Here is a 144,179-nt window from a genome sequence, read left to right as displayed (position 1 = left end):
GTGCTATCACCCAAACCATCATCACCTCTTTTAGGAGCCTTGCTTCCTTTGAGTAATTCTTCCTGGGCAGTTGAATCTCACTCATAAGAGAGTCAACTGCATGCATTCAAATCTAGGTTTTTCATTGGTGAAACAAAGCAGGAGAGACAGTCAAGATTTTTGGAAAAGCCATGTTTTTTCAACCTCCAATTACTGCAGTGTTTACATTTTTTATTACCTTATGTTTGTTACAGGGGTGAAAATCAGTTCAAGAAATAACAGGAGCAAATCATAATTTTTACTATTTCTGAAGAAATTTTTATGTTGATGAAATTATATGGTACTAGTTTGCAATTTTGGTGCTCCTGAAATCTTCATAGGAAATATTTGCTAAGAATATTTTAAAATTTTCAATATCTGCTACTAGTGTTTGGGTTGTGTGTGTCTCTCTCTTCCCTCTCCAAATGCATTTAGTTACCTCTTAATATATATATGTATATGTGTGTGTGTGTATCTGCAATAAGGATACAAACTCTGATTTTTTGAGGGTTTTTTTTTTTTAAACATGTGGTCCAAGATATAAATGGATTCTGGAAATAGGGAAAGTTTCATATTATTAAAAGGGTTGTTGAGAATTTGGGGATACTATTCAAAGACATTACCTTCAGACTAAGAGTAAGAATGTAAGAAAAGAAGTATCTGAACTCAAAAGTGTGTCTTGGATTGTTGTGAAAAAACCTTTACTAGTAAATGTGTAGCCAATTCAATATTATTGTGTGATCAGTAGTACACACAGTAATTACGTTTATAACAATTCTGCATTACTAGATGACAATAGTGAAGAATTAGGGTAACCTAGGTGTGATTATCGTTTACCTCTGTCTTAACATGGATGCACTCTTTTCATTCCCGAGAGGTTATTATTCTTTTTTTGATGGGTGGCACTTATCTTTCAAAAAAATTTTTTTATTGAAGTATAGTTGATTTACAGTGTTGTGGTAGATTCAGGTATAGAGCAAAGTGATTCAGTTACATATATGTGTGTGTGTGTGTGTGTGTGTGTGTGTATATATATATAATTTTTCAGATTATTTTCTATCATAGGTTATTACAAAATAATGAGTATAGTTCCCTGTGCTATACAGTAGGTCCTTGTTGATTATTTTATATATAGTGGTGTGTGTATGTTAATCTCAAATTCCTAATTTATCCCTCCTTTCCACCTTTCCTTTTTGGTAACCATAAGTTTGTTTTTTATGTCTGTGAGTCTGTTTCTGTTACATAGATAAGTTCATTTGTGTCCTATTTTAGATTCCACATATAAGTGATATCATATGATATTTGTCTTTCTCTGTTTGACTTACTTCACTTAGCATGACAATCTCTAGGTCCATCCATGTTGCTGCAAATGGCATTATTTCATTCTTTTTCTATGGCTGGGTACTATTCCATTGTACATATGTACCACATCTTCTTTATCCATTCCTCTGTGGATGGACTCTTAGGTTGTCATCACTCTTCTGTGGTCTACAGCACTGGCCTTGGCAGTTGCCTTGTGGGCGCTGACCACAGCGGTTCAAGGAGAGGGTTGGTGACGCTTCCCTCTTCCCAGTTGGTGCTGAGCCTCTGCCTGCCCACGTTTCTCCCTTGTCAAGTCCCTGACCGTGGCTGATGTTGAAGATCCTTAGCTCAGTCTCTCACAGTTACGGAAGAGGAATTCCAGGAAACTCAAGACCCATTTTCGTTTCTTCCAGAGGCAAGGGAAAGCTTTATCCTTCGCTCAGAACATGGAGAGGTAGGAGCCGCGCCCTAGAGCACAGGCTCTCCCTGACAGGCCGTGGGCGGGGCTGCTTTCTAGGGATCTCGTCAGTGGGGAGGGGCGAGACGGAGTTCTCGTGGGGCGTCGCGAGGCTGGCGCAGCGTCTCTGCACACGGCCCGCCGCCGCCATCTTGAATTGAGTGTGCTGCGCGGCTTCTGTGCACGGTCACGAGCTGAGGTGTTGGCACAGCTGTTTCGCGCTGGGAACGCTGGTCTGAAGGGCCGGGGGTGAGGCCTCTGCACGCGACCTGCTGTGAGCAAGTGAAGGTGAACCAAGCACCAGGGGAAAATGAAGGTGAGACTTTACTGTATTACCCACATGCCCCTGGAATCACTAGTGGGCTTTGCCGGTGAAAAATCTCTCCTGTGACTTTCGTCCGGCTCCTCATTCTTGAGGGTCGAAGGTCCGTCTTCCGAACTGCTTCCCGCTGATTTTGGTGTTCTTACCGCGGGGACAGGAGCGGAACTTGCCTCCAGCTGCCCTTAGATGTGCTTGACGGTCACCAGGCCTCAGCATTGACTGCTCGTGTCCCCGAGTGCCCACCATTTGTCTGAACTTTTAGAGACAAAGGACACCAGATAATTTAGGATGCATGGACCCAGTGTTAGCCAGAGTCATGGCCACATGTCAGATTTCTCCTCAAACTGAACGTAGTTTTTGCCTACGGGGAAGGGTGCCCTGACGCCGAGGCTCACTGCCGCGGCCTGGATGTTGCCAGTCACATTTTGGTGGTTTTTCGGAAGAGAAGCTTCAGGTCAGAGAGGGGTTCACACGAATGGTCCAGGGGGCCATTGCCCAAGGTTGCATCTCTGGAAGTTGGGGCTCTGGGGCCTCTTCCCTCGAGTGTGCTGTCCCCACGGAGTGACCCCTGCAGCTTCAGAGATGGATGGTTAGGGTCACCAGGTGGCGTCGGCCACACTCAGCAGTGAGCTGACCTTGCAGCTGCCATTTTCCAGGTTTTTAGGTTCACGTGGTCTCCTGGCCCAAAGATGGGGGAGGGCCAGGTGGCTGGATGCGGGGGGCAGCTGGTCACCGTATTCCGTGAGGGCTCTCATGGTTTCTGTCACCTGGAGGGCACTCTTGAGTTGTTCCATTTCAAGGGGGCTAAGGTGTCCCTTCTCTCGGGCTTGGGGAATGGGTTTACCATCCACGAGTTCGGACGCACTGGACTTTCACTTACCCCTTGGGGCTACTGCATGTGGAGCAGGGCAATCCGAAGCAACATAACTTAGAGACGCATTGATGGGCCAACTTTCCCCATCTCCCAGGGCCAGGCTGTGTTACACAGGAAGATTACATGTTTGGGGGTCAGGGAGCAATACCCTAGAAACTTCCAGTTCTGCCGAATGCACCCTAATGAGCTGTCTTTCAGTATGGTGGACGTTTGGTTTCCAGTACCTTAGACGTTCTGTTTTCAGAGTGTAGGGATTTGTTTCCAACTACTGAGGGGGTAGTTGGAGTAATTTGTTGGCACGCAGTTGCCAAAAGATATGAGCCAAGTAAGATTTCTGGTTCTGGAAATTTGGAACCAGCACCAAACTGTTAATGAATTCCTCAAAAGACTCAAAAAGGAGGCGTCCAATGGGCTTATACTCATATAACTGGGGGTCCCCCTTGAATTTGTAGTGACCCATGCTTTAGATAGTCCCTTCTCCATCAGAATATTCTACAGGAGATTGGAGGGGATGCCTCCGGGCCAGAGCAGCTTAGCCATGTTAGTTCTTGACTTCTCTGGTCCTTTAGGGAGTGGCAGGATCTTCTCTTTCCTCCTTTCAACCAAAAAGGAGGAGTTTTCGGACTTCCCACCAGGTGAGGGCTAAAAGTACGAGAGATCCCCATGGGGTACTCTCCAGATTGCCACGGTGGCTGGTGTTCTGTGCTGATACCAGGAGGAGAGCCCCTGGGACCTTGGTCGAGGTCGATAGAGAATCACCCAGGATGCACCTCACCAGCGGAGGGGGACGGAGCAATAACGGGGTTCCTAGTCTCGCAGGCGGCTTGCAGTACCCCTCAGCCCACTTCAGAGAAGCCAGTGCTGACCGCAAGAGGTCAGGTTACCAGTCACGTACCTGCTCTGGGACTGTTTCACACTTGGGCATCCCCAGTGCCTGTTCCTGAACTCAGATCGACTTGTCAGTGGTCCTCGTTATCCAGGGCTTTTCCCAGTCTTGCCTCTTGGCTCATGGGGCTGGCCACTTTCCTTGACCAAATGGAAAGTGACGATGGAAAATGCTGCTGTTGACCCCTGGAGATTGGCAAGGAGGGGAGAAAGCCCTGGTGCGGCCGCTCTTGCTTTGTACCGGGGTCAAGCGGTCAGCTCTACTGGTGAGACAGTGGGCAAGACTGCATGGCTCCCTCTCGTCCACAGACCTGTCCTTAGGTGTCCAGTTCTGCAAGAAGGCCAGCCAGAGGCAGACACAGGCGAGTTTCAGTCTCTGATCCCCAATGATGCCACCATGTGATCCCCTCATGGGGGCGTGGTCCAGATTACCCTGGAGGCTATGTTGTGTATGCACCGCACCTGGGTATCAGTTGCTGGGCAGAGTTGCTCTTGTTATCGAAGAAAAGTTCCGTTGTTTGTGTAGGTGCCTCAGCACTATTGCATGACAGATGCTGGGGGCTCTGGAGTCTGACAGATGTAGCTTGAGTTTGGGTTCACTTACCAGCTGTGTGACCTTGGACACATTACTGAACGCTGCTGAGCCTCCATTTCTTCTTCTGTAAAATGGGGATAACAAGGGGGTTTTGGGATGGAGGCCTATCAGCAGCCTTGGTAAACTATGGCTTAACCCTTGTGAGTAAAGTAGCACCAAGGTTAAAATGAACATGGAAAAACTCAGTGCATTTGAATCTGTTGGCAAAGTTGTGACCAATATAGCCCATAAAATTTGATTTTAAGCAAATGAAGTACTGAATGGAAAAAAGTAACCCTACCAAGGACTGTACATTTTAATTTTCGATGATATTGCATGACATTTTACCTTTGAAGTCTCTATCTGCACATGTTTCTATCTTTGATTTTGACTGTCCTCAAAGCAAGGCTGTGTTTCAGTCATGCTAGAGGTGGTCTGTGGTATGTATCTGTTAACACTGTGGGTTCTGGAGTTTAGACGGCCTGCACTTGAATCTTGTCTGTCCACTTGCTGGCCGAGTGGTCTTGGGCGAGGTACTTAGCCTGGTTGTGCTTCAGTTTTCCCATCTCCCCGGTGAGAATAATAATATCACCTCCCTTATGGGTTAGTTGTGGGTATCATGAGATACTATTTTAAATGCTTCATATGCATTTCTCAGCGTATGGTAAACATCCAGTAAATATTACCCACTCCTTACCCATCCCCATTCCTGTAACATAAAGTTAATGCTAATGATCATTTGCCTTTATCAGAATTTCTCTTTATGGCTAATTAAACATTAGCTTTAATAGTGAAAAAAAGTCAGGCAACAGGAACAGATACAGGGGTATTAAAGAAAAGTCTAACCATTTTCTGGCCTACGAGAAATGCGGAAAAAACAGTCAAATGTTCTAGAATAGGTGAGTAGAGAAGAAGTAAAGACAGAGCCAGAGCTTCCACCTGTTGACCTACAGAGGATGGAGGGGAGCACCACCTCCCAGGCTGCTCACAGCTGGGTGCACACCTCTAGGGCTCAGGTTTCCTGAGTCACCCTTGATTCTGGAGATGCACCATAGAAGTGGGTGAGATGGTGGCTGAGAGCTTGTCAGAGGGCATCACTAGCATGAAGGGGTAGAGACCTTCCGAGAAGACTGGTCCAGGCCCAGTGGCTGCCCAGCTAGACATCTGAGGGAGTAAGAACTTGTGGGGAGACAGGTGGTGGGTTAAGCCATCCCCTGCACATCAGCAGGGGATGTTCCAGGGCTAGAAGTAGCCAGGTGGACTAGGACATGGTCCCCAAGGAGCCTGACTCATCCACACTGAGATAGGTAGAAAGTGACGTACCTTCTCTAATTCACTTGAATGTCATCTTAGGAAGAAAGGAATGTGGATGGCCTTCCCTAATCTTGCACCTGATGCTCTCCTAGGGAGAAAATAGGCTGGAGGTGGAAGACTGAGGGTGCTCTGAGAGATGGTATATTGTTATAAAGTGGAGCTGAATATGATCCCTAGGGACTGGTTAAAGCTACTCCAGTTGGTGGTATAAACTGGTCAACTATTTCCCTCCACCAACCCAACGGAGGGGACTGACAGAGGAGGCTAGGTTAATTGAGATTTAAGATATGTTCTCTGCATTTTTTTAAAGTTATACTTTGAATTAAACTTTGCCACATAAGCCAGTAGGCAAAATGTGTGTTTTTCGTGAGTTTTTCAGTAAGCATTTTCCAGGGAGAATAACCAAAACACATTCACTGCCTTCTCAAAGGAATCGGTGACCCCCCAAATCAAGGGATTATGACTTTGCCAAAGATTTAGAGAGAATATTGCTGAAAGTGCTTTCTTATCTGTAAAAGGCAAGAGACAGTAGTTACCTCTGTATTTTTTTTCCAGCATGGATTCATGTGTAATATATTCCATTAAAGAAATATAAAAGATGCACATCCAAAGCATGATGTTAAATTCAGTCGATGGTCTAACATGACATGTAGTCAGATGTTAGAGATTGGAAACTTTCTCCAGATACCATGTTGTCAGTGATCTTGTGATGACTGCTTTTCATTCAGGTTGCTGTTTTCTGAGTCTGCAGAGGGGCCACATTCAGAGTAGCTTGATTCAACAAAGTTTTGTCTGTTTCCTGTACCACACACATACAGCACCAGGGTGACATTTAGTTATCAAGCCAGATTCCCTTCCATATCTGCCTAAGGGGAGAGCCTTTGAGCTCCAGTAGTGGGACACCTGCTTACTGACAGCTTTACAAAGGTTTCTCACCAATCACATGGGATTAATGTGCACCTGAATCATGTTAATTCATTTGCTGTCTTAACCTTGACAAACATTGGGGTGGTCCCTGGGAGAGTTTTGTTTCAGGAAGGACAACATTTACGTATGGTTGCCCAGATTTGTTAAGTAAACACAATCTCAAAATAGAGGAATAAAAGGAATGTTTAGAATGGATTGCCTGGTATTCACCTAAACGTTCAAGAAGTTATTCATAGCTTTAATTTTTTGACCACCCACTCTGTGCAAGGTATTATAAGACAGAGATGAATACAATAGACCTTTTTACCCCAAATGTCTTCCCCTAATGTAATAAAAATACCTGCGTACAAAAAATTGCTTTTATGCATGTAGTCATGTGCATTTTCTAGGAAGAATGTTTATAACACTTTCATTTGCTTTTCAAATAAACCAGTGACTTCAAAAGGGCAAGAACAAAGGGAGTTTTAGTCTACTAAGTGTAAGCCTGTGCTTTTTGGTGATAATTATTCAGAAAGTTCTGTGACTTAGTCTGCTTTTGGTTAGCAATGATAAAATTATATCAGTAAGAAAGAGAATTCAATTATTTAGCATATTTGTAGAGTAACCACAATATATTAAGAGTATGTTAGATGCTAGAGAAACAAAAATAAGGAAGATGTAGTACTTGCCATTATGGAGACCAGTAGCCAATGAGGACAAAACAAAATGGTACAAATTATAGGAGAGGTTTGAGCTAAGTGTGTGGGTTAAAGAGGAGAGTTGGTGAAGCTTCTCAAAGGACTGTCATTTAAACTGAGCTGAAGAACATATATAGAGAGGCTTTTCCTTCTGCCAGTGAGACGTACAGGTATACCTTGCTTAATTGCATTTTGCAGATATTGTATTTTTCACAAATTGAAGGTTTGTGGAAACCCTGAGTCTATCAGCAGAGTTTTTCCAACAACATTTGCTCACTTCGTGCCTCTCTGTCACATTTTGATAATTCTTGTGACATTTCAAACCTTTCCATTATTATTGTATTTGTTATAGTGATCTGTGATCAATGATCTTTGATGTTACTATTGTAATTGTTTTGAGGTGCCACAAACTGTACCCATGTAAGACAGCTAACTTGGTCGTATGTTCTCTGTGTTCTGATTGCTCCACCGATGGGCCATTCTCCCATCTCTCTTCCTCCCCTCGGGCCTCCCTGTTCCCTGAGACACAACCATATTGAAATTAGGCCAATTAATAACCTTACAATGGCCTCTAAGTGTCCAAGTGAAAGGAAGAGTTGTGTAATTCTCACTTTAAATCAGAAGCTAGAAATGATTACGCTTAGTGTGAGGAAGGCATGTCAGAAGCTGAGACAGGCTGAAAGCTAGGCCTCTTGCACCAGTTAGCCATGTTGTGAATGCAAAGAACTATTTGATTTACTGAACCATTTATTTTTTAAATTAAAAATTATTTTATTGAAGTATAGTTGATTTACAATGTCGTGTTAATTTCTGCTGTACAGCAAAGTGATTCAGTTATCCATATATTGATATATACCTTTTTTTGGTATTCTTTTCCATTGTGGTTTGTCACAGGATAGTGAATATAGTTCCCTGTGCTATACAGTAGGACCTTGTTGTTATCCATTCTATATATAATAGTTTGCATCTGCTAATCCCAAACTCCAAATCCATCCCTCCCCCACCCCTGTCCCCCTTGGCAACCACAAGTTTGGTCTCTATGTCTGTGAGTCTGTTTCTCTTTCATAGATAAGTTTATTTGTGTCATATTTTAGATTGCACATATAAATGATATCATATGGATTTGTATTTTTCTTTCTGACTTACTTCACTTAGTATGATAATCTCTAGTTGCATCCATGTTGCTGCAAATGGCATTATTTCATTCATTTTTATGGCTGAGTAATATTCCATTGTATATATGTACCACATCTTGTTTATCTGTTCATCTGTCCATGGACATTTAGGTTGTTTCCATGTCTTGGCTATTGTGAATAGGGCTGCTGTGAACATAGGGGTGCATGTATCTTTTTGAATTATAGTTTTGTCTGGATATATGCCCAGGAGTAGGATTGCTGGATCGTATACTCAATGATTTATGATAAAGGAACTGGGGCTCAGAATCTTGTGGACTAATATTACACAGCTAATTCATTAAATAGGTAGAGTAAAAATTGATTTTATCAGTCTATTTATTTATTTATTTTTTTATTTTATTTTATTTTTTTTTTTGGCGATACACAGGCCTCTCACTGCTGTGGCTTCTCCCGCTACGGAGCACAGACTCCGGACACACAGGCTCAGCGGCCATGGCTCACGGGCCCAGCCACTCCGCGGCATGTGGGATCCTCCCGGACCGGGGCACGAACCCGTGTCCCCTGTATCGGCAGGCGGACTCTCAACAACTGCGCCACCAGGGAAGCCCTATCAGTCTATTTAGATTATAGGCAGCTCCCAGTTAGACTTGGATTGCATTTTTTACAAGCCGCTTCTTAGTAATCCTGAGCCCTAGATTAGTGGTTCTTAAGCTTTTGCACATGAGAATCACCTGGATGGCTCATATAAACAGACTGCTGGGTTCTACCCCCAAGGTTTCTGATTTACTAGGTCCGGGGTGGAGTCCTAGAACATGCATCCACAGACCACACTTTGAGAACCAGTGCTACAGATTAAAAAAAGGCTTATTTATCTAAGTGTTAATGTTTAAAATGCGCTTATGGATTAATGGAAATTTACATCTTTTTCTTTTTCCATATACTAATTATCTCTCTCCCATTTGCTCCCTACAATTGGGTCTTTTAAAGGAAACAGTGAAGCCTTTAGGATGACTATTGTAAAATACAGTTGTTGGTGAGAATACAGAGAAATTGGTATCCTTGTTCGTTGCTGATGGGAATATAAAATTGTGCATCTGCAGTGGAAGCCAGTCTGGTAGTTCAGCAAAAAATTTAAATGTAGAATGAACATGTGATCCAGCATTTCAGCTCCTAGGTATATGCCCTAAATAAGTGAAATCAGGGATTCAAACAGGTATTTGTTCATAAGAGCAATATTCACAATGGCCAAAAGGTGGAAATGATTAAAATATCCATGAATGGGTGAACAAAATGTGTCATATAGATACAATGGAATATTATTCAGCCTTAATTGGGAATGAAATTCTGTAACATGCTACAGCGTGGATGTACCTTGAGAACATTATGCTAAGTGAAATAAGCCAGACTCAATAGGAAAAATATTGTATGATTCTACTTATATGAGGTACCTAGGACAGTCAGATTGACAGAGACAGAGAGTACAATAGTGGTTGCCAGGGCTGAGGGGAGGGACAAGTGGGGAGTTATAATTTAATGGGTAGAATTTCAGTTTAGTATGATAAAGTTCTGTAGATGGGTGGTAGCGATGGTTGTACAGCATGGTGAATGTGCTTAAGGTCACTGAAGTGTACACTTAAAATCGTTAAAGTTACAAATTTTGTTATGCACATTTTATTATAATAAAAAAGGACTTTAAAGAGTATAGTCCATACCCTCCCTCTTGCTTATCTCAGTATTTCTCCAAAGCTTGCTAGAATAACCTAGACTTCTTTGAATGACTGATGAATTTAACATGGAACAATATTTACTCATAGAGTGGAAAGATAAACCTCAATTTTAGATATGTCTCCTACCAGAATTTGAGCTATTATAGAAACTGACCCAGAAAAATAACGCACACGTTGAGCTCACCCAGAAGTTAACCCTTCACATCCAACCACTGGCCAGACTTCGAGGAAAATAACACGTCTCAATTTGTCTGAATGGGAAGCTGTTGTCTGTAAGTTGAGCTCGTGGAAAATGGCTGGGAGTCAGAGGCTGTCTGATTTGGCATCCCTGATGTCTGTCTCTGACACTTATGTCTAAATTAGACTGCTGCTAATTAAATAAACGTGTAAAGCCAGCATCATGCCCTATCTCTCCTCCTTCATAAAGCAGGGCATTGCCATTTGGGGTAGTTGTTCGTATCCATAATTTCATAATTTCTAACCTTAGGCATAACTGTTTAACTCAGTTAAATGGGACAAAAGTGAACTTCGTTGAAAAACCTAATAGTAAAATAAATATATGGAGTAAAATGCTCAGGGTGATTTCTGCAACTCAAGTTAAGGCTATTAATTTTGGGTAACATGTAGTTCTTGATCATGGCATTTTTCAAAAGAAATTTCTTTTGTCTGGAATTATGCTTTTGTAAAGGGGAAGAGTGCTCCTGGATTTAATACCCCACTTTTATTTTCATAAAAATTTCATGACATTGAGTGACCAAGTTTCTTAATCCTTACAAAGGCCATAATTATACACTATAAAAGTATATTAAAAATATAAAACTATATTTAAAAACTATATATTTATTTCGATAAAATGTTTTGGGTACAAAATTAATACTTGATAACTTGATGTGGTCATTCCTTTTCTGGGTCTTCCATTTCTTGTACTCAATAAAATCTTAAAACCAGAAGGGGCTTCTATCCAGAAAATACCACAACAGAACCATAGAACACCACGTGCTGAGAAATTTTGATGAGTTTTTTTCCTTGAAGAAAGTCTTCTATGGTCAAATAACTTTGACGAATTTTGGTTTAAACAAAACTTGAAAATAACTACAGGGCTTTTAAGAACCTTTACTTTATAATTTGCATTGTGAATTGCCAAGAAGAAATTTGTAGAATTCAGACTTCCAGCACATACTCATTATGGAACCTCTTTATTTTCCCAGAGGCATCTCTTAGAACTAGGGGAAAATGAAAAGTTAGTACAACTTCCTTCATTGGACAAATAGAGGAAGTAAAGACTTTAGACCTCATGGCTTATTTGGTGTTGTATGACCTTGAAAAGAGATTATTTTTCCCTTTGGAGTGGACAGGTATGGGGTTAGGAGTCAAGCCCAGAGTTTGGGTGCCTGCTCTGTTAGCTGGTGGGCTGGGCACCCTTGGACGTTTCTGTAGCTCTGATGCTTCATCACCGCACTGGGGCCTTGCTCCCTCTCATGCCCAACTCATAGGATTGTTGTCAGCAAGTGAGAAAGTGCTTGTGAAATAGCCTTGCAAACGGTGAAGCACAAACAATTTCAGAACATTTTTATCATGAGAATGATAAGTACAATTAGACAACAGCCTTGGTAATTACTATTTCTATGATTACATTAAGATACAAAATCTAATATACAGTAGGATTATACAGTATGATCACAGCAATGTCCAAAAATAACCCTTTGTATAGAACGAAAATATCAGAAGGCACAATGCACAATTGTTGACAGTGTTTTGTTTTGGTAAGGTTTGGGATGAGTAAGTTTTTTACACGTTTGCATTTTACATAATAATTGTAGTACACAGATTTCTTTTTCTGGTCAGCTCTATTTCCTAGGAATCCCTCCTTTCCCTAGGGTAGAAATCTGCTCCAACATGTTCAGCTTTAACTCTTGTTGCAAGATGGCTGCTGTGCTGCCAGGCCCTACCACTGCATTCCAGGCAGGAAGGACAGGGGGAACAATGGAGAATCTATTTTTTGGAAGGGTTATGTGGGCGCAGGAAGGGAGGTCGTCCTTAGTAGAATTCTATTCACAATTCATTGGCCAGAATTATGTTTCATGACCATCTCTTTCTTGAGATGGCTTGGAAAATCAAATATTTAGCAATCTGACTTCTAGCAGTAGTTCTCAAAGTGTAGTCCCCAGACCAGCAGCAGCAGCATCACCTGGATCTTGTTAGAAATGTCAGTTCTGCTGTACCTGTGAACTTCTGTCAGGACCAGGACTTAATTTGTAGGACTCATTGAAAAATGAAAATGTGGAGCCCTTAGTTCAAAAATTATTTAAAATTTCAAGACAAAACCAGAAGAGCCTTAAACCAAGCAGGAGGCCCTGTGCCAAAAGTTCCCATGATCATGAAGCTGGCCTTACCTTCTGGAATGGAAAGAGTAACAAGCTTTCCAGATGCTTAGGTTTGAGAACCACTGAAGAAGATTTTGCAGCCTAGAATAGGTACTTTATTTCCCAGACCTTCCAGCCTCTTGAGAAACCTGCTGGGCTGTTTGTCGAAAGATCCAGTCACTGGTCAGTCATGTGAGAGGCAGAACATTGCCTGATTTTCTTTGCCATTGGTGAAAAGCATCTCTTGACATCTTCCTCTCCCCTTAATTGGGGACAGAAGCCCAGTGGGATCTGAGTAGGACCCAGAGGAGCTTCTGCCAGCTAACAGCTGTGGCCGAGGATAAATTCCAGACTAATAGCCTGGGTAGTGTTGCTCCCTGATGAATGGTTGTTTCAAGGGGTAAAAAAAAATTGCAGATGAGCCTTAAATGAAAGTGAAATTAAAGTCATTTATCGCAGATCATTTGGAAATATCAACTCTCTTCTTAAAGAAGGAAAATATAATAAAGCTCCCTCATAAAGATATAAAATATTTAACATGTGACTTCTGCTTTGTACCAGCATTTCCTCTTAATGGTTCCATTATTTTGTTATGTTTAACCTCAATGAAAAATTTAGGAGGAAGGATGGGCAAATGTTTAACCCAAATCAGGATTTTTTTTTTGCCGGAAACCTGTGATTACATCATTAGCACATTTATATTGCAAGACATTTTTACGATATAAGCATTTTTTCATTTGGACAGCAACCATAATAAATTGAGATAAAATTCAGTCTTGATTGATGTTGTAAGTGTCATGTACAGGGCAAGTACCATCTGTTAAGTGTGGCTTGCCAGGGCAGCAATAATAGTAGCATTTGAATGTTTTTCTTATTAAGGAGAAAAATGGTCACGAACATTGGTTTGGTGGACTCCAAGGATGGCGTTGAATGGAAAATGCCTGCAGCATGTGTGACTCCTTCCCTGGCTTTAGGGTGAAGGTGGTCCAAAGCCTGCAAGAATTGTTTTTCCTTTTTTAAAAATTAGGATTAACTATGACAGTTTGTGGAATGAAAGAGAGGGGCTGATTACAACATAATGGAGTGTACCATATTCATCTCTTTGAAATATGACCTCACCCGGCCTTTTCCATTTTACAATCGATTCTCTCATTCCCTTAATGAACCTTTGCATTCATGAGTCTTCCTTGGAAGTATGCACATGAAGTATTGCTGGAGCAAAGAATAATTGTCTGCCAAGTAAGTAAGAACAAAGTGCCTCTCTTGTCGTTCAGTTCAATAACATTAGAAACTGTTAATGCATCATGTTGAGCCCCATATTGTTTTGCTTAGTAATTATCTAATTTGCCAAAGCTTGCCTTAAGAAATATTTTTTGAAAACTGGTACAATAGAGTTGTTTGCCTGTTTCTCTAAAGATGAGATGAGAGGGCTGATGTAAATGCGTTTCAGCACAATTTTAGTTCTTAAAAATGTTGCTAAGTGGGTCTAATTTGAGCGAAGTAGCACATGCAGTTTGAACAGCCATACTGTGAAAGTGATGGTGTAATAAAATTATAGGGAAAAGTTGAATGCTGATAACAGAAAGAATGCAAAACAATAAATAACTCTCTAGTTTTAAAATAATAACCCATTTACATAATTTGGAATACATGTGTACAAGGTTCATTGATCCAGTATTGGAAGACTAAAATATGATAGGTTTCTCCATAATCCAAGACTTAAAATATTCATCTTATCTTTTACTTTCTTCCCTCTACCAGCAGGAATTTATGTTCTGTTAAATATCTTAGGGATAAGACTCAGTGTAAATTGGTAAAAATCTTGGTGTGAATTGATGGCAGATGGCATGAAAAAGGAAAGAACAGGATCGCACCATGATTGTACATGTCATCCACAGAACAATCTCAAAGGCTGTGCCCTTTCCTGGTATGCTGGGGGCTAGAATTGCCCGCGTGTGATGGGATATTCAGTTGAGCCCAGGAGCATGATGGGTAGACACAAACGAATGAAATTAAGAATATCTTCAGGGGACTTCTGTCATAGTCCAGTGGTTAAGACTTTGCCCTTCCAGTGCAAGGGGCGTGGGTTGGATCCCTGGTTGGGGAACTAAGATCTCACATGCCATGCAGTGCAGCCAAAAAAAAAAAAAAAGTATCTTGAAAGGAAATAAAAAGGATTGGAAAGTAGTGGGCATTATCATGGGGCCCTTATCTGAAAGAAAGAGAACAGAATGAGAAGAGAACAAAATCCAAAGTTATGGGGATTAAAAAAATAATAGTAGGGCTTCCTTGGTGGCGCAGTGGTTGAGTGTCCGCCTGCCGATGCAGGGGACACGGGTTCGTGCCCCGGTCTGGGAAGATCCCACGTGCTGCGGAGCGGCTGGGCCTGTGAGCCATGGCCGCTGGGCCTGCGTGTCCGGAGCCTGTGCTCCGCAATGGGAGAGGCCACAGCAGTGAGAGGCCCGCATACTGCAAAAAAAAAAATAATAATAATAATAATAAAAATAAGCACAATGTCACCAAAGCCTGTGATAACCAATTCTTAAGACCATGCATAAGAGATTTCAAATACTTGCCCAGCATCTCTGTCAGCTCCTCTTTCTTGTCCTAAGTCTTCTGATGATGCCTGGGTCACCTTCCTTTGGGGAACCTCTTCTGATTGGCAGCGGGAGGGAGCAATTCCTCTCCAAGTTTTCACTTCTTTGGAAGCACCTTTAAACTATATAGTCATTAGGTGTTTATATGTGCCTTGCTGATATTTTGTTGAGCATTTACCAGGTGCTAAGTGTTTATACATATATCTTCATGTAACCCCTTAACTGTCCATATGAGATTGATGCTGTTCCTGAGATTCAAGAAGGTTACACACCTCGTCCAAGTTCCTACAGCTGGGAAGTAGCAGATCTAGAATTTGATCAGAGTTACCGGTCGGTCCCCAGAGACGATGAACACTGCTTCCAAAACACTTCTCCTTCTTTCTGTTAGGCTTTTTTTTTTTTTTTTTTTTTAAATTTAGGCTGTGATGGGTCTCAGTTGTGGCACTTGGGATCTTTGTTGTGGCATGCAGGCTTCTTAGTTGCGGCATGCATGTGGCATCTAGTTCCCCGACCAGGAATTGAACCCAGATCCCCTACATTGGGAGGGCAGAGTCTTACCCACTGGACCACCAGGGAAGTCCCTTTGTTAGGTTTTATGTGTGGGGTGTGCCTCTCTACCTAACCTGTAAACCCTCTGGAGAAAGTAAATGAATGGAGCAAAAGTGTGAGTTTCCAGGGAATTGTTTTCTAGCCTCACATCCATCCTTAGTTGAAACCAGTTCTTCCCCAACTTTTTCCACCTTACAAAAGAAAGGAACACATCGGACCCTCCAGAATCCTGCCCGTGCTCATTGTTAGAGCTTTGAGATTCAGCCATATTCTGTTGAGGACAGTCTGAGATGATAGAAATGGATAAATGGGTTTGTGTCGAGAACTTCTGAATTTAAATATATTGTAGAGTCAAATGAGAATGAAGAGACTGTTCCGCAACCACCCCTTTTCATCTCCTGGCTTGTCCGAGATGGCTTAACTCCCCGCCCATCTGCCTCTCTCTCAGAAATAAAGAGTGTTCTGGTCATGTGAGGAATGTTTCTTACCATGTTTATTTGAAATGAAAAATGATAAAGTAAGTCAGTCTCATCTGGCTGATTGGTTTGACAGTGACTTTGCCATTCTAGTTATATGGTAGCCATTTTACATAAATTACAAGCACTAAATCTGTAGTTTAAAGGTTGGTTAGCACAAATACAAAGCACTTGATAAGATCAAAGTATTTTATCATCTTTATATTGGGAAGGGTGTTTTTAAGTTAATACTTGATTTTTCCAAATCTTTCAGAGTATGTTGAGAAAAATGAGGTATCCCTGAGCAAAAGAGTAAGAGGCATAATTCATAGTCATTTGATAAGTCTTAGAAAAACCTTCTGAGATGCTTCCAAGGTTGACTAAAAAGCTTAAAGCTCCATCTCACTAAAATAAATTTTTAATACAGTTTCTCCTTATGTATAATAGCTATAAGAATTTTTTTTTTTTTTGGCCTTATGGCTTTCAGGATCTTAGTTCCCTGACCAGGGGTTGAACCCCGGCCCCCTGCAGTGGAAGCACAGCGTCCTAACCACTGGACTGCCAGGGAATTTCCAAGAGTTTTTAATATTTAATTTCAAAAATACGATAATAACTGTAATGATAATTCAACCCAAAAGAATTTTTGTTTTTTACAGTGGGATAGCCTTTGGACCACAGGAAATAAAATTAAAATGCTCTGTGGTGGAGAAGTAGCATGAGACCACAAACATAAAAATATATTAAAACAAAATTCTATGTGAACCAGGTTGCAGGAATGCAGTAGTCCAGGTCCGATGACCAAGAGCTTCTCTAAAATACTCAGTGTTTTGTGTAAATGATACATATGTCTAAAAGCATTCAGATGATTTGATATGTAGTATAACTGTAAAGTTATAGGCAGATTTTCAACTGCGGGGTGGGGTGGGGGGTTGGCTCCTAATCCCCGCATTGTTCCAGGGTCAGCTGTGTATGCTTCATCTTTGTTCAAAATCCTTCCGACGTCCTGGACAGGTGATGTGATCAGGCTTTTCAGAAGGGGCCACCAAGGCCCAGGAACGCCCTGATTGACCGGAGGGATTTGCCCTGGGACTGAGCCCCAAACTGGAGGCAAAGGCTCAAATTCTCCTGGTCCTTCTCCAAGCCAAGATACCTTTGCTTATAAAACAGAAAAATAAAGGGGAAACTGGACCCAGAGTGACTTTTTAAAATGGCATTGATTAAGTAACCATGAAAATTACCAATAATGACAAACACTTGAAAAAAAAGTCAATATACTAATAAAATGTTAACAATGCAACTCTTAAGATGAGAGAATTCTCCAGTAAATCTCTGTTCAGGGCCTTGATCTTCAAGTGGAATACATCATGTTTTCTGGTGAATTTTCAGGTCAGGGCCAGTAAAGGGAGCATATTTTGAGAAACATATTTTGTGTCTGGTAACACAGAGGAACCGTGCATTTTAAAAGGCGATTTCAACTTAATTGCAAAAAAACAGACATTTAACTGCTACAATGTAAAATAGTTTTTGGGAGATGTCACGTTTTATAGTCTCTCTGGTACCAAAGTTACAGGTCCTGGAAGTGAGAAGAGTGTTTCTCTGAAGGAATGCTACCACTCTGTCATTTGTTCCCCAGGTCACAGTTGCAGTCTGATTGTGAAGCTGGCCTCGGCTTCCATGTGTGTCTCGTGGAATCTTTTTCCTTAAGGTGGAGAAAAATCAAATGTTAATTCAAAAAAAATACTGCAAGTCCACTACCTAGGAATGAGTTCGTAAGTCCAATTTGTTCGTAAATCCAACAAACTTAGCCTAGGTACCCAGCTAACACAATCAGCTATATGGTACTGTACTGTAATAGGTTTATAATACTTTTCACACAAATAATACATAAAAAACAAACAAATGCAAAAAATAAAGGAAACATTTTTAATCTTATAGTACAGTACCTTGAAAAGTACAGTAGTGCAGTACAACAGTTGGCACTTCTTAGCAGTACCAGCTACATCACTGCTGCTTTTGCACTTGCTTCCAGACATCCTGGGCTTAAAATAAACATACTGTACTACTGTACTCTGTACAGTACTATACAGTAAAGTACACAAAAGCACAACCACTTGTAGCGGATGCACACATGACAGTGTACGCCAGACACAGGAACTAACTTACATGATTGGACATGCGAATCCACGTTCACGTCTTTGAAAGTTCACAACTTGAAGGTTCGTATGTAGGGACTTACTGTCATAAAATAGTTGGACGCTTTACTCTGGCGCTAACTAACTAAACGGGGGCCTATGGTTGAGCAAGTTCTTTAACTTTCCTCGTCCCTGAAGTGCAAAAGGTGGCATTGACCTCCTAGGACTGTCTGAGGATTAAATGATGTAACGTGTGTTCTTCTGAGCCCTCTGAGAAGCAGACACCAAGATGAGATTAAACGTGCAAGGATGTCATTGGGGAAAAAGCCTGTGAGAGACGGTGGGGAGGGAGCCTGGGAAAACGAAGAGGGCCAGAGACCAGGGAAGGATGGAGGGAACAAGGCTGGGGAAGCGGTACCTCCAGGCCGTCTAAGAAAATCTCCACACAGCTGCGGGGTCCTGGCACCGGAACTGTCCCCGTTGCTGGAGGTTGTGAGGTGAATCTGTGGCTGCCACAGTATGTGAAGATGTCTGGCGCGCAGCAGGTACCCTGCTCCAGTTTGTTTTTTGTACTTTTAGAATCATGGGTCATTCTTTCTTGGCTACAGTTAATTTTCTTAAGCCATATTTCCCTTTCTTTCTCTCTTTCTCTCTCTTTTTCTTTTAAATTAAATTTAACCGAAGCTTCTACCACAGTGCTAACTTAGAGAACGGTGACTCTGTGATTTACTCATTTCACAGATGATAGCGTGAAAAGCTATCTCTTCCTACCCTGGGCCCTTGGAAGTTCCCGATTTGGTAGTTTCGGATGTGATTAGAATTGTAGTGAAAATGAGCTTTCTAAAACACAAATCCAATTGTATCTCTTCTTGTTTTTCTCATTGTCTAAGGCTGGGTTTAGCACAGTCTGAAAAACTCTCTGCTTACTTTATGCCTCAGAGCACATCTGTTCTCACTCTGCTCATCTTTCTGCTCTGGTGATTGCGGTGATGGTACCCAGCAGTGACAGGCCGGCTCACCTCTGACCACAGCCCCCTGCTCTTTGGGGATGCCCAGGTGGCATGGTTCTGGCCAGTGCAACACTGGGGGAGATTACTAGAGTGGGGCTTTTGGACACGCCTTCTTTTCTCCATTTGAAAAGAAAAAAAGAGTTTGGGCTGGCAAGCGTTTTGTCCTTGGCCCTTCTTTCCTTCCTCCCACTTGAAAGCTGGAGAAGCAGCAGTCATCTTGCGTGAGACAAGAACAAGGAACAGTCCTGCACCACAAGGATGGTCAATCGTAGACCTTGCTAGAGCCTGGATCCTTGAAAGCATCGCTGAGCCGTGGCATCAGCCAACTGATTAACATCTATTGATCAACATCCATTCATACCACTGAGTCAGGTTTTCTGTTACAAATGCACTCAGGACTATTTTACCATAGTTGTATTTCACTTATCAAAGCACTTAAGGCCCAGTGTTTTAATTGTTGGTTTCCTTGTCTGCACTGGACAAGACAGTGAGTGCTCTGGTGACTTTTTGTATTCACTTAACCAGGCTTAAGTCATTGAGCTGAGCCCTGGGATATAGAAGGAAGCCCCCAGCCCCTCTCAGAGAATACACACATCTCAACAAAAATTAGACTGAAGAAATGAGTGTGGAGACAGCCTATCGAATGAGGATCTAATCTAGGCAAGGAGGAGTCATGGATACCTGAGTATAAGAACAGCCAGGTAGAGGGAGGGAGAGAAGGTAGTAAAGAATAAGTGCAAAGTTCTGGCAACCACTGTATTCAAAGAATTGAAAAAAGGTCACTGTAGCCAATGGGTAGAGTTGGAAGAAAGCAGTGGTAATTGATGAAGAGGAACAGAAAAAGGGGGCCTTGAAGCTCATGAGATGGAGTTTGGACCCAATTTTATGCACAGTGGTAAGTGTTGATGAGTGTTCTGCAGAGACGAGATAAAGGAGGGGGTATTGTAGCCCTATTTGTGTGTTACAAATCTTGCCATGGCTAGTAGCTGGGCAATGGTGCCAGGGGTGGGTATCCAGTAGAGAGGATTTTGTCAGACTCCAGGGAGAGATACTGGAGTTTGGGGGTACAATTACAAAAGTGGGTTTGGAGAATGGATGAGTACTAGTGTTTGGATTGACTGGATGTAAAAGATGCAGGCAGAAGGAAAATCTAGAATGTGTTACAGATTTTTGGTGAAAATAGTATAACAAATGACCAGATTAAGGCGTGCCATTGAAGACATTACAGTTCAGATTGTTGGATCAGAGATACCTGAAGGTGTATGGGAGTTCCAGCCTTTATAACCTTGTGATCTTGGCGAGGTTAACTCTTTGATCTTCAAGACTCCTTACCTGTAATGCTGCACTAACCATATACACCTCACAGGTAGTGTTGACAGGACTAAGTGAGACAATTCACAGGAAGCTTGGAGCATAGAAATAACATTTAGTGTTAATTATTATTATTGGGTTGGGTTAAGGGAAGGAAGAAAAAGAGGGCAGTTTTGTACGTGGTGAATTTGAGAGGCCAAAAGACCATCAAATGTAGATATCTGGTCAGAGTATTCAGGGCTGGCTAGAGATGTAGACTGGAATTGTATGTTCATTTAATCACCCAATATTTATGGAGCACCCACCATACAATAAGTGTTATACTAGACACCGGTGTGTTGATGGTATTTGAATCCAGGAGAAAACGACCATTGGCAAGCCCCAGAAGAACCAGAATGGGGGGTAGAGTAAAAGTTCTCAAACTAGTATCAGAATCACCTGGAGGGCTTGTTCACAAGTTTCCAAGGCTCCAGCCGAGAGATCTGATGCAGTAGGGTCTGAAGTAAGGGCTGAGATTCTGCATTTCTGAAAATCCCCTAGGTTGCGATGCTGATGCTACTGGTCTAGGGCCCACTCTTGGTGGTACCAGACTAGAAAAGAGACTTGGCTATAAGAAGATTGAGAGGGAAGAGATAAAGGGATATAGGGAGAGGCCAAGAAAACGAAAATTTTGGAAAGGAAGCAATAGGTATATCTGCTGCATGTTGCTGAGTGTGCTAAAAAGTCAAACTGAGTCAGAAACATTCCCTGGATTTAGTACAACGGGCAAGAAGAGCTGAGCAGAAGCATGGTAGCTGTGACTAGAGGAGTAGAGGAATGTGAGTAGTGATACAGGATGATGTATAGAGTCAGCTTAAGAAATTTGCTTCTTCCCTAAATAAACAGAGGCTTTAAACACATTTTTCCCAAAGTGCTTTGCTGGGGTAGAGAAACTGTATCTGAAAAGAAAGTTTCTTTGGGTAGATATCTGGTTAAACACTGTCTGAAATAAAGCTAAACATATTTGTTTTCAGCAACACTTCTTCATGCCTTTTATATGCAGATGAACTTTGCACATTGCCAGTAGAGGAATCCAGTAAGCAGTGTTTTCCAAAATTATCTTACAATGAAATAATCTTCTCTGCAACTGTCTTGGGGACAGATAGTCCAAGAACACCCCCTGGAAGTCATCCCTCTATAATTCTAAACCTTAGGGTTGAGTGATCCAAGGAACTCCCTTTGGAATTGGTCTCTGTGCAGTTCTAAACCTGACTGTGGTTTATGGGGGTCACTGGGGAAGAAAGTCTTGTGTCTTTATCAGCCTCCCAGAAAAGCTTGGGAATTGAATGGGATTTTTTTCTGAACCTAGGACTGTGCATAAGTCTTGTGCAGTATTACAGCATATTCCAAGTCTTTGCCTGATGGTCAGCTTGGAGATAAAATACTGATTCTTGTCCACGTATTTGGTCAAGTATACTTGGATTTTTATCATCAGAGTGATTAATACTTACGGTGTTTGCTCCCTTAAATTCTTCCTTTAAAAAATTGTCTAAAGTTAAAGAGAACCTCTGTGTAACATACAGTAGCTATATATATTAATGTTACTATTTTTTTTGCAAACACCTCTTTTCTTTTTCTTTTTTAAAATATGTAGCAGTAAAATCTATACTAGAAGAGACTGCAGTCACCATATGCTCTGCACATTGAAAGCCAATACATGAACGGCTTCAGTCAAGGAAAATCAATGAAGCAAGAAGCCTAACAATTTGGATCTTCTCTTTGATAAGACCAATACATGTGTGCAGCTTAGTTCAACATAATGAACAGAATTTAGCTGCTTTGGTTTGGAACTGCTTTCCTGAGGAGCAGAAATAAGGTCAAATCAAAGACCTTAGTGGGAGGAGGATAAATTGACTCTAAAATTCTGTAGTTCTTGAGAAATGGTGAGTTCTGTGTTTTTTGGCTAACATGAAAGTTAATTCACATTGTAGAGAAGATATAGGGAAAAAAATAAAAAAGGAAATGCATTGATGTGTACTGCCTCTTACTAGACTAACTCCATCTTATGTTTCTAGTCCTAGGAGCTGTCAGCAGTAACCTATCAGCAGTAACCTACCAGCAGTAACCTGTCAGCAAAAACCTATCAGCAGTAACCTATCAATCTAGTTGACTCACTATTGTTTGGGTAAAATGTGAATTTATTTTATTTCCATCTTCTGTAACCTCGACCCACACTCTGCTCTCTCAGATCCCTCAACTGTCCATGTGCAACTCCGCATCATGATCTAGCCGAATCCTCAGTTTTCCACGAAGTGTTCATTTGCTGAGCACTTCAACAGAGAAACACGCTATTGGTAATAGTGGTAACTAATCATTTGTATAGTCCATTAAACACAGCAAAGCATGTTTACTCTTCAAGAAATCCTTCTTACTCTTCAAGATAACCCTGGGAAGTAAGTTACTATCATGATGGACTGTTTAAGGAGGAAGAAACCAAGTCTCCAAGAGATTAAATGCCAATAAGTTGTCGACTTGGACCCAAGTCAGGATTTATGCTACAAATTTTATACTCCATATTCTTATTACTTGCCTGTCTTTACCCCCATAGAACTGTAAGGCACTTATTTATCCATTTATTCATTCAACAAATATTCGTTGATCCCCTACTCTATTCTGCTGTAATACATGTTTCTGTAATACACATTGACACATACACAATTGGTAAATAGGAGAGTGATGTCAAAACATGGCGATCATGGTGGGGGGGGATAAATTAGGAGTTTGGGATTAACATATGCACACTACTATATATAAAATAGGTAAAAAACAAGGATGTACTGTATAGTACAGTGAACTAAACACCTTACAATAACCTATAGTGGAAAATAATCTGAAAAAGAATGTGTGTGTGTATATATATATACATATATATATATATACACACACACACACACACACACACATATATCTGAATCACTTTGCTGTATACTTGAAACTAACACAGCATTGTAAATTAATGATACTTCAATAAAAGAATAGTAAAAAAGAAAAAAACATGGCGGTCACATTGGTTTTTCCTGGCACATTAATGTTTAACATACTAAAGTTTACTAACACAGCTGAATGCAGTAAGCTATGAGGGAATGTGGTTGTGTGCATTGGCCCATTTCTACATGTGTTTTCCTGACTTGGTGTACCTACATGTTCTGTCTGGGAAGCATTTATTATGCTAGTCTTCATCTTTTGGTATTTTTACCTTGTCTCCAAGACTCAATTTTTAAAACATTTTATTGAAGTATGTTTGATTTACAATGTTGTGTTAATTTCTTCTGTACAGCAAAGTGACTCAGTTATACATACATATATATATATTCTTTTTCATATTCTTTTCCATTAAGGTTTGTCACAGGATATTGAATATATTTCCCTGTGCTATTGTGTAGGACCTTGTTGTTTATCCATCCTATATAAAATAGTTTGCATCAGCTGATCCCAAATTCCCAGTCCTTCCCTCCCCCACCGTCTTACCCCTTGGCAACCACCAGTCTATTCTCTATGTTTGTGATTCTGTTTCTGTTTCATAGATATGTTCATTTGTGTCACTTTCCCTTTCTGACTTACTTTGCTTAGTGTGATAATCTCTGGGTCCATCCATGTTGCTGCAAGATGCAGGAAGAAGACTCAGTTTTAATCTTCTCTTAACTTACTTCCATCAGGCTACCCCACCCTTTTTGTTTGTTTGTAAATTAAAATTCTTTTATGTACTGTAGTTTTATTTACTAAGCATTCATCATGTCTTTCGACTGTGCCAGAATTTTTATTAGGCTTGTTGTTTTGTTTGTACTCTGATCACAAGGTGCATACATTTAGAATGGTCTGCCCTGACCTATTTTTGTTCTATCACCTCTGACTTTTAATGTGTAATTTTCCAGGGCATAAGGACTTTAATAATGTATATATTGCATGTTTGCATAGATGCCTGTACTTGCTGAGTAACTGTTAATATTCATGTGTGTATATGTGTCTGTGTGTGTATTCCCTACCAAGTGTCTAACTTCTGAGTAACTGTTAATATTCATGTGTGTAACTGTTAATATTCATGTGTGTATATGTGTCTGTGTGTGTATTCCCTACCAAGTGTCTAACTTCAACATATTTTCCCTGAAATATGTCTAAAAAGTAAAGAAGAATGTCAGCTTTCAATTATTCTAGTCAGGGATTATGGAAAAGCTACTATATGCTAGGTGCTTGAATGTTTTATTTAATTCTCACAGCAAATGTAAATCTCGGTCTTCCTAGCTGCATTTTTAGCAAAGGATAGGAACCTAGGGCGGTCTTACTCTGTAACGCTTCCTGTTTTACTTTTTCATGTTGTTTTCATTTTTTGGAAAGCTAAATATTGAATTTCTTATTTTAAATACTGTTCTACCTAAGCCTAGAAACTGGGGAGGAGGATGCTGGGAAAAAGTTAAATTGTTAGCCTTTCTACCTTACCTTCAAAGGCTTTCAAGTAAGTTTTATAGTTTTCTCCCTCAGGCCTAGTCCTTCTAACATTAATGTTTCACTCTTTTTACTCCGTCTAATAATGAAATTCCTTAGCAAAAACTCATTCAAAGATAAATAAACAGTAGTATAACCAGATGACATGTAATGGTAAATATAAAATATAGAGTAATGGTTTATTAATTTTGTTTATGTTCTCAAAACACCAGCTTTTAGGTTTTTTTTTTTTTTTTAAAGAAGATGTTGGGGGTAGGAGTTTTTATTAATTTATTTTTGCTGTGTTGGGTCTTTGTTTCTGTGCGAGGGCTTTATCCACTTGTGGCAAACGGGGGCCACTCTTCATCGCAGTGCGCGGGCCTCTCACTATCGCGACCTCTCCTGTTGCAGAGCACAGGCTCCAGACGCGCAGGCTCAGTAGTTGTGGCTCACAGGCCCAGTTGCTCCGCGGCATGTGGGATCTTCCCAGACCAGGGCTCGAACCTGTGTCGCCTGCATTAGCAGGCAGATTCTCAACCACTGCACCACCAGGGAAGCCCCCCAGCTTTTAGTTTTATTGATCTTTGCTATTGTGTCTTCATTTCTTTTTCATTTATTTCTAATCTGATTTTCATGATTTCTTTCCTTTTGCTAACTTTGGGGATTTTTTTGTTCTTTCTCTAATTGCTTTAGGTGTAAGGTTAGGTTGTTTATTTGAGATTTTTCTTGTTTCTTGAGATAGGATTGTATTGCCATAAACTTCCCTCTTAGAACTGCTTTTGCTGCATAGGTTTTGGGTCGTCGTGTTTTCGTTGTCATTTGTTTCTAGGTATTTTTTGATTTCCTCTTTGATTTCTTCAGTGATCTCTTGGTTATTCATCAAGAAAAAAAGGGAAAATACTCAAACAGATTTAGAAATGAAAAAGGAGAAGTAACAACTGACATGGCAGAAATACAAAGGATCATGAGAGATTACTACAAACAACTGTATGCCAATAAAATGGACAACCTGGAAGAAATGGACAAATTCTTAGAAAAGCACAACCTTCTGAGACTGAACCAGGAAGAAATAGAAAATATAAACAGACCAATCACAAGCACTGAAATTGAAACTGTGATTAAAAATATTCCAACAAACAAAAGCCCAGGACCACATGGCTTCACAGGAGAATTCTACCAAACATTTAGAGAAGAGCTAAGACCTATCCTTCTCAAACTCTTCCAAAATATAGCAGAGGGAGGAACACTCCCAAAATCATTCTCCGAGGCCACCATCACCTTGATACCAAAACCAGACAATGATGTCACAAAGAAAACTACAGGCCAATATCACTGATGAGCATACATACAGAAATCCTCAACAAAATACTAACAAACAGAATCCAACAGCACATCCAAAGAATCATACACCATGATCAAGTGGGGTTTATCCCAGGAATGCAAGGATTCTTCAATATACGCAAATCAATCAGTGTGATACACCATATTAACAAACTGAAGGAGAAAAACCACATGATCATCTCAAAAGATGCAGAGAAAGCTTTTGACAAAATTCAACACCAATTTATGATAAAACTTCTCCAGAAAGTAGGCATAGAGGGAACTTTCCTCAACATAATAAAGGCCACATATGACAAACCCACAGCCAGCATCGTTCTCAATGGTGAAAAATTGAAACCATTTCCACTAAGATCAGGAACAAGACAAGGTTGCCCACTCTCACCACTATTATTCTACACAGTTTTGGAAGTTTTAGCCACAGCAATAAGAGAAGAAAAAGAAATAAAAGGAATCCAAATTGGAAAAGAAGAAGTAAAGCTGTCACTGTTTGCAGATGACATGATACTATACATAGAGAATCTAAAGAGGCTACCAGAAAACTACCATACCTAATCAATGAATTTGGTAAAGTAGCAGGATACAAAATTAATGCACCAAAATCTCTTGCATTCCTATACCCTAATTATAAAAAATCTGAAAGTGAAATTAAGAGAACATTCCCATTTAGCATTGCAACAAAAAGAATAAAATATCTAGGAATAAACCTACCTAAGGAGACAAAAGACCTGTATGCAGAAAATTATAAGACACTGATGAAAGAAATTAAAGATGATACAAATAGGTGAAGAGATATACCATGTTCTTGGATTGGAAGAATCAACATTGTGAAAATGACTCTACTACCCAAAGCAATCTACAGATTCAATGCAATCCCTGTCAAACTACCAATGGCATTTTTCACAGAACTAGAACAAAATATTTCACAACCTGTAGGGAAACACAAAAGGTCCCGAATAGCCAAAACAATCTTGAGAATGAAAAACAGAGCTGGAGGAATCAGGCTCCCTGACTTCAGACTATATTACAAAGCTACATTAATGAAGACAGTATGGTACTGGCACAAAAACAGAAACATAGATCAATGGAACAGGATGGAAAGCCCAGAGATAAACCCATGCACATATGGTCACCTTATCTTTGATAAAGGAGGCAAGAATATACAGTGGAGAAAAGACTGCCTCTGCAATAAGTGGTGCTGGGAAAACTGGACAGCTACATGTAAAAGAATGAAACCTAACACCATCCACAAAAATAAACTCAAAATGGATTAAAGATCAGGCTTCCCTGGTGGCGCAGTAGTTGAGAGTCCGCCTGCCGATGCAGGGGACACGGGTTCGTGCCCCAGTCAGGGAAGATCCCACATGCCGCGGAGCGGCTGGGCCTGTGAGCCGTGGCCGCTGAGCCTGCGCATCCAGAGCCTTTGCTCCGCAACGGGAGAGACCACAACAGTGAGAGGCCGGCGTACTGCCAAAAAAAAAAAAAAAAAAGGATTAAAGATCTAAATGTAACGCCAGACACTATAAAGCTCTTAGAGGAAAACATAGAACTCTCTATGACACAAATCACAGCAAGATCCTTTTTGACCCACATCCTAGAGAAATGGAAATAAAAACAAAAATAAACAAATGGGACCTAGTGACACTTAAAAACTTTTGCACAGCAAAGGAAACCATAACCAATACAAAAAGACAACCCTTAGAATGGGAGAAAATATTTGCAAATGAAGCAACTGACAAAGGATTAATGTCCACAATATACAAGTAACTCATGCAGCTCAGTATCAAAAAAAAAAAAAACCCAATCCATAAATGGGCAGAAGACCTAAATAGACATTTCTCCAAAGAAGATGTGCAGATTGCCAACAAACAGTAGAGAAATGCAAATCAAAACTACAGTGAGGTACCACCTCACACCAATCAGAATGGCCATCATCAAAAAATCTACAAACAATAAATGCTGGAGAGGGTGTGGAGAAAAGGGAACCCTCTTGCACTGTTGGTGGGAATGTAAATTGATGCAGGCAGTATGGAGAAGAGTATGGACGTTCCTTAAAAAACTAGAAATAGAACTACCATACAACCCAGCAATCCCACTACTGGGCATATACCCTGAGAAAACCATAATTCAAAAAGTGTCATGTACCACAATTTTCACTGCAGCACTATTTACAATAGTCAGGACATGGAAACAACTAAGTGTCCATCAACAAATGAATGGATAAAGAAGATATGGCACATATGTACAATGGAATATTACTCAGCCACAAAAAGAAACGAAATTGTGTTATTTGTAGTGAGGTGGATGGACCTAGAGTCTGTCATACAGAGTGAAGTAAGTCAGAAAGAGAAAAACAAATACCATATGCTAACACATATATATGGAACCTAAAAAAATAAAAAATAAAAAAGGTTCTAAAGAACCTAGGAGCAGGACAGGAATAAAGACACAGACGTGGAGAGTGGACTTGAGGACACGGGGAGGGGGAGGGGGAGGCTGGGATGAGGTGAGAGAGTGGCATGGACATATATACACTACCAAGTGTAAAATATATAGCTAGTGGGAAGCAGCCACATAGCACGGGGAGATCAGCTTGGTGCTTTGTGACCACCTAGAGGGGTGGGATAGGGAGGGTGGGAGGGAGACGCAAGAGGGAGGAGATATGGGGATATGTGTATATGTATAGCTGATTCACTTTGTTATAAAGCAGAAGGTAACACACCCTTGTAAGGCAATTGTACTCCAATAAAGATGTTAATTAATAAATAAAATATAGAGTAAATATATTAAGCTTTGTGATTTCTCAGGACCCATGGATATCTATGCTTATTAACGGGAGCTGTGTTAGTTCAAATAATGCTAGCTGCTATGACAGATACAACTTGGACCCCTCAAATCTCATGTAAGAGAGCTTTATTTTTCACTCACCTAAGAGTCTACCTTGAAGTCCTCCTGATCTGGCAGCTCTTCTCCAAGTTTGAATTTAAAGCCTCCATTTCCTTCCGTTTTGTAGCCTTACAATTTTCGATGTATGGGTCTCAGACTGGCCTGGGGGTCATCTCCATCACAGCTAACCAGAAGCAGAAAAGACTGGACAGTTACAAGGAAGGATTTTATGTGCAGACCCCCCAAATGGCTGCTCCATTCCATTGGCCAGAACTCACACATCTGGCTAGTTTTAACCACAAGGAATATAGTCCAACTGTGTCCAAAAGGAAAGGAACTGCATTTTGTGAACAGCTAGCCAGTTTCTATGTACCACAGGGTGGACATAAGTTCTTTAACAGCTCAAGTTTTACATCTAAAATTATTGCTTCCAGCAGAATAAATTTCTCTCCTTCAAGCTGTGATAAATGTTATGACTTTATATTTTATTTTATAGCACCTCTGCTTCATTCCTTCTGAATTGCCTTATTGCCTTTCATTATGGGCCCTAATGATGAATTAAGTTGGACTGCTTAATAATTAAAAGTATCTCTAGGATAAAACCATATTTTCTCTTGGAGGAAATTTATTTGGCTTTGTTCACAGCTGCAATATACTGTGTAAGAGAATTAGAATTCTTAAGAAATAAATGAACAGACCTCTCAATAAGTGACATGGTTGGGATTGTGCAGCTTATTCGATTGTGAAAGAAAATAATTTGTACAAAATATAGAGAGGAACTTTTTACCGAGGTAACGTAAAAAGGAGTGGTACAAACTTCTGAGAATTACTTTCAGAACGCCAACCTTTGAATGAGCTGATATGTCTGAAAGAAAACACTAGAAACAAACAATTTCTGATGCATATTTGGAGAAAAAGGTTAGGAAGAATAGTTCCATGGAGTGGGATCAAGCGTAAGTGTTACCTAATGTCAAAGAGTTACTCAATTTTTATTTTTTGTTTTTTCTGTAAAGTAGTATCATCTTAACACTGCAAAAATTTGAATAAACCTGGGTCCTATGCTTCCTCCATGGATGGCAGTAGAGGATCTATACATGAACCAGTTCAGGTTAAAATGTGTGTCTTTGGGTGTCCAGAGTGCGGGTGTTGGTATCAGGCACCAGGGTTCAAAGCCCACTCTTCCACTATCTAGGTTGTCTCTGATGGGATAGGGAACCTCACCATTGCTCCATTTGTTCCCCTGTAGAAGGAGGATTCATGCACCTATTTCTTTGTGTTGCTATGAGGAGTGAATTCATAATACATGTTAATACTTAATATGGTGCCCAGTACACAGTAAAATCTCAGCAAGTGGCAGTTAATATTTGGTGTCTTTAAACATGATATTTGTCAGGTGATAAGATGAATGAGGCTTGCTATGGGGTGGCCCTGTAGGGAGGATGGAAATGGAGTTATAGGAAGATACAGTTCAGCTTAACAGAGAGAATCTTTTAATAATTATAGAAACAGATAAAAATAGAACCAGGGAACAGGGCAACGAGGTGTCTATCACTGGGAGTATTTAAATAGAAGAAGCCACCACTTCTTTCAGGAAGAGAAAATCTTTCTATATGATTAAACTAAGTTGCATCTGACACCCTTTCTAAAATTAGTATTCCATGAGTATTTTCAATAACTACCCAATAGATTTGGTGGTTGAAAGAATTTGAATCTAATGATGATTTTTGGTGATGTTTTTGTGGTGTACAGGTAGGTCTTTCTTCTTTCAAGAAAGCTTGACCCATGAGTATCTGAAGTGACAGTATACATTTAAGGTAGTTATTCTTGGCTTAACAGAGGGTTTTTTCCTCTTGCTTTTACTTCAGTTTACAGACAACTCTGTAGGGACACAGCAAATGTAAGAAGTTTTTTTTTCTTAAGTCAGAGATCACCTATACTACTGAATACAGAAATATAGTTAACACCTGTCTCTTAACACATGGGAAGAGTGAAAAATATACTTGTAGAAAGAATTTATGCATTAATTTCTTTCTAGAACAGCAAGGTTGAAATTAAGTGAGGTGAGTGGACCTAGAGTCTGTCATACACAGTGAAGTAAGTCAGAAAGAGAAAAACAAATACCGCATGCTAACACATATATATGGAATCTGAAAAAAAAAAAAAAAGAGAGAAAAACAAATACCGCATGCTAACACATATATATGGAATCTGAAAAAAAAAAAAAAGGTTCTGAAGAACCTAAGGGCAGGACAGGAATAAAGACACAGACGTAGAGAATGGAGTTGAGGACACGGGGAGGGGGAAGGGTAAGCTGGGACGAAATAAGAGAGTGACGTGGACATTTATACACTACCAAATGTAAAATAGATAGCTAGTGGCAAGCAGCCGCATAGCACAGGGAGATCAGCTCGGTGCTTTGTGTCCACCTAGAGGGGTGGGGTAGGGAGGGTGGGAGGGAGACGCAAGAGGGAGGAGATATGGGGATATATGTATATGTATAGCTGATTCACTTGGTTATACAGCCGAAACTAACACACCATTGTAAAGCAATTATACTCCAATAAAGATACTAAAAAAGAAAAAAAAGGCAAACAGGCAGTGCTCTGAAAAACTAACCCAACCCTAAACACAGGTTATCACTACAGAGAGTACTGTGCCCTAAGAATAATCATAACAGCAAAAAATCTCAAACCCAGCTGATCTCCCCAACCAGTAAGGCAGTGATGGCCAGACTGAATGAAAATCCAAGAGCCAAAACAATAACAAAAAAAGAAATGAAATGAAATAATATATTAGGAAGTATTATTTACAGAAAATATTGTAGCTTTCTACCTATGTCCCTATGTCTGTCATAACTAGTGGACAACAATATGCCAGGAATTCTTCCATCAGAAACAATCACGTGCTTTAAAGTAGGATGATTCACAATCTGGGTTTGTTCATGAGCTCATCATGGACATTGGTCTTTATGGTCCTGTATTTTCAACTTTTTTTTTTGAGAAGTATCAATTTTAATGGTCGGGTCAATAGTTATAAATTTATAAATAAGCCTAGAAGTAATATAAGAACATTGGATGTCCAGTCTAACACAGTACTTCATCACTACCCACTAACAGTCTGGGTTTACTCACTGTGTCTTAGCAATAGAATAATTTGTTTTGGAAATCAAACTATCTCTGTAAAGCTCTTTGTAAAGCCAGCTTGTCTGTTTCTCTGCAGTGGAAATATGTACAAGTCATTCAGATGTGGAAGGTAGCTACAGCCACAGGGAGAAGATGGGTGTGGCCGAGACAGTGCCAACAACACATGGAATTGTGTAGTGCAGGACACTAGTTATGCATCGTTAGAAAGAGAGGGATCAGAGATGCTATCCTTCCAAGTCCTACACCACCCCTCCCTCTGTATGCCCTGGCATGTTACCACTCAGGGATCAGAGGCAGGGAATGTATAAATGAAGCAACATCCCTTAGTAGCACAGGAAGGATCCAGACATGTGCACATCTCCTGAGCAATAACCCTTTCCAGGGCTTTCCTGTGGCATCTCAGCGATGGGGCAGGGGAGAGGTCTTGGATTCCTGGAGTATTGCCACTCTGAAGCTTCGAAGCTTTTCAGGCTGGGAAGGGATGCTCCAGGATTATGGAGGCAAGACATGCATTACTCCTTCTCAGGTGGGCCTCACCCTGCTCATAAAAGGAGGCCTCTGAATGTGGCACATATGACATCTTAGGCTGATTATGTTTAGAATACAATGGTCAGAAGGATGTGGTCATCTCAGTACTAACAGAGATACTATTAACAGGTCCTAACCACATGCATGTTACAAATATGCTTCTCTGTGATCTGTTTCTGTGACACTTGTCCTGCCTTTGAAAGTGGATATAGCCCCTTGGCTTTGCACAGGAGACCCAGCTACCATGTGTAGCACATGGAGATCCATACTGTTCGGCTTTAAAAATCAGACTTGAAAGATAGAAGTGATTGTTTAAAACTGTGTACTTAGTGGAGGAAAAAAAAACCTTTCTATAAGAAACATTTCTGAAGCACTTATTCTGTTGACTTTAGATGAGAAATGTTCAAGGTCAAGTGGATAAGAACAAACTGTTGGGAAAGGAAGACCTTCCTTTAAAATGCTCTGGATCCACGCTGTCCGATGGAAATGTGATTCATGTCAAATACGGGATTTTAAGTTTTCTGATAGTCACATTGAGAAAGGTAAAGACACAGGAGAAATCTTAACAATTTAATTTAATTTTAGTATATCCAAAAGTATTTCAATGTGCAAAAAATGTTTTAAAATAATCAGCATATTTTAGCATTGCTCTACCCTCTGTAACATGAGTGTGACTTTTACACTTAGAGCACATCTTCGTAGCACATGTGACAGGTGACTGCCATATTGGGCAGGGCAGCTCTAGACCAAAGGCCACATTCCTCAATTGCTGGGAAATCATGCCTGATCCATTGGACAAGTTTCTTAACTGGAGAATAAATGCCCCAATTTTTTTTTCATGAAAGAGCTTTTTTTTTTTTTTTTGGTATTTTTTGTTTATTGAAGTATAGTTGATTTACAATGCTGTGTTAATTTCTGCTGCACTGCAAAGTGACTCAGTTTTATATATATATATATATATATATATATACACACACACAATATATACTTGTTTTAATATTCTTTTCCATTGTGGTTTATCACAGGATATTGAATATAATTCCCTGTGCTATACAGTAGGACCTTGTTGTGTATCCATTCTATATATACTAGTTTGCATCTACCAACCTCAAACTCCCACTCTAACCCTCCCCCAACCCCCTTCCCCTTGGCAACCACCAGTCTGTTCTCTATGTCCATGAGTCAGTTTCTGTTTTATAGATAGGTTCATTTGTGTCATATTTTAGGTTCCACATATAAGTGACATCATATGGTATTTGTCTTTTTCTTTCTGACTTACTTCACTTAGTATGATAATCTCTAGTTGCATCCATGTTGCTGAAAATGGCATTATTTCATTCTTTTTTATGGCTGAGTAGTATTCCATTGTATGTATGTAACACATCTTCTTTATTCATCTGTCAACGGACATTTAGGTTGTTTCCATATCTTGGCTATTGTGAATAGTGCTGCTATGAACATGGGGGTGCATGTATTTTTTGAATTATAGTTTTGTCGGATACATGCCCAGGAGTAGGATTGCTGGATCATATGGTAACTCTATTTTTATTTTTCTGAGGAACCTCCATACTGTTTTCCACAGTGGTTGCACCAAATTTCATTCCCACCAACAGTGTAAGAGGATTCCCTTTTCTCCACACCCTCTCCAGCACTTGTTATTTGTAGACTTTTTGATGATGGCCATTGTGACTGGTATGAGGTGGTACCTCATTGTAGTTTTAATTTGCATTTCTCTAATAATTAGCAAGGTTGAGCATCTTTTCATGTGCCTATTGCCATCTGTAATGAAAGAGCTTCTTAAACTTCTCAGAAAAGGAAAAACATCTTCAGGCATTACATATGTATTTGCCATGCAGCACTGTCTGTGTGACGTGTGACTTTGGATCTGCTCCAGCTGAAATGTGAGATGAGGTGACTTTCTCAGCCTTGGTGACTCACCAAACAGTATTCTTCTGGAAATATCATCAGTTGATTCTGGGTCTGTACAAATGCAGGTGAAGAGGTAAAGCATTAAATTGAATGATCAATCTGTAGAGATATCCTCCAGGAGAAGGAATGGGATTTCTGAAGTCAAGAAATGAAGCGCTTGATCACCAAGCTGGAAAAGGAAGCCCTAGTACCTCCAGGTTGAGGCTGAAGGAAGCAGACTTGGAGGAGGGGCAAGGAGAGGACAGCTTTGTGCAGAGGAAGCAGAGTGTTAACCACTGCAGGAGTAGAGAGCATTCAGAGCTTGAAGGAGGTTTGTTGGCTAGTGGACATGGAGAATTGATGAAAAAAAACCCCCGCCTGTCCCTATCCGTTTATTTCCTTGTAAAGAGAGCACAAGTGTTTATGTCTGAGGAAGGAAGAAAGGGAGGGAGGGAGGGAGGAAGGGAGAGAGAGAGAAAAAAGAAAAAGGTGCTTTCACAGAAAGCAGTAGGACACAGTGAAGAGAGAGAGCTGCCTTCATGATTTGCAGGGAAGTGTGACATTCTCCTCCACTCGGTCACAGGGCCAAAGAAGACAAAAGGGAAAGTTGGAAAGACTCATAGGGACCACCAGTCTTGATTCTCTTCTAACCTTGGTTTTCCTAAGGCCCCACAGAAAAGCAGTAGGAGATGAAGACCAACATAGTCTTGTGTCTCTTGATCAGTGATGTTCTACTCCAGGGCTTTTTCTGCTGAATCTTAGTGTCCCTTAGACACCTGCAGCGGTCCTGGTCTCCTGTTTGCAATAGTGGAAGCCTGGACTGGCTAAATTGCTCACTCCCTCTAGAAATATTGTAGAACTATTATTTCATCCTCTGTGACACCCATGATGTCTGATGTTCTAGGGAGTAGTATTCACTCCTGGAGAGTGGTGTTTCCCATAAAGTATGTTGGTGGCAATGTGGAACAATTAATGGGAAATCTGCCATGTTGCTGGTGGGAGTGTAAAATGGTACAAAACCGCTTTGCAAAAAAGTCTTGCACTTTCTCATAAAATTAAATACACATTTATTTTATGACTCATCAGTCTCATTCCTAAGTGTTTGCTGTGCAAAAAAACCCAAAAAAACAAAAACTTGTACAAGAAGATACATAGCAAGTTTGTTGTGCTGCTGCAAAATGGAAATAGCCCTGGTGTCCATCCACAGGAGACTGCATAAACAACCTTCAGTACATTCATTCAGTGGAACACTTAGCAGCAACATATGTGAATCTCAGAAATACTTTGCTGAGTAAAAGAAGCATTACACAAGAGTACCTACTATCTAATTCCATTTGTATGAAGTTTTTATGAAGTGGAAGGAGAGACAGAACTAATTTATGATAAAGGAAATCAAAACAATGGCTTTTGGAGTGGGGGCAATTGACTGGGAAGGGACATGAGAAAAATTGGGATGATAAATATATTTTATATCTTGATAGTATTTGGGCTAAAACAGTACGCGAATTTTTCAAAAACTGAGAAACAGTATGTAAGTTTTTCAAATGGTATACCTAAAATTTGTGCATTTCACTATATACTTGCCTTAAAAATAAAATAAAGAATTGAAAACAATTTTAAACTTTAATGATATACATTTCAATTTATTTTGAAATGCATCAAAAAGTAAGATGATGGATGGATGAATAGATACGTGATAAAGTGAACACATCAAATGTTAACAATTATAGAATCTAACTGATCTATGGGTATTCACTGTGCAATCTTTCCAACTTCTCTGTATTTTGAAAATTTTCATAATAAAGTCTTGGGGGGAGAGGCACATGAAATTACAGGTTTCCCCTGCTCTCTGAAAGTTTGCAGTACACCACTTCACTTTTATAAAACGCCTACATTAGTAAATGTTTTTCCTAACTGAAAGAAACCTGAAGAGGATTTTAGTGTTTACCAAAATAAGCCATCTTGGGCTTCCCTGGTGGCGCAGTGGTTGAGAGTCCGCCTGCTGATGCAGGGGACACGGATTCGTGCCCCGGTCCGGGAGGATCCCACATGCCGCGGAGCAGCTAGGCCCGCAACGGGAGGGGCCCCAACAGTGAGAGGCCCGCGTACCGCAAAAAAAAAAAAAAAGTCTAAAGTACTTTGTGCCCACTAAAGGACCAGAGTTTACAGATACGGGTAACCCCCACCTTCTGAAGGTTTGCAACATGCCATTTCGCTTTTAAGTAAGACCTACATTAGTATGAGATGGTTTTTTTTTTTTTTTTTTTTTTGCGGTACGCGGGCCTCTCACTGCTGTGGCCTCTCCCGTTGCGGAGCACAGGCTCCGGACGCGCAGGCTCAGCGGCCATGGCTCACAGGCCCAGCCGCTCCGCGGCATGTGGGATCTTCCCGGACCGGGGCACGAACCCGTGTCCCCTGCATCGGCAGGCAGACACTCCCAACCACTGCGCCACCAGGGAAGCCCCCATCTGCTTCTAATATAAGGCTGTTTCCTCTACACTGAAAATCTTTTGTTTAGCGTAGCCACCTTCATGAATGATCTTAGGTCTTCTGGATAACTTGCTACAGCTTCTACACCAGCACTTACTGCTTCACCTTGCACCTTTATGTTACAGAGATGGTTTCTTTAAAAGTTATGAATCAAGCTCTGCTTAAAACTTTTCTTCTGCAGCTTCCTCATCTCTCTCAGCCCAGCAATAAGGCTATTTCACTTTCTTATCATTCATGTTCACTGGAGTAGCACTTTTAATTTCCTTGGAGAAGTTTTTCTTTGCATTTGCAGCTTCGCTGTTTGGTGCAAGAGGCCTAGCTTTCAGCCTATCTCAGCTTTTGACATGCCTTAGTCCTTTCTATCTTTTGATTGAAAGTGAGAGATGTATAACTCTTCCTTTCACTTGAACACTTAGAGGCCATTGTAGGATTAGGCCTAATTTCAATATTATTCTATCTCAGGGAATAGGGATACCCCAGGAGAGGGAGAGAGATGGGGGACTAGCCTGTCAGTGGAGCAGTCAGAACACACGCATTTATCAATTAAGTTTGCCATTTTATATGGATGCGTTTCATGGCGCCCCAAAACAAATACAATAGTAACTTCAGAGATCACTGATCATAGATCACTATAACAAATGTAATAATAATGAAAATGTTTGAAATATTGCGAGAGTTACAAAATGTGATACAGAGACACGAGATGAGCAAATGCTGTTGGAAAAAATGGCGCCAATAGACTTGTTGGTCACAGGGTTGCCACAAACCCTCAATGTGTGAAGAACACAGTATCTGTAAAGTGCAATTAAAGTGAAGCACAGTAAAATGAGGTATGATTGTAAAGACTTAAAAGGGGATGCTCAGAGTTCCATTTTTCATAGTCGCAAAAACTGGAAATAATCCAAACGTCCAATTGGTGAAGGGCTAAACAAAATGCGGTTTATTCATGCAATGGAATGTAACTCAGCAGTAAAAAGGAACAGACTATGAATATGTGCCGTGACCTGCTTGAATCGCCTAAGCATTTTGCTAAATGAGTGAGTCCAGTTACCAAAAGATCTCATACTCTGCATTTCCATTTGTATGAAATGTCCAGAAAAGGCAAATCTATAGAGACAGAAAATAGGTAAATGACTGCCTAGGAAGAAACAGGTGTGGACTGCCAATGACAAGAAGGCTGTTTTTGGGGTGATGAAAATGTTCTAAAGCTGGATTATGGCTGTGGTTGCACATGTCTGTAAATTCACTGAAAATCACTGAATTGTACACTTAAAACAGGAATACGTTAGTATCTCCCATTTATTACAAATAGCTGTGAAACATAAAGACTGGCGGAACTCAAAAAACAGGGTTCTCTCTACAGTGATATGATGGTAGAGTTTTGTGGCTATGAGAATGGAATCTGGTATATGATTCCCTTCATTCTTACTGTGTGATTTCTAGAAGTTAACCTCTCTATGATTTATTTTACTCCTCTGTAATACAGGAATAATGGTAGTATCTACTTCTTACTAATGTTACAAAAATCAAATGAGATAAACAGTACTTTAGCACAGCATTTAGCACACTGAGAGCTTAAATGTCAACCCTTATTACCATGATGATGATGATGTAGGGGAATTGGCTAGATTTTCACTGTTTCTTTTTGGCTCAGAGATCTTAATCTTGGATGAAAGTATTTGCTCCTAAGATACGTACTGGGTTTTGTCGATATCTTTCCTGAAAGAGCCTGAATGGTATATGCTTTTCTAGTTCCTTATCTGACTTCTAATTTTACTCTGTCTCCTTCTTGGCTGTGGTGCCTTTAATTTCTTCTCATCAGACTTTCCAGAGCGCTAAAGAGCAACTTCCCGTTCCTCCTCATTTTCGGCTTCCTGTGGTGCTGATGAACTCTGATCCGCTTTGATGCAAGAAGAGAAATCTAGCATAGCTCAAGGAGGGTCTGTGGTCTTTGCCTACGAAGTAAAATGGGTGGGTTTTCATACATGCATTTTGTGATGACTTTGTTAGACACATATAGACTTATTTTTTAATGTAATTTTTGGTTTATATCATTTGAGGGCTAATCCTCAACTGAGAAAAATGGGGTATTATTCAAGTTTGCTGAGGGTCGGTGGGTGTTGAAGATAATAATTAAATTTCTGTTTACAGAAGTTGGGTGAATGCCAGTCATACACAGTGAAGAGACTGAATTTAAGATTATTGGAAAATAAAAAGCAATTTTATTACTTTTCAAGAGCACTAACAATGTGAAGTAGCTGTTAACCAAGTGTTTCCAAGAAGAGGTCCTGCTGGGGCTTCTTTCAATTTGGCAATTAGCAGCACCATTTACATACAAATCAAGAATGTGCTGAGATCCTTAAACAGTCCCTCCCACCCCAGATTAAGGTCACAGTCCAAAAGAAATCTTATTAATCCTATTAATTTGTGGAGCAAAAATTTCCTGCATATATAATAGAGAGCCTTACAACCAGCTCAGGAAGGATAATCAGAGATTTAAAATTGGAAAACTTGGAATCAACACGGGGAGGGGGAAGGGTAAGCTGGGGCAAAGTGAGAGAGTGGTGGTGTATATATGGACATATATACACTACCAAATGTAAAATAGATAGCTAGTGGGAAGCAGCCACATAGCACAGGGAGATCAGCTCGGTGCTGTGTGACCACCTAGAGAGGTGGGATAGGGAGGGTGGGAGGGAGACGCAGGAGGGAGGAGACATGGGGATGTATGTATATGTATAACTGATTCACTTTGTTATACAGCAGAAACTAACACACCATTGTAAAGTAATTATACTCCAATAAAAATGTTAAAATAAAATGGCAATATTCCCCATAGCCATTGTCACTCTGATTTTCCAGGTCTCTCAAATATTTTAGCTTCAGCTGTTAGTTTCCATGCCCTTATGAAATTAAGTCAAGAGCTAAGGAGAGGACGATGCAGCCGTGGGCAAGGTCACAACCCTTGTTGGCAGATGCACTGGAAGGGAACTCTTCTTTCCTGACTTCCAGTTCCATTTTCTGTCCAATCCATTGTGTTGAATTCTATTTCTGTTTATGCCACAACCTGTGTCCATTCTGTCTTCAACTCCATGGGTCATAAACTCCCCCAGACAGCCTGCTCTCTGCCTGTGGCTCAGCGTTTATCAATCCCCATCAGTCTTGCTCACCTTTGCCAATCACCTTTTAACTGGGGGCTGCATTTATAGCACATCCCCAACAGGAGCAGAGTGAGACAGTTACTCCTGCTTAGGTGATATGGTTTGAGTGGCAAATCAAAGTTTCTTTCACTCCCAAGTAGCTCTATTAATCCTTCTATGGCATCACTTTCCCTCCTGCGGTCTATAATTCCCACTATTATAGCCATGTCTTTAGGTCAGGGTTTGCTAGGACAGATGCCTCCAAACCCAAGCAGGTGGAAACAGGTCAAAGGGCACCTGCCTGTTTTCTAAGGGAGCAGTTACTACTCAGCTCCAGCTAAGTGCTGCCAGTGTTGACAGATTGCTCTGTTTTTCAAAAGAGATGGTAAATCCAGGTTTCTATGTAAAGTCTCTCAACAAATAAATGCTGGAAGATAATTCCCAATTTTTAAAACACTGAGCAGTCTGGCAATTTGTAGCCCATGAACCTATCCGTTCTTTGGGTTCATTATTTCATCCCAAATACAGATACTGAGATTCTGTTGCATGTCCAGCTTTGTGCTACATACTTTTATTCTACAGCCAGTGAAAAGCCAATGGGAAAAATGTTGGTTTCCCCAGTGTAATGAACTTGTCTGCCTCCCTCTGCTCCCTGAAGTCCATACCACCCTTTCCTCTATTTTTCCAACCTCACATGAGTTCAGCCCAGCTCCATACTCTGGAGCACTTACTGTCTTTGTTTAGATGAACATGAGGCATTCCTGAGACCAGCATTTAGGTGACCTTATGTCAACACAGCATTTCTAGTCCTGACAACCACATGCCTGTGTTTACCAATGAGTTTCCTACTTTGGTCTTCAGCTCAACCTTTTTCCTCCCAGCACCCAGTCATTGAGGAGGTCCGTGCAGATCTTGTTCAAATCCCTGACACTAATCATCCCCTCTTCACCACCCTTCCATATAATCTAGCGCAGACTGTATCACCTTTCTCCAAAGAACTGTCCTGTCTTCAGCGATGCCCGCCACTGCCCGCATCCCCAATTCCTCCTCACACTTTCCCACCCTGATCTCAGTAAGAACACTACTGCATATATTTTCGAAAGGAATTTAAGCATGGGCTATTATGGTTTACGGGTTTGGTGTTAACTACCTCTTGACTTTTTCTGATGCTGAGACTTATTGAAATATTTCTGAACCTAGACCAAGAAGTAAAAATAGCAGGAACGGTATTAATTTGTGTAGGATAACTGTGCAATTAGTGACCCAGTGTAGCAGTTCTTAGACAACAGTTGTAAGAAATGATGCATTTCAGATGCCCTGAGTCTGGTATCGATTGATGCATGTGCTGACTTGGAGATTTCAGATTGGATGCAGTCCTCTGTTACCTGCCTGGCATTGCTGCTTTCCTCATAGGTCTGTTATCATATGGTATGTATCCTTAGGGTCAGGAAATGCAGTTGAATCCCTAGTTCTGCATGCCATGGTTCCATGAGCTAAGGCAAGGTAATTTTGCTAAGGTGCCATTTCCTCATAGAAAGTGAAGATATCGCCTTCTTCATTAATGTTTTATAAATGAACTTGTAGGCACTGGATTTCAACCACCTTGGTTCAAATACTGGTTCTGCCATTGCTGTCTGGTTAAGCCTAGGAAATGAAGATCTACATGGTTAAGTGAATAGTTTGCTAAGTGCTTAACGTAATACTTGGTATTAGGGGAAGTGACTGCTGATGGTGTTGGCAATACTGGGTTTTTGCTGCTAACTGTGTCCTTCCTCTGCAGGGAACAGATAACAGCGAAAGCTAACTTGTATCATCAAACACGTATACTTTTCTAGGTACTGTGCCAGGCATTATTAAACCCTTCAATTTTCACAACAATCCTGTGCTGTAGTTATTTATAGGAGGTATTTATTATTCCCATTTCATAGATGAGGAAACTGAGTCTGATAGAAGTATTTTGTCCAGAGTTACACATGGCTTGGGACAGCCCAGACATACAGGCAAGGTGCCTACCTTCGATCTATTCTCTTTACCACTGCACTAGGCTACCTCATGGATGTTGGGAAAGGATGTAAAGAAGGTGGGTCACGTTTGAAATACAGAGCCTTTCCTTCAGAAGAGAAAGATTAAATGCTCAATGCTGCAGCCAGCTGCTTCCAGCTGCACTGAGAATCTCCTCCTGAGAGGGGGTGGGGGGCTGCTGTCTCAGGGTGTAAACCCTCAGGGTCTCCCTGGTCAGCTTGACTAGGGACACCCAAATCCTGGGACAACTGGACAAGGCTAAATGTATCAGAAAAATAACTGAGTAATTATAAATTAAAAATTCAGCTGATAAAGAGACTATATTTCTTGTTTGTTCTTGGGTTCTTTGTGGCAGCTTGAAAGAAAAGACACACAAACAATAGAAATGTTCAGACAAGGGTAAAAGGTCAAGACGCTGAGTATTTGAGCTATTCATTTAGCACGTTATTTTCCCAGCTGGGAAATCTACTGCAAAACTGAACTAAGATCAGAAAGGTGCTTCATAAATATATAGGTTCATCTAGCGATATATTTGAAGTGCTTAGATAGCGGACCTCTCTCTATTTCACTATAATGGCCCAGCTTAATTTGTCATCTTTTTTCCCTCCTTTAAAAGCATTGCTGAGACTCTAAGATACTCATTGTGAATTAATTTGGGATTTGGCATAATAACATTAATCATGCTAAAAGAATTCATTTGACAGTAATGCAGTATAATTAGTGATGTACTAAATCCATTGAGATCTACCAATAATTATAGAATCGTTATTTTAAAACCTTATATAGGCATTCATTTTTTCTTCCTTCTTCCTTTTCTATTTTGAATCTGCAGCATGTAGAGGCAAAGTCTCAGCTCTGACAATTTGCTTTCTGAAATATTGGGCAAAGGTATCAAGAATAAACCCTAGTAGACTTAGCAGTAACCTTAAAGACCCTTCACTTAGGGTAAGGTGTAAGAATCACCTTAAAGGAGACTCTTTAATCCTGAAGACAGCTGGCTGAATCACATGGAATTATTGAGAAGGCTTGAGAAAACAAAGGGGACTGAACAGACCTAGAGTTTAGTAGCTGACAAAGCTTAAAAATCTGGCAGAGTGTGAGGAAATACCTAGATATTCCTGTTCGTAGGTTGTGGTGAATGTTTAATTTTTCTTAAGAGCACTTACAGTCCATTTGGAGTAGGAAGAGGTGAGGAGGGTGGTTTCTGTGTTTGTAGATTTTTAAAAATTTCAACAGAATGAGATCTTAGAAATCAAATGCCAAGTTGTATCATTTTACATAATAACAACTGAAGCCCACTGAAGCTGTATGGCTTGTTCAAGGGTAAAATCTGGTGACTCAGCCGGGTCTGGACTCCAGCTGTCAGCATCCAGTAATCACAGTCTTCTAGTCATAAGCTCTCCATTTTTGTAGGAGTTTAGAATCAGCCTTTTTCAACAGGAGTCCTAGAAAGAACTAAGCCCCAGTGTCCTAAGACATCCCCTGCATCTAGAATGGTAGTGACCTTGTAACGTCTTTGAGAACATTGTGAAAACAGTTATTCAGATGGATTTCTGCATCCTTTGGCTCCGCTGAAGAAACATGGTTGAGAAAGCCTTAGACTCTAGAACAGGAGAGTGCAATAGAACTTTCCATGGTAACAGAAATGACCTCTGTCTGCACTGTCCAGTACGCCAGCCATATATGGCAACTGAATGCAAGAAATGGGACCAGTATCACTGAGGAAGTGAATTTTCAATTTCATTTAATTTTCATTTGAGACATTGTGGCTGGTGGTTTCTGTACTAGGCAGCACACATCTGGATATTTTTGCTCCGTCAGCATATAAAGCCACGTAACAACCCTGTGTTGTCAAAGATCTCATACTAGTGCATTTGAATATGTCCATGTTTTGGGAGGAACATAGCAGCGTTGTGCTTTATAGGACATGATCTACAGGGCCTGGGTTAAGAACCTTGCACTAGCAGCTGGGTGTGATTCAGGCCAGGGTCTTAACTTCTTGCAGAGTAAGTTCCTTACCCCAGGAATGAGGTAAAGAATAAAGGAGTTAATAGTGTGCAAAGTGCTGGTGGAAGTAAATACTCCCTGTGCCAGATCCATGGTGGTGGATGCTACTCCTTGATTCAGGTGCCTCGGATACGGCTTTCTGAGTATTTAGAAAAGAACTGTGGCCTTGAATTGCACAGACTAGCAATGCACTGAGGAGAAGAGACAGTGGCAAGGAGTATTTTATCACTGAAATTGTTTAGAATCACTGAAGCTCGGAAATAATAAAATGCAGGCAAGCATTTTTTTGGTATTTTTAAAATATTTAAAAATTCTCTCCAGACAATGCAATCCCTTCTCACATGTTCCTGGGCTGAACACTAGCACCCTCCCCTGCACCCCTGCCCCAATATCCTTTTTGCACAGACCTAGTAACAAGGGTCTAATCTTGTTATTCTCACCTTTCTTTCTCCCCAGCCCTCTGAGATGCATTAATTAATGAAGCAAAAATTCTATCCCTACAACCTTACACTCTCCCTGGCATACCCAAGGCATTCAAATACTTGGTAAATGCAAGAATATATTATTCTCACTTATTCATTTTCAATCTATTTTTTATCATAAAATGCTAATAGTCATATAAAAGCACAGAAAACATGGTGGACTCCATTTACTCATAACTAGGTTTACAAATTGTTAGTTTTCTGCCATATTTGTTTTCGATATCTCCTTTTAGAAAAAATCTCATGACGGTATATAGTTTTGAAAGCCCCCTCTACTCTTTTGGGAATGCAGCGGGTTGTTAATGGGAAAACATGTCCTGGCATTTCATGTACTATAGGATCCCAATAATGTTGAGTCTTTGAACAAAGAGAATGAAGCAAAAGCAGTAGGATATGAGGAATTAGGAGAAGAGGAGGATAATAGTATTGTTGAGCCAGATTGCAGTGAAGGACATATGAAATTGAAGCCCATTTGGGGGTATAGTTTACCCTAAGTGGTGGGAACCAAAGCATTGTTTCCCAGCAGCTCATTGCTCAGTTCTGTGGTGCTTCAAATATAAATGCCACAGTCTTTGCCTTCAAATACAGGTTCAACTGGAGAGATAATACTGACCCACAAATATATCTGAATTGAGAAAAGGAACAATTATCCATGGATGGTGCTAAAATATCACTGGAAAGCTAAGCAAGTCAGCAGGACAAGAAGGATGAGTTAATGATGGCTTTAAAGTGTTCGAACCTGATGGAGAAATGGGGTTGCTAAGGAAAGAGAGATTAAGAGCAATTTTTGTGGTAAAAATAAGGACTTTGTTTTTGGATCTATCAGGATGGAGAAGACAACAGGGCAAGCATAAGTAAGTATATAGCATGCTTTTGAAAACCAAAGCCCCTGGATGCTATGTTCTAGGCTGCTGTAAGGACAAATTATCCTGTTCAAATAGTTTATTGTTAGATCAGGATAAATTACCCAAATGAGGCTTAATATGATACTCCCATCACTACCCTATTCTCAAGCCAAATGTGCTTGGCTTAAGAAATGAAGTGAAAGGGCCAGTCTTAATGTTTTCTTGCCATAATTCAGCTGAACTTCCAAACACGAACCATTGAAGGTTGATTCCATTAATTTACAGAGTCACACAAGACCCCTAAAGATGAGAAGAATGCACTTCTGTCATCCTCCCGTTACTGTACCAGCAGGATAGATTGATCCAGTGATGTTGTTATCCTAACCGCCCTCATCCTCAAATTACATTTTTCTTGTAGAGCCATTTTTGTCCTTATATTATCAAATCAAATACTTCATTCAATGACTCTGATACTTAACTAGATTCTTGGATCTGTTTAGAAAAAAAAATGAAACCTGGAAATTTTCATGAAGGAGCTTAGCTATCATTACATTTATTTATTGTTACATAGGAATCACTTAACTTGTTGTGAGTTCCCCAGTTCTGAATCCCCAAGTAAGCTATGTACTCCATTGTTCCTAAAAGGATAGTAAAAGAATTGCATGTAGTGGACGTGTTTTTACATGAGGCAGCCCATGTGGCTTCTGCACAGCAATGGGATACAGTGGCCATGATCTTTGTCTTTGGTTGGGGATGTATTGAGTTGAAAACTCTGTGTAACATCTGCTTATTTATCATGTCTTAAATACTTGAGTGTCTGTGGTAGTTCTGATATGAGCTGAAGACTATGGTCAAAACTCAGAAACATGCAAAGGAACCTGTGGCTTGGAAAGCATTGCTTATACAGTGTTACAAATGAAGGGGTTAATTAACCCGTTACAAAAGTATCCCTGGTCTTAGTGGACACGATTCCAAAGAGCAAATGCTTTTTGTACCCAAAGTATAGTCCATCTATTACATATCAAGAGTGTAATACATGGGTTAAACTTTGGTACAAACATGTATTTAGTAACTACACTTTAACAGCTTTCATTATATCATTGAATATAAAGATGGAAAGACCTGAGGGCAACAGATAGTCCTTAACTCTTGAAAGTTTTTTATACTTAAAAGAATTTCTTCAATTTTAAAGGATTTTTCTTTCAGCCAAGTGATCCTTCTCTTCCCATAGTCTTAATTGTTTTTTAATTTAGACTCAATCACTGAAAGTTCTTGTTTTGGGGTTCTGGTTTTTCAGTGTTAACATTTTTTGCTGAGAAGGAAACTTATCTCACTGTCTGCTGATGCTTTTCGTGGTCCTTTTTAAAAACTTAATTAATTTTTGGCTGCTTTGGGTCTTCGTTGCTGTGCGCAGGCTTTCTCTATTTGCGGTGAGTGGGGGCTACTCTTCGTTGTGGTGCATGGGCTTCTCATTGCGGTGGCTTCTCTTGTTGCCGGAGCACGGGCTCTAGGCACGCGGGCTTCAGTAGTTGTGGCACACGGTCTCAGTAGTTGTGGCTCGCAGGTTCTGGAGTGCAGGCTCAGTAGTTGTGGCGCATGGGCTTAGTTGCTCCGTGGCATGTGGGATCTTCCCGGACCAGGGCTCGAACCCGTGTCCCCTGCATTGGCAGGCAGATTCTTAATCACTGTGCCACCAGGGAAGTCCCTTTCTCGTGGATTTTAGAGCCAAGTGAGATCTAACTGTTCCTCCCCAGATAGATACTTGGGGTTAATTCACATTCTCAGCCACCAAATTCTCACTCAAACTCCCCCCAATTATAAGAGCACTCTTCTTCCATTTAGAGGTTCTCTCTTCTTATTTCATAGAACACATATAGTGCTTCTAAATAATCTGGTATAACAAATCATCTTTATTTTGCATTAGTAATTCCTAGAAACTGGGTTGTTTTTTAATACAGAAAAAAGAATCTTACTACCCAGAAATGATCACACTATTAGTATATTGATCATGTTTTCTCCTAGTCTTTATTGTAAACAGTGAAATGCCTATTTTGTTTAGAAAAAGGGCTTTAGAAAAGACATGGTGTAAAAGCAATGATATGAATATTTTCCCACCTACTATTATGTCAAATTTACAATATTCTTTGAAAATAAGATACTGAATTTAATTAACAAACACATTTACAAATAGAAAGTATTTTCAGATATTCCAAGAGAAGACAGAGTGAGAACAACAGGTTACTAATGGAATCTCTTAACAGATGAACCTGAGTACTAGCATTACTTAATATTTTAATAAATGATTTGGAAGTTAGAGTGCACAGTGAAATCTCTGCGTTTGCACATTGCACTAGCTATTCTTACGGATAAATTATAGGAAGATCTCACCATGCTCTTGAGAGTAAGCAGAAAAGTGACTGATGATATTCAATAAAAATGCATTTTAAGGGGAAAAATGTCCTGAGCTGTAGTTTATAATATGATGGTTTGGAACTATCACTTACAAAAGAGCAAAGAAGAGCAGTTTTATTCTGCTGTTTGAAAACATGATTTTAGACCAAAAAGCTAAAAAAACACTGGTCATTATTCATTCACTACACAAATAATTGTTGAATCCCCTTACATAATTGTAAACACCATGCTAGATTCTGAAGATGTAGAGTTAAAAAAACACAGTAATTTATGGCTCATTTCTAGCAGCTAGATTGCTAAATTCTCCCTCCTTTCTCTCTTTTTATTCCATCTCTCAGCTCTGCTCCTTAGCACTTCTAGACAAACCAAAACTTAAAACTCTACCTGATAGCAATATTAATGTAATCAGTATGGCCTACCTGTAATGCCTGGGCAGTGCTGCTACAGGGGTCAATGCTTCTTCTTTGGATTGACTCCTTAAGAAACATTTTCTTAATAAGTATGAAGGAGTAACTATGAAGAATGTTTCTTAATAATTTTGAAGAATAACGTATATCTCACTCTACCTATTTTACTGTGGTTTTTCTCACCTTTTTTCATTTCTCACTGTGAATAATAATCTAGCACAGTATGATAGCTCAATAAGTTACATGTCTAGGTATATTTTAAAAGGGATATTGACAGCATTCTGGAGTCTACTTTGATACAGAATATTTTAATTTGAATGAAAAAAACAGCAACAATTTTTTTTTCTTTTTTATAGGTCATACTGCCAAAGAACATTTTAACACACTGAAAACAGAAACGGGTCTATTAAAACACAATTAATATTGAGCTGCATGAACTGCTTGTATATTTTGGAGATTAATCCTTTGTCAGTTGCTTCATTTGCAAATATTTTCTCTTATTCTGAGGGTCGTCTTTTCGTCTTGTTTATGGTTTCCTTTGCTGTGCAAAAGCTTTTAAGTTTCATTAGGTCCCATTTGTTTATTTTTGGTTTTATTTCCATTTCTCTAGGAGGTGGGTCCAAAGGATCTTTACAAACAATAAATGCTGGAGAGGGTGTGGAGAAAAGGGAACCCTCTTGCACTGTTGGTGGGAATGTAAATGATACAGCCACTATGGAGAACAGTATGGAGGTTCCTTAAAAAACTAAAAATAGAACTACCATACGACCCAGCAATCCTGCTACTGGGCATATACCCTGAGAAAACCATAATTCAAAAAGAGACATGCACCACAATGTTCTTTGCAGCCCTATTTACAGTAGCCAGGGCATGAAAACAACCTAAGTGTCCAACAACAGATGAATGGGTAAGGAAGATGTGGCACATATATACAATGGAGTATTACTCAGCCATAAAAAGAAACAAAATTGAGTTATTTGTAGTGAGGTGGATGGACCTAGAGTCTGTTACACAGAGTGAAGTAAGTCAGAAAGACTTACTGTATGCTAACACATATACATGGAATCTAAAAAAAAAAAAAAAAGGTTCTGAAGAACCTAGGGGCAGGACAGGAATAAAGACACAGACATAGAGAATAGACTTGAGCACATGGGGAGGGGGAAGGGTAAGCTGGGATGAAGTGAGAGAGTGGCATGGACATATATACACTACCAAATGTAAAATAGATAGCTAGTGGAAAGTAGCTGCATAGCACAGGGAGATCAGCTCGGTGCTTTGTGACCACCTAGAGGGGTGGGATAGGGAGGGTAGGAGGGAGATGCAAGAGGGAGAGGATATGGGGATATATGTATACACATAGCTGATTCACTTTGTTATACAGCAGAAACTAACACAACATTGTAAAGTAATACTCCAATAAAGATGTTAACAAAACCCCACAGTTAATGACATGAGCAAGTATAAAGTACAATTGTAACACAACAGTTGTCTGCATTTAGACAGAGTGCACAGAGTTTTCCTGTGAGGGTCGTGTGCTTGGGGGTCTTACCCTTTGATGGTTCTGAATGAAAGGGGGGTGGGATGCATTGAGGGGCAGAAGCTTTACCACCATTAACTTTGTGTCCATGAGTCCTGCTGGAATTGCAAAATATGGTTGTACTTAACGGTCTTAAAATTCTCAACAAAATTCCCCAAACGGAAGTAATTTTAATTCACAACCATTAAAGAAGACCAGTGAAAGCCATTCGATGGGGCATTGAATGTTGCTTTGCTGTAAATTCCATCAGAGCAGGTGGTTCTTTGTCTTTTTCATCCTTACATCCCCAATGTCTGGTATCCAAAGCATGGTACATGATAAGAGTTCAGTTAATACTTATTTATCCATCACATGCTTATACACTGCCTACTCTCTGCCAGACATTATTCTAAAGCTCTGCACATATTAACTACTTAATCCTTAAGTCAATTCTGTGAGATATGCATCCCCATAAAGGTGAAGAAATACCAACAAGTTAAGTAATTTGCTCAAGATCACACAACTTGTAGGTTAGAGGAGTTGGGAGTCTAACCCAGACAGTCCAGCTCCACAGTGCATGCTTTTAACCACTCGACTGTGCTTCATTGAACTGAAAATAATTTGGGGAGAACCACTGATTCTTAGGATATATTTTTGAGCATAGACCCAATTATTCCTCTTCTTTCCTGCATGAAAATTCCCCCACCTTCTAACCACATAAGGAAGAACCTTACACTTCTTGGCATGTCATTTAAGACTTCTCTTAATTTGACCTTCTTTATTTTCCACCTTATTTATCTGCACTTCCCTTATGGCTAGAATACAAGAAGCGCAAAATATCCCAATGGCTGTTTGATTTTATACTTCAGTGATCTTGACTTCCCTTTGCCCAACCCCAGTTCTACAAATCTATCAAGACCAGATTAAATGTCATCTGTTCTATGAAGTTTACAGGGAGTTGTCTAATTTGTGTACATAATCCAGGGTCTAGCACCACATCTGGTGCAAAGGACTGATGGGTATGGTCACAGAAGCGTGCACTGAACAGCTCCTGTAGGCTTCTCATGTGCCTTTGTAAGCATTCTCACACACATCTGCCTGTGGTATTCCTATACTCTACAGGGTAAATGGTGACCCCAGGATTTGGGCAGTGCACACTGACACAACAGTACAGGGCAGCCCTCTGGCAAATAGCAGGAGCTCATTAAGGATTTGTTGACTGAGTTAGGCACTTTTTGCTATCATGAGGCTAGAGAATGTCCAGTCTGGCTCTGTCTTCCTATTAGTTGTTTGGAGAGCAATTACCATTCTGTTGGTCCCTTAACGTTTCTAAATTTATATGTCCTTCCACAAAACTATTGGGTAGAAAAATTGAGGCGATTCCAACTAAATGCCAAGCTGTATCTTTGGATACCTTTGATTTCCACAATAAACAAATTTCCCAAGTTTTGGAGGCTGCTTGAAAGAAAAATTTATTGTTTTTATTTTTTTTTTACCTATTCCATGTACCATATGCTCTGATGAGAAAGAAGTGATGCACCTTAGAGTGTGGCCCTCATGCAGGGGGATTAAGTGCACCTCTTGATCCACAAGACAAGCAGAGAAAAGGGGAAAGAAGGCAGTGACTCCCAGCAGGTCTCAAAGTCACAATTCTAAAATTGGACCAGCCTCTCTCCCACTCCCAATGCCCCAGCACCAGAATGAGGGCATGGAAGCCCCAGCACTGACCCATACATTTGTCTCATTGTGTAATGACTGCTACCTGCTGGATTTGTTGAAGGTGCTTATATATGTTTTCTTTTATCATTTTAATTGCCATTAAGTTCATATTCGCTAGCACCTCTAAAGAGCTCATTAAACGTGCATTTTAATGTGTTCTAAGTATATACATATGCACACATTTTTTATACATATTCATAGATATATCTGTATGTTGAATATCTCTGTTGTAATTTTCCAGCAACCTCAAAGCCTTCTATATGTTTATCCTGGGCTGAGTTTATCAGATTGATCTACTTTGTTATTTTTAGTAATTAAAAAAAATTATATGGGGACAAATAGTATTGTCTTCAGCAGGTTATTCAGAGAGACTGTTGGAGGTTTTGATATGTGACCAGAAAAATATTATTTACTAATGAAACAAGAAACATCTAGCAGGATTGAATTATAATTAATTGCTATTGCAGTTGGGAAAACTACCACTGGCTGACGGAACTCGTAGAGGTGCTGATCTTTCTTCCACTTTTGTTTCTATCCCTGCTCAGAGAAAGTAATTAATCATTATGGAAGAGGGGAAGCCTATATAATTTGTTTACTGATAAAACATCCTTAAATGAGAGAACTAGAGGTGAAGAAATCTGTCTTCTTTCAGAAAATTTAAATGAAGTATGATTCAGATTTGTTACTTTTCAGTGTGAAGCCATAACGTCATAAATTAGGGAAAAATAATTTTTAGGAAGAAAGAAGGTGCATAATTAAAGAGATAAACAATTTAAGGTTATTTCCCTGTATATGAATCTATTTTTTTACAAAGCAAGGGTAAAATATGTACATCTTTTCAGTCTCTTAAAGTAGAATTTTTGACCTTCGATTGAGGAAGACCAATAACAATAGTATTTCACTTCAGATTTTCTTTACAGATCTTCATGAAAGTAATGAATGTTTAAAATATGAATGTATTAGGAAAGAATATTTTACATTTTACATGGTTTTTCTAAGCTTTCAAAAAAAAATTCCCTAAATGTTGTTTTGAACACTGATAAGGAATTTTTCAGAAGCCAGTTTAAATAAAATTGAGTATCTTGGTAGTCTTGTTAGTTTCTTAGTGACACTGTCCTTTCACAGTCTTGTCTTTGAGTAGAGTTTTTACCTCTTCCAGCCAGGAGCAGCAGTGTGGACTGGTGGTTAGAGCGAATTGGGACCACACCTAGCGTGTGTATCCATAGCTGAGCTTGTCAAGAGCAGGATGGTTCTAGAACACTCAGAGACATGAAAGCTCTAGAAGACGAGAAGCCTTACTTATACAATGGCCAGTTTAACACATTTTAAAACAATTTATTTGAAAAAATAAAATATCCATAAATAGGTTTATGACCACTTTTTTCACAATCCCTTTATTTTTGTGTTGTAGCATATAAAGACATAATCTAGTAAGAAAGCATCAGATAAAACATTAAAAAACAAAATGTTGCTGTTCTAAACTGAAGTACACATAAACATGTATATATCCATTTATATTTCTTTGTATTTTCCAATAAGGTAATAAACTACATACATTCTAAAGAAGAGACTACAAAACTTTTTCAGTATCCTTGGAACCTTCAGAGAAAGACGTTTTTGTCTTGTTAAGAGACTTCCCGGCTTCTCAGTGAAGTAAGTTCCCTTTGAAGGACATAATGATAAATAATGGAGTGATTTCAATTGTTATTTTGCCAAAAGGTATTGTCTGCTTTTTTGTGTTCATCATGACTTGTGAAAGTCAGCTGTGTCCTTGGTCTTAGCTAGCCAGAGTAGGGAAAAGGCAAAGCCATTCCATTGTGGCTCTCTCCAGTGTGAAAAATCAGATGCCATGCATTAATGGTTGTCAGTCTGATGACTGCTCGCCTACCATTCTGGCTGAGGGGTGGAAAAGTTACCCGCACATCTCAGCCTGAATCAACATAACCCAGAGATAATCTGGAAGACCTTTCTGGTAAGAATAGCTCTTTTTAACGTATTGTTTAGATGACTTTGAAGATTTAAACTGCTTTTGTCTTTCTTACTTACATGTCTGCTGAGGGAATATACCGTACACTCTGAATTTCTTACTTTTATTAAGTTGGATTTGGTCTTGGTCTATAAACTGTGGTTGAATAAGCTGGACGTCTCTGTTAATAGAAACTTCTGTCCTTTTGTAGTCTAATGCATGAAACTAATAATTTCACACCTCTTAGGCTATAGCTATACTGAGTTTTAGTAAGTTCTTTGGTTGCTTCCATGATCAAAATATAAATAATTTTCCTAACATAAATAATTATATCCATTTTAATGTCAAAGAAGAAAATGCCTGGCTGTATTCCTGTATTGTTAGGACCAAATATCATTGAGGAATTTGCTGCACTGGAAAAAGTTTTTAAGTGAGCTATCATAAGGTATAAAATGAATTTAGAGTCTGTGAATGACAAATAAGATTTATCAAGCAGCATAAAGCAAATTGGTACATTTAAAAGTTAATGGTATTTTGGAGTACCAAATTACAGTGGGGAGATGACAGAAATATTTTGCAGTTCTGAAAAGCACCCTAAAGACTTGAAGTGTTTAACAAACCATATCATGTGGTATTATAATATTGGTTTCCATTCCTTTTGGACTGTGACTGCATTAACTTATGTTTTCCAGAGGTAGGTGTTTTTGAAAGGCGGAAGTTTATTAATGTTTGTCATTTTCTTCACAAAGCTCAGTAATGGGCTGTAGCTGGCTAATTTAATCCATAAGGCACTTTCATACCCTGTTGCAGGTTTTAAGCAGAAGTCAAATTGCTTTGTTACATTTAGGTATAGAACAAAGGCATTATGTCATTCTATATGTATACATCCCACTGAGCTCCAATAGTTACCAAGAGAAAACCGCACTTCATTCCTTTCCCTCTCTGGAAAGCCATAGGTGTACGACCTCCAAAGCAAACAAACAAAATTACCATGCCTTAAAGAAAAACAAAAACCCAAAATGAAACCTAAGGCAGTATGAAAGCCTGGAACTGACCCTGTCCAAGCTCTGTGCCTTTTTAATTTTAATCGCCACAGCCTGCAACTCCAGTCTCCTCTGATTTCACAGAAGTGAGTTGACTTTTAAAGATCTGTTGTCAATGTGTGGAAATATCTGCACCTCTAACTCTATAGGTAGATATTGGAAAACGACCAGGTTTGTGTTGATCTTTCATAATCCTCAGGAATTGGACTGCGCTGCCATTTGCTAGGGTCAGATGACTGACGTTGGGAGATGGGTGGGTGTCCTCAGGCAGGCCTGGCGGGATGAGCGGAACTTGTCTAGATTCAGAAACTGGATTGTTTTTACCTTCTTATGTGACGACGCTGATATGGCATAATACTGACTGAGCTGCGATGCAGGGCCGTCTGCTGGCTGATTTTCATTGCAGGCCTATTGACAGAGTCTCATTGTTTCTGCTCGGTGTTAATCTTCTTGATTTCATCACTGATGAATTGGCACAGAGTAGGTGAATTTTGTTCATATTTTAGGGGAATACACCAATGGAATAATTATTTGAGAGGATCTGGACGTCTTCTGGAACTTAACTGTTCGGAAACAGTGTGGTTTCTAAAGAGCCACAATGTACCATTTAAAAAAAATCCTCTTAGGGTCTCAAAATTATATTCTAGAAGCACTCTTCTGAATTTTTCATTTCTAAATTGTATCACCCTGTCCACGCTTGTACCGGATATGGCATAGGTGTAAATCCTTCTTATTTAGCATCATAATTTTGAGATGTGTGATGGTGATTGGGGTACAGAATTATTCTTGAGATTCTGTTTGTTTTATAAACTAATATACTGAGTGAAGACGTTTTCCTAATTTTATGTGTTGGGACCTCAGGTCACACAATAAAATAAAAATATCTCAAGACTATAATCTACAACATAATATTTAACCTTCTCAGGATGCTCAACTTCAGATACTCTTAGTTAAAAAGTCAGGAAGTACTATCAAGAACAAGTCCAGAAAGGCATTTTTTTCACATTAGCTTAACCAAGACTCTTATCCGAGGCAGCTAACGATCAGCCCAAATGACTAATTTGATTTTCTACTTCTCTTCCTTTCCTTAATCAGAATTCTGATAGAGGGATTAATTAGCAATAAAGCAACATGAGGAAGATGGAAAGAAAACGAGGGCATAGATAATCCACAAACTATATATAATCATCCCTGCGTAATCAGAAGTTAACTATCATTAACATGACATTTGCTTTTAAAGCCAGGAAGAAAGTTATGATTTTTGGCACTAACCTAATCTTTAATTATAGCACAGTACCATTCTTTTCTTGTGTTTGTTAAGATAGCTATAAATTATATTAGTCTAGGGCTTTTGTGTCATTTCCTTTCCTTTTCCATGATTTATATAGTCAGAATACTGACCTATAATTAAGTGTACTTGAGAATGGTCTCCAGTTAATTAAATGCTCTGGAGTGTGTAGGGTGTTCTTTGCCAAAATTCCAAGAGAAGAGGCCATCCCTGGGTTAAATATCTACAAGGAGTCTGGGTAAATCTTCAGTGCTAGTCTTCTATGACTGTTGAAGCTGTCATGAGAAGTAAAAATAAATCTTTCTTGACTATTGTCTATAAAAGAATGTAAGATTCATCTTTTCGTATAATTTAAGGATATCATTTCGAAAAGTAATTGTCTCATTTGAGGCATGCCTGGTTTTTAATAACTAGTAAAACATATATCATATGGAAATGAAAAATAAACTCTTGTCTTCCTTCCTCTCTTTATTTTTGTCCTTTTATCTTTCTGCATAACAATTCTCCATTCTCTGCCAGAAACAACTAGTGGCCACTCAGTTTGATTCAATATATGGATGTGAATTTGCTTCTGTGTGCAGTGCAGTAAGCTGAAGAGGGCCTATTAACACAAGTAACTCTTACCCAAAGAGCCTACCCAGGTGCCAGAACTTGCCCTCACTCCAAGGGTGAGTGGAGACCCTGTCCCTCTTCATCTGGTTTTCCATCCTTACCTCACTTTGCCAGCAACACCTCGCCACCCAAATGCACGTATGCCCTGAATGATATGGAACTTGTTTCCATTCCAAGATCCCAAGGCAAATCTTAGGGCCCATATCAGCTAAAGGGAATGAAGAAGGGAAGGTGGGGGGAGGGAGGGCAGGGGTTATGTGGAGGATGGGAAAGACTCTCATTCCTCTGTGGTTTCACGTAGAAAGGAAACTCTAAATCTGCTTGGAGGCTGCATCAAAACATTTATTCAGGCAATTGCTCACTGTAGTTGGGTCATCTGTATACAGCAGAGGGATATATACTGGCAGCTGGGTGGAGGGAGTTGGGTCTACAGATGTTTTATTTGGCATGCACAGTGTTTTAAAAAATTGAGCCAACATTTAAAAAATTAACAGATTTCAATCCCAGTCCAGATTTCTGGCTTCTTTTGGGAAAATCAGAAGAGTGGCAACACTGCATCTGTAATCTCCAAACTAAACCTTGAGGTGACCAGAGGTGACAAGGGTGAACATACTTACTGGTGATCAACGGGATCTGTTACATTACTGCCTGGCCCCTATATAGACGGAGCTAACCTCCTCCCTCCCACCTTTCCCCTCACACCCACACATGCACACCGTTCATGATGTGCAGGTAGAGGTGCTGTTTTGGAGGGAGAGGTAGACGACTTGAGAGGTGATCAGATCAACCTTGGCTGGGCCAATATTAAGGTGAGGGTAGGAAGAGAGGCAAGGCACCCTCCCAGGTTTAATTGGGACCATATGAAATTTACCTTTTTATAGTTCAGAAGCATCACACTGGCACTTTTATGTCTACAATCCACCTTCCCTCTCCTTTTCAAAATTTCTCCTATAGCCCTAGAGTCTTCATTGTTCTATGGAATTTGTTAAAGAATGGTATATTGTCCTTTTAGATCCCTAGGACTTCAGTGATCCATGATTGGATTTTAGGGAACAGCTCGCCTTTTCTTTCCTCCATAGATTTATTTTTTATTTTCAGCCCAGTAGATATTCTGTTTCTCTCCAATTAAAAAAAAGTAATAATTTACAGACAGAATCACTCACTGTCTTGTGATCCTAAGCTTTAATAACTCTGAACTCAGAAAGACTAATATATATATATTTATTTATTGTGATAAAATACACATAACATAAAATTTACTATTTTAACCATTTTTAGATGTACAACGGATAACATAAAGTGTATTCACAATATTGTGCAACCACCCCTGTCCATTTCCAGAACTTTTCTATCATCCCAAACAAATTCTGTGCCAATTATATAATAACTCCCCATTCATCTTTCCCCAGCCCCAGGTAACCTACATTCTACTTTTCTTTCCCTAAGAGTTTGCCTGTTCTAGGTACTGCATACAAGTGGAATCACACAATATTTTTCCTTCTATGTCTGCTTATTACACTAAGCATAATGTTTTCAAGGCTCACTCATGTTGTACTATGTATCAGAATTACATTCTTTTTTAAGGCTGCATAATATTCCATTGTGTGTATCTATCACATTTTGTTTATCCATTTATCTGTTGATGGACATTTGGCTACTGTAAATAATGCTGCAGTGACCACTGATGTACAAGTGTCTGAGTCCCTGCTTTCAATCCTTTTGGGTATATACCTCGAAATGGAATTGCTGGATCATATGTTAATTTTATGTTTAACTTTTTGAAAAACTGCCAAACCGTTCTATAGTTTCACAGGGGTGACAAATGCAAACTGCCTTAAATCGTCCTTTTAAATTACGATAAAGCCAGGCTTTTTTTTCTTTTGCCATAGGAAATATTTATCAGGTCAGAGAAAAGGTAAATTCTTCCTAAATATTCTAATCAAAAAGAGTTTCATTAGGGTCCAATTTTGATGAACACTGTTTCTGGTTTTCAAGCCTATATGCAGCACTTTTTAGTTTCAGATTAACTGTTCTGATAATGATTTTTAGAATTTAAATTCTTCCATGGAAACCATCATAGCTGATGAGCCTATTTGCACAACCAACAAAGTTAACCCTGGGTTCCCATTCTTCTAATCCTGGAAGTTAATTTGTTAGCACATTATTATCACACAAATGCCTTTATGTAATCATACACGAACACATGTGGTTTGAGTATGGTATTAACATACATGCACATATGTGTGGAGGAATGTTAAACACAGTGCAATCTATACCCACCAGTAACAGTTTGTGCCATGCGTTTCCTTATAAGCAAATGGCACTCGTTTTAGATAAACTTTATGATTCTCATCAAAACAGTTTTTCTCATTTAAGCCCACTTTAACTTTATTATGTAAATGAACTTTGGGGATGGCAGTGTAAGAGTTAAAGTGAGCTCTGAAACACTCTCTGGCTGACTTCGGGAGAAAAGAAAAGTCATCATTGGCAGTAACGTAGACAGACACGTCTCCTTTTAAATGGTGGCAGTGGTCTGTGTCTGCAGTCAAAGCTGTAGCGTGTGGGTTCATGTTTTCATAGTACAAAGGAGTTGCATTTGACAATTTCATACCAAATAGTCCCTTATGTTCAGCCATGGAAATAACGGGAGCAGATCTGTGGGTGGGAATGGCTACATTGGCTCAAAAAACTCTCAGGACTAAGATCCAGGTCTGTGATGTTGACAGTGTGGAGAGGAGATGCAGTGTGGAAAAGGAGGAGCTATGTCTTTTGTTTAAAGATCTCAGTTAATCCCATTTTCTGTTATATTTTACAACGGGATAAGAGGATCAGAAGGATTTTATATCATTTTAGTTTTCAGAATAATCATTCAAGTGAACTGCCTGGCTAAGTAACAACTCAGATTTCTTTTCCATCTAATTCCTTTCCTATGTTTTTTTGTTTCCTTGTCTTGCTTCTCTATGGCACTATCCTGCCGGCACCCTCCTCTAGCTGGACCCAGCTGAGTTCCTGCCTATGTGCGTTCCCAGTATAAGCAGCCAATCTAACTTACCACATACTGGGGGAAAGGCATGGACCCAGGATTTCATTCTGCCACTTGACAGTGATGGGACCCAGGGACAGCATGGGCTCTGCAGTTACACAGCTCTGGCTTTGGGGTCTGATTCTGTCCCTTACTGACTTTGTCAACTCTAGCAAGTTAGTCAACCTCTTGGAGCATTTAAGTTTCCTCATCTGATATGTTCTTTGTGAGAAGTGTAGGAATTTAGAGAGAAAATAAGGACTGGGAACCAGGTAGAGAAGAAGGACAGTGAAGAATTATCTGAGATGGAGTTGCCCAAAGGACTTTTAAGAACAAAGCCAGGCAACATTAAATTTTAAGTTGCTTATCATCCCATGCTATAATGGAATCCCCTTCTTGTACTAACACCTTGTTTAAAAATATATATATATATATATAAAATTTATTTATTGCTGATACTTTAGAATGGAGATGAATTTAAAGGGGTTTCACTTCTGAGCTAATAGACCCTGAAAGAGAGAAAAGAATAGTCATAGGTGAAGCATATAGTATCCTATATGGTACCCTATATGGGGAAGTCATCATAAACAAAATTAGAATAAGTGATTATTAGGGGAAATGGAGCCTTCCTGGGCATTCCTGGAGATATTGGACTACCTTTGGATTGCCAAATTGCTTATTATGTCAAAGGATATTTTCAAAAAACCTCATTATTTCTTCAATGATTTTAATGCAAAAATGAAGAATCATAGAACAAAAGAAGTTCCTTTACACTGAATAAATATGGCCTGATGGAAATTTTACTACTATTGTTTTTATCTTTGCCTCATTTTCCCGTGGACTGTCAAATACTTCATTCCTAGACCAGCATGTAAAAGTCTTGAATCTAGCTTCCAACTCCTTTCAAAGCTAAGACTGACATTTACCTAAAGTAACTGCCCAGTTTACAAGGTTGGGAGGCCCAAACCTTTGGGGTAATTCCAGGTTTTGCACTTGTGGTTCTTTGTGTATCATCAAACATTCCCATGGGAAGAAAGTGTGGCTAATCAGGATCCCAGGCTGAAGGTTATAAACTTTTTTCCCAAAGGGAAGACAGAGATTCTGTACTACAGGAATGATTCGGTCGTATTGATGTGGAAGCTTTCTTAGATTTTTTTGGTCCTATAGCCTCATTTTACAGATGTTTTCATTTAAGTTTGGAAGAGTTAAGTGATTTATTCAAGCTCACACATCTGTTTTGTGGTAAAAATGAGATTGAACCCAGGTTTCATAATTCCTGGTTCATCTAGATATTTGTCCATTTTAACACCTCCTGGGGGCCACTATTGCACGAGGTACTGAGAACTAATAATAAACCACATAGTTCTGTAGCTCTGTTTATCAAGTGTTGGGAAGATACCATCTAGAAAGCAACAAATAGATGCATCAAACCTTAAATTTGAAATGGATCTTAGTGTTTATTTACTCTAATTTGTATTTAAGATAATGAGGCCCTAATCTAATGAGGTAACTTGGGATGAACAGACAGATTTGAGTAATTCTGGTGTTAAGAGTCAACAAGACTTGATGGCTAGTTAACCACGGAGGCTGAAAGATAGAGAATTCAAAGGTATACAAGGAATTAAGAACTTGGTAGCAGAATAGCATAGTCATTAGAAACACAAGCTGTGTATTTCTCTTCCATTACAATTTGAGGGACCTGAGATCAGGAGACCTCAGTTTGCCCATCTGTGAAATCAAGATCATTTCAACTTGAGGGGTTTTGTGAGGATCAAGTGGTATTACATTTGTTGCACTATATTGCCTGGCATGTGTAGGTGAGTATTATTATCAAGAGCATAGTGATATTGATTTATGAGAAAAAATGAGGTGTGTTGGTTTAGGGAAATTCTTTCTCCATTAACTTATGGATTCAATTTTTGATTTATGAAGACTCTAGAGCCTGGCTACATCAATTAGCCATACTTTTTCTTGTATCCGCCATCATCTCAGAGCTTTTTAACTACTAAAAAAATGAAAGGAATAAGAGTAGACTTGGGCTACCAAGTTTTGGAACAAGAATTCAGTGAAACGTGAATAGGAAGACCACTGAGTGCAATCCAGGGAAAGAATGATCGCTGTAAATCATACAGTGTTGGCTATGAACTCTTAGTGAATGATGCCAAGAGGATGTCTTGATTCAGATACTGTAAGCCGACTCTGCACGGGAGAATTCTGTTGAGGTGATCTTAGTTGGTAGCACTGGTTTGTAAAATACTTCTGAGTTTAGGGGGAGCAATAGTAACCAAAAGCATCCCATAAAACAGACTTCTGTTTCCTTTTATTGCACTTGGTGAAGGTTATTAAGAATGTAATTCTTTCTGCTTGCTATGTGATTAGCAGCTGAACCTTTTGGGGGTACATTTCCATTGCTAAGCTCTTGTTATCGCAAATGGAATTTGCATGCCTAATTCCCTTCCCTCCATATTGAATCCATACCCCTTCAGGTCTAACGGCATGCTAAAAATGATTCCAAATCTCCGATGTTGATTGTGGGCCATATGTTAGCACTAATTATATAAATGAGGCTTGGTGGAAATGTGACATGCTAAACGTTTTGAGCTTAAGGAATTACCTAAATGAATTCTAGCTTGAGTTAATGCTAGGAGAGACAAGGAAATGCGGGTGCAGGTTTTGAGCAGATGTCAGCAGGTCTTCTTGGCTCTTCATGGTCTTTATTTGTCTAACAATAAGGACTGCTGATGGAACATTGTGTCAGAATATTTTGAGGTGCCGTTTTCCTGAAAACTGCATTTTGCACCTACAGATGGATCCATTTTCTGAATAAGCAGAGTGGAATGACAGAATATCAAAGATCAGAATCTGCAGTCTTGCTGTGAGTTTGAAAACTTAGCATTCAGTGGGGCCCATTGCTGAGATCATTATGGCACTGAAGCTGGAAACTTTCTAGAAGGACATTTCATTTCAGTATGCAACATTCCTGAGCTTTAATTTTCAAAATAAAAGTGAGAGAGGAAAAGAATGGTTCTGGTTCAAAGCAAAAGTGAACTACAAAATCGAGACACATTTTCTCCTTGTATGTAACAATTGAGGAAGCTCTTGCCATGGCATGTGTTGCTTGCAGAGGTTTGGGGAGCTTTGGGACCCTAAATCGTGTCAGGGTGGGACTCCAGCTCACTCCCTTTTCCTGGAAATCATGAAGTTCCAAATGTGTCAATGATTACCTGTTTCAGAACCCGTGGTAAACCTCACTTATATCCTTGTCTATTGCCCTCACAAACTTCTCAAGATTGGACTGTATTGCCGTTTAAAATTGGCAAGAAAGCAGCTGATTGACAACCAATCCCCAGTCAATAAGTATATTTAGAGCATTTCTTTAGCGTGTGGCACTTAGGTCCCACTGTCCTGTCTTCTCAGGTGCTTTACACAGACTTTGATCCCCTTGAGGATGTAAACTCTGCCTTTTCTTTCTGAGCCCCCAGCATAAAGTCCAGTGCTTGACACGCAACAAATATTTGCTGAATGAGTGTTGCTAAAATTGTAGAAATAGCTAACCTTATTGAGGACTTACCGTATTAAATATTAGACCAGCATCATCTCATTTTATCCATACTGTTGTGTTCTTAGAAGGGCTGCTCTTGTGGCTTTGCAGATGAGGAAACTGAGGTTAAGAAAGAATAAGCAGCTTGCCTAAAAATCACAAAAATAAAAGTGATAGAGGTGGAATTTGAATCTAGAAATGTCTGACCCTGTGTCTGTCTGTAGGGTATGGATTCTGTCTTTTAGACACCTCTGAGCTAAGTTCATTGTTCTCAAATCTGCATCTCTGAGTATATTCTTGAGGGCTGGTGAATTTCCTTGAGTGAGATGTTCTGTGTTCTGTGTGTTTTTATTGCAGTGGTAATCTAAGTAGAATGGATCTGAGTGTATTCTTGATCATCTGGATGACCATGTTGTGATGGTATTTACTATCAAGTTAGTGCTTTTTCAACTAGTATTACTTTAATTGTAGGACATTATTCAGGGAGCAACAGAGACAGACTAAATATGGAGATAATAATGTGTTTGTGCCAATGAAGTGTCTGTAACATTAAGGGTTGTGGAGTGGTTTAAATAGAGAACTAGAGTAAAAAAAAATAAATTTCTACAGAGCACAAAGCAGTGGTGATGTGACAACACCATAGAAGCTGTGCCCTTCCAGTCAGACCACATTCACATGGGGAACAGTAATATGGTTTCAATAAACTAATATTAGCCATTATATTGAAGAGAAGTGATTTATTAATTTCTTTTATAATCTTACATACTTGTTTTTCTTTATAACCTTATTTTGTTTATGGATATAGAGCACTTCAGACATAAGGAGTTACAATTTCATGTTTATGCATATTTATGTAACAATAAACTGAATCTGTCAAGACTGGGGAGGGAGCCATAGTATTTTTTGTTGTTTTTTGTTTTTTTCCCTTTCAAAGGAATCTGTATACTCTTTGAGGGGTGAGTGCCTACATCAGCCTTTGGGCATCATATGATCCCCAGGGATAAAACTGAAACTAGATCAGGATAGTGTGTGTGTGTGTGTGTGTGTGTGTGTGTGTGTGTGTGTGTGTGCGTGCATGCGTGCACATGCTTATATCCGTGAAACATAAGTGGTGGTAGTGGAAGTTTGGGGAATGGTTGACTAGCATCTCCTGGGGCCCAACTGTTTAGTCTTGACATTAAGCAACAGTTTCTGAAGAAGATTTCCTACCCCATGTGGTTTTCTATGGGTGTCTTATGTACTCAATTCCTATTGCACCGAAGAAATGTGGCTTCTTTGAACCTATATATTTCCAGAATCTTATTCTTGGTGACCCTCTTTTGCCAAGAAGTGAAAAGACATTCCCTTGGCACATTGGGCCACTGCAATATCTTTATATGCTGGTCTCCAGCCACCGGACTGCAAACCTACTCCATGTAGAATGACGAGTACCCCCTTGTAGATGCATTTACCGTAGTCCAAATCAGACCCTGTGCCTCTTTTAGATCATGACTCAATGCTCATCTCTAGGGCCAGCTGGCCTGAGGAATTGTGCTCAGATTATTAGAGATGATTGAAAAGGTCTTTGAGAAGGAAGCGTTGGCATCCCCAGAACTTAAATCTCCATGTACCCATTGGAGTAGCACCAGTTATAGAAGCAGACATCTCTGTCTACCATGATGGAAAGTCCAGGCAGAAGGGGAATCAGAGGGAGATGGAGAAATAAATGCAGATAACACCAGAATTCTGGGTTCAAATCCTAGCTCCTCTGTCTTTAGCTGGGAGCATTGCATTCTTCATCAGCAGGATGTGGAAAGTCAACCACAGGGAGTGTAGATGAGAAGCAGCTGATAAGATGTTTGTTTATTCCCATCCTTTCCATTGGGTCCCTTTATCTTAGGCTAGGAAACCTCTAGGGCTTCTTTTCTATTTGCTTAATGAAGGCTGAAAGAAATTTAAGAGGAAAAAGTACTCTCGTGCTGTGACTCAGTGCTATTTCATGTTCCATCCATATAACCCCTATGATCACCTCCTTTACCTGTTCCCAGTTGGAAAATACTCCTAGTTGTCCTCAGTTTGTAGAACAGGGTCAAGGGATACAGCCTGATCCTGCTAAAGGATTGGGACCTTCCCAGCCTCGGGTACCACTTGGCCCATGTCATCAGCCACCTACAAACTTTGGGAAGCTTCCCTGCATTTTCTCCACCTGGTCTCAGATCCACAGCTCTCAATGTCAAAGCAACAGAGCAACTCCCACTGGAGCTGCTCTTGACCTCATTCTCCCGAAGTCAGGCTGCAGGCACCGCTGAAGGGAGGTGTTACAGAACACACCCAAAGAACTCCCTCTAGGATATGGGGAAAATATAATTCTCTTTCTCCCCCAGAACAGATTGTGCACATAGGTGGATCTCCAGCTCACCTACTCGGAAGAAGGTGCACAGTACAACTGAGGATCAAATTGGATGAAAGGCAAATTGTAAAAATAACTAATATAGCAATTTAAAGTTTGTAAAACAATTTCACATACATTTATGCTTATGTAAGGAGACATGTTACATGAAAAAATTAAAAACAAAATATTACTATTAAATTTTAAAATGAGAATATATGCTTTTTGAGTCTTTCCATTTGATCTAAAATTTATTTAGATCTTTGTAAGCTTTGCTGGAAATAATCTTTGTGTAGGACATTACACTAGAGTCTCTGGGATGGAATAAAGTACTCTGCAATTCCAAAAGCTGGATTATAAATTGCATGCTTTCTGAATGGAATGGGTACAAGATGAATTTGATTTGTACCTTTAATTTTTCCACCAATATCCAGCAACTGGTTAGAAAATACCAGGCTTGGTTGGCACAGGTGTAGGGACAAGATTCACCAGCCAGCCATATCCTCCTCCCTTTGGGAGCCTCCGGAGATTAGAGAGCAGAAGGAAGGGACAGATTACTGCAGTCGCAACAGTGTGTAACAAAAGTATTGTGCCCTTGAAATGCTAATATGGGTGAGCATCACATTGTAAAATTCACACGGTTAGGAGGCAGCCTAGCCACTTGAATCACATAGACTGATCTTTATGGGAGACCTCTTATTTTATTCTTTGCATATTTCATTTTCATCCTGTGTTTTCTTTGGAATTAATAGAACTTCTTAAAAACTGCTGTCTATAAATTTTCTCTCCTGCATATGTCTCGAAACAGTTTCATTTCTTCATTTAAAACATTACAGCCATTTCAAAATGCTCTATTTTGTATTTAATTTCACCATCTCATATAAAATACATGTTCTTCACATAATTATGTAAAAATGGGTTTGCAAATGTGCTAGAGATCCATATGATGGGCACATTATAGGATTCTAAGTAATAATAACCTCCTGTTTACATTAGACCTGATTTTCATGCCAGTTTTTATACTTTAATAGAGCCAGAACAGGGCTTTGCTCAGATATGCCAGTTTATTCTGGTCCATGAAATACATTTGAAATATCACAGATAAGTTTGCCTGGGAGAATGTGCAACTACATCTGATACTTTAGAGGTGAACATAATGGAGCCAGAGATGGGAACCATTGTTGTCCTGTTTGCTGTGAGCAGAGCTAAACCAAGCCCAGCAGGGTTACTGGAAGACCCAAGGCATAGGCAAGAGAGGATGAAACAGAAAAAGGAAAATATAAATTGAAAACAGTAGGCAATTAGGCAAACGGAAAAAAAAGAAAAGGTATCGTGTTGTATAAAGGAGAGCTCGAGCACACCAAGCTCAATTGATACAAGGAAAGCACAGTGGTTTTCAAGTGTGGTCCCGGGAACGGCAGCATCAGCATCACCTGGAAACTTGTTAGAAATGCAAATGCTCGTGCCCTACCCTGTCTCCATCCTGAATCAATCCATGGGGAAGAGACCCAGGAAGCTGAATAGATCTTCCAGGTGATTTTGATGTGCACTCATGTTTGAGGACTCCGAGTCTCCTGGAAGGTTCCAACAGCCTCAGCACAGTGTGCTGAGTGTTTGAGAGGCTGTGCACCTGTGTGGAGTGACACCAAGCCCAGCTCAGGAGGGGGAGAGTCAGGGACCCAAAGGACATGGGGATGGAGAGCAGAGCCTAGCTAGTAGAGATATACCAGGTAGTTATTCTCTCCAGAGCAAATGTTTTGAAAGCAGCACCTTTTCAGTGACTTCTCAGGTGACAATGTCATGACAGAGTTTAGACAGTTGGAGGAACCACGTGAAAGGCCTGGAGAGAATCTTGTCCAAGAGTGGAGTTATGTGTTTGCTCTACCACTCAGCGGTCTCCTGATGTGTCACTGCCCAGCCTCAAGTGTATGGTGTTGGCCAAACCTTTAGGAGGGGCAGCAGGAAGCAGGATCCAGGCAGAGGGGGGAAAACATTGTGCCCTGGGGGACTGGGCAGAAGGTAGGGCATGCAGAGCACAGAAGGCTGAGGGGGCGATGGCCAGAGTTGTGGCCATCAGTGCAAGGCTTAGGAGTCATTGGACACCCAAGATAGAAAATGAACCCCACACTAAATGGGATCAATACTTTATTTTTTTTTCTTTATAAATTTATTTGTTTTTATTTTTGGCTGCGTTGGGTCTTCATTGCTATGCACGGGCTTTCTCTAGTTGTGGCGAGTGGCGGCTACTCCTTGTTGTGGCGTGTGGGCTTCTCCTTGCGGTGGCTTCTCTTGTTGCGAAGCATGGACTCTAGGTGCGTGGGCTCAGTAGTTGTGGCACACAGGCTCAGTAGTTGTGGCTCGCAGGCTCTAGACGTGCAGGCTCAGTAGTTGTGGCACATGGGCTTAGCTGCTCCACAGCATGTGGGATCTTCCCGGACCAGGGCTCGAACCCGTGTCCCCTGCATTGGCAGGCGGATTCTTAACTACTGTGCCACCAGGGAAGCCCAGGATCAATACTTTCTCACAGTCCCCTACTAGAGGCCCATCTCTGGTACACTCACTCTGGGACATCTGACTTCAACCAGGCCCAAAGCACTTGTCTGTGGATATTTGAGAGAACAAAAATCATCTAGTCAATAGGAAACAAATGCCAGTGATCCCCCAAAGAAGCAGAAGATGCAAGAGGAGAGATGCTCTTCCTTAGGGCATTCCCTCCTCTCGTTCACATTCATGAAAATATTCAGGGCAAACAATTTTTTTTTTTTTTTTTTTTTTTTTTTTTGTGCTGTACGTGGGCCTCTGATTGTTGTGGCCTCTCCCGTTGCGGAGCACAGGCTCCGGACGCGCAGGCTCAGCGGCCATGGCTCACGGGCCCAGCCGCTCCGTGGCACATGGGATCTTCCCAGACCAGGGCACGAACCCGTGTCCCCTACATTGGCAGACGGACTCTCAACCACTGCGCCACCAGGGAAGCCCCAACAATTTCTCATTTAACCTTAGAGATAAAGCCAAGTGGGATTTGACTCATGTTCGGTTTCCTATAGAGAATACATTTGAAATATGGGAAACATGGTGATACACTTTTGCTGTAGGCAATGCATTGCAGTTGACCTTGTATTTAGAGGTGATTATCAAAATATTTTATCATCTGTTTACCTAGACAGAAACAGCTAATTCAGCCTTGTCCATAACCTTCCTTTTTAAAAAGTAGCATTTGCTTCTTTCAGTGGTTTAAACAATGATTAGGGAAATGTACTGTAAATAATATTTTCACTATATGTTAACTAGATGAGTTTTCCCCCAGGTTTACAGAATTAAATGCACACACATTTCCTGAGATTTTTAGACTTGTCTTTGAACCTCTTTCGAATGCTTTTCTAGGCCTTCTTTTTCCAAAATGCATCTCTCCTCCACTACCACCCAGTCCTAACTTCACTCTTTGAGTTCAAATGGCTTCCACTCTAAGTCCCATAAGGGCAAGATGGTGTGGGCTTGGCTCTCCCTTGGCCTCCAGCCCAGTGCCTGGCACAGTAGGTGCTCAATAAACATTAATTAAACCAATGAATGGCTACGGAAGACTGCTCTTTGTACCTGCTTTTGAAGCCGGTCTCTCTCCCATTGTCTCCTTTTGCCCTCTTTCTTCCCTCTCTTCCTGATGGGTTCATTACAAAGACATTAAACCCAGTCCTCAGTTTCTCTAAATTGTTTGTACAGCTCATTAGGTTATGTTAAAAGGTAACAAAGGCATGTAGTAAAACTATTTTTTTTTTTTGCATCAGAAGCTGTGTAATTTAGAGACGTAGCATAGCTTACAATGCACATTAATTATGAAAGAATATATAGTATTGAAACTATGAATTGTGGCCAGAAAAAAACTCTTTTTGATTGTTTACTGTCCAGTGGACTCCGTTTTAGGTGTAGTCCCTTCCAGGGAGAGGCTCATAGAAAGGGTGAGCTGGGGTGTGAGAGCATATAGATGCATATAGATAAAAGAGGTCATGGGCAGGGTTTCATGAAATTTGAATGTGAAGTGGTATTATGCATCTCTTTCATTTAAATAACCTAAAATGAGTAATTCACTCCCCAGAACATTTGATAAAAATCCTTGGAAGTTTGCCAGCAGGCACGGTGGAGGAAGGAATGCGTATTCAAAAGAGAAAAAAGAGAGAGAGAAAATGAGGAAGCCAAACCTGCAGAAGCAATCTATACCTGATTTATTTTCTAAAATAAATGGAAACATCTTAGTAACAATTGCTTTGAAGAGCCAGGACCTCACTTTACAATGCTAAGCAATACATTCTTCGGAAACGCTACCTTGGAAACGCCAGTGCATTTAAGAAAGGACCCCAGAACACTTCCTTTGCAATGTTCACCTCAGGTGACAGATCCCTGCTCTGGAAGCTAGGTTCTGGGGTGTCAAAACACCTCCGTGCAGTGGTGATCGTTGCCATAGAGATAACTAGATGATGGATAGCTAGATGATAGATAGGCACTGAAGAGATAGTAGATAAATGATCTCATATGTCAGAAGAGGGCTTTGTGCCTAGGAAATTACAGATTTTTTTTCAAAAACAATTCTTCTGTCAAAATCAAACATAGAACTCACTTTGCTTTACTCCCACTCTGTGCATTCCACTCCTCTTCCAAAGCTTTTTTCTTATTATCACATCTGTGATGTGTTCCGCCCATTCGATTCTTGCTTGACTTCTTGTCGAGGAGATTAACTTTCTTCAGAGGTTAAAGGCACTACCAGTGCTGGGGGAAGGACGTAGACAGCTGACCACTCAGGTTTCTTTATTTTACACTAAATTAGGGCTTCATCAGTTGTTTTGTCCTTTTTTGTACTCAGAACAGTTTTTTCCCTTTTCTTCTTCCTTTTTTTTTTTTTTTTTTTTTTGGTGCCTTGTGGCATGCAGCATCTTAGTTTGCAGACTAGGGATCAAACCCACATCACCTACAATTGGGAGCGACGTCTTAACCACTGAAGCACAGGGACATCCCTCCTCTTCCTTACTTCCTACTTCTTTGTTTCTCCCTTTCCTTCTTTCTTCTTAACCCCTCCCCCATCTCTTGTTCCCATCTCCATGTACCCCTGACTTTCCTGCCTCACTGCTTTCTGTCCCTACTCTTTTTCTGGGCACCTCTGTGTATTTTTCTAATTCCAGATATTCTAACACATTGCGTCCACTTGATTCTTATAGTGACAATGGGCAATTTCAGCAGATATATCTACACATTTTATAAAATGATAATGAGATGGGACCTTGAAAACTCATCTTAAAATATGGCACGTGCCCACTGGTCTGGATTCCAGAAAGGACTCTGAAGAATAAATAGGTTTGAACGTGGGCTCAGAGCTATTATTTCCTCTGCAGTGTGACCTCTGACAGCTGAAAAATCAGACCCCATTTTATGGGCCGTTAAACAGCAACGGAGTCCTAAATTGTGCTTCTGCCACAGGAAATCACGAACAAATCAGAAGTCAAGATGTGCTCCTTGGGGCAGCTTTAGAAAATCACGGAACAGATTCAATTCCTTCATTTCACAGTGTGCAGAGAGGTTGTGATTTGCTCAAAGTTTTATAACTATGGCAACTCCAAGAATCTAGAACCTGGGGATGCTGACATGTTATCAAGTGACTTTTCCAGTCCACCCCATTACAGAAAGACCATGTGAGAAAGAAAGGAGAGAGAGCTGTTACTGCTAATGGAGCAGAATTTGGGGCCTTTCTCCAAATCTGGGGGAAGTGGCAAAAGGAAATATTTTTAGGATAAAAGAGAGACATGTTTCTTCTGAAGAGGATGAGGGAAGAGGGAGGACGATGAAGATAATAATTGGAAACATCTTTGGATCTCAACTTTCTCATTTGTCAAATGGAGATAACAATATTTTTATTGTAAGTCTGTTTTCCTGACTAAATGGAAAAAGATGTAAAGGGCTTGATATACAGAAGGCACTCAAATAGTAACTGCTGGTGCTTTGGATTTGTGACTGAACCTTCTTTTTAACCACCTTCCTATGAAGAAGAGTTAGCACTCATGTCTTAATGGTCTGGAGTTCCTGAGGCTGGTTTTCAACAAGGTGAAAACCAACTGAACGAATTCCACCTAGCTCTGAAACCAGAATCTGAAAACCTGGCCCCAAGCTGTTTGCTTCCCATTTTGTAATCCCAGCTATAATTCTTGGATTGCAACTGTACCCAGGGAAGAATACACAGACAGGACAACTGTTTGTCAAAAATTATTAACTGATGCCACATGCGTGAATACATCTGTAACTTGGTCTCAATTCTGATGAAGGCTGATCTGCTGGCTCTTCTTAACATTACAGTGACTGATCATGGTTACAGGTCATACAACAATTTAGGAAGTGGACTTAGTCTTCTTCCCCAGGAAACAGACTATCAGCTGTATATTTACACACTGGAAGCTTATTGCAAAGTGCCCTTGGGATCTATACCCGTGACAGAATGAGGAAAGCTGGATCAGATAGGAGAAGGAATTCAATACAGTTGCAACAGCAGATGTGGTTCTCAGCCAAACCCTCGATGAGCTCTGCCATTGGGGTGGTTCTCTTGGCTTACCCAGAATTGAGGCCAAGGGGCTGGATCTTCATCCTCCACACCAATAGGCCATTAGATGCTGGCTGCCCCTGTGGAGGAGGACTGACACGTGAACAGGTGTCTCTCTTCTGCTGAGCGAGATCTCCAGAGCTGCCTCAGCCGAGCCGACAGCAGACAGCACTTCAGGCAGCAGGGGTGGTGAGTGCCCCTCCTAAAGTGGGGTCTAGACAGAGCACTACAGAAACCAGCACCGAAGCCCACACTGCCTCCTACGTAGAGCACAGCACCTTTGGGAAGTGTTGGCTTGTGTTCTAGGGGACCCTGAATCATAGTGTTACTGAACACAAGTTTGTGTGTCCGACACACAGTGAGACCAAACAAACTGAAATGTTGGAGTTTGGAACAGAAAAAGGTTAATTGCAGGACAAAGCAAGGAAACAGGTGGCTCATGCCCCCCAAAATCCTGAACTTCCCGAAGGGTTTCAGCAAAGCATTTTAAAGGCCAGGTGAGGGAGGGGTGTGGTTGGTTGTTACCAACTTCTTGGTGCAGGAATCCTTTGTTCTTCAGCTGTCCACATAGGTCAGGTCATGACGTTCCTGTAAACCTCCAACAAGACAGAAGTTATTCTCTGTTCTGCAACTTTTTATCTCTATATGAATGGAAAAGTGTTATCGCCTTAAAGGTCAGAGCCTTGAGAAGGGGCTCTCCTGTATATTTCAGGTTCTAGGCAACATTCTTAACGGGAAGCAAAAGCAGTAGACTACAAATGCTGAGGTAAAAGAAACAGATCCAATATGGAGTCAGATTTAGTCTTCCCTATGACAATAGGAAAGGGACTCAACGCCCTGGAAACCTAAAGAAACGTTATTTGCTCCTCCTTAAGAGGTCTAAAACCAGAGCTTCTTCCAGTTCTAACAAAACTGATTGTTTTATTAATATTACTGAGGAATCTTTGGCTGAAAACAGGCCCATCAAAATTGTCAGCCTGTGGAACCAGAGAGAACACCTCAAATGTTCTCCCAGTTGGTGCCAGCATTCTACTGGAGAGTCAGCAAATGGCCAAGAGGAAGGTCCAGTGTACACACCATTAACTGTGAAGAAGAAGAGAAAAGGTTGGTTCTGAGGAAAGCTATGATCACTCACAGGATAAGAGAAAACAAAATTGTTATCCAGATATTATGAAGCTACAGGCACACCTCACACCTTGATTATTTGGAGCTTTCAAGCAAAACTGTTTGCTAATTGTGAGAATTTTCCAGATAATTTATTCAAATTTGGCCTCATTTCGTACATAGAGATGTAAGACCATTGCTCTCGTTTTCTGGCTCTAAACTAAGCTATATTCTTCTCACATGCTCACCAAAAGTTTATATCCCCATAGGAGTTCTTTGTGCTTAGTCTTCATTGCTTTGCGTTAGCAATTTGCCCATCAGTTTTATTGGACTTAAGCCCAGCTCATTCACCCATCACATGGGCAAAGTGAAATCAAGGTAAAGCCTTTGGTATGGACAAGTTACAGCATGTATAAACTAATGTGCTGATCTCCAAAGACAATTTGGATAATTCAACCTTAACCCTGCTCTTGAGACTCAGTGTTTTTTTTTTTTTAACAAGAAATGTTATTAATAATCAACATTTCTTTGCAATGTGACTGGTTTGCCCAAAACCACTCTCTTAGGAAGCGAAATTGAACAGGGCTGAACCAGAGCTAAGCTCTTCCTTCCTCTCCTCCGTGTCTGCTCATCTGCTCCTGTGGCTGCTTGTGTCTGGCAGAAAGAAAATAGTACCATCTTTCACTCAGTTGCCAAAGACAGAAATATGGGAATCATATTAAATGTAATCTTCTCTTGCACCTGTATATTTAATGTCACCAAATACTGCCTGTTCTATCTTCTAAATGCCTCATCTGTGTCTTCTTCATAATTTCTGCTTCCACTGCCTCACTCTGGGTTCAGTTATTTCTTACCTGGTTACAATTATAGGGAAATCCCTAAACATGGCTTGGCTCCTTCCAACCGCCTTCCATACCACCGGCATAAGAATGATCTCAAACAAATCCTTCATTCTTTCCGTTTTCACACCCCAGGATAAATTTGAGATCCCTGTAAATGTCAGAGAAGACTCTTCATCTTCAGTAGATTTTTTCCACTCTCGTGGAATCCTGCTCCACCTACCCCAAACTATTTCCCCTATTTTCCCGTGACACTTTCCATGGCTGGACATGCCCTTCATTCCCAGGCCAACAATATTTATCACCTCCTCCATGAAGTGTTCCTCTAAGGACCCCCAGCCCACGCCCCTTCTGTGCCAGATTGCTTGCCCCCCTGTGCTTCCATATTATCTGTCAAGACATTCAAATTTTTTCAGAAATATGATAGTCTGTATGCATGTCTTTATCTCACATTAAAAGGGAAATAACTGGAAGGGCAGAATTATCCTTTCCTTTCTACTTACAGTGTCTAGGACAGGGTTTGACACTTAATAAGGGTCCAGAAAGTGTTGTACGTTTAGCCTTTCAGAGGATGAGAATGTTATACATAATGCTTTTAGCTCTTAACAACAGAGAAGTTTGGCTTTTAATAATAAAGTAATTCTTGAGTCAAATGAAACATAAGATAAAAATTATTTTTTGATCAGGTTAATTAAGTGCTTGGAGTTCGCAGAGTTATGGTTAGTTTTTCCTTCTATGCCCTGCAGAAAGAATAATCCATCAAAATAATTCCATATTTGGTTCATTCTAGAATTTTAATATAATTAAAAAATTTACTCTCTGGATGATTCTGTTAGGTCTGTTTTCCCCCAAAATCTTTTTTTTAATTAAATTTTATTTTTTAAAATTTTGTTATAGTTGATTTACAATGTCCTGTTAGTTTCAGGTGTACAACAAAGTGATTCTGTTATACATATACATGTATTCATTCTTTTTGAGCTTCTTTTCCCATATAGGTTATTACAGAATATTGAGTAGAGTTCCCTGTGCTCTACAGTAGGTCCTTCTTGGTTATCTATTTTATATACAGTAATATGTGTATGTTAATCCCAACTCCTAATTTATCCCTCTTCCCCCACCACCACCAGATTTCCCCTTTGGTAACCATAAATTTGATGTAAATAAGTTCATTTATATCATTTTTTAAAAAAATTAGATTCCGCATATGAGTGATATCATATATTTTCCTTCCTCTGACTTACTTCAATTAGTATAATAATCTCTAGGTCCATCCTTGTTACTGCAAATGGCATTGTTTCATTCTTTTTAATGGCTAATATTCCATTGTATATATGTACCACATCATCTTTGTCCAGTCATCTGTCGATGGACATTTACATTGCTTCCATGTCTTGGCTATCGTAAACAATGCTGCAGTGAACATCAGGGTGCACGTATCCATGAAACCATGGTTTTCTCCAGATATATGCCTAGGACTGGGATGCTGGATCGTATGGTAGCTCTATTTTTAATTTTGTAAGGAACCTCCATACTGTTCTCCATAGTGGCCATACCAGTTTACATTCCTACCAACAGTGAAGGAGGGTTCCCTTTTCTCCACACCCTCTCCAGCATTTGTTGTTTGTAGACCTTTTGATGATGGCCATTCTGACTGGTGTGAGGTGATACCTCATTGTAGTTTTGATTTGCATTTCTCTGATAGTGATGTTGAGCATCTTTTCATGTGCTTTTTGGCTATCTGTATATCTTCTTTGGAGAAATATCTATTTAGATCTTCTGCCCATTTTTTGATTGGGTCGTTTGTTTTTTTGACATAGAGCTGTATGAGCTGTTTATTTGGGAGACTAATCCCTTGTCAGTTGCTTCATTTGCAAATATTTTCTCGCATTCTGTGGGTTGTCTTTTTGTTTTGTTTATGGTTTCCTTTGCTGTGCAAAAACTTTTAAGTTTCATTAGGTCCCATTTGTTTATTCTTGTTTTTATTTTCATTACTTTAGGAGGTGGATCCAAAAAAGATATTGGTTTGATTTATGTCATGGAGTGTTCTGCCTATGTTTTCTTCTAAGAGTTTTATAGTTTCTGGTCTGACATTTAGGTCTTTGATCCATTTTGAGTTTATTTTTGTGTATGATATTAGAGAATGTTCTAATTTCATTCTTTTACATGTAGCTGTCCAGTTTTCCCAGCACCATTTATTGAAGAAACTATCTTTTTTTCATTGTATATTCTTGCCTTCTTTGTCATAGATAAATTGACCATAGGTTCATGGGTTTATTTCTGGGCTTTCTATCCTGTTCCATTGATCTATATTTCTGTTTTTGTGCCAGTACCATACTGTTTTGATGACTGTAGCTTTGTAGTATAGCCTGGAGCCAGGGAGCCCAGTTCCTCCAGCTCCGCTTATCTTTCTCAGGATTACTTTGGCTGTTCATCCTCCGAAATCTTTACAGTCACTGCTTCAATTTGTATCTGGTTGTATGAAAAGGAAAGCCACTCAAGGTATCTCAGATAAAGGGTAATCACAGGAGTATGTGTGGGGAAGTTAGGGAGACAGGGACTCCAGACTAAGAGCCACTGTGCATTGCAGACTCAGGGAGTATAAGCAGAGGACAGTTCTTGACCCAAGGCAGCGCCAGAAAGCTGTCATGCTCTTCCGCTAGCATAGCTCAGGGCTGTGGCCCACAATGGGTTGGCACTCTTGCGTCAGGTGCCCATCTGAAGTTCAATCAGCAATCTGGGGGAGGGTCCAGTTACAAGTGGACAAAACTTAGAAAGTTTCCTCAGCCATCAGGAAGCACTCAGTCAACTTGAGAATTAATAATTTACTCACAAGTCATTCTCCTTATATACCCTCTAGTAAAGGCAAAGAGAAAACTGCTCTTTCTGTTCTTAATTAGTTATTTGGTTCCCAGATGTCTACCAAAGTGATCATAAAAGCAATTTAATTAAACATAAAACAAAGTCATTAAAATTCTCTTACACCCTGATTTTTAAAAATGCATGCTGCTCCCTTTAGGTTTTCTTTTTTTCTTTTTTCCATTGGTTGGAAGTTTTCCTGGTGTTTCTTCTAGAATGTCCATACTCAGGGTTATTTGCATGACACAATGAGGGGTAAATCTCATGGAGACTGCCAGTCTGCAAAGACACCAAGCATGTGTTTAAGTTAAGAGAATTTACAGAGTCCCGAGTTCATAAACTTGAGATTTGTTAGTAACATGTTTCTTAATGCCCGGTGGGATAAGGTCTTTCGGCCATGAACCCCATATAGTCACTTCCTTGGACTTACACTGCAGTTTGCAATGAAGATTTTTCATGTCTTTTCTAGGAGTATTTTAAGTCAAAAATGTGGCTGGGATTAAAAAGCAAAACAGAGAATAATTTGACAGTGAGCTCTTCAGTTTATGCTTATCAGAAAAAGGGAGGTGAGAAGCAAGCAACAAGGGTACCAAGACAGAGAGGAGAATGCACCATTATGTTCCAAGCCCTTTATTTGTATTTGTCTATTTCATCCCCACAAAACCCTCTAAAATCAGCATTATTATCTTTACTTTTACAGTTAAAAAATGGGTGTTCAGAGAAGTTAGGACACTTATCCAAGATTAGGCAGTTGATAATTGGATTTGGTATTTGGGTCATAGTCTGCCCGTAGGTCCCAAGATAGTGGCAGAACCTCAAAAGCAGTGGTTCCCACACTGAGTGATCCATGGGTCACAGCAAGAGAAGGGCGGTACTGAGCACATTGAGACTGTTTTCTCTAATTCATTATCCACCGTTTTTCCCTTTAAGGCTGTTCTGCACCTGAATACCTCCTGGTAGTTATAATGGCATTAGGGCTTCCTATTTTGAGGGGAAAAACTCATCTAATCCTTAAACTGGAATTTTTAGCGCACCAATCTTTGAGCACCTGAAGGTTGCCTTCGAATTGTTATTGAGATGCCTCTTATGAAATTGATCTGTACTAGGAATCTATCAGTGCTAGTACAGTCTGCTAGGGTAAGTTATGCATCACAATGGCTTTCGTAAATGTTGAGAGGTGTTCCTGGGAAAAACAGTTTGACTTCCACACACAAAATATTCCACTGAAAAGGTTTTCTCCCAATCTTTGAAGAGCTCCATTCTTTCTTTTCAATTGACTGGACGTCCCATCAGAGAGAGAGAGAGAGAGAGAGAGAGAGTGAGTGTGTGTGTGTGCGTGTGCGTGCATGCACGTGATGTGACCCCACACACTTTTTATACACATACTGGGCTCAGGTGCAGAGCAAGTCAGAGGAGGTGAGACAGAAAATTGTGGCTGCCTTTTGGGGACACTAAATTTGAATATGCAACCTCTTGTTCCTTATTGAAACAGACCCAAAATAAAATGCTGTGGATGAAATGATTTTTGACACTGTAGCTATAACCATAGACTGTAGAAAAGAATAGAAAATTGCAACTTCCTGTGGAGCATTAGAGCTTTGAATTTTTTTTTCACTTTGGTGTGTCACATAACACTTCTTGTTTCTACATATTTGGAGGCTAATGGTATAAAATTCTTATCAATTTATTTTTTATTAAAACGTGGAATAAAATATGATTATAGGAGGAGTCTTCTTGACATCAACATAAAATATGTTGGTGGGATTGGAACGCTGAGCAGAAAAGGCAAAATGCGAAAGAAAGTGGGTTCTGGAATCTTGACAGTAGCAAGCAGTGGACCCTGGAGGGGGCAGGAAGCGGGGTAAAACTTAGCTTCTCTCATGTTTTCAATGAAATATGTCTTGTTAAAACTATTAAATGGGGAGGGAACTGAGGAAGCATTTTTGAAGACTGTGAAGCAGTATTCCATGTTTAGAAGCTGCTTTGCTGTTACAAATTTTAATGATAAGTAGGCGCCAAGGGTTGCTGTTAAATAAATAAATATTTATTGAGCATCTACTGTGCGAGCCTCCCTGCTAGGATAGTTATACAACAGCTCTAATTTTCCCCTCTTTTTCCGGACCCAAAACAAACATTGTGCAAATATTGTGCCATGAATAACTTGGAAGTAACATATTCACGTTCTTGCTGAAATCATACTAACAGGACTCATGGCTTCATCGCTCAGCTTTGTGGGTATTAACTGATGATGAAACTGATAAATCACATTACAATTGGACATTTTCTGTATCTGAGAGAGTTTGTAAAAGTGGAATTAATTTTTTTAGGTCAAGCAGCCCTCTACTAATAAAGGTAATAACTCATCATTTCTGTGGGACAAATCATCTGAGATTTTCAGGTCATTTGGAGAGGATTCCATGCAGCTTGCCACACTATGAGAAGGGCGGTGGGGGCACAGAGTCCCGATGATGCTCCAGATGTCTCAGAGAGTGGGAAAGGAGGGACCACCGCAGAGCACGGGTGATGGGGGTGGTCAGGAAACTGGCGCTCCCAGAGGCCATTTGGCCACCAGCAAAACACACAACCGTCTCTATCAAGTTAAGAGTTACCTGATCTAGGCTTCAGAACACCATGCACTTAACAGTGTCTACAAAAACAAAGTGTTTGGTTTTCTAAAAGTTAAGTGTATGTGTTTGTGAGAGAGAGACCTATAATGGGTTTGTGTTCCACGTAGAGTCTTTTTTTAAAACTTTTAGTTTTTTATTGATGTATAGTTGATTTACAACATTTCAGGTATACAGCAAAGTGATTCAGTTATACATATATGTATATATCTATTCTTTTTCAGATTCTTTTCCATTATAGGTTATTACAAGATACTGAATATAGTTCCCTAGACTATACAGTAGGTCCTTGTTCATCTGTTTTATATATAGTAGTGTGTACATGTTAATCCCCAATTCTAACTTTATCCCTCCCCCTCCCTTCCCCTTTGGTAACCATAGTTTGTTTTCTACATCTGTGAGTGTATTTCTGTTTTGTTAATAAGTTCATTTACATTATTTTTTAGAGTCCACATATAAGTGACTTCATACGGTTATCTGTTTTTCTCTGCCTGACTTACTTCACTTAGTATGATAATCTCTAGGTCCATCCATGTTGCTGCGGATGGCATTATTTCATCTGTAGTCTTTTGAAATATATCCTTAGGTCAGGGTTTCCTGACCTTGGCACCATTGACATTTGGGGCCAGATAACTGTTTATTGTTGGGGGGCTGTCCTGTGCGTTGTAGGATATTTAACAACATTCCTGGCCTCTGCCCTCTAGACTCCAGTAGCACCCCCAGTCACAACAATCAAAAATGCTTCTAGATGTTGCCCAGTATCTGCTGGGGACAAAATCACTCCTGGTTAAAAACCACTGCCTTTGATGGTACTACCTAATGTAAATGATTACTACTGTGTATCAGGTACTCTTCTGAGCCCTTTACTTGTGTTAACTCATTAATTCTCACAGCTGCTTTGTAAAGTGCATTCTGTTGTCATCCCCATTTCCAGATGAGAAACTGATTCACAGAAGGTTAAATAACGTGCAGTTATAATTTCACCCCCTCAGCCTGGCTGCCGAGCTCTACAACCTTCACTATCTATTCTTTTTTGTTCTGCATCAGTAATTTGTGCCTACTAATGAACCATGCATTTTAACACCCTGTGAGTTTCTCTTCTAGGTACCTTAAATTTTGTTTTTTTCCATTGTTTTTGTTTATTTTTTTCTTTAATAGAGGGAAGTTGTGTATTGTTCCACAGGGCCTGGTGGCTCTCTCCGTGACCCCTTGGCTGTTTGAAATGGAGTGAGCTCTAGGCAAGTTCCTTTGCAACATCAAGCAAAGAAGCACGTTAATATATAAACGCCAGTGAATTAATTAAGGAGGCTCTCACAGGGGCAAAGCACTGGGAACTCATCTATTTTTGTCCTTGGTCAGCTGTGCTGTATCCAAAGCATTAGGGCCTAATGGCTCCCCCTCCGTGTTGTCACGCTCATGGCTTCTTGATCTCATTTGCCTTCTCCTGCCTGCTTTAGCCTGACTTTAGCCTCCTCTCAGAATGAGATTATTTTCCATTATATTATGACTATTATTTGCTTAATGAACCAAATTCAGGAAGCAGAATAACTTTTAGAACGAAACCCTCCAAATCCTGGAAAACGTAGTTGCCTTGGGGAATCAAGAAACCTGGCCAAAGCTACGAGTCCCAAGGATGAGAAACACTTCCTAACACCAAAGGAGAGGAGCTAGTCCGTGTGCGGGTGTACTCCCCACCAGTGTGTGGCTCACAGTCTCAGTTACAGAAATGCACCTGGCAACAGTAGGAGGCTGGAATAAACGTCTCTCTTCTTTTCACAAAACAACTTATTGAGGCTAAATCAATATTTAATTAATCTTTAAAAGAGATTTCAGAGACAAGTCCGACTGCAGTTTCGAAGAAAAAAAAAATCTTTACTTTCTCTTTAAAAAGTCTTTTCCAGAGTTCTGGTAAAGGGCCTTGTATACAATCTTGACCAGCAGAGGGCTTCCATACCTGACAAATGATGCCTGAACAGAACAAAAGGGACCAGGAAAATTTCTTTAATAACATCTTCCTTTTTCTTTTTTGCTTTTTCTCCCACTTTTATCACCAAAGCCCTTTCAAGTTGAGTTTCTACCCAACTACAAAACGTTGATTTTTTTTCCCCCTGCATGTATTGTATAGGGTACAATCAGGCCTCCTTCGTTTGTTAAAAAAAAAAATAAAGTAAGGTTAGAATTGTGGGAATGTTTTCTGCTTATTTGGTTAGATAAAGGCTGTGCCTAGAGTGATTGATATTTTAAAGAAATTTACAAATCAAAGAGAATGAAGAGACTGTTCATTGCTAAACATCATTAAGAGAAATAGCCTCTTTTTTCTGCATATGTCACATGAAACATTAGCTTTGGAATAACATTATTTATCTCTTGCAACTGTTCTTGAATCTTCTTTTCGGTACCTGGCTGCCACAGAAACTCTTTTATCAGACCACTGCTCTCGATCCCCTTTTTACATTCTACTCCTTTTTAACATTTAGAAAACTTTAGATTCTGAAAGCACACCCAAGACTGGTAAGGGCTGGCTCAGGGTATTCTGAACACGTGAAAGAGAGGAGCTGTAGACGGTGTGTGGATACGTCGGTGCTTGTTTATGCCCTCCCCACGAGATGGTGCCCACAAGCTGTTGAAATTGAGAGTGATCACTGGCTAATCTGGTGAATGCTTCAGTGCAAATGTGGGGATGTGTAGAGGGGCACCCTAGCAATCTTCTCTCTGCCACGTAGCCTGCACATTGTCACTGAAGTCCTCAAAGGTAATGCCCTCCCTTGGTATTCAAGAGAGTTCTGTAACAGCAGTACTTCGGGCACCCTTGGTCTAGTGGGGAAGTGGTGACCAGTTTCCTTGCTAACAGCACATAGGTAGGTGCTCATTTGTACTGGTCTCACTTCTGAGCTGTTTGTAGTGATAGGAAATATTACCAAGGTAAGGTATTTGTGAAGGTGCAGCCCTTTGATTCTAAGGACAGAACTGGAATTAAGTTCTGATTTATAGAAACTGTGTCTCAGGTAATGAATTATTCTCCTTTCCATGTTGGCTGCTCGACCTCTCGTGGCCATAATGACTAGACTCACCTCCAGTGAGGGTTCAGGTCTCATAACGCCTATAAGTGTGTTCCCCTCATTTTTCCACTTTCGTTTATTGAATGTATTTTTGTCAGGTATTTGCATTCTTTGGGGTGCCCAGGAGAATATAAAAATAAATATAGAAATCCCAAATCCTGGAGTAGAGTGGTCATGCCAAAGTGTAACACAATTTCATAATGTTTGGAGCCAGAAATATTTTCACTGGAGTCATTTTGAGGAAGGCTAATGACCTATCCTCTCTTAATCTATGGAAAAAGTAGTAGGTTTTGTCTTTCAGGTTTGTGAGTGAAACAATTGGGGCAGAATTAAAAGGGTAGTAGATCTGGAATCAGGAAACTAGAGTTTGCCTGTGGAGAGGCAATATTTTATGGCCATGGAGTGGGTGGGCTTTGGGCAAATGGTTCACTTGAATTCCACCACCCCCCCAAAGGTCACTGGATGACCTTGCTTAGTTACTTTACTTCTCTGTACCTCAGTTGTGTCAACTGTGAAAAAGAGGACCATTTAGTCCCTGCCTCACTGGGTCATAAGGATTAATTGAAATAATACATGTCAAATGCTGAGAAGGTGCCTGCTACATAGTAAAACCTCAGTAAATCCTTTTGTTACTGTGACAGTTATCTGGTTCTGTCACTTTTATTGGAGTTGTCACGCCAGCTGAGTCGAGGCTTCCTCACTCTCCCCCCACCAATAATAGTATCACCTTATAATCCTCTTGTGAAGCCTAAGGAAGATAACTGTGAATGAATCTGTAGTTGCAGAGCCCTGAGGAAAAGTAACGTGGTACTAGTGTTGCCTTCTTAGTGCATGTTTTAGTTTGTGTTCCAAAAAGTGCGCGGCTTAGCATTGAAAGGTACTTAGGGCTGCTTGGCTTTATTACAGTGGGTGAGTTGGGAAACTTATTCAGAGAGGTGAAAAATACAGCTAAATTGATACCTCTGCCCTTCGATGCTTTCTTTGTTATTTTGTAATGTCATTCAAGTATTGTTCTTTGGCATTGACCTATGACATTTTTAATACTTCATTGCAGAGAACGGACATACGTCTTTGATCAAATTGGGGGACATCAGAAGGAGGAGGAGAGACTGTGTTAGGTCACCCAGGAGTGAGATTGAAGGTGACTGAGGTGGCAAGGCAGAGGGGGGCCACCTAACACTTATGAGAAACAGTTTTGGGAAAATGACAAAAGAGGAGGTGGGCGTTAGTTTAAGACTCAGGGATTTCTATTCATATGTGTCTCTTACTATCGAGGGTACAGTATCAGCAGGTGGCTTGCATTTCTAACCAACCCTGCTCTCTCATTTCCCTGGTGATATGTTATGGTTTCCACACCTCAGTGTGTGTTTTTCTTAGCACACTCCTTGGTCTGATTAAGAACAGGAATGTCAGGGGTCACTTTACCATCCTCTGCGTCTGACCTTGGTTTACGTTCGTCGCCTCTCCTCTCTCTGAAGTCTAACAAAAAGCAGAGCAGGAAAGATATTGGGCAGATGCTTAACAGACCAGGGATGCTTAAAGTCAGAGCTACACTTTAAAGAACAATAACAACAAAATTCAAACTCAGCTTTTACTGTTTTGGTTATCAATGTTGAAAATATTTCTCAGATGACTTAATGTGTTAATATAGCTCAGATGCTTGTTCCATTAATTAATCACACCCTGCACCCTTCAACTGTTTTGACCCACACTCTTCCCTGAACTCACTGTACTTTTTCATTCTTCCATACTTTGCTCATGAATGCTTTCTGTCATGAAAGTGACAAACCAACTGCCTATCTTCAAGAGTAAATCCACTGATGTGGTTTATTTGCTTTGTGTAGTTTAAAAAAATTGAGTTAGTTGCAAATACCTCAGAAGCAAATGATTTTGGATTTCCACATTATGATGAAAAGTCAGAAGATCTGGTGATTCAGCTCATGGTCCTCCGTAGCAGTGGACAGAACTACGTGGTGGCCGCCACCATTGACAGATATAAACCCTGTAGTTGGTCACGGTTGCCACCACGCCATCTGCTTTTCTTTCCCTTGGCTGGATTCATTCCCTTAAAGTATCTGTCTCTATCCTGTAAGGTCTGATCGTAAGACCTTGGATTAGAGGTTGGATCATCCCTCAGTGCTTCCTGGGTCGGCTCAAGCCCCTATGTTTCCTCTAGTGAGCTGCTAGAACAGTATTTGATTTCCTTCTTGCTCTGAATTGTAAGGAGTTGCTTTGTAAATTTGTCTCCTCAACTCACACCGTCATCTTTTAAGGGCAAAATCTGGTCCCTTCCCATTTATCTCTGATTGCACCAAGTATACAGTTTCCTCCACTTACACGTGTCTTTCAGCATATTTTCCTGGGTACAGAATGAACCGGCTGAGTGATAGTAGGAGCCTCGGAATGAGTTATTGCCCTATCACTGGCCTTTATGTTCTCCTCTGCAGTCATGTAATTAAGAAGGCATTCACAGTGTGCTTTATAGCGCTATCAAAGTTTCCAAAATGAATAAAATAGCATCATCATTAATAATTTGAGTTCATCATCTTTGACCCAAAGGCATCCCACACTAGAGACTGCAAATATTATTTTAAGCAGTTTAATGGATTACCGGGAGAGTAACTAATGGATTAACAGGTCAAATAAATTAATGGGTAAATTGATGTGAACATGTGGTTGGACGACTTTCCAGTTGTAATTGTAACTGTAAAAGGCAGACACCCTGAGGGGGAATTAAGCAGTAGCAACAAACACTATTATCATTAGAATTTGCGGAAGCAAGCATAACAGACAGGATGTTTTCTAATGAAACTGTAAAATAATTAGAATAGCTCTTTGGAGCTTTGGTGGCTTTTTTTGTTTGGTTTGGTTTTTTTTCCTAGTGCTTCCAAAGGAAGAAGCTGGATTTAGAGTGTCAGCCAGTTAAAGTATCACAATTATTATAAGTAATCATCTATTTGAGAGACAAAAAGATGGACAGCAAAGTAGACAGTTAAACATGTGCTCCATAAATATGCATAAATCCGACACCATCTGCCACATTATCCAATTTGACTAGTTGTCTTTATATACTAACCACATAAATCAGATTAAAAGGGTTCCCTGAAGCAATGTTCCTGGCAATGACTGGGTAAAAGATCTTAATTCTTTCTCTAAGACTTCAGTTCTCATGTTTCTCGTGACAAAATAACATACGTTCCTTTTGGGGGTAAAGAATCCGTTAATTTTGCTGTATACTAAACCACCTTAGAACGTAGTAACTTCAACTGACAACTGTTCATTTAGCTCATGATTCTGCTGGACAAGTTTTTCTGGGCTGGGTTGAATTTGGCTGATTTTAGATGGGCTGCCTCCTTCTATGGTTAACTGACAGGTGGGGTGTGGTGGACAGGGCTGGCTAGGGCCTCACTCACGTATCCGGAGATTGGCTGTTGGCTTGGGCATGGGTGACGTATTTTCCATCGTTCCACAGGCTAAGCCTGGGCTTATTCACATGGACTTCTAAGAACAGCAAGAGAGGGCAGGCACCAGCGTGCAAGCACATTTTAAGTTCTGCCTCACAATTACTATTGAACAACTGGCCAAAGCAGGTTTGCGGTTACTTTAAATATATTTGGCCACTTGTTTTAAAAAAATAAGACTTCCTATAATCAATAAATTACCTGTTTAGGCACAAGGAGAGAAAAAGTAGTTTGTAATTTCAATACAGTATTCATTTTGAATAATATAGAAAATAATAAATGATAAGTCTTTTGAAGTTGTGTCAATCTATGTATTTTCTTTTTAATTAACTAATTTATTGATTTTTGGCTGCATTGGGTCTTCGTTGCTGCACATGGGCTTTCTTTAGTTGCGGCGAGCGGGGCTACTCTTCGTTGTGGTGCGCGAGCTTCTCATTGCGGTGGCTTCTCTTGTTGCGGAGCACAGGCTCTAGGTGTGCAGGCTTCAGTAGTTGGGGCATGTGGGCTCAGTAGTTGGGGCATGTGGGCTCAGTAGTTGGGGCTTGCGGGCTCTAGAGTGCAGGCTCAGTAGTTGTGCTGCATGGTCTTAGTTGCTCCGTGGCATGTGGGATCTTCCCGGACCAGGGATGGAACCCGTGTCCCCTGCATTGGCAGGTGGATTCTTAACCACTGCGCCACCAGGGAAGTCCTGTATTTTTATACATACAAATATTATACAGATATAAAAATGGGTGTCACATTTTTGCATGTTTATTTCCCTTGCATCATCAATTTCTCATCTATAAAAAGAACATGCTGAAAAGTACCTACCCCATAGAGCTGTTTCTCTGAATGTTGTCTGTGAGGGGTGATATGGAACAGCCAAGGTGCTTCTGCTGCTGTCATTTTGGTTACACAGTAGTGATGACATCAATCACAGTATCTCCCTGAGAAGTCAGATTTTCATTGTACAAAACTGGACTTTTGAATTTCACAGATGAGTAAATTTAAATAAAAGCGTTGAGGCAACACAGTTTCTGATTAAAATAAATTCTAGTAAAGTCTTTTAAACACACATGCACAGCTTCTTTGTCACCATCTACTTTAACACCTGTAAGAAAGGCATTTTATTTTAGTACTAGAGTAGAGAGGACTTAAAGGATAGTCCTTTGAGGTAGAAAAACAGACTATTGTGTGAAACGTAGTCTATGTTTTCCTCATTGCTTATAAATACTTTGTCATGGAGCAGTTCTGGTTCACAAGCCTGTATTTCAGATGGTTCCATCAAGACTGCCATTTCACCTACTCTATTTCCAAGTCAGTATAGGAACACTTTTCAGGAGCTTTGTGAGTTTAATGTAAGCTGAATTACTTTCCACTGGATGCCCAAACCATTTTCTCTAATGAGCACCTCCCTTTTCATAAACATGTACGAGAACTGCCCTTCTTTCACCTAACTGCTGGCTACTTTCTTAAAGATGGTGATCCAATCTTATTAAAAATCCTGTGAGCTGATCACTCATTAAACTAAGTGATACAGGAGGAAACTGAGGCTCAGAGCGTCTGAGGAATTTGCTTGAATTTTTTGCTTTATGTAACTCATTAGTCTAAGCTGGGATTTGAACCCACGCCTCTGACACCAAGTGTGTTTCTTTGGCTCCTGATGCTCTTGTTCTGGCAGCCCACAGCTGTGATGTCCCTATCAATGTGAGATTCAGTTCAGCGGGCTACCTTCTGTTGTTCACCAGTTCTCCACCTGGGCGCTCTCTGTACCCTTGGCTCTCGTGCCCCCTGGACTCTAGTGTCTGGTGGTACCCAGTGCAGAGGGTGTCATTTCCAAGATGACAGCAGAACCTAACAGATGAGATCGTATAAATGACACCACTTCTGACATCTGCTGAGAACTTGTGATATGCTAGGTACCACGCCAGTCATCTTCATGCATGATGTCATTTATTTTTCACAACAAATCTGTGAGGGGGATACAATTATGACTCTAATTCAACAGATGAGGAAACTGAAGTTAGGAGTTTAGTCATTTAACCTTTATTTTTTTGCGGGGGACAGCCTTATTGTTTGGACTCTAGCCTGCCTTTATTTGAAAACAAAAAGGTGAGAAGCTAAATCTTGTTTGAGATGATAGTGATCCTTAGCTTTTAACACATATATAACTCTAATAATAGATTTAGAATAACATTTGTGTTTTAAATCAGAAATATACTGATTTAATAATTCTTATGCATCTGATACAGTGGAGTTTTTCTTGTAAGTGATATTCATACATAATTAAAGCTTATTCTTTAAGTGCCAAAACCTAAATTAAAAAAAAAAATTTAAGTGCAATTTTAGAAAGCTGTCTTTGTAAAATTGGTAACACATACCTATCTAGGGAGGTTGCATTGTACATCAGATCTGGGCAGTGGCTTCCACAAGTGGGGAAATAAGGATATTAATCTTCTGACTTTTAATGAACTTTTAAAAACAGCATAAATTAGGCTTGGTACAGTTTGATTTTGGGGGGTACAGAATACATTACTTTATCCCATAAATTCTATATGCAGAGGGTCAAAAAATTTCATGATTTCATGTCAAGCATTGATGTATTTTTCAATACCGTGAAAAAATATTAACTTTGAGAAGTCCTGCCTTTGAAGAGAAGCCCACATGTGGAGTGGGAGTTTAGCACAGTGGCTGTTCCATGCATTTGTTTTTCACATCCCATCCTGTGCCCAGTTCTGTGACCTGACCTGACTCAGCACAGGCTCTGAAGGAAAGATGAAGAAATCTCCTTATTTTAGTCACCGTCACTTTCATCATCCCATTAAATAAAGATGTTCCCTCCCAATATGACTGTCTATGGAGTCATTAGGCTCCTGATTTCTGCAAGTTCATATACACATAAACAACTATACAATATCCCTAAGTCTTCCTATAGAGAGAAACACATAAGAAATTACAAATAAGTATCTATCAGCCAGTGTAACACTTAAAGCTTTTCTCAGGCACTGCAAGATGTAAGAGGAACACTTTCTCTCAACCATCCATATTTTGAAGAGGAGGAAGCTTTGGAGGGGTCCTTAGAGGCGGCTAGAAGTGACTACACTCTAGTCAGCACTGTCTCATAGAGCTTTTCGTGGCGATGGAAATGGTCTATAATGTTTGTCTATCTTCTGGAGCTCACTGGCCACCATGGGAGCCACCAAGTCACGTATGGCATTGGATGGCCACTTCACATGGGGCTAGTGTGACTGAGGAAGTAAATCTTAAATTTTATTTAATTTTAATTAATCATTTGAATTGAAATAAACTTCTGAAATGAATTAAGGATGCATTTGTACTTCATTCACAGTGAATAGCTTAAGGATTTGGGGTTAGAATCTGATGAATATCAGTTGAACTACTGAGGTTAAAATGTGGCTTTCATGGTGAGAGGTGGCATGGGTTGATTATTCCAATTCTATACCCTTCATGTTAATTGCTTAATAAATATGCATTGCTATTATTATAATTATTAGTATTGTTATTATTAAAATTAATATTTATTCACTAATTTTTGGAGCACCTTCTACATGCCAGGCTTTGTTCTTGGTGTTGGGGACTCAACAGAGAAAATATCAGGTAAAATCCGTGCCTTCATGGAGCTTACATTCTAGTGATTAATTATTGAATTAAATTCTTTTTTTAAATAAATTTATTTATTTTTTAAATTTTTGGCTGCATTAGGTCTTTGTTGCTGCACGTGGGCTTCCCCTAGTTGCGGCGAGCGGGGGCCTACTCTTCGTTGCGGTGCGGGGGCTTCTCATTGCGGTGGCTTCTCTAGTTGCAGAGCATGGGCTCTAAGCACGCAGGTTCAGTAGTTGTAGCATGTGGGCTCAGTAGTTGTGGCTTGTGAGCTCTAGAGCACAGACTCAGTCGTTGTGGCACATGGGCTTAGTTGCTCTGCGGCATATAGGATCTTCCCGGACCAGGGCTCGAACCCGTGTCCCCAGCATTGGCAGGTGGATTCTTAACCACTGCCCACAGGGGAAGCCCTGAATTAAATTCTAACTAGATGATTTAATGAGATTTGGAAGTTTGCTCGTGTTACACTGAGATGTACAAAGAGAATGTGTATGTTTAATTTTTCTATGATTTGATCTTATGTCCCCCCATCCTACAGGATTTAATACTTAGTTAAATCCTGGGGGATTTAAATACTTAGTTTGGTTCTGTTCAGCAATTTTGTCTTAGTCCAGTGCAATAATTTAAATTTTGAGGGTTTTTGTGAAGGAGGGGGTAACAAACTGAAGCTCTTCAGGTACGAATGTTCAGAGATCTTGTAACTTTGTCCTTTTGCTTCTGAATTCTCTGAGATGGTATCCGCTTGTCTGGAGAGCAGTTTGGCCAATGTGACCTTAAGACACTGGGGAGCAGTAGGGAATCTTGGCTGTACCTTCATCATCTCCATGCTGTTCTCTGGCCCGAGCCGGCCTCTCTTGCAGGGGTGTCTCGTGTCTGCCTAGTTACTGCATGCCCTGCTGGCATGTGTGGCCAGATGACATCTATAGCTGGTGGGTCTGGTGGCCTGGGTGCTTTCTCAGCTTGGTCAGAGCCCAGCTGCTCTTTCTGCTGACTTGGTTCAACCTCTGCTTTCCCCAGTTTTATAACCTCCCTTAGATGAGCCGGGACTCCCACTCAGGTACACAGGGCCACTTTGTCCTCCTGATGATCCCTTCTTCCAGCCTAATTCTTCTCTTGGCCCATCTGTACATCCCCTCTCAGGCTCTCTTCCAAGCTACAGAGGAACCCAGGCTGCTTAGGAAAGCTCAACTCAGGTTGTCTTTCTGCCCACCCACCTGAGCTGCTCATTAGCTTCTGGGCTGTCTTTGTCCAGGTGGGATTGGGATGGGGTGGTCTGGGAGCACACCTCCTTTCATGGTCCTGGGTCCACTGGGTCCCTCTGCTTTCCTTTCTGTTTATGTAATACTTTCTCCTCTGGGCAAAAAAAATAGAAGAGAGCTCAGAACACAAAATGTCTTAACCCTTTTCTCCTCTTCCCGTAATTCCCTGGAGTTGTAGTAGTAGTTGTTCTTTTTAAAACTCCCTCCCTCTATCCAGCCCCAGCTTCTCTGTCAGTGGCTCTTAATAGTAGTTATACTATCCCAGGGGTGGGAGTGGTTAGAATTGTGTTGGGGTATTTTGTGGTTTGGGCATCATAATGTTTCGGGGACTCTAGAGCATTTAGTCCAGGGATGCTGAACAACCTTCAAAGCATGAGAGCCTCATCTAGCCACATATACATCCTGTGTCTGCATGGCCTTCACATGTTCTTCCAGAAATTGTCATAAGAAGCCTGTTTAAAATTATCTGAGCCTACATTTATAACTCTTTCTTACACTTACACACACACGTATGTTAAGTATCGCTACTGAATTGTCCAAGAATGTAACAAGCAAACAAATTGAAAGAATTTTTCTTTGTAAATTTGCACACATTGCCAATAGTAATGCCCCTGCTGGCATTTCAGTTGCCAATAAACACACACGTGCTCATCAGAATTTGTAGCTGTCACCTTCCCGATGACTTGAATATCAATGTACACATCTGCCAACCTTGTTATGCCTTCTAGTGTAATTGTATCGGACACTTCCGTATGAAAATGCATATTACATCCTTATCATTTGCTTTCCTTTTGTTTATCCTTTGTCTTACTGTTAGAGAACTATTATTGATTTTTTAAACTTATGTTTGTAGATAGGTTATATTTTCTACGAATCTCACTTCAGGATATTTTATCAATGTTTAAAAGAAAGTGTACCTTCAGTCTGTCCTGCTTCTCCTCCATGACCTCAGCCTCATGGCTAAAGCCTAATGTGTGGAAGAATGTGATTATCTTATAAAATATGGGGAGGAGGGTGGTCGTCACCTAAGACTTCACATAAGATACTAAGGAACATGAAATATAACTCAAAACAGGATAAATGCAATTACAGAAAAAAAAGACACGTAGAAATAGCCAGTGCAATAAAATAGACCAAATGAAAAGCACAAGTAATTTCCAATTAATTTTTACTTGGTTTTCATTTTTCATAATTCTCACTAACTCCAATTTAGGTTGTGATGAACCATTCTGCTACTACGCTGTTAGATCGTTACAGATTAATAAAATTATTTGGGAAAGTAATTTGGCTGTATAATCCGGCGTCATTACAATGTGCATTCCTATTGATCTGGTAATTCTTTCCTGAAAATTTAAGCTAAGCCAAGCAAAAGGGAAGAAATAACCCAGACAAATGAAGGTGTTCGTTGCGGTGTAAAAGTAACCGAAGTGGCAAAGAACAGGTGGAAATGTTAGTAAATATGAAGCAATAGCCACCTGGAAACAAGCATAAAACAATTATATATAGTGTAGAAGTATGTTTGTGATCATTCACTCATTTGTTCATTTATTCATTCAGCCAATATTTATTTAGTACATACTAGTGAGACGCATTGTATTAGGTCCTGGGAATATTACAAGGAAAATACAGGAGAAGGGAAAGAAAATAATATATGTGTCGGGGGGAGTGGGTTTTAAAAAATTCACCTAACATCTTCAGCTCAGTCAAACGTGAGTGCACAAAGAATAACCTATAACCTGTTCTAATCTGAACTTTTCTGCCAGCCACCTGGGCAAGTGTTCTCATATGCGAAGTGGAGAGTTTGACTTTCTGAATTCACGGGGTCATCTTGTTCACTGATTCTGTAAATGCCTTAAATACATACTCGCTTCTTTCTTCTCCATTACATTGTAGATGGTTCTATCCAGTTACTCAACAACACTGCTAGTGTGGAAATGATGAGGATTTTTTTTGTTTGTTTTCTGTTTTTGTTTTTTTCCCCCAAAATATTAGCAGTTAATATGTCTTCCACTTGCTCACATTCTAATTTAGTAGTTGATGTTGATTATTACAGATTATTGCATGTTGTAACAGATCCTAAGAATTGACCTTCCTCACCATGGAATTTAATGGGGCATTGAGATTGCAAAAAACCACAACTGGGCTACACTGTTTCCATCACTGCCATCGCATTTTGCTCATGGTTATTTCTGATGAGAATATTTCCCAACTGAACAATATTGTGTTTGTGTTATGCTAAGGAGAAAGTTGATTTGACTTCTCTATTAAATCTAAAGGGATAAACAAACAGCAGACAAACCTTTGCTTAGTTTGGGTAATTTTACACAGAGCAATTTTACCTTACACGTTTTCCGCATGGGAAAAAAACTAAACAAGGATCATGATTCAAAAAATACATGGCAAGGACCCTTTGGTTTGAACCTCTAGATTGGCAAAACATAAAGAGTTAATGTTTGCCTTTGGGAGAAGGAGGTGTGGGCCTTTTGTTTCCAGAAATTTTGTTCATTTTTCTTCCATTTTTACAAGCCATGCCTTTTCCAGGGCAGTCCTACCCTTTTGTACTTCACACAGTAGCTACAGAAGCTGTGTTCATTAAATAGCTACGTCACAGCGCTGAGGCCGGTGCCTGCTGCCACACTGGCAGCCGGGAGCCTCCACGCGTGGCAGTTGCTGCAGACGCAGCCACACACTAGCAGAAGGGACAGGGCAGATGCAAAGAGGAAAATAATAGGCTAACAACAGAGACTTAGCGCTCATCTGTGTCCATGTTAAATATACCATACAATATTTATGGGATTAAATACGAGCACACTTTTCTCCCCAGCCTTGGAATCTTTGAATATAATTCTAAGAACCCTGGGTAAGATCACCTGTAGTGGTGACAAGCTGATTTTAAGTGCTAGCCTATTAATTGTTTGATTCTGAACACTGTGCAGAGTTCATTGATGCAGGAAATATTTATTGAATGTCTGGGTGTTCCTGCCCCATGTTGGGTAGAACTTTAAAATTATACAAAGCGTGTTCAATTCTAATAAATATTTCCAGTGTAGTAAAAATGCCAAATATATTTTGTGTATGTGAAATTATTCAATATAACTAACCATATGGGCAACTTCTACCTCCTCAAGTACAAGAGAAAATATTTACCATGCAGATAAAATCAAAGATCTAGAATATAAAAATTATTTTTGAAATATTGAAAAAATTCCAGTTCTGCAGTTCATTCTTGTCAGAGTTTTACTTTTTTCCAAAATGAGTCTTGAGTGTTTGTTGATTACTTTGGGATTAATGTCCAAATGGTTTTTGTCGTTTTAGTTAAAGAAATATTAATAGTAGTTCATGTTGGTCGCTGAAATTTAATTTGTCTTCTCTGGATTCTGCTTGTATAATGCTATTTTTTGTTCTAATTGATTCATAAAGATCATTAAACGAGAGTAAAAACAATGTGTAGTTAATTTCTGGAAGATTGCAGTGTGTGTGTTTTATGGTTCAAATAACAGATGTTATTTCAGAGAAGCTAAGCAGTACTGAAACTTCACTGGAAATCAGCATGGCGAGTCACATGGCAGCCCTCTCCTGGTACCTCCTGATAGCTGTGCTGTGAACTTCTGCCCCTTTGCGGAAAGAGTGGAAATGCACACCTCAACAGTTTCACCTCTCTGTGGGGCGTTATGCTTTAGTCTGGCTGAAGAAACCAAAAGTAGCCTATCAAAATCTCATGACTCTAGAACATTCAGAATTCAGCGGGGGTCATCTTTCCATTTTCAGAAATCTGATACTCATTCAGAAAAATGCAGGTTTGAAAACAAAATGTCTGTCTCCCAAGAAAATTCTAATATAACCCCCCAGCTTCTAGTGCTGTAATTCTTATTAGCCTTCAGGGAGTTGCTTGACTAAATCTTGGGCAATGAGTGGAATATATATTCATAGCATAAAATTCAGAAGTACTTACTCAAAAAATAACCCTTAGCAATCTGCTCTTTCTGTTGTGCTGCCACCTGTATCTCAAAATCTCTGTTCCTTTAGTCTCCCTCCCTCGTTTTTTATTAAAACATTTCAAGGTAAAGACTCACCCCAACTAAAGCATTTTGGAAGGTGAAGAGGATGGAAGTGTAACAGAAAAGTGATTTAGTGGCTGTGAAAAGGAGACCAGCAAGGAAGACAGGGTTTCAGAAGGAGAAATAATGCAGTGTGAAAAATGATGATCCTGGAGGGGCACATGGAATCCTTATCTTAAATACACACTGCAGGGGGGTCAGAGAAAGGAGGAGAGGGTTTCTCTGATGCAAAACCATCATAGTAGTCACTTGCCTTGGGGCCACATAAGAAATATATTCCATTTTTAAGACAAGAGACTTTATAGCCCTCCTGAGGAAATGTTCTGCAGAGCTAAAGACCAGGTTTTGAGGAAAAATTGAGAGATTATTTAGGTCTGGTGGAAAATGAGAAAGAATTTTCAAATTTCACCACATACTTTTAAATGGGTAAGTTGAAAGTAAGGTAATAGATTTGAATTTTAGCCACACGGCTCTCTTCCGGCCCCCAATCTGGGCTCCCCTGCCCCCCAGATACATCCAGACCCAAAGGTCACACACACACGCACACACGCGCACGGGCACACATAAACGCACACACAAAACCAAAACAAAATACAAATAACACCAACAAAAAATATAGTGCTGACTTCTCTCCTTTTAAGAACATTTGCTCCATTCCCCCCTAATTATCACTCTTAGTTGTAATTGGAACATTTTACAGTAAATATTAGAGAACTTGTCTCTGTTTTGGAATGAACTTGGTTGAGATGCTGGTTGTAATTGTTCCGCAGAAAACCTTTAACCAAGACATTTCAAATGTGATACTGATTTCTGGATCACTCATGTCATGGTATTGTCCATGGTTACCATGTAAATATTATCTGTTGCTATATTTTCAGACTGTGATTAATATGATTCTACTGGTTTACCATTTGGGATGATTGAATTTAAAATCAGTCATCCTTTTTAGCAGATGCAAACTATTATATACAGAATGGATAAACAACAAGGTCCCACCGTGTAGCACAGGAAACTTTATTCAATATCCTGTGATAAACCATCATGGGAAAGAATCTAAAAAGAATGTGTGTGTGTGTGTGTGTGTGTGTATATGTATATTGAATATATATATAACGGAATCACTTTGCTGTACAGCGGAAATTAACATTGTAAAACAACTCGACTTGAGTAAAATAAATTTAAAAAATAAAATAAAATCAGCCATCCTTTGAGCTCAGGAGGTGTGACTAGTTATAGACATTGAGGCCCTGAAGTAAATCTCTCTCTTTCAGTCAAGGTAAAAAATGCAAGGTTGCTCAGTCCTCATCTTTTTTTTTTTTATAGTTACCATATTTTTTTAATTATAAAATCTCTCAAATATACTAGAAAATATGAAGAAAAATTTAATACCATGTTCCTTTCTATGAGTCTTAATAAATGTTCATTGAAAATGTTAAACATGCCATGTGCACTTGAAGATTTGTTTGTTCGATCCCATCTCCTTCCTTTGCTCCATAAGCAAGTAGTCACATTCCTGAAGTGGGTGAGTGTACTTCTAGCTCATCTGTTAATGCATTTGTACTGTGGTCATATATGGCCATATATGGCTTGTTTCCTTAAACAATATGTAGTTTTGGCCTTTCTCTTTGGACATTTTACCTTAATACTATCACAGTGTACTTGCCTTTTACAACTTGATTTTTTAAAGTTTTGTTATATACTTAATAATATCAAATTATTGTTAGATATAGATCCTGTCAATCAGTTTAACTGCTATATAATAGTGATAGTCAAAATATTTAACAATCTGTGCAGCATGAGTGCTGCCAGCCCATCAGAATGGGATACTGAACAACAAGAGTAGATGCTGTGTCAGATGTGCCAGCTAAACAATAGCCCTGGATCTAGAGTTCCTCCCAGGTAAATACTTACAAGCATGAATGGTTGTGTCATAGGGAAACACTCAGCTACTCAATTAGAATTTGCTCTCCAACATTGTAGTATCAGTATTCTCCTACCACTATTAGAGTTTCCACTTCCCTACATCCTCACCAATTCTTGATACTGCAAGATATTTTAATGGTCACCTGATGATGGGTTTGAAATATCATCTCTCCTTGATGTTTAATAGATATTTTTCTGATTATCAGTGTGGTTGAACATCATTTCATATATTTATTAACCATTCGGGTTATCCAATCTGTGACTTATTTTTATTATTTGTTCTTTTTCTATTTAAGCATTATTTTACTATTGTGTTCAATATTAACTCTTTATGAATTATATGCAAAGCAAATATAGCTGCCCAGTCCACAGTTCGATTTCCAACTTTTATTATGTTGCTTATTGTCATATACAAGTTTTGTATTTCAATATAGTTGAATTTTTAATATCTTGTTTTAAAAAAATCTTACTTAATCCAACATAGTAAGTGTACTTAGTTATACTTCTAAAATTTTGAACTTTTGTTTTCCTAGTTATTTTTAATCTATTGGAAATTTCAAATATGATATCAGAGAGGAATCTGATTTGCTCTCTTTATGCAAACATAAGCCAAGTTTAAATACATAGTAGGACTTTTCTGCCCCCTATGTTTTGCTCCATTTCATCTATTTGTCTAGCTTTATACTAGTACCACTTTGTCTTAAGTATTATTGATCTTACATTGCATCTTAGTCTTTGTTCAGTTTAGTGGCACTTCACTATTAACTCTTTTTTTTAAATGAAATATAGTTGACTTACAGTATTGTGTTAGCCATATCACTGTTAACTCTAATTCAGAGTTTTCTTACTTTTTCTTGATACTTAACTCTTCTATATGAGTTTCAAATTAATTTGACAAGCATCCAAGAAATCGCTGATAGGATTTTGGTTTGGAACTACGTTGAATTCTAGACCAAAACTTGTATATAACCCCAGAGCCCTAACTATTCCAGGAGGAATGGGATCTTTGTCAGACAAACTCAAGTGTGCCATGTACTTTCCTACCTGACAAGTTTCTTTATATTCCCTTTTTCTGTTGTATTGATAAACAGCCTCTAATTTGATTTAGAATGGTATACTATATTAGAGATGTAAGTCCTCTTATGTATTTGGTGAATGTTCATCACATGATGTGCGATTAAAGATATCCTGCATGATAGTATAACCTCTGGTATAAGCCAGCCATGCTATACAAATTTACCATATGTAGCATGCATAAATGTCTTCCAAAGCCTGTTCTTCCCTATACTTTTGTATAAGTCATCTATTCCCAGGAGCTTCTGCTGATGTGCGTTGTCAAGTTGGAGAATTCTTCAAGTGACTTTTAGGACTGCAGCGAAGGAAGCTTCTAATTGCCCCTAACCCCCATCCCATGAGCATGGTGCTGTGAGGTAGGTCCTTAGCTAAGGCATCAAAATCTACAGGTGTGTACTTTGTACATGTCTGTGTAAACTTGTTTAAAGTCAGTAGTTGATGACATCAAATGGTCAGATACAGGCAGAGGAGAAAGAAACACGGGTGTTTCTTGGATTGCAGTATGCAAATTAAGGACCAACAAGAAAATGGCAAGAGAAGGTTACTAGTACTCAAGACTCTTTCAGTTGTATGAACTCACGATACAGTTTAGACTTACTGAAGCACAAAAGACTTTCTTAGCTCCTAGTTAAGTTCTAGAAGAGGTAGATGGGCTTCAGTCATGGCAGTATGCCTCTCTGTCACTCCATCTCTTGGGTCTGTTGTGTGAATTTTAATTTCAGGGAGATTCTCCTCACAAGTAGCAAAGGTGGCCCCAGAGAGCACCAGGATTACTTCTTCTTTAGAGCCTTGGAAGCAAGAAAAAGAGAGGGAGACGGACCCTTTTTCCCCAACAGGCACATTGATCCAAGAAGATATTTTGACTAGCTCTGCTCGGCTTGAATCTTGAACTCACTCCTGAGATCTCTGGCTAGGGAAAACGGCCACATGGCTAGTTAGGGTCATGCACCCAGTTCAGTGGCAATGGAGATCAGGCTTCAAACAGTAGAGAGACAGATAGATGGGCAATTTATACGAGGAAAAAGGTCTTATATTTCCAGAAGAGAGACAGGATGCTGAGAAGTCAAAACAACAGATGTCAACTACAAAATTTCAACTTTCACATGGGTGCAGTGACTTAGGGAGTCTGATAGTTTCATGAATTTAAGGTACTGGTGCTTTACTTATTTCTGGGTTGTAAATTTTAGACCAGCCCCATGTAACCTAAATAAAAATAACACAGTTATTTTATAGACTTTGCAAATTCAGGGGAAAATAAGAAAAAGTCACGTCCAGCAATACCATGGGAACTACCCAGATATGTTTATGTATTCACTTAATTATGGGCCATGATGATTTTGGCTCATTTCTTACTTATTTAAAGAGAGAACTCCTCCTTTTTTGCAGTTTCTTTTACCTGGCTTAGGGTTTTTCCTCTTACAGAAACCTTAAGTTCTCTCTTGACCTGCAAAACTGATTTTTAAAATCAAATTTTCCCTGGCTTTTTAAAAAATCGTTTTGTTTTTCAACTGGCAGATGTAATTTATTTTGTACCCCTGGATTTTATTAAAAACTTAGGCTCTGGGTGAAATAATCAAACAAACGAAAAGCCACAGACTGGGAGAAAATATTTTCAAAAGAGACATATGGTAAAGGATTGTTACTCAAAATATAAAAAGAACACTTAAAACTCAACAATAAGAAAGCAAACAGCTCAGTTAAAAATTGGCTAAAGACCTTAACAGACAATTCACCAAAGAATATACACAGATGGCAAATAAGCATATGAAAAAATGCTGCACATTCCATGTCATCAGGAAATGCAAATTATAACAGTGATGCGATACTACTGCACACCTATTAGAATGTTGAAAATTCAAAACACTAGTAATAACTAGATGCTGGTGAGGATGAGGGATAACAGGAACTCTTTCATTGCTGGTGGGAATGCAAAATTCTATTCTCATAAATGCTAGAGTTTGCACCACTATATAAAAGTACACCAAGGCTATAGATTTTATATACAGTTGACCCCTGAACAACATGGGTTTGAACTGCACAGGTCCACTTATATGCAGATTTTTTTAATAGTAAATGCTACAGTGCTACATCATTCCTGGTTGGTTAAACTCATGGATTCCTAACCACGGATACCTCAGATATGTGGGAACCTCAGATATGGGGGAAACGTGGATACAGAGCACTGACTATAAAGTATACACAGATTTTCCACTGAGGGGAGGGTCAGCAGCCCTATCCCCTGCATTGTTCAAAGGTCAACTGTATATGTATTTGTTTATTGAAAGTATTTAGAAAAATTAAATTTGTTTTAAAGAGAAGAGCAGTTGTTTCAATTACGTTAGTTTTCACATAGAAGCTGAGAGACTTGATTTTGAAATGAGCTCCCCCAAACAAAGTGTGTTTGCAAACAATTTCTAAATTTTCAGTAACAATGCTTTAAAACTTTGTGAGAATGGGGAGAGAAGGAGGTGAATAAGGGTCACATTCATCATCGTAAGTAGATGACAGTTTTTCTACTAACACTGCTGAAAATAAACAAAGGCAAGTTGTAAAATGTTTCTAATCGAAGCACATAATACAAAACCAACGGTGGTTTTTATTTCTAAAGAAAAGCAGTTGCCAACCACTAGCACTTTTTAGCAGTGGCCATGTTTTATGGATGTGAAGACATTCCACCTAGCTTCTCATTTGTTCAAAGGAGCCAATGTCTTTCATAAGAAATTTTGATACGCCCTCAAACCACTCAGCAGAAGAGTAATGTGGATATTTTGGCCTTTATTCTCAACTGTCCCCTCTCCTTCAGGTGGAAAAGAAATAAGAGTGGTGGGAGAGGGCTCCTTCACACACTGATGATGGCAAACACCTCCGTGATGGGCAGCAGGCCCAAATCCCCAGAATTAAGTAGAAAGATCAGCTCTTAGGCTCATGTCTCCACTTATGTAGATCCCAACTCGCTTGTGCAGTTGGTAAGAAGAGAAATCAATTCAGAATGTGTGGCCTGAGGAACATTGATAAGTATTGCTCCGTCTCATTTGTGGTAGATGCAACTAATCTGAACAATTTCTTTCCTATCTCAAATCCCCTTCTTACTCATAGCTCTTTTGATCACGAAAGTGTGTTCCCTGGATCCTGTGACTACCATCCATACATGAGATTCGTGGGCAGTGGATTTAGGGAGGGAATTTTGGTTTAACTTTTGGCTTGTAAGCATAGAAGTGCTTACAAGTCTATGGCTTACAAGTCTCTGGCTTCTGGCAGTAAACCATAGACTTACTGGCTTCTCAAGTTGAAATGTACTCTGCTTCATGCATCTCAGCCTTCAACCCAACATTTATCAGATGCCTTCTCCTGACAGTAATTGTGGCCAGGCAGGGTAATTTACATCTCACTGTGAAATTGAACCTTCCCATCATGAAATGTTTACAAATGTCCCTGTGTGCTTAGAACAGTACCTGATACAAAGGAGGTGCTCCTGGAGGAAGGAAGGAAGGAAGGAATCAACTAATGAGCATCATGCAGCCACACACTGGGCGTTGTTCAGACCGGGCTACTGTGTAGAGTGGAATTCACTAGGTCTAGTGTGCATCCATCTTTTTATTGTTAGGTTAAAAATTAACATTATTTATTATTTATTTTTAACTTTATTTTTTAGATTATAAAGCTTACTACAGAAAGTAGAATTTTTTTGTTTAAAAAACATGAAAGAGGAGAAATATTCTCTCTTTATTTTAAACCAGTATCACTCTGCTTTTTCAATGTACAAAAACTCTTTTAAAATAATTAATTAATTAAATTTTGGCTGCGTTGGGTGTTAGTTGCTGCACGTGGGCTTTCTCTAGCTGTGTCGAGCGAGGGCTACTCTTCATTGAGGTACACGGGCTTCTCGTTGTGGTGGCTTCTCTTGTTGCGGAGCACAGTTTCTAGGTGTGCGGGCTTCAGTAGTTGTGGCACGCCGGCTCAGTAGTTGTGGCTTGCGGGCTCTAGAACGCAGGCTCAGTAGTTGTGGCGCACGGGCTTAGTTGCTCCGCGGCATGTGGGATCTTCCTGGCCCAGGGCTGGAACCTGTGTCCCCTGCATTGGCACGTGGATTCTTAACCACTGCACCACCAGGGAAGTCCCAGATATTTTTTAAAATATAAAAAAGCTGAAAGTTTAATATTTTGGCATGTTTCCCATGAGCTTTTTCTATGCTACATATATATTTGGAAATATATGTACATATGTGCATACATAAAATATCTGTACATATACATATGTATGCATGTATCATACATACACATTAGGGACAAAATTAGACTATGTGTGTATAATACATAGATAGAGAGATTGAGAGTGTGTATTCTGCGTTTTTCTTTTGCACACTGGTTCCACAGTGTATCACCTCACCATTGGACAAGTAAGTAACCTCTTAATGCCTCGGTTTCATCTATAATATGGGAATAATGAGAATATCTATCCCACATCTGTTGGGAAAGTCAGTTGAACATATATTCAGATATATATGTGTGCGTGTGTATATATATATATATATATACACACACAAATACATATATATTGCATGTATCTATATAAAATGCTTACGGAAGTATCTGCTAACTGTTAAATGTTATAGAAGTATTACTTATGATTATACTGTGATCACTTTAAAGCAGTAAAAGATCCTTGTCCATAGACCTACTGGCTTTGCAGTATTCTCTGAATTGGTGTAAAGTTGACTTTTCAGCTGTTGGATATTCAACCATTCTGACCTCTCTGTGATGGTCTGACGGCCATCCTCCGACTCACCCCTCACAGCCTTTGCTTAGCATCGTTCCTTATTGTTTTCTAGCTCTGCTTGAACTGTTCTTCTAATACATGCACAATAAAAACATGCTATTGAAATGAAGTTCATTAGGAATAATTACAGGAAGGAAAAGCAGAATAGACATGAGATGTAGTCAGATCAGCTTGGCAGGGAAGGCTCAGCGTATCAGGGCATACCTGAGACCAAAGGCAGGTTATTGTTGTGGCACTAAAGTTACAAAATGAAGTCTATTGTGAAATCAAAAATAACACTGGTAATGATGAGATGGTCTTCCCTCTTGACTCTACTTTTGTCAGGTATACATTAGCACTGGTATATGTTTTTGTCAGTTTCATAGATATTTCATATATTATGACAGAAATAGTACAGCTAAGTGGTTTAATGGATAAAAATACAAATACTCATTAAAATGTCCACCAATTTATTTGGTACTCTCTGTGTATTAGGCACTCACAGAAGCAGAAAATGAAGACGAAGTCTACCTTTAAGGGAGTCATAATTAGTTATACGAAAATATGATATTTGCTAGAATAATGGTATTTTTTAAACAAAGTTTATGGGTTGAAGGAGTAAGGATCCACTCCTTGTCTGGGGAGAGATAAGGAAGGATAGATGGATAAAAGCCAAAGAAAAGGCTCATGAAAGCTACCTTCCATTTTCACTCATGGGATCTGTACTCCTGTAACCGTACAGTTTATAGAGCATATGGCGGCAGCTGCAGGCTACCTTTTGGCCACAAAATCTGAGAAATCAGATGGGCCTCATCAGAGCCTGACAGTCATGCCTGGTAGCACAGGATATGTTTTGCTGTGATGACAGATAAACCCCAGCTCTCAGTAGCTGAGCCTATAAAAAGTCCTCTCTCTCACACAAGGTCTTACGCACACTCCTCCACATGGAGCTTCAGGGATCCCAGCTTCCTCTGTCTTAAGATGCTACCGTTCAGCACATCACGGCAGTAAGGGAAGAGAGAGCATGAAGCTGGCACATGGTGGTTCTAAGTTCAGGGCCGTGTATGACCACATCCTTCACCGCCATATCTTATTGGCCAGAATGCAGTCACATATCCCAACCTAACACCTGGAGACCCTGGAAATACATTCTTTCTGCGTGCCCCCAAACAGAAAAGTGTAATGGAATTTAGTGAAAACATAGCATTGTCATTAGATCCCCATGCCATGGTCCAGCCTCCACTCACTCCCAGCAGTGAGCCTTTCTCAAATTTGATGTGTAAGGACTGAGACAGCTGAAAAGTTGAAGTAGTTTAAGTTGCAGTTTTATATTTATTAGATGTGAAAATCAACTATTCAAGTCATATTTTTTAGAGTTTTATAAAATATAAACTGTATCACTAGGACTCTTCAAACAGTGATGGAGCAATACTGTATGCTTGATTATTTTGAATTCTCATTCTCTACTCCTGTTCTTTTTGGCAGTTTTCCCTATTCAGCCAATGGAAATTCCACTCTGCTAATCATTCAGGTAGAAATCCTGGAGTCATCCATGATTCCTTTCTTTTTTTCTCATACCGCATATCAAATCTCTAAGCAAATTCTGTTGGTCCTACTTTCCTAACATGTTCAGCATCAAACCACTTCTCCCTGCCTCTACTGCTACCAGTTCGTTCAGAACACTGGGTCACCTGCGTCACTGAAATAGTCTACGATCTCCCTGCTTGCATCCTTGCCCTCCCTGTGTCCACCATTGCCTGTATCGGTTATCTGTTACTGTATAACGAATAACCCCCAGACTTAGTGCTTTGAAACAACCATTAGTCATCTAACTCTCTCTGCGGGTCAGGAATTCGGGAGCAGCTAAGCTGGTGCCTCTGCCCCAGGGGCTGTCATGAGGTCACAGTCAAGTTGTGGACCAGGACTGTAAGGCTTACCTGGAGCTGGAGGATTGGCTTCCAAGGCAACTCACTCAGGTTAGTGCTGGCTGAGAAAGTTCCTGGCTACATGAGCCTCTCTGAAGGGCTAAGTATCCTTGCAAGATGGTAGCTGGTTTTCCCAGAGCGAGTGATCCAGGAGAGAAGAAGATGGAAAACCACCATGTCTTTTATGACCTAGCCTTGGAAGTCACACGCCATCACCTCTGCAATATCCTATTGTTTACATGGGTCAGCCCACTTCGTCGTGGGAGGGGACTATACAGTCGTCCCTGAGTATCCGCTGGAGGAATGGGTTCCAGCACCTGCTCTCCATACCAAAGTCCGCAGATGTTCAAGTCTCACATAGAAAATGGCATAGTACCCTTGGCGTTCCATCTCCCTGGACCAATTTGATCCATGGTTGGTTGAATCCACAGATGTGGAACCCATGGATATGGAGGGGCTGGCTGTGTGTACTTGAGGAGAGGAACACTGGGGCCACTTTGGGGGCTGGCCACTATGCTCCCTGTGGTCTATTCTCTACCTAGCAGTCAGAGCAGCCTTCTGAAATATGTAAATCTGATTGTGTCATTTCTCTGTTGAAAACTTTTCAATGGTTTCCCATTTCTTTCAGCATAAAAGTCAAGGTTTGGAAGGCCCATTGCCACCTCCCTGACTTCACCTCCCACTCTTTTCCCCTTTCTCGTATACTGTAGCCGTACTGGCTTCCTTGTTCCTAGAACAGGAAAGTGGCAGTCCCTCTGAAACCACACTCCTTCTGACCCACCCACACGTGAGATTTGGGACTTGAACCCATGATCCTGACTAGGAGGGGACTCAAACCCACTGTCTTTTTATTTATTTATTTATTTTATTTATTTATTTTTGACTGTGTTGGGTCTTTGTTGCTGCGCCTGGGCTTTCTCTAGTTGCAGAGAGCAGGGGCTACTCTTCATTGGCGTGCGCGGGCTTCTCATTGCGGTGGCTTCTCTTGTGCAGCATGGGCTCTAGGTGCGTGGGCTTCAGTAGCTGCGGCACGCAGCCTCAGTAGTTGTGGCTCATGGGCTCTAGAGCACAGGCTCAGTAGTTGTGGCACACGGGCTTATTTGCTCCGCGCCATGTGGGATCTTCCCGGACCAGGGCTCGAACCTGTGTCCCCTCCATTAGCAGGCGCATTCTTAACCACTGCATCACCAGGGAAGTCCCTTCTTCAGTTTCTTGCCCATGGCCACTTAGCAAGTACGAGTCAGAGGTAGAATTAGAGCCCATTTCTGTTATGAAAAGTGTTCTAAGCAAGTGCAAGGTAAATTTAATAAGTAGCTTCAAGAGAAAGCAATTACTAGAAAAATTTAAACCATGCTTTTTTAGTAATATCACTGCACACATCCCTGATTGAGTTAAACCTTTCTCTTAAATGATAGCGTTGTTAGTTTGATGTTTCATCCCTTGTCGGCAGTGAATTATTCTTTTCCCAACATTTTTATTATGAAAAATTTCAAACACAGAAAAAGTCAAGAAAATTGCACAGCAAACCCTCATCTGTCTGGTTTTTCACTTCCTTGGAGAATCCTTTATACTCTGCCTTCCATCCCCCAAATTTGCACACCACCCAAAGCCACCCCAGATGTGAGTAATTCACTGCTGGGCCTTTTGACATATAAAATGCCCTGTCATCTCATTTTAGTTGAAGCTTGGAACATCATACATAGAAACTTTTATTTGTAGCTCTTGTAAGAGGTCGTCTAAACAGAGATACCTTGGCCTACAGGCTGAAATATAGCTCATAAAATTTTGTTCAGCTAGTACAGAATTTTTAGGAAGTGTAAATTTGAATGCCTTTGGGCGGACTGTACAGATCTCAGCGCTTGCAATGAACCATATCATGACCTATAACTTTGTTACTCTGCGGTAGAAGGCCACCTTAAGCCTCCCTGACCCTCCCCAGTTCCTCCTCCACAGATCACCACCACCCTGAGGTGTATCACTGCAGGTTCCTTTTGCCTGCCTTGCTGCAGGAGCTTGGTCTCTCAGGTCCTAGCTGTCTTGGCAGCTCTGAACTCTGGTTCAGTCTTGTGAGATAGGGAAAGCACTCCTCAGGTTGTATCTGTGGGTAGCTGCCTTCTTCTCATCTTTTCAGCTCCTCAAGCGTACTGCTTTAAGAGTCTTCAGATACCTTGAGGGGGAAATTGGTGCAGAATATTGGGCTTGCCTCGGTGCGAGTCCTTCTTCGTTCCTCAGGTCCTGACTGCTATGGTACTTCTCTAATGCCTTGTTAAGTCTGCCACTTCCAAAAAGCAATCCTCTCTATCTCTTTAACCCTGTCTGATTCACACAGGCACCAGCAGCCTGACCCTCAAGGCATTTGATACAGACACTCCCAGTTGAGTGTAGCCAGTGGTAAATAGTTTGGTCATGTGAACAATGACATTCTTGCTTTACATGCTTTTCAAATTTTATTTATCAAGTTCAGTTTTCATTATATTGAAGTTTTACTAGTAAAAGATAATATTACTGTTGAATCCTAATTGTAACAAGTAGTATCCTCTTAATTGTGTTTTTTAATTTCTGAAGATCTAATATTTCTAGTAATCTTGAATTTGTTTCAGAGTTAAAAGCAATGAAATGAAATCTACTTGCCCAAAGAAGCAATGAGACTGTTAAGAAGTCCCTGATGCAAGGATCAGGAGATGAAATGTAGGCTTTGCCACAATCAGGCAGTGACCTTGAGCAGATCACTTAAGTCTGGTTGTATTTGTCTAACTACAGAATTATAGCTCTAAAATTCTGTGACTCTAAGAAAAAGACCATGGCTATGGGGGTACGAAGTGGAAAGACTGACAGAAGATACTTATCTGTAAGTATAGATACCTGGGTCTATGCTTTTGTGACTGAGTTTATGGATCACTTTTCTCTTTTAAAATAATCATATATTTCATATTTTCACATTGAAAATATTCCATTCATCCAATATCCACAATCCTACTCAAAACCATTGTGACCTTAAGTCTCTCTCCTCTTACGCTGCAGTCCTCCTCACAAACAAAAGTAAGTAATTATCAGCGTAAAAATTCAAACACTGTGGCTCTAGTAAGCAACTCTAACTTCAGAGAGTTATTTTCAGATCCCTAGCTTCAAGCCATCCCCTTAGGAATAGGAGTCTCCTGATTGGCAGGAGAAATGTCTCCACTCGCACTTTTCATGGGTTCATTAGAACTGTTAGGCACTCCACTGCTCGAGTCCCCAAGGGGTCCCAGCTCTGGCCCCACTGCAGCTGACCTTTCCTCACTCTCTCTTGCCAGCTCTGGCACTGTGAGTTGGGATAAGCCTCGTTCCAGAAGTCTTAGAAGGGTGGTGATAAATATGCTCATTGGCCGTGTTCTGTCTGGGAAGGTCAGAGTGGCGTGACCATGCTGTCAGGGTTAGGGGAAGCAGTGGAAGGGGGACAAGCAGGAAGGAAGGGATAATTTAACTGAACCCAATCTGAACCTTTAAGCAGTTCAGTTCAGGGACAGCGCTGACGTCAAAGCTGTTTCTTATTTTTAAAAAGCCAGGCTGTCTGATTCAAGTAGCCCCTCTTACCTTCTGCCAGTCCAAAGGGCCAGGCCATGACCCCTTGGCAGACTGTGCTTTATAACCTCAACTCAGGTAGAGCTTTTCCTAGGTTACTCACCCCTTTCTTCCTCTTGTAAGATAGGGTTCCAGTGCTGAGGGCCAAAGGACAGAGGAACTAAAGAAAACCTTAAGACTCACATCTGATGAGTTTTACAATCTTACTCCATCAGATTCTGGATCTTAAATCACAGCCTCTCCCACAGTGATTCCAAGCCTTCCACAAACTTAAACTTTCCTTTTTCTGCCCTGTTTAAACTAACACAAATAATACGAATTTTTTAGATTACTTAAATCTGATGTTAAAGAATTGCCGTGACAGTCAGTTTTATAGATGTGTTTGTACAAGATTTTTTTTAAAAAAACCCTCTATCTGTATAATTATAATATTCAGTGAACCTGATATATAAGTATCTCAGCTTTGGGAAGTGTGATGTTTTGCTTTGCATGCAGACTTTTTATTATGTAACATAATATTTCCACCGTTTTAAATCTTTGTCCACCACTTTGTTTGGCACCTTTGTTTTCAGAGCAACAAATTATTATAGGGATCCAGGTTCAGCTCACACTGGAGCCTCTTCCATCTGGTTGCCCTGAGGTGGGCATGTTCATTGAACCCTCACAGTATCCCTGTGAGAAAGTTTGCCATGTTTTGTTCTTCTGGAAGAGCAGAAGGATGCTCAGGAGGTTTTGTGATTTACCCAGAGTCGAAGTTCTGAACGTTCCCTGATCCTTCTCTGGTCAGGATTAAATCACTCCTTCCTTTAAACTCACACAAAGTACTGCATGTGGTTCTGCTTGATATATTTGCAATCCTGCCTCATGTTATTTATGGTCTTCCTAACCATCTCACTTTCCAGACTTCTCTTTTTCTTAGCGTGTGACATCAAGAGCAAGGCTTTGTACTGTTTCCACGTCCCCCTCAATGCCCAGTGTACATGACACCTGTTTAGAATTGTGACTTTTTGTTTCTTGCATTGAATCAAGTTAATTTATGTCTATTCTGTTACTTTTTGTTGAGTCTTTCATTCAACAAGTATCCATTGAATGCCTGTAATGCGCCTGCCTAGGTGCTAGGGGTACAGAAGTAAGTCAGACAGAACTCCCTGCCTGTATGTACATACATCCTAGTGAAGGGAAAGAAGCAATAAGCACAGGAAACAAATTATAAAGAATCAGATGGGATATTGCTATGGAGCAAATGAGGAAGGAAAGGGGAAAGTTGGTGAGAGGCTACAGTTCTAAATGCGGTAGTCAGAGAAGGTCCCACTGAGAAGGTGATGCTTGACCAAAAGCTGAAGGAGGTTAGGGACTGGTCCGTCTATAAATACCACTGACATTTTAAAAAATTGACATGAACTTAAAACATATTTTTAACTGTGAAGCGAAATGTTGGGGTATTTCTCCTTCTGGTTTTAGATCCATGTTGTCAATATTAGACTAGAAGGGGCCTTAGAAATTATCTTGTCTTTCATCTTTTTTTTCCATTTTGTGATGAGGAAACTGAGGCTCAAAGAGGTCAAGTGTACAACTTTCTTGACTTGGCCTTAGACTGACCAATGAAATTGTAGCAGCTTACTGAAAATCCAGTTGTGTTTTACGATCCAGGTCATTCTTTCATCCATCCATCCACTACCTATTCTGCGGTAGTGCTTCAAGCCTGAAAACAATGTCAGAGAAACAGGTGTGAGGACTTAGCTGGTGGTCCAGTGGTTAGGACTCCGCACTCCCAATGCAGGGGACCCCAGTTCGATCCCTGGTCGGGGAATTAGATCCTGCATGCTGCAACTAAAGATCCCACACGCGCAATGAAGATCCCACATGCCGTAACTAAGACCTGGTGCAGCCAAATAAATAATAAATAAATAAATATTTTTTAAAAAGAAAAGAAATTGGTGTGTCCTTTGTGGACTTTATAATCCACCTTGAAGACCAGACCCACAGCTAGGAATCAGATTCTATCTAAGGCACAATATAAGTAAGTGTATGAATTCAAATTAATAACATAATCACTAAGGCATGGAGTTGGTCAGAGAGTGGAGTCTTGATCCAGTACCTAGAGAATGGTGAACCTCCTCATCATTTTGGGGCGAGAGAAAGTCATTCGTTCCAAGCAAAGGACACAGGAAGCTACAACGCTAATAGAGCAGGGAGCACAGACTTCACCCAAGCTGCCTTGGAATTCTCACACTGAGAAATAGTGACAAACAATTCCAATATACCATATAAATTTAATATCAGTGGAGAAAGTAGTAATTAAGCTTCATTTAGTTTCCAACTCAGGCAGAGTAAACGTCTGCATGTCTCATGGCTCTGGATTATATCAGCCCAGCTAAACACTGACAGGAAATTGAAGGCACTTCAAAAATGTCCTGACACATATGTTAAATATTCCAAGCTGATATTAGCATCCTAAAAGATTATTAATATGTAGGAAATCTACTTTGATTTTTAAAGCAGTTTCTTATGGATAAGAAAGCAGTTCACAAATCTAGCTGACAAGCTGAGTCACCTGGGAAGTGTTTAAAAAGCTATTCCTTGGTCCCACACCCAGGTGTTTTGATTCAGAAGGTCTGGAGAAGGGCAGCAGAATGAATATTTTTAACAAGCTCCACATGAATTTAGATAGTCAGCCAGCTTCAGACATGCCCTGTATGGAGGGCTCAGCATTGCATAGGACTGTTAGCTGCTCTCATCCACATGTTAGAAACTTGCATGATATATAGATTTCGATTTTAACTGTCTTGTCACACATAAGAGGCCTGAAGAGGAAAACGTCCTGTATCATTGCTTCCACAGGTTGGCATATTTTGACTTTCTAATGAATGAGCTTCTAAATGTTGTTTGCGGTGATTTAGATTTCTTTTCCCTTAGGTTTAGGAAAAATGAGATGCTTTATCTTATTTCTAGGGGAGAAGTAATCTATACAAATAAAGAGATGTATGAAGACCATGCTCTTGAAATGGAATAATTGCTTAATTTCTTCTTTGATTTCATTGTTGACCCATTGGTTTTTTAGTAGCATATTGTTTAGTCTCCATGTAATTGTTTTTTTCTTGTTTCTTTTTCTGTGGTTGATTTCTAGTTTCATGCCATTGTGGTCAGAAAAGACGCTTGAAATCATTTCTATTATCTTAAATTTGTTGAGGCTTGTTTTGTGCCCTAGTATATGGTCAGTCCTAGAGAATGTTCCATGGGCACTTGAAAAGAATGTGTTTTCTGCTTTTTTTTTTGGATGTAATACCCTAAAGATACCAATTAAGTCTAACTGTTCTATTGTATCATTTAGGATCTCTGTTGCCTTATTGGTTTTCTGTCTTGAAAAAGACATCCCTTGATGTCAGTGGGGTGTTAAAATGTTCCATTATTGTAGTCCTGTCAATTTCTCCATTTATGTCTGTTAGTATTTGTTTTATGTTTTTGGGTGCTCCCATTTTGGGTGCATATATGTTGACAAGTGTAAAATCATTTTCTTGTATTGATCCTTTTATCATTATATAGTGTCCTTCTTTATCTTTCTTTATAGCTTTTGTTTTGAAGTCTATTTTGTCTGATACGAGTATTGCGACCCTTGCTTTCTTGTCAAAATAATTTGATTATTCCAATTTTGGAATGAACAAAAATGTACATGAACAATATGATGGGCACTCCTGAAAAATGGTGATAATGAGAAGGTCAGTTCCATAGATCAAACTGGCATAGCTTCTGGTACGTAGCTAGTATTCCAAAGTAATAATAATAGCTACTATTATTATTTGTTTTATGAATCTCCTTTATGTCTTCCTTAGGTCAAACCCTAAGTGGACTAAATACGTAAAATAATTGGTGTGTATGGAGGAAGCACAAGTGGGTGTGTAAGGGGTCTCAGTAAACTGTATCATCTGCTCAGACCCTTCTATCATTGCAAACCTGATTTGTTCTTCTCAAGTCCTAGTCCACTCGAGTCACCATAGACTCAGGAAGCATGTTGCAAACAGAGTTCCCTTGAGGAAATGACCAAGTGGTTACATTAGATCAAGAATCAAGTCGGGGTTTAAGAAAAACTTTGACATGAAGAGAAGAGTTTAATTCTGCTTAAGAATCTCAGAACTATCTCAGCTCCTTAGGTCAATGTGAGAACCACTTTTGTCTCCCTGAAATGGCCCAGATGAAATAGTCATCCGGTCCTATGCAGTTGCTTTCACCTAGCGGGCACACCCCTGGGCAGTGTCTCCTGCCATCGCATAGGTCTCTAGAACCTGCTTTGGTTTCACTGAATTCATTCTGAGCCATTGTCCTAATGCGTTCTCTTTTCCTCACTATCCCTGACCATCTCATCTTTTGACTTTTGTGATGAGTTTTCCTGTGTCTGTCCTTGCCCTGCCATGAAGACCATCGTGCTTGGGGCTGCTTCGTGAGCCCTGATCTCTGGCTTGGGCCCTTAATCACATTCACCCCCATCTCATGACAAGATCAGAGTCAGCCACTGGGTCAACAAACACTCATCTAATTCTAGTAGGAGAATCAAGCACTGTACATCCTAGAGCCTGAAGATGGCCTTGCTGAACGGTGCTGATGGAGAAGAAGGGCTGCAGAAAAGAGGGACCAAGTGCTGGTCAGACAGCTTTGTCTCTTACCCAGAGCCCCAAGGTTCAGGTGGGGGAGCTGAGCTGGTTCCTCCTCTCTGCATAGACAGCCATCTGTGTCATTCAGGATTGTTTCCACTTGTAGTGTGACAACACAACTAAAACTGACAGAAAAGAATTTTTTGACTCTAAAAACTAGAAGGTCCAGGACAGTGTTATATTCAGGAATGGTTTTGTTCAGGTACGTAAATAATATTGTCAGGACTTTGTCGAACTTTCTGCCTCTCTCAGCTATGGGTTCTATCCATTCTCAGGCAGGTCCCTACTCATGTGATAGATGGAATAGACGTATATTTTATGCCATTATCACTTGGAGCAGAAACAGAACACTTTTTTCCTGGTTGCTATGTAGCTTAGGTCTTCATAGGCCATATTCCGCACCCCCCCAAAGATGTCTTCCGATTCTAATGCTGTTTGGCAGTGTAACATTCTGTAACGGTATGACAAAATGTCTCTTCCCTCATCAAGAGATGGGCTCTCGTTCCCCACTCCTGGAGACAGGGCAGGTTGGTTTATGTTTCGGACCAACAGAATGTGCCAGAGTTCTGCTGTGCCAGTTTTGGGCCCAGTTTTCGGGAGTCGTGGAAGCTTCTGCTTTTATTCATTTCCTTTTTTTAACACCTTTATTGGGGTATAACTGCTTTACAGTGGTGTGTTGGTTTCTGCTGTATAACAAAGTGAATCAGCCATACATGTACATATGACCCCATGTCTCCTCCCTCTTGCGCCTCCCTCCCTCCCACCCTCCCCATCCCACCCCTCCAGGTGGTCACACACAACGAGCCGATCTCCCTGTGCCATGTTATTTTCTTCTTTGGATCTTCATGTCAGGAAATTAAGTCTATCCTTGTGGAAAGAGCAGCCACCTAGAAGGAGAGGCCCTGGAGGAAGAGGGAATGCTAACCGAACAGTTTCAGGGAAGAGAACTGAGTCCCTCCAGCTGACAGCTGGCACCAGGGGCCCAGTTATGTCCAGTTAAGTCCAGATGCTAGCATGCAGCTGAATGAGTGAGTCCGGCCAATGCCACATGGAGTGGAGATGGTCCAACCCCAATGAGCCCCGCCCACATTCCTCATCCACAGACTTGCAAGTAATAAAATAGTTATCATTTTAAGCCACTGAGGTAGTTTGTTATCATTTTGTTATGTTTTTGTTATCATTTTAAGCGGGGTAGTTTGTTATTCAGTAATAGAAGTTGGAAGAGTCTTTTTACTTTTTATTAAAAAAAATTTATTGAGGTATAATTGACATAACATGTTAGTTTCAGGTGTACAGTATAATGATTCCGTATTTGTGTACACTGTGAAACGATCTCCACAGTAAGTCTAGTTACCATCCTCACCAAACACAGTTTCAAACTTTATTTTTGTTTCTGTATAGGGAGAACTTTCAAGATTGACATTCTTAGAAACTTTCAGATACTCAATGCAATATTATTAACTATGGTCACCATGCTGTATGTCTCATCTGCATGATTGATTTATGTTATAACTGGAAGTTTGTGCCTTTAGGCTCCCACACCCCCCACCTCTGGCAACCACCAACCTGTTCTCTGTATCTATGAGCTTGGCATTTTTGTTTGTTTTTTAAGATTCCACGTATAGGTGAAATACGTCGTTTATGTTGCTTTCATATCTTGACTGTTGTAAATAATGTTGCAATGAACATAGGGGTGCATGCATCTTTTCGAATTAATGTTTTCATTGTCTTCAGATAAATACCCAGAAGTGGATTGCTGGGTCATATGGTAGTTCTATTTTTAATTTTTTGAGGAACCTCCATACTGTTCTCCATCGTGGCTGCAGCAATTTACATTCCCACCAACACTGCACAAGGATCCCTTTTCTCCACATCCTTGCCAACACTTATTTCTTATCTTTTGATAATAGCCATTGTAACAGGTATGAGGTAATATATCCCATTGTGGTTTTGAGTTGCATTTCCCTGATGATTAGTGATATTGAGCATCTTTTCATGTGTCTGTTGGCCATCTCTATGTCTTCTTTGGAAAAACTGCCTGTTCAAGTCCTCTGCCCATTTTTTAATTTGATCATTTCCTTGCTGTTGAGCTGTATGAGTTCTTTATATAGTTTTATATCAACCCCTTATCAGGTGTTTGATTTGCAAATATTTTCTCCCATTCAGTAGGTTGCCTTTTCACTTTGTTGATGAATTCTGTTGTTATGCAGAAAATTTTTAGTTTAATATAGTCTTGTTTGTTTATTTTTGCTTTTGCTGCCTTTGCTTTTGGAGTCAGATCCAAAAATTCATTGCCAAGACCAATATCAAGAAATCGACTGCCTATATTTTCTTTTTTTTAAAAATTAATTCATTTATTTATGGCTGCATTGGGTCTTCATTGCTGCACGTGGGCTTTCTCTAGTTGCGGTGAGCGGGGGCTACTCTTCGATGCAGTACATGGGCTTCTTGTTGCAGTGTCTCCTCTTGTGGAGCATGGGCTCTAGGCGCGCGGGCTTCAGTAGTCGTGGCTCATGGATTCTAGAGCGGAGTCTCAGTAGTTGTGGCACATGGGCCACAGTAGTTGTTGCTCCACGGCATGTGGGATCTTCCCGGACCAGGGCTTGAACCCATGTCCCCTGCATTGGCAGGTGGATTCTTAACCCCTGCACCAACAGGGAAGCCCTGCCTATATTTTCCTATAGGACTTCTATGGTTTCAAATCTTACATTCAAATCTTTAATCCATTTTGAGTTAATTTTTGTGTATGGTGTAAGATTCATTCTAGTTTCAGTCTTTTGCATGTGGCTGTTCAGTTTTCCCAGCAGCGTTCATTGAAGACACTGTCCTTTCCCTGTCATATATTCTTGCCCCCTTCGTTGTAGATTGACTATAAGTGTGTAGGTCTGTTCTGTTCCATTGATCTGTGTGTCTGTTTTATGCCAATACCATAATGTTTTGATTACTATAGCTTTGTAACATAGTTTGAAATCAGAGAGTGTGATGCCTCCGGCTCTGTTCTTTCTCAAGATTGCTTTGGCTCTTCAGGGTCTTTTGTGAGTCCATGCAAATTTTAATATTGTTAGTTCTATTTATGTGAAAACTGCCATTGTAATTTTGATAGGGATTGCACTGAATCTGCAGATTGCTTTGGGCAGCATAGACATTTTAACAATTTTTCTAATCTATAAACACAGAATATCTTTCCATTTATTTGTGTCTTCAATTTCTTTCATCAATATTTTATAGTTTTCAGTGTAGTGGTCTTTCACCTCTTTGGAAAAACTTATTCCTAGGCATTTTATTCTTTTTGATGCAATTATAAATGAGTGTTTTCTTAATTTCTCTTTCTTATAGTTGTTTATTGAATGCAACAGATTTTTGTGTTGGTTTTTGTATCCTGCAACCTTACTGAATTTGTTTATTAGCCCTATTGTTTTTGGGTGGAGTCTTTAGGGTTTTCTATATATAAAATCATGTCATCCTCAAACAAGGATAGTTTTACTTTCTCCTTTCTGATTTGGATTGCTTCTATTTCTTTTTCTTGCCTTATTGCTGTGACTAGGACTTCCAATGCTATATTGAACAAAAGTGGCAAGGGGGACATCCTTGTCTTCTTCTGATCTTAATGTTGAAAAGCTGAAAGCTTTTCCTCTGAGTATGATATTATCTGTGGGCTTGTCATATATGGCCTTTATTATATTGAGATATGTTCCCTGTATATTTACTTTGCTGAGAGCTTTTGTCATAAATGGATGCTGAATTTTATCAAATGCTTTTTTTGCATCTGTTGAGATCCTACAATTTTTATTCTGAATTTTGTTAATGTGGTGTATTGTGTTGATTGATTTGCAGATGTTAAATCATCCTTGCATCCCTGGAGTAAATTCCACTTGGTCATGATATATGATCATTTTAATGCATCGCTGAATTCCATTTGCTAACATTTTGTTGAGCAGTTTTGCATCTACGTTCATCAGGGATATGATGTAATTGGCTTGTAATTTTCTTGCAGCTCCCTTGTCTGCTTTTGGCATGGGGGTAATGCTGGCCTTATAAAATGAGTTTGGAAGCATTCTCTTCACTTCATTTTTTGGGAGGAGTTTGAGAAGAATTGTCAGTAATTCTTCTTTGAATATTTGGTAGAATTCATCAGTGAAACCATTTGTTCCTGGATTTTCCTTTTGTTAGGAGGTTTTTGATTACTGATTGAATCTTCTACTAGTAATTGGTCTATTCAGGTTTTCTTTTCTTCATGATTCAGTCTTTGAAGTTTGTATGTTTCTAGGAATTTATCCATTTCTTCTAGGTTGTCTAATTTGTCAGTGTATAACTGTTCATAGTAGTCTCTTACGATCCTTTGTATTCCTGTGGTAGCAGTTGTGACTGCTCCTTTTTCATTTGTGGTTTTAGTTATTTGAGCCCTCTCTTGTTTTCTTGATGACTCTAGTTAAAGTTTTGTCAATTTCATTTATCTTGTCAAAGAATGAGATCTTAGTTCCCTTGATCTTCTCTAGTCTTTTTAGTCTGTATTTCATTTATTTCTGTTTTGAGCTCTCTTATTTCCTTCCTTCTACTAACTTTGGATTTCATTTGGTTTTCTCTTTCTAGTTCCTTTAGGTGTAAAGTTAGATTGTTTGCTTGAGATTTTTCTTGTTTCTTGAGATAGGTCTGTGTTGCTCTTAACTTCCCTCTTAGAACTGCTTTTGCTGCATCCCATACATTTTAGTATGTTGTGTTTCTATTTTTGTTTGTCTGAAGATATTTTTTGATTTCTTCATTGACCCATTGGTTGTTTTTAGCATGTTGTTTAATCTCCACATGTTTGTGTTTTTCCCAGTTTTCTTCTTGTAATTATTTCTAGTTTCAGGCCATTTCTGTAGGAAAAGATTGATATGATTTCAATCTTCTTAAATTTATTAAGACTTGAATTATGGCCTAACATATGATCTATCCTGGAGAATGCTGCATGTGCACTTAAGAAGAATGTGTCTTCTGATCCTTTTGGATAGAATGTTTTATATATATGTGTGTGTGTGTGTGTGTGTGTGTGTGTGTGTGTGTGTGTGTGTGTGTGTGTATATATATATACACATTTAAAACCAGTTTATATATATATATAAAACCAGTTCATCTGGTATAATATGTCCTTTATGGCAGAGGCTTCCCTGTTAATTTTCTTCTAAATGATTTATCCATTGAGATAAGTGAGGTATTAAATTCCCTACTATTATTGTATTACTCTCTGTCTCTCCCTTTAGGTCTGTTAGTATTTGCTTTATATATTTGGGTGCTCCTATGTTGGGTTGGATTGATCCCTTTATCGTCATGTGATACCCTTCTTTGTGTTTTAATACAGTCTTGTTTTAAAGTCTATTTTGTCTGAGTATTGCTAACTCAGCTTTCTTTCAGTTTTCATTTGCATAGAACATCTCTTTTCATCCCTTCACTTTCAGTCTGTGTGTATCCTTACATCTGAAGAGACTCTCATGTAGTCAGCATATAGATGGGTCTTTCTTTTTAATCCATTCAGTCACTGAATCTTTCCATTGGAGAAATTAGCTTGTTTGCATGTAAAGTAATTATTGGTAGTTATACTTATTGCTATTTTAATTGTTTTGGGGTTGTTTTGTACTTCCTCTCTGTTCCTTTTTTCTCTTTGTGTCTTCCTTTGTGGTTTGATGACTTTATTATGTTTAGATTACATTTCTCTTTTTCTTTTGTGTATCTACTATAGGTTTTTGCTTTATGGTTGCCATGAAACTTACTAACAGTGTATATTTATAACAGTGTATTTTATGTTGATAACATTTTAAGTTTGAACACATTCTAAAACTCTATATTTAACCCCCCCCACCACGACCACCAGCACATTTTATGTTTTTGACAAGGCTAGAATATTCTTCTACACATTCATAGAATAAGGGGATGAGATTAACCCTACTAGAAACATACTGAATGGGAGTAGTGTCTATGTGGGAAATCAGGATATTATTATAGGAATAATTATGCAGACAAAATGCTTATATGTTCACCCCCCCCATCTACTTTGGTTATATTTGCCTAACTTTGTCTGTACAACTGTTTTCACATGTATTTATGTAGTACCTAAAGAATAAGACCATTTCTACTTCCTTTTTACATTTCCCTATGAGTGTGACACATTCAGGGAAAGAGTTTTGTTTATATACAAACAGATTTGAAGTGCTCATAATCAGAACCTTTCCACATTTTGTGTTCTGTTGTCTCGAAAAATCTGGCTTTGCGTGTGTATATATAAGCAGATGGCTTCCTATACATAGCATGCTGAAGAATTGCAGTCCTGCAAAAAAGGAAAAAAAAGCATACATATGAAGATGGGACTTTACCTCAAAAATTCCCATTAATACTGATCAGAATAACTTACATTAAATCAAAAAGCACAGGAGGGAATGAAAAATGCTTATAGGTTGGAATCTGTTAAACACAAGGAATTTAATATTCATATATTTTTAAGTTCATTCTAAATTTCTTATCATTACAGTATGTTTCAAGGAGAGGTGTGAGAAATACTTCGTACTTTCCAAAAACTGAATCTTTCATGGGGAGAGAATACTTTCTTTACAACTTGTTAGAGCAACTGTGAAATAAACTGAATCTTTTTGTCTTCAGAGTGGAAGGGCTGGTTGACACCGTCCCTCATTTGTCTAAGAGTTTTTTCTTTTCTCCCTGAACCAGGCATATGGAAAATTTCTTAATAAGATCTGTCAATAATCCCACTGATATGAAGAATTCATCTACTCTCATCTTTAGACATTGCCAACAAAATGAGCCTGGTTCCCATAGCCTTCCTCTTGACGCAGTCTAAAATTTTTAAAAGCCCTTTATTCCTCTGTACACTGTTGGTTATTCCAAGGAGGGAGATGTTTTCTCTTTCTGGTCATAGATGAAATAGACTTCATGCTTTTAGACTAAATGCACATGAATATGAACTGCAAGGCATTTCAGGAAGTCAGTGGACCGGCACGTAGAGAGAGTGATAACAAATAGCAGATTGTAAATATTGTAAATGTTGATAAGCCTAAGGCTCTCTGACTCCCCATAAGTAAATCCAGCCATACCATGTTGGCTCTCCCACCACAGCTCAAGTGGCCCCAATGGATTATTCTTTCAGATTTTGCCTTAACTCTGTTTATAGAAAGGCATTCTACCAAAATTCAGAATGTATTCATTTCTTCAGTGATCTCCTCATTGATCTTCAGATCTTTGCTAGAAAAATAGAAGTTTGCTATGTGTTGGTTGAATGAGTAAGTGGAGAAGTGTTTGGAGCTGAACAAGGGCAAATTCAGTCTAAATGAGATGGGAGTCACCTACTTGTAGTTTGTAACAATTTTTGGCAATGCTAGTATTGTTGAATAATATGTAGAGCACACTGTACTTACAAATTTGAATATGAAAGAAATGAAGCAGGGGTCTGGGATGAAGCTATTGCTTGGCTGTTTTTACTTGTGCACGTAAGTCTCTCTTGCATTTTCACGCCCAAGCGTTGCTACTGGGGCATTAGGGTTAGTGCAGGGTTTCTCAACCTCAGTGGTATTGACCCTTTAGGCTGGATAATTCTTTGTTGTAGGAGGCTGCCCTGAGGATTATAGCAGGTTTAGCAGCATCTCTGACCCTTGACCCACTAGGTGCCAGTAGCACCCTCCCCCCTCCCGTTATAACAGCCAATAATATCTTTGGACATTAACCAATTTCTGCTGGGGCAAGGAGGGAGAGAGGAATCATCACAGGTCAAGAACCGTTGGTTTAGAACATTCACAGATAGCAGGCTTGAAGTTTTCAATCACCTGTCATGAAATACTCTAATTAGAACATCAGTAAAACCCATCATTTATTCTACAAGGTTGGGCTCAGAAAAAAGTGTACTGAGCACAATCATTTGACCATAGACTTAGGTGTGCTGAAAATACAAGTTTATTTGGGGGGATTTTTACTTAATTTCTATTGTGATGCTCCCTCCAATCCCATTCTACTGGAGTGGCAGAAATTTAATTATGGTCTGTATAGCATTTCTTTTCTTCAGAGCATGCCAAGCCTCAGGGACATAGTGCCCAGGAATCAAGGATGGGTTCCAGCATCGTTTGCCTACACTTACATCCTCTGAGATGTTCATCATTCATTCCACCTGGACCTCAGCCATTGATGCACATTGCTCGGTGCTAAATCATTCCTCTCCCCATCCTCAAGTGTGCTCAAGATCCGGTAGCTCTTTCTGCCACCTCTGTGCTATTCTTAGATACAAGGAAGTCTTTCTGCTGCTCCTACACCATCCTGAGAGATGGGAAATTCCACAGGCTGTCTAAACAATTGGGAAGGTTGGAATAAAGGTGAATGTTACCTTAGATCATGATCAGGGGCCATGATCAGGGGCCGTTTTTGTCCTAGTATACCCCTTTGGTTCAAATAGATTAACATCGTATTCTGTATGATTTATTTTTTCCACGTTGGGTTGTGTGTTGTTTTCACTTAGTGATCAGTTTCCATAGCAAGTGTCTTCAGTAAGTTACTCTCTCTACTCTCTCTTGAGTGGAGCCTATAGTATTAATATTCGTGCCCCAGTCTTTTCCTCCCCCTTTTCCCTTCCTCTCCTGTCTCTTCCCTCTCCCTCCTCCTCCTCCTCCTCCTCCTCCTTCTCCACCTCCCTTTCTTGAACTCTCTCTCCCTTTTGACATCTTGTCTATATCCTAAATTTCCTCATTAGAACTATTCTTGCCACCTCCACTCTCCTTGGTGACATTTACATGTAATAAATACTGATAATGGCTAGCCAGACACTAGTGTTTTACTATATTATCTCATTATATCCTTTAACATCTCTGGGTTCTCAGAAAGGGTTTCCATTTCAAAAGACCAAGGCAGAGGTTGCAAGGCTTTTCTGACCTAGCCTTAGGAGCCATATAGCATCACTTTCACTGCATTGTTTTGTTTACAGGTGAGTCACTAATGCTAGCCAGGTTCAGCGAGAGGAGAGTTAGACTCCATGGCTTGCTGGAGAGTGGCAGGGTCACATTGCAGAAGAGCACATAGGATGATGGTTATTGTTGCCACCTTCATTGGAAAATACAGTTTACCATGTCCATGTTTAGATGCTGGCCCTGTCGTTTACCAGTTGACTGGGTTTTTTTTCCCCCCCTTTCAGGGTCTAAGCTCCCAAATCTCTAAGATGAGAGTTAACTTCAGTTATGATTAATTTCTCTTCTGACTGTTAATAAAACGATCTTCTTTCCACATAGACCCCACATAACCCAGGCTATGTCTTCCCAAAGTTTAAACAAGTCATTCATTAGGGAAAAAAAAAGGAAGGAAAAATTCTGCCATTTTGATAACTCTACCATCAACATTAATTCAAATATAAAATTTAAAAGGAATCTGAAGGTCAGGGTTCCCCTAGAGCATTGGCTTATCTGGAGCACTTTTCATATAATATTCTAAGAAAGCAGTGTACCTAATAACTAGCTTGAGTTTAGCTCTTTGATTGATCAAATACCTTTCTGTTGGACTATCTATGTGACAGGAGGTTAGATAGAAACAGGAAGACAGCTTGTTAATACTGTGTGAACTGTAATTCTTTTTCTGTTAAGGTAGAATAAGAGGCACTTTTGATAAGTACTACTAAACTTACTGCCTCCGAATCAGGGCCAATCATTTCCTTTTTAAATGAAAGATCACACAGAATAGTCTCAACCCTTAGTATGTAGGTAGATTTGAAGTTTTAGAAGGTCTGTTTTCCAGTGCCTAACTGGATGGATGAATTAATTACTGCAAGCACAGATGTATTTTAGTAGAACAAATATATTGTGCACAGAGCAAAGCAAGTACAGTCAAATCATATTTCCTGAACCTGTAGGCCATCAGAGGTAGGTAAGTGCATTGTTATACAAAATTAAGTATAGTAATTCTTCCCATTCTGGTTTCTGCCATCCTGGAATTCCAATTGTTGAACTGGTTGTCATAGGCTGGAATCAAAATCAAATATGGAGTTGCTGGGAAGAAAGACAAGTCAGTTTAGAAAGATTATTTTAGAAAATGGTCAAGAATTTTAATATCCTGACAATATGCCTCAAAGTCTTAATAATTGAAGGGTACCCCCTTTATCACACTGGTTCTGTCTTTGAAGCCCATCACTCATGATAGGCAATTGTGAAGACATTCACTCCTTTATCTTGAAAGCTAGGACATATGAGCAAATCACATTCATTTACAAAGTTAAGATGATGTTATCCCACATAGTTAGAAAAGCCATTGTAAGTGAAGTCAGAAATTTTGGAAAGTCTGGCTTTGAGTCATGACTCTCTCACCTTGGGTAAGCACCTGTCCTGCCCAGGCAGAAGTTTGCTAATAAGTAAAACCCTGTGATTCCTTCCAGCTCTTGAGTTCTACCCCCATTAAATTGTTCAAATACAGCAAGTTTTCTTGATGATTGATGTTGTAAGAGACTTTCACCAGTGCTAGAAGTGGGAGCACATATTTTTAAACTCTTGCATTTCAGCCATTTTCCCCTTACCATCCTAGCTCAGGGGTTGATGCACAAACCCATTAAAAAACCTAAAGACTTCAAATTAAACATGTTCGCGTTGATAACTGGCATAGAAGTACAGCCTATTGAAACCATGAAAAGAAGGAAAAACAGAACTTGTTCAAATACTGAGATACTCTGAAAATTAAATGCCTTCAACTAAGAGATGACTCTTGGGAAATCACCTTTTCATTACAGCCGTGGAGTTCCCCTTGTCACACCTCATTTGAACATTTCACCGTAGCATCCACTGCCCTGTACCGAGCAGAGAGAATTTTATGCCTAGTATTGTTGGGTAATTGTTATTTTTTAAAATGCCCTAAAAATGTTGAATCAGATTTAGAACTGTATTTGAGGTGTAATAGAAATTCAAGAAATAAAACTAAGGCAAGAAAGTCAGCATGATTGTTAGAGAAGCCCGAAAGAAAGACGGAAAACAGAATGTGCTGTGAGTACACAAAGGGCAGTGCAGAGGGGAGGAAGCCATGCAGTTGTGGGTGTGCTGGCTAGTGAGTGGCACACAGAATCCAGTTTGGATATAGGAGGATGCCAGTGATGCCAAATCCCCATCACCTTTTTCTTCATAGGTTTATAAGCTTCTAAAAATAATTCTTTGCAGCTCAAGGTTCACAAAGCCTAATTTGCATTAATACTTAATGTGTGGTGAATGTGAATATCAGAGCTTTTTATCTGTGTCTCTGAGAGGGAAGCAGAGACAATAACCAAGCCTTGTAACTAGCTCAAAAGATAGACAGGTAGGGTGTTCATTTCCATTCCCTTTTGCTGCAGGGGAGGGGGCGGGGTGGAGGAGGCTGAGACACAGCATGATTATTCCCTTGCTTTTTAGGAAGATACTCAGCAAGGTACTCAAGGAGAACGACAGGAGAGTTTGGAAGGCAGCCCTGTCCAGCCCAGGCCGGCCCATGCCGAATGGTTTGGGCTGCAGTTTGGGTCTGACTTGTGAAGTCTTCCGTGCTTCACAGGCAGCAGGGCAGAACTCAGAATTAGGACTTGGAGATGAAAGAGACTCCAGGTCACTGTAGATTCTGAGCAAGCTGCCCCAAAGGAGCTGTCTACCCATCTCTCAGCCCAACTCTCACCCCCTAAACCCTGGGGAACGGACCACCTTTTCCAACCTCCACAGGGCATAGAAACTTCCATATATGACTGAATAGAAGACGGAAATTTTACTCAAAACAAGCCTTCAGAATAAAAGGTAGGAATTATACTCAAGTCTCTGTAAAGCATCTCATGTAGGGGACAGTGTCACAGTCCCTTTACTTTGAACAACCAAGAATCCTCCTTGGAGAAATGTATCCTCCATCATTGCTGGTTTTGAATACCTATAGGGGTCACATGAAAAGAATCATTCTTTTAAAAAGAGACAAGTTTAACATGGGGTTGGATTTCATTAGCTGGAAGCCTTTTGAAGATCCCTTTCAAAAGCAACAGAGCAAATTCCTATGTTGTGGAGATCACAAACACTTATAGGATGAATAAATAAGTAATGAATCCCAAGGTTGTACAAATGAGTGCTTAAGGCTTGACCTAAATTTTCCAGTGGCATCATTTTACATGGACTCAAAAAGTCAGCATCTCAAATGGAAATAAAATGATACTCTGGAAAATTCTTAGAAGATGAAACTATGGTTCTCTTGACGGTGAAGACAGATTTAAAAGATGCATGTGGAGTTTTAGTAACATTGTTTGAAACAGTGAGGAGTAGTATTTCTGAAAGTAATATATTACTAGTGTAATATAATTTTACATCCTAAAGTAAGAAGTTAAATATCCTCAATCTATATTTAATCACTTAATCACCTTCCCTAAAAGTTTCTATGTTCAAGCCAGTCAAGAGTTTTTCTAGACTGGAAAAGTAGCAAATCAACTTATTTATAATCTTGTCATTTGGAAGCCATAGTTTATTACCGATTCCTTCAAAAGTGCCCTAAGATGTCTTCCTTTTTTCTGTTTTTTTAAAAAAAATATTTCTTTATTTGGTTGCACTGCGTCTTAGTTGAGGCAGGCAGCCTCCTTAGTTGTGGCATGCGAACTCTTAGTTGCAGCATGCATGTGGGATCTAGTTCCCTGACCAGGGATCGAACCTGGGCCCCCTGCATTGGGAGCACAGAGTCTTAACCACTGAGTCAACCGGGGAAGTCCCTAAGATGGCTTCCTGTAAGTGAGCTAAGAACTTAACCTTATAAGCTGTAAACTCACCAGAACAACCAGATGCTATGGTATCTGGACCCAAGAGGCAAGGAGAAGTGGGAAGTGGAGTCTGGCAGGGCTGTGATCTCAACAGTTTAGAAATGAGCATATACATTTAGGTTATTGCAACCAGGATGAGAGAAGTAAAACAGATGGATTCATCTTGTTATTTTTTTGTTCACTTGAGGGTATTGTACACTGGAAAGATACTAAATCCAATTTAATGTGCATTCAATCTTCCATTCGCTCAACAAAAATAAGCACAAAAGACTGAGAACCTGTCATGTTCCAAATACTGTGCTAAGTTCCAGAGGAACAGTGGTCAACCAGACAGAGCAGTCACTCCCTGCCTCAGCCCAATAGATGCCGGTCTTACAAACTGAGTGCTGGCGCCCAGGGCCTGGGCTGCCCAGGTCCATGCTTCAGATTACTGAAGCAGGATAGTATAATCAAATAATCAGAGATTGACATTGGTTTGTGAAAATGGGCATTTCTGCATTTGTCCTTTTTAATTTATCAAATATTTGATAAATAATGAGTGAGGCGCTGGAGGGTAATAATTATTAAAAACTCTGGAACTTCAGTCACGACTTGAGAGGACAACAGAGGCATTGATCAAGTAATGACACAAATCAAGGGTAAAATTTTGAGAGACAGGTGCTACAAAGAATGAGTATTTGTTATTTCCAGAACCTAAATGGAGACTTTTTGATATTTTTTATCAATGTGTATTATACATGCAGAAAAATGAACAAATCATAGATGTTCAGCTCAATGAATTTTCACAAAGAAACAATATAACCAGCATCTCAAAAGCCTCCCTTGCCCCCGTTTGTCACCACTCACCGCAAGGGTGACCGATATCCTGACCTGTGAAACATGAAATATTTCTTCAATTTCTGAACTTTATATAAAAGGAATCACATTGCTTGTTCTTTTTGTGGGTTTCTTGTATCAACTTACTTTACTTAACATTACATTTGTGAGATTCATCTATATAGTTGTGTATAAGTCATATAGTATCCCATTCTATGTGTACACTTCAACTTATCCCTTCTGCTATTAGAGAGCAAAGGGAGCCATTTCTAAGTTTTGTCTGTCAAGAATAGTGCTACTATGGACTTTCTAGTCCATGTCTTTTAATGAAAATATGTACACATTTTTGGTGGGCATATGAGATTGACAGGGATGGAATTATGGGATCAAGGGGTGTATATGTTCATCAGTAGTAGAGGTGCCAAACTATTTTCCAAAGTGGCTGTACAATTCTGCCTTTCTTTTTTTAAAATTTTAGAATGTTTTTTAAAAATTCATTTGTATTGGAGTATAGTTGCTTTACAACGTTATGTTAGTTTCCGCTGTACAGACAGCAGAGTGAATCAGTTATACATGTACATGTATCCCCTCTCTTTTAGATTCTGTTCTGTAGAGGTCATTACAGAGTATTCAGTAGAGTTCCCTGTGTTGTCGTAGGTCCTTACTAGTTATCTATTTTATATATAGTAGTGTGTATATATCAATCCCAATCTCCCAATTTATCCCTACCCTCCCTTTCCCCCTTGGTAATCCTAAGCTTGTTTTCTACATCTGTGACTCTACTTCTGTTTTGTAAATAAGTTCCTTTGTATCATTTTTTAGGTTCCATATATAAGTGATATCATATATCTGTCTTTGTCCGACTTCCTTCACTCAGTATGGCTGTCTCTAGGACCATGCATGTTGCATTTCTAACCACAATGTACAAGAGTTCCAGTTCTTCCTTATCCTTACTAGCTCTTAGTACTGTCAGTGGTATCACGTTGTCGTTTTGATTGCATTTCTAAAAAGGGAGGGCAGGAACAGCTCCCCTGAAGAACTGACAATTGAGCTGAGGCTTGAAATGATGCACTGTGGTTAACTAGGGGTGGCAGGAGGTGGCGTGGTCAGGAAGAGCTGGGGAAGGGAGCAGGTGCGGCTGCAGCAGAAGGAAAAGGCAGTCAGGTGAGGTGAGGATGGCTGTGTCAGGGGTACCCGATGGAGCAGAACCTCGGAGGTTTATCGTTATACTCGAGGCAACAGAAAGTCCTCATAAGACTCTAAACAGAGGAGATGATCACATTTGCTCAGATCAGTCTAGCTGCTTCATGGAAAACAAATTAGAGGGGCTGGATGGGTTGAGGGAGGGAGTTGGACCTGCAGAGGGGGGCTACTTTGTTGCCCAAGAGGAGAGCTCCAGGTCTCCAGGAAAGAGGCTTCTTTCTGTGGCTTTGTGCTTTGTCTGGGTCTGGGAGCCCATAGTAGGCCTAATTTTCATGACAACCTTCAGACCTTTTGGGATATGTAACCTCTCCCTCAAAACCACAGGTTACACTCCATAGTAATGTGAGGAAATTCTGGCCACAAGCTTAGCACTGATCTGGTTAATCAAGAAACCTTTTTTGTAATTTCCAAGCACTTGAGTAGACTGATTGACTAACACCGTTAAAATGATGGGCTCTGTTGTCTTTTCTTCATTTACTGAAGCTGAGATGAAAGCTGGCTTTGCCTTTTTATTGATTAAATGAAGGCCTGGGACTCATAGCTCAGTGTGTGTTCATGGGCGATCACAGAATATACCGACTGCAGCCAAGGTTTCCTCCCACATAAAGGAAATGTAGGTGACATGGCTTTGTGACAAAGGGAGCTTATCCTTCTTGGGTTCCAGTCAAACTAGAATCTGGGTTTGCAGGCTCTGGATCACTATTACTAGGGACTTGGGATGAATTTTTGCCACCGTGATTAGTCCTGAGAGTATGAAATATAAAAATGTGGTACATTGATGTTTATATGCAATACAACTGTGAAAGAATAGAGCAGAAGTTCATGTGAGTTTCTCTAGTGAAGCCTCCATAGGTTAGACTAGCTATCTAAACTGTCATTAACATGGCAACATAATCATCTGGAGAAATTAATTTAGAGTAAATTAAAAAGTAATGTGCAGAAATCTCTGTGGATGTGGATGGGGGGATGGAGGAGACATGAGTGTGACTCTGTGTGTGTGTGTGTGTGTGTATGTGTGTGCTCGTACGTGAGTGTGGCGTTATCATGGACTGAAGTTTACCATGAACTCGTGAACAACTCACTACCTCTCTCTAGACATTCGTTTCTATGTCTGTGAAGTGAAGGAATTGGCCTTAGATAATCCTTAAGGACTATTAAGCTCTAATGTCTGAATCTTTCATAATTAATCAACCACAATAACATGCTCTCCAATGAGCCCTCCTAACAGTCAAAACCCTTACTCTCAAATTAGAAAATTGGGATGATTAAAACAAATAGAAATGTGTAAGATTCTTGTAGATTTTTCATTGTAACCCTGAGCAAACTAGATAGTTCTTTTTTTTTATTAGTTATTGAAATGTTTGTGTGATTTAGTGGATACAGCCAAAATGCAACTATTTAGTAAATAATATTTACTGACTATTAGTCAAAAGAACTAGTAGAGAATACTTTGGAAATAGTTCTCAGTGTGAATTGTCCTAACTTTGAGACTCTGGGGATACATCGTGTTGTACTTTTTGATCCATATAAACGGACATGATTAAAAGTAATACCATTTGAGAGTAATTATAGAGACTATCGTAAACATTAATTAAGCAACAAATTGTGCTTTGTGATCAATTTTTATTTATCTTCTTTGCAGGTAAGAAAATTCTCTTAGGCCTCTTTTCTTATCAATAAAGCAACCTAAACTAGGCCTTAAATATCAGAAGTAACCTAACAGGCTAAAAAGCCATTAGACAGTGATTTCAGCTGCAGCAAGATAAGAAATTAAATGGAACCTTGAAATTAAAGAAACTAAAAATTGGTTAGAGAAAACCATATCTGCCAATAAAAGTTTTAAGCATCATATGAATAAAGGCTTGCTATCCCTCCTTTGAGGTTGTCCTTCTGAAATAAAGTAATTTCGACATTTTCATTTATATGGCATTTCCAAGATGAACTTTAAGTGCCATTTAATTGTATTCAGATGATAGCAAATATTCATGCGGGTTGTCAGCACATTGCTTCATTAGTAACCTTGGTACCAATTGGTTTAGGGTGTCAGAACGCTTCTCCTTTTGACTTGTGCACAAATATGAAGGCATGTTTGTATCATGTCAAACTTAGCCCTAGAGGGCTGTGCTGAGACCAGGGAGCCTGCCTTTCTGGGCTTCACTCTTGACCCCAGATGATGTGTTATCTCACTTTGTATATATTCGACTGGTTGATGAGATGTGAGCCGGCCAGGGAAGTAGAAAGTTAGAGCAGGAACTGTATGTTTCATAGTTACCCACACAGATATGCCTGAGACCAGGCAGGTGACACAAATAGCAACATGCTTGTGCAAGGGTCTGGAACAATCTAGAGAATATGCTCCACTTTGAGGGACTAGTTGCCAGGAGGGACACAGGTGCAGTTCTGCCTGACCATCCGTACAACCAGGAGCCCAGAATCTCAGAGTTCTTAGGGCACTTGCTCAGTTTTTAAATGTTGGGAGTTAATTCAAATTGCAAATAAACACTCGGTGGAACAAACAGTATTTGTCTGTGAATCGTACAAATCCTGGTTTAAAAATAAAAAAATCTGGCTTCCCTGGTGGCGCAGTGGTTGAGAGTCCGCCTGCCGATGCAGGGGACACGGGTTCGTGCCCCGGTCCGGGAAGATCCCACATGCCGTGGAGTGGCTGGGCCCGTGAGCCATGGCCGCTGAGACTGCGCGTCTGGAGCCTGTGCTCTGCAACGGGAGAGGCCACAACAGTGAGAGGCTCGTGTACTGCACAAAAATAAGTAAATAAATAAAATAAATAAAAAATCTGAAGGCAGTTCCCAAGCTACATAGTCAAATTTTATGAAATTGAACTATAGGACATTGCTATGTTTATAGCTTAAGAAATGGTCAAGCATCAGCAGTTTCCTGTAGTTCAACCTAATAGTTTGCAATTTCAAACTATTGAGAATGATAGTGTGTGTTGTCAGAACCGGTGTGCAAGTTACATGAAATAGAAGAATAGCACAAAGTGAGTTTTAAGTTATTCTGGGTAACCATCCCCACTCCCCCCTCCATGATAAATTTCTTTAAATCTTTGGACCTTCTGAGATACCTGAACTTTTGCATCAAGTTGTGAAATATGAGGGAAAGGGAATTATAAAACCTAGAAATCAAGGCTTCAAGTTAAGGCCCTGTGTGTGAGCAGGTCTAAATGCAGTGCTGTATTAGTTTGCTCAGGCGACCATAACAAATGCCAGACTATGTGGCTTAAATAGAAAATTTCTCACAGTCTGAGAGGCTAGAAGTGCAAGATCAAGGTGTTGGTAGATTTGGTTTCTTCTGAGGCTCCTTACCTTGGCTTGCAGACGGCCACCTTCTTGCTGTGTCCTCACATGGTTTTTTTCTTGTGTGTGTGCATGCCCCTGGTTTCCTTTTATACATCCAGATTTCCTCTTATAAGAGCACCAGTCAGATTGATTAGGACCCACAAATATGACTGTTTAAAAAATCTGAATCACCTCTTTAAAGGCCTATTTCCAAATATAGTCACCTTCTGAGGTTCTGGGAATTAGGGCTTCAGTTCAGGGCATGAAGGGAGCACAGTTCAGCACACAACAAGTGGTGCACTCAAAAATTTTTAACAAACATCTCTCTAGGGAGGAAAATCCTTACTTGCAGTATTTGCCAATTTCTGTGGTGTAAATATCCCCATCATGGCTGATTTCAGGTTACCAACATGATGTCACGAACACAGACTTGGGCCAATATGGATAAAAGCGCATCATTCCATAGCAGTGCCACCATCTGTATCCAGTAGACGTGAATAACCTCCAGACCATAAATAATAGTCAATGTAATAAAATAATGAGTACGAGATGAGGGTTTAGTCTTTTGTTATCTTTGCTGTTGATATCATTTGCTTTTTGTCAGTTTATGTAATTTCATTCTTACTAACGGCTGTGCGTGTTTAACAATTCTCCAGCCAAATTGCTGAAAATTTAACACTGGGTCTCAATACCAACCAGCTCCAGCACACCACTGAGTTATGTAGCTCTTAAGTAGAATTCTATAATCAGGAATGGGAAAGTGGGACAGCTTTGTCTGAAATTATAAAGGGAGAATCTACTGGACACGATGACTGACAGGATATGGGTGAAAATAAGCAGGAAAAATCCAAAATGAATGAATGAGTTTGGAAAGAGTTTGAAGGGAGAACTAGGTTAGGTGGGCAATGAATTAGTGAGGATGATGGAAGAGCTAGCTGGGGGTCCAGTGACCGGAATTCCTACCCTAATCCCACCCGAGCAAGCCTGTTGATTGGGGGGGGGCCCTCTCTGAGCCTCAGTTTCCCCTTTCTAAAATACACCCCCCTCTGGACGACTTCTCAGGAGCCTCTCAACTCTAAAATTGTGGGATCCTATCATTTACTATATAATCGCCAAATCCTTTCTATGTCTATGTCTCTATAAGCCAAAAAAAAGAAAAAAATTGGAAGGTCATGTGTGTGTCTGTACCTTAACGTATGATACGATCACCCCAGAACATACGTTTAATGGAAAGAAAGAATATAATTCTGTTGTCTCTAATAATTAGCAAGATTGTTATCAAAAAGATGTTTTTCAAAGACTTCTTTTATCTCTTTATGACCCTCAGAGGCAATTATGAGTAACCCATTTAAAAGTGCGTCTGGGGCTTCCCTGGTGGCGCAGTGGTTGAGAGTCCGCCTGCCGATGTAGGGGACACGGCTTCGTGCCCCGGTCCAGGAAGATCCCACATGCTGCGGAGGGGCTGGGCCCGTAAGTCATGGCCGCTGAGCCTGCGCGTCCAGACCCTGTGCTCCACAACAGGAGAGACCACAACGGTGAGAGGCCCGCGTACCGCAAAAAAAAAAAAAAAAAATGCCTCTGGCTTAGAAGAGCAGGTATGTGAACTGTATCAGAAATGCAAGCAACCTCAGAAGGGTTTTACTTTCAGTTCAGTAGTTAATTAGTTAAGCTTCAGTATACACTTTATGTTTTGACTATATCACAGCAGGGCACCTTGTTGCTGTACTCTTGAAAAAATCGTTTTAAAGAAAAACGGGGGTGGGGCGGTTGTGCATTTAAGGCGCTCTCTGAAAAAAATAGACATCTTCATTGGCTCATGAATTTTTCAAACTCTCCTGCAAATGTGCCTTCATAACCATTTCAGAACTGTCTTATAAATAACTATATGTTGACTTGAAATGAAAATAATCACCTTACAGTATGTCGATCAACCTCACTTCATTTTGAGATGGGATCCTCACCCCAGTGGTTCTCCAAGTGTGGTCCCTGGGCCGGCAGCATCAGTATCACCTGGAAACTGGTTAGAAATGCAAATTCCCAGGCCTTCCCTCAGACCTAATGAACGAGGGTCTCTGAGGACGGCATCTGGCCTTTCCAAGTGCCTCTGACGCAGGCTCATTGATGGGATGCTATGCTATAGCACGCTCCAGGGAGTCAGGCTCTCTCCCCTTTGTTCATCACCAGCTTCATCTCTTTAGGCCAGTGATTCTTAAGGTGAGGTCCCTGAACTAGCAGCATCAGCATCACTTGGGAACTTGCTAGAAATGCAAATTCCTGGGCCTCTCTCAGACCTGTTCCATTAAGAGCTTGGGATATGGGGCTCAGGAAGAGGGAGCGTTATTGCCAAAGTGTAATTTAAAATAATGGACTGGGGTGGCTACACTGAGACTGGGGAGAGGAAGACGTTAGCCTGGTAGGACATCAGTTTGGGAGACACAGTGGATTCAGAAGAGGAAGGAGGAGCAGTGAAAAAGAACGCTTCTGTGGTCAGGTGTGTTAGAATGGCGGGCCGTCGGGAGAGAGGGAAGCTGGTTTAAGAGGAGACTGTTCACCGGGGAGAGCTGACCACTCCCCCACTCCACCTGCCCGACTCTGTGCCTCTCCCAGCTCTAGCCCCTGCCTGTCGCTGGCACAGAGGGGCCCAGACCTGTTCTCACCACCATCCCAGGGCTGTGGGTATTTCTCATTCCCTGAAGGATAGAAAGGCACATCCTTGGACAGGTTTCCTGGCAAAATCCTAGTTGCGGTGTAGGGTCGTCTACTTTAGGACTTCACTTCACATTAGGACCTTTTTCATCAGGCGGAGCTGGTTTGGGCGCTGGCCGATTCTATTCTTATAAAGAGAGCATTTTACAGAAGAGCAGGGCATCTTGGCGAAGACCCGCTCGCAGTCTGAAAGCTGAGTCTGTCCTCCATGACTTTCCCCCTAATATCCCTCCCACCCTCATAAAACCTTAGGTCGGTGCTGAGGAACCCAAAAGTCAAAGGACTGTGTGTTTCCTTTTCTTAGAAAGCAAGAGCCTCTGGCATAAAAAAAAAAAAAAAAAAAAAAAAGTAAACTCCAAGGGTAAGAAATAAATTAAATGAATTGGTCTTGAGTTTGGCCTAACTCTGATTTGTATAACTGCTTCAAAACTAGTGACCTGGGGATAAATTCCAAGTGGAAAGTATTTCCAGCTTCCGTTTATGGATAAATGGCCCAGGAGAGCCTTTTCGTTGGTCTTCACTGGTGAGGCTTCTTAGCTTTAAAAAATGTGTGGCCAGTGGGGAGTTTTCTTTTCTCTATGTGATTCTGACCCATTTCTCAGCCACTTCCTCGACACCCCAAAGCACCGTTTAGCACTCCAGGACACCTTGTGTGTTAAAGATAACCCTTAGAGAGCTCTGAGTCCATAAACCAGTGTTAAGTCCCTCGTGGCACAGCAGTGCTGCTCTTCATCTCAGGAGTGGGCAATAAGGGTCCTGCTACTTACTATTTCAGCCAAATGGGAAAAGGAAATTAGCATGGGACAGAGTAGAAGGCAGAAATCCTTTAGTTGCATTTCGCTGCTGTAGAACGCCAGGTCCAAGAAACCATACCAGAGCGAAAATATCTGCTTGATGATGTATGAGACAGGGCTTCTGAATTTGGGGACGCATAGAATATGGTGTCAGGCAAGACAAATCACATCCTTCAGTTATGGTGCAGCTAGAAAGCCCTTTATTCCTCTGAGAGACAGCTATCTCATGCCATCAAATTGAGCTTTCAGCACTAAGAATGGAGTCATATGGGGTGATCAAATAGATTGTATTGCTGGTCAGTACTTTTTCTATTATTATTATGTTACTGGAAAATAATTATTATCTTCTGCTCGAGCCTGTGTGAGATTGAGAAAGATCAGGGAGAGGAAAAATATTGCATTGTTCAACTTGTACTTTATATTCATCCCCTACACACATTAAAGCCAGCCATGCTAGCCGAAGATTACTTTGTATTATTTTCTAAATCATCACCCTAGTGTAGTTTCTTCTGCCTTTTTCTATGACCATTAAGCTAGGTTGGAAACGTGATTCTGAAATTTATAATCAATAAAAAAGTGTTGGACAATACTTAATTCCATATCCTTCCACAGATTTGGCTTTGGTTAAAAACTTGATAGCTGTGGCCTTTTAATCACAATAAAGTCAAATAAGTTTAATAAATTTTTGAGGGAGGAAAACAGTATTGAGGTTTAATTTAGTAAACGTTTATAATTTGTATTATCTTATGCCTCCTCCTGAGCACTATTAAAATAAATAAACTGGGGCCTAGAAAAGTTCAGCTTTCTGCACTTGGAACGTCTAAGAGAACATTTGGTATTTCGTCCCATGACTTTGAGGAAGCCCTACAGCTTCCTGGAAAAGCTGTGGAGGAATCATTGCCATCCGAAGAGCTGGTTTTCACTGTGTCATATTCTAGAGCTCCCTTGAATTTATCAAATATGTCTGTCTGGTCCCTGTAACCCTAAAGGTAAGTTCTTCAAGAGAAAAGGCCCTGGGGTATTTTTTTCTAGTTTATCCTCAGTGCATTTTAGGTACTCACATATATGTTGGTTAACTTAAAACAACAAACAAACAAAAATAACCCTCTTCCGCCTTCAACAGGGACATACAGCAAAATATCAGTCTCTGAGTATTCTCATCCCGAGATTTTATATTCTGGAGGCTTTTCCCAGTCTACTTCCATTATAGGAGTATGAAACCTTTGTTCTGCTGTGCTTAGGGTTCCTTGATTCAGCACTATTGAACTGGACATGAAAATTTCTGTTGTGGGTGGCAGTCCTCGGTGCTATAGGATGTTTACCAGTGTTGCTGACCTCTACTCACTAGGTGCCAGTCACACCCCCTCCCACCAAGCTGAGACAACCAGAATGTGTCCAGGTGTTGCCAGGTGTGCGCTGGGGGCTAGAATTGCTCCCCCACCACCACGTGGGGAGCCGCTGGGTACACTGCAGGTCTGTCCTCGAACTGAAACTCTCATGAAACCGAGACACATGGGGCAGGTCCTAAGCTAGTTTTGTTGTCCCCTTCTCAGCCCATAGGCTTTTCCTACAGATTCCCAAGGGAAGAGAGATGGTTGTTTTAATGAAAAGGGATGTTATGATCCTCCCTGTCCTTCCCCCCTGCCCATAGTAGAGACATTTTGCTGATATCTGGAGGAGGAACCTTGGGGTGGGGAGCAGAAGGTAGGGAGAAGGTATGAGGGCAAAGAGAACACAGTGGAAACTGAACAGGTTCATGGGCATCCCTGTTCTGTTGACCCCCAGCTTTCTCTTAGCTAAGGGGTTCTCTCCCACCTGGCTTCACTATGTAGCAAACACTTGGGGTCGAGCCCTGGAAGGAAACCGCCCCTGGACAGACTTGTTTCCATCAGCCATACCTGAGAACGTCCAACTTTTTATCTTCTCTCTGTATGAAGTAAGAGCAACTGAAAAGGGCAGTTGTAAATAATTCCATGTCTTTATATACTTGTTCCAAGGTCTCATTCCAGTTTTAGGGAATTAATGTCAGTGCTCAGACACTAAAAATAAACGAAGAAACCTAAGGCTGGAATGAGTAGTATCCCTATCAGGAAAAATACAGTAAGAGAATTAATAAATTGTACTTTTCTTAACATTCTATTGTTATAGTTAATATTTTATTATTCCTGGGAGATTTTGTCCTGATTAAAGCCATTAGAAGGACTTTTTTCCCCCTAAACATCCACACCCATTTACTAACCCTGTAATCAAGGCAGAGTATCAAGTAAGCCAAAATTATTTTCTTTCCCAAGAAAACTATTAATAGGGCCATAATTAACAAATTCACTAATTGTTTATCTCTGCTACCAACACTAGCCAGTGTTGGCAACAGTAGCCACCATTGAAACTGCATTGCAAAGACATCCACAATCAGTGAGCTGCCTTATTTATTTTCGTTAACCCAAAGTCTACATAGAGCCTGCTTGTCCACACCTTCCACTTACCTGATGCAAGAATGGTAAAACAAAGACAGTAAAAGTTAATGTCCCTGTGGGCTAGGATAATTAGCTGCAACACTTATTTTTTCCCCCTCGAAGCCAGTTCCAGTCATTAGCTGAAGTGCTCCATAAATGCTGAGGATCCCTTATTGCCTTATGAAGTTAATCCATCCCAGGGTGAGACTGATTTATTGATGGATTATGTGGAGCTGAAAGGAAGCAGAGGTGAGAACTCCAGGCACTACTCAAATTCAAAAGCAATATTCACTTTAAACAACACTGAGATGCCATTGTTCCCTGATCAGATCAGCAGAGGTAGAACAGCTTGATCGTATATTGCAGTGGTCGGGATGTGTGGGAAACAGGCACGTTTATACACTGTTGGTGGTAGTATCAATTGGTAGAACAGAGATGGTAGGTGGAGGGCGCTTCAGCAAGGCCAGGCAGGTGGGGTGCCAGGGGCAGGAACTACAACCGAACCCACCCTTTGTTCTAACAACTTCTCACAGCTTCTGCGCATTTATCCTACAAACCTTCTCACAGGTAGAAGGGCAAGGTTGGTTGTGGTCACATTGTTTACAATCATACAAAAGAAAACAAGTCAATGATCAATCGTAGGCGACTGTATTACCTCGTGCAATGAATACGGCACTTTGCAACCCATAGGCACTCAGTGAAACCTGTTAAGTTGAATTGAAAAGTCACTCAGCTTAAGTCATCTTTCTCTTCATACTCAAATAATTATTAAACGTCTTCTGGTTGCCAGGCATTCACCTAGGCTTTTGCTACTAATAAAACTTGTGCTTCTGTTTTTCAAATAGATAGTTTGATGGTGTCGATCCTATGAATGTTCCTATTTCTTTTATTTTGTCAATATTGATTGAGTGGATATTATTAGGAGGCTCTGGAGCTTTAAGAAAGGAGTTTCGGTGTCCTGGTCCCCCACGGACCTATAGGCAGTGGGGTAGAGACAAAATAGCAATCACACATCTGTAGTAAATGGTATCTGTATCAGTCTGGGTTCCATCAGGGAAGCAGAGTTCACCCTGAGTCTTGGGATAAGGAATTCATCGTAGGAGTCAGACCTTACTCAACTGTGGGAGGAACTGGGAAGTCAAAGTCTGAAAGGGAGAATCAGAGAAGTCACCAGTCAGTAAATCTGAGACACAGGCACCTCCAGCCCCCAAAAAGGGGCTGCAAAGGGAATGGGCGTTGGGGAGTGTTCTGAGGGAGGCTGCACAAGTGCACCCACTTGTGGGTGCACTGCCTGGCACCAGCCAGGAGCCTGAGGATCACTGGACAGCCAGGTCAGTGGTCAAGGAGAGCTGGACATGGACAGGAGTAAGAACAAGTCAGAACTGCCCCCAGACACAAGGACACGAGACAATAATAACCACTGCTTCCAGACCTCAGGCACATCACTCTTGACCCGTTCAGAGAAGGGGCTTCTGGGAAACAAATTTCAGCTTAGCCAGGTTGGCTCAATGCAAAGCACCACAAGCACAATTTGTTAGCTTAAGCCTTCTATCTGACATCACTGAAAAACGTATGTTCCGGAAAAGTACATGGGGGTCTCTCCCAGCCCTCATCCCGTAAGATAGTGAAGAGTAGACAATTTAAATATTGGTGAAATCTATGTCTCCTGATTAAGGATTGTTAAAATCTTCAAGTTGTTCTGAGGCTGTGAGATGCAGTCACCCCAGCAGAATGAGTATTGAACTGAGCGTGTTTCTCAGCCTCTGCTCACTTGTTCACCATGGGGGCCAAAAGTGGATGCTGGGATGTATCTCAGATCTCTTAGGTGTGTGTCAGGAGGACCAGAACATTGTGGTTTGTAGGATGTTCTGCAACTTAGCATAAAAACGCAGTGTCTTTCACATAGTAGGTGTAAAATAAATGCTTGAATGGGTGTGGGCAGGAAGTGTATGGACTGTAGTTTCTCTAGGTGGAGGAAGACGGATGCAAATTTTTGTTTGATATCACAAAAGTAGATGTGCTAAGAGCAAACCTTCAACTAAAATAGTTGTTAATGGCAGAACAAAGGTATTCCAGGTCAACTCCAACACGAACATAGGCCGTCTCCTATGCCAGGCACAAAGGTCCTTCCCCTCTGCTCCTCCTCCTCTCTCTTTTACCGAGACAAACATCAAAAACAGGACTACTGGTGTTGTTTTAGGCTTACAAAGTGATTTTTAAAATTTTTAATTAGTTAACAGCATTTAAAAATGGGAGATTTTACATAAGTATCTCAGTCTCCAGTGTCTCTTAGAAATTCTGAAAACCAGGACTTCCCTGGTGGCGCAGTGCTTAAGAATCCACCTGCCAATGCAGGGGACTTGGGTTCGAGCCTTGGTCCGGGAAGATCCCACGTGCCGTGGAGCAACTAAGCCTGTGCGCCACAGCTACTGAGCCTGTGCTCTAGAGCCCGCGAGCCACTACTGAGCCCATGTGCCACAACTACTGAAGCCTGCACACCTAGAGCCCATGCTCTGCAACAAGAGAAGCCACTGCAATGAGAAGCCCAAGCACGAAAACAAAGAGTAGCCCCTGTTCACCGCAACTGGAGAAAGCCCACGTGCAGCAATGAAGACACAACACAGCCAAAAATTTTAAAAAATAAAAAAAATTTTTTTAAGTTCCATTCCTTAAAAAAAAAAAAAAAAAAAAATTCCGAAAACCTGGAAAACCTGGTCTGACACTCCTAGGTGACATCTGTTGCTGGATTTCAGGGGTCACTGCCCCTTTTAGACAAGGAGCTTTCCTATGGCCATAGCCCCCACCCTCTGAATTGTTCCCACACAAAGGCTGCTCTCCTTTTCCTTTACCATATACTATCCCACATGTGATATGATATGCCTTATAAGTCAAGAAATATTGATAGGTGGTAATGATGAAGCTGCTACAGCTAATTTAACTCTTAGGTGCCAGGCACTGTGCTAAATGCTTCAACACCTAATCATCTAATTCTTCCAGCCATACAGGGTAGCTGTTGTTTCCATCTTATGGATGAAGAACTGAGATTAAGGTTGTTAAGGGCCTTCCCTGAGTTGAATCAAAGGAAGGGATGTGCCATCATCTGGGTACCGGAAAACGGAATCCAGCTTCAGAGCCCAAGTTCATAGAGTCAGCAGGAAAGAGCCAGATAGTAAACAGTTTAATTTCAGCTTTGTAGGCCCTACAGTCTCTGTTGTGACAACTCAGCTCTGCTCTGTAGTGTGAAAGTAGCCAGACGATAGGTAAAGGGATGGGTGTGGCATGCTCTAATAGGACATATTTACAGAGACAGGCAGTGGCTGGATCTCACCCAGAGCCTCAGTGCCTGCGTCCGCCAAGGGTGGTTATACTTCAGGACCTGCCCAAGAGGGCCGTGAATGCTGTAATGTGGTGCTTTCCACGGCCCTTCATAGGAGGTGGAACCGTGAGAAAGCTCATGTAGTTCTACCCAGGTGCTGTGCCAATCCGGGTGAGAATTGACTAGGGTTCACTTTTGGATTTTCCATTATTTCTGGTTCCAAATTTGAGTTGTTTCTGTCTCCTTTTGTTTTTCAAACACTGTAAATGCCAGCCATGGGGACAAAAGAAAGAAGTGAGCTCCAGAGGAGGCCTGGCGTAGAAGGAGAACAGCATCCTTGCAGGACTGCAGGAGATAGACTTCCTGACCACCCCACTCCGTGGAGGGAACTGAGGTCCAGAGACCTTAGGAAACATTTACAGAGTCACACCACTCCTCGGTCCACAGGGTAGAATTTGAAACCCCAAGTCTATGGCCCCCATAGCCCAAGCTGTCTCCATCTACTGTGTAAATATCAGGAGTTTCTATTCTGAATTCACCGATATTAAGTGTATCCCTGAAAAGAAATGACTACACTCATAGGTTTTCTTTTCCTTTAAGTATGCATTCGTTCAGCATTATTTATTGGGGGCCTACTGTGCACCAGACACTGAGGTTTTGAGGCTGAATAAGGCAGAAAGCCTGGAATCACATTTCATATGGAGAGAGACAGCAAACATTTCTATGTCACAAATCCCCCAGGCGGCCACCTGGACCTCAGGTGCTGTGCTCACACCTGTACCTGCATGTGGTACCAACAACATGAACTGTCTTTGTGTGGAGGCTGCTTTGGAGAACGTGAGGATCACGAGGATGTCAAAAAGGCATCACTACAGGCCACGCAGCCAGCTGACTTCCAAGTGTGCTTGTTTGTGTTCAGGGTGGGTTGAGGGTATCTGGCCAGATTCTTTGGGGTCTTTGGTGTCTTGTCCAAGAGCTACATTTCTCTGTCTTAGAAAACTGAGTATTGTCTTCAAACCTGTGGGACTTTCAATGTCATATATGAGAGGTGTCGTGTATGCTCCGAGAAGTTGGGGATTTACAAAAGTCTGTGTGTGTCATGGTTTTATCCCCCCCCCTTTCAAAATTACTGCTGGCTCTAAAAGAGTCAAGAACTCAAACTTGCATGAACTCTTCAACACCTCTCCAAATTCAACAAAACTGACATTTATAGCTTTGTTGAAGCGGAGACATGGCATTTGGCTTCAGATTGTTTGGACTGTAGAGTGTCAGTATAAATAGCTTTGATTGACTTTTGTATCGTGCACATCTGGAAGCAATTTATGGCATTCCAGCTAGATTAAAGCGCGTTTTAAAGGAATTTCACCAGCTCTTTTTTTTTTTTTTTTTTTCCTGTTGGCCATGGTGAATAAAGTTTCAAAGAAGGTTTAGCTGTTGTTCTTAATGTAGACTGTGGTGAAGTCAAATTCAGGGCAAATGCTGGGTGGGGGGAGAAGGGAAGAGGGACGTTTGTTTTGCCAAAAGAGCTAAACACAGAACTGACTTCTCCTCAATTGTTTTGTTCACACGAAACGAGAGATAAAACGTCAGACATCAGGAAGCTGCTATCAATACACAGAAACCATGGACTAAGCCGTTTTTAAAGAGAGGGATGGACTGACCTGGGAGAGGTGCAAAGAGCTACGTATGTGTCTCTTGGCTCAGCCACCAGAAGGGCTGAGAAGAAACATGAACATTGACTTTCATTTATGGAATATGTGTTTTGATTTTCGTTTAGCAAATACTTACTAGTACATAATAAGAACAGCTACTATGAGGTAGGCGACAGAGTATGTGAGAGTGACCAGAGATGGAGGCTGACTTGCTGCCTTCATGGAGCTGATAATCTAGTGGAGCAGAAAGACTGCATAGCAAATTCCCCACACATTTAATTACCACTGTGACTAAATTATAATGGAGAAGTAAGTACAGGGTGTCCTGAGTGCCTGTGGACCTGAGGTAGTCGGCCGGATCGGCAAGGGCTTCCTGGGGAGATGTGAAATTTGACACAAGGCAGTAAGGGGAAAGCAAGTCCAAGGAGAGAAGAGGAATAACATTCCAGGAAGGGGGTCGGGGGATTTTCATTGAAAACCCCTGGAACAGCCCAGCCAGATAGGTATTTTCCCATTTAGACATGAGAAAAATGAGGCTTAGATTGGTTATAAACCTCTCCAATTTCACTAAGCTCTCAACTGTATAATTCACCTTAAGACCTGTTGAATCCTGTAGCCCTGATGGGCTGCATCAGTGAAGGCAAGTCATCCTATCTCTGGACCCCAGTTTCCCCATTTTTATGATGAGGGAATTTGATACATGCTCTGTATCAAATGGAGCTGTGTATAACCTATACATCATCATATATAGCACAATGAATGCAATGGGTACACTGTGTATAACACATGGGTCATCATATACAATGAAGCATTGAAAGATGAAAATTCTCTGATGGACAAACTGGGAGGAACAGTAAAATCCTTGGGGTAATGAGAATGTACCCTCCAGTTTCTCCAGCTTAGATAAGAAAATGAAATCTCCATTATTAAATGAGACTCATGTGCTGGGAGAGTCCGGCCCGTGCATTGTTAGAGCTGTAATATATAGGTCATTGTGGCCCTCCTTTTTCTTTTTGTTGCTGAAGGAAAGTGATGAAATGGTGCCAAGAAAGTGGCAAATTGCCCTAAAAATCACATAAAAGAGCAATTTAGTGCACACAGTTCTGCTGAAGAAAACCACCTTTGTTTCATTATTAGCTTCCCAGGGATTTCTTTCTTTGCTTGGCATTTAAGTGTGGAAACTTGTCCTTTTATTCTTAACATAATGAGACAGTTCTTATGTTTTAAGAACAATAGAAAAAGCATGAAGAGTTATCGATACATTATTTGAGATTTACTGGCTACCGACTGGAGCCATATTGCTAACCTCCGGGTATGATTTGGAAAGGCAGGGAGGCATAAACCTCTGTTGTTAAAATAGAAAGAAATCTAATCTCTGAGACCATAGGATGAAAACTGTTCTATTAGGGATTTGCTTTGCCTTTTTTCCCTGATTTCAGGCTTGGGATTTGACCTGCAGACAAAGAGTGGCTACTTTGCCTGCGAGGTTTAAAACTAGTAGGAAGGTAAACTCTGTAAGTTATCTGCTGACATCATTTCGGGCAGTGTTTCCCAGCTTCTGTTTCAATTCTCTTTCCACTTGTCTGTACAGGCTTGACAAAAATACATCAAAATAAAGCTCATGTGCTGGCCTATCAAATTTCATGCACTCTGCCCTTGATTAAAGGGATGCATGTAAGACCAGTTGGGGGGAGGCAGAGCAGAAGTGAGATGCTGAGAGTGTTGAGTCCTGTTGTAGCAGGAATGGTTCGAGTTGAGACCAAACCTCAATGGAAAATGGGCTGTGAATTCAATAAGACGATGGGGAGACCAGCAAAGCCTTTTTATTCTGTTGATGAAAAATATGTTGTTCTGTGTAAGCCTGGTCAGAGAGATTTTGCAGTTCAAATGATGTTCAGTGCTTGGCATAGAGAATGAACTCAATATGTATCTGTTGAATTTGTGTAATAAAAGAAGTTAAAGGATGAAGGTGGTGGGCAATACAGATTATCAGTCCGTATTGCTATTAGATGTTTTAAAATTTAAAAATCTGGGGATATTTAAATCTGAGATTGAGATCTGGCTGTTACTAATTATGTCTAATTTGTTAATTCTTTTAATTCAACAAATATG

This window comes from Lagenorhynchus albirostris, chromosome 5 (assembly GCF_949774975.1).
Source record: "Lagenorhynchus albirostris chromosome 5, mLagAlb1.1, whole genome shotgun sequence".
NCBI classification, from domain to species: domain Eukaryota; kingdom Metazoa; phylum Chordata; class Mammalia; order Artiodactyla; family Delphinidae; genus Lagenorhynchus; species Lagenorhynchus albirostris.
This window is presented reverse-complemented; position numbering follows the sequence as displayed.